Source organism: Semicossyphus pulcher, unplaced genomic scaffold, assembly GCF_022749685.1.
Source record: "Semicossyphus pulcher isolate SPU_LCO1_2020_fin unplaced genomic scaffold, fSemPul1.0.p SCAF_9, whole genome shotgun sequence".
In the NCBI taxonomy this organism is placed as follows: domain Eukaryota; kingdom Metazoa; phylum Chordata; class Actinopteri; order Labriformes; family Labridae; genus Semicossyphus; species Semicossyphus pulcher.
In genome coordinates, this window is record NW_027211770.1 from 16,899,425 (window position 1) to 17,043,603 (window position 144,179).

Here is a 144,179-nt window from a genome sequence, read left to right on the forward strand (position 1 = left end):
ATCAATAATCACTTAGTTGAGCGTCTATTTTGATAATTGATTATTTTTCATGCAAAAGCGTTAAACAGACATTGATTCCAGCTTTTTCTATGTGAAGTTTTAGTGTTTTTGTGTCGAATGTGATCACATCTTTAGGTTTTGAACAGTTAGTTTTAAAGAATTAGCAGTTCATATCATCGCCGTGGCTTTGGTAACTATGATGAATCTTGTCCATCATGTCCAGATATTTCAGAGACCTAATGATTGAATGATAATTTGGAAAATGCATACCCCTCATACAGATTAGTCAATAGATTGAGTCCTAAATATAGAGTTTACATCATCAAATTTACACCATCAAATATCAGAAAAAGTAGAAAGAAAAAAATTGAATCATAAAATCACAAATTGATGCCTTCAGATTTATTGTTTCGTCTGACCAACAGTCAAAAAGCCAAAGATATTCATTTAACATTAGTTATCAGATAACAAAATTGTTTTTGATTAATTAACAGTCCAAAGACAAATTTATTAATCAACTTAAAGTTCCAATACTACCTGTTCTAAAAGGCTCTTGTCAGCTGTGTTCATTCAGCTTGTTCTTTCAAACAAAGGTGTAAATATAGATCTACTCTTTCACAAAAAGCTACACAATTACACCTGCATTAACAGGTCCCTCTTATCTCTCTCTGTCTTATAATTATTTGACAGATATGTGTATAATAATTTATTTATAACAGTTCTGTATGCTTTGACTCAAGGAGCTGCATGTAGGCTACATTCACTTAGCCTATTGTATTCATTCTGACTGAAAACAGAACAGTTAGATATTGTTTTATTGCTTGTGCCAGAATGACCTTAAACCTGCACATACACACATAATACATCTCCACCCTGACAAGTGTTTGACCTTCCAGTGTAATGCACCCTGCCCAGTCCTGAATGTAGACCTTCTCCTGCTTTCGGGAGATTTTGAAACTTCCTTTTTTGGGTCTGTCTGGCTCACCAGATGTTTCCTGAACACACCGTGTTCCTAACTCTCTCCCCTCCCCAGCGATGAAAGGCGAGGGACGCACGGAGAGAGGGAATCTGTCATTCACTCTCAGTAAAGCCAAGCGCAGAGGGATACCTGGAGTCAAACTGAGGAAGACTTTTCTGCGTGTACCTCTCTGCTACAGAGCTGACCAAAGCGCACAGCGACTGGGACTTACTTTAGCTGCAGTGACAGAGGACACTATAACTCACCTGAACAGCACACACAGAGACACACACTCAATACTTAACACCCTTTTTTGTAGCTGCTCACCTTCTCTCACACTTTTTTTAAGAGTAGTGTGAGCTCACAGGCAGGAGCCCTGCTGTTGTTGGTGATCCGGAGATGTCGTGGGACTGTGGCCTGAGGTACATGTTCTCTGTGTCCCCTGCGCTGCAGCAGGGGAGCATGTGCATCCTGCATGACAAGGAGGACCTGTCCAGACTGGAGATGGTCCAGAGACTGGCCAAGGATGGCTGCCGCTTCCTGCAGAACCAGAGCAAGGGCCCGGAGAGGACGAGCGAGGTGAGATACACAACAACAACACAGCTGCAGTCAGAACATGAATTTTTATAATATTTCTACAGCTCTTCTTCAGACACTGATAATGAATGTTGTGTTAAATGCAGCACACTTTACTGAACAGCTATCTATGGCCTTGTCAGTCAAGCTGCTTATCAGATAGTCCTCTTCATGTCATTATGACCCCTACCCATTCAGCATAATGCATCCTTGTCCATTCAGTTAGAGTAGACACAGTTTGCTTTACTCTGGGCTGTACTGCGTGATTATATAACGCTAAGGTTTTTGCAACTCTCGTGTTTAAGAATCATGTCTCGCACTGCCTACAGTGCTCCATCCATCAAACCCATGTAAATTGTTCCTTATTTTTATTGGCCACCTCGCATTATGTATCGTCTCTGCTTTCTCTGAAGATGAATGTTGTCATTACGGTTCTGTCAACAATAAGCTTTCTTCAGTTAGATCTAACATAACAGGCTGCAGGCTGTAAGATTTAGATTGATGTATAGATGGTTCCTTAATAGTATACTGTAGTGTAGAGCGGGTTCATATGCATACAAATTATGTTATGAACGTACTGTATCCTTTAGATTCAACATCAGTTTATTTAGAGTGAGTCACAGTGAAGTTCAACATACAGGTAAAACACAGGCATAATATTGAATATTAAATAAGAAGTAATTCAATTAAAATAAAGAAAAATACAATACAAAATTATGGCGTGATTACTCAAAACTATTTTTAATAGTTATTTAACATATCTCACATGAAAGAAGGAGCAGTTATGAAAGAACGGCTTCGTAAACACTCGAAAACTCTTTTTCCTTGATTCCAGAAAGATCTGTAGGAGGTAGGTGCCGTCTTTACTTAGCCCATCAGGGATAAGCCCAAAATAGAGGGATGTGAATGTTATTAAACCCCCGGGGTTTTGATATAATTGTTGCAAAGTCTTTCCAGAAAAGTCTGAATAAAGACACAAGATCAGTAAACATGGGCCAGCCTTGATTCCCTCCTGCATTATTACCGAATCGTAATTGAAGCCCTAACTGCATGTACTATACGTTCAGTTCAACCTGCACACTTTTTTAAACACATGACATCATCAGCTTCTCGGCTGTGTAGGACACGTCTGATTGGCTGACCTCATGGTGGGCTCTGCTTCTCCCTTCCTGCCAGCTGTATCTGCGTGCTGAGCTGAACAACAATGGCAGGAAAAGTTGACGCAAGTTGTCAGACCGCCGTGCCAACACATTGTGTGGTTTTAGGGTGGATTCCAGTGCATCAGGTTTCTGACCTTTTCTGCAAACACAGGGCGAGATCTCCTTATCAGAGTTACTATTCAACAAAATGACCTTTTGTGTGCAACAAACAACCACCAATCTGTGTATGATCAAATGTTAGTGCTGCATAATACAACAATCATAATAACCTTTGTTGTGTTAAAAACATGCAGTGTTCCAAGTTGTATTGTGGATTTAAAAATATAAGAGTCCACTAAAGGCACGAGTATGATAAGGCGTGTATATGATATATGTAATCCCAGCGGTAATGGCCTGATATGCCGACCTTATACATAATACTTGACATTATCTAGAAATGTTAAGATTATGTGAGATTATGTAGGAGTGTGTCTAGATTATAGAATGGTTTTAAAGTAATCCAATGATGCTACAATGCACATACTGTATCACATGTGACTCCTGTAAATGTCTAAGCCCGGACATGAAAGAGCTTATCAGTCAAATCCCAGCTGGTAGAAACAGGGATACTTAATATACAGTCAGCCTGACGCTCATGTGAAAATATGTTAGAGATTCTGGTGCAGGGAGATCATGACTGTTATGCAATCTCCTGCGTTTGAATCCATGTTTCTAGGTCTTTTCCTTTGGTAGTTTAGAGGCATTCATAATTCATTCAGCTGTTAAAAACCATCAGGGTTAAAAGTAACAGCTTTCAGTTTTGTGTTTGGAAACCATTTGTCCTTTTACTTCTATGCTGTTTTAATTATTCAGGAGTGTTAGGGATTCGTGCATGATCATAGGTTTTGTGTGACACGTTCTTACACCTTATGTAACAATATTTCATCAACTTTATTTCCCTTTATTCTGCATGTCTGATCAGAATACAGAGCTGCTGTTCTCCGCCAACACATGAAGCATGAGAAGCAGGATATTTTCCATAACATGCACGTACTCTTGTTTACTGTATATTTTCAGAGCTTGATCGGAAACTGGAGCTAATTACAGTCAGAGATAATGAAGTGTGTCTGCATCAAAGGGTTCTTTGAAAACAACACTGATGCCTCTTCTTCTTTCCATTCTGAGTGATCCAAACTTTTCCTTGAGAGCATTTCAAACCAAATCAGCACCCTGTCAGGACTGACACCTTCCAGGTCTCTGTAAGTGTTTCATACCATGCGTGCCTGACCTGCTGTAGCAGAACAGAGACACAGGCAGGGGAATGCTTCTGAAAGAGACAGTAAAACATTTAGCGAGACATGACTTTATGCAGAAGCCTGAAATTTAGTGTGTACTCTTCACTGACTGACAGTGTCCAAATTGGGAGGGCTTAAGAGGTAGCTGTGAGTGGAGGTCACCTCCAAGCTAGTATAGAAAGTGTGCGGCCCTGGCTCTCTGTATCATTACAAGCATCCACGCTTTAGCCTGATTGTGTTTTTGCACTGGGACGCTGATAACCACAAAGCCCAGAGCACACTGAAGACAGGCCTGCAGCTGCAGCCGAGGCTGGATCAATAATTCATTGTGAGGAAAGGTTTGTTTGCTGTTTGACCCGGTAGCGGTACACTGAGACACTCGGTTAATTATAGTCAGAATTCACCCTGCTTTGCTGTCAGAATTCATGAGAAAAAAACATTATAAGTTTATAAATAAAAGAGCTCACAGTGTACGTCACGTCTTGACATAGATAGAACCACCAGTTTCTTTTTCCAGAGAATCAGGAAGCTTATCAGCGAAGCTTCTCTTCCTGGGAATTTTCCAGTTCTTTGCTTTCCCTCATTTGGGGAGAACAGCCTGCCAGAGGAAATTAAGCTCGCAAAGTCAGTTTCATCTTTTAAATCTTAAAAACACACTTTTAGAAACAGGCTTTTTAGTCTCTTAAAATTGTATCACTGATAGTTGATATGTGTTTTAAAGATATAATCTCAAAGATTTTCATTTAGATAAATGTCTGTTAAGTCACTATCCATCACACAATGGTGATTGAGCCTTTGGCCCACTGATGAAAGCCTTTGCATTTGCAGTATATAGTATTATTATGGACTGGGTGTCTGTGGTGACTTTCTGGGGAAAAAATCACAAGCAGCGCCCAGTTAGTGACACGTTTTCCATCAGCCAGCAGTGGTTGGTCTGCCAGAGAGGGTAGGCGGCGCTAAGCGGCTGCGTTTCCGGTCTCTGCAAGTGTTGCGAGTAAACAGTAATCTACTATGGCTGAACAAACAAAGAAAAGATCGATGACTACATATACAACTTCAAAAATAAGTGAAAATCCAAAGAAAAAGAAACAAATTTGACGCTCAGATGAAGGAAAAAGAACCTAAAAATGAAAGAGACCGTCAGTGAGAAAAATCAAGAGTTACAACCGTAACAAAGGGAGCAAACCTGGGAAGTGTCGTCCTGCAATTACCGTTTATCGCCATGCGGTGCCGCCAAATAGAACAGACTGAGAAGTTTGAGATTAAATCTTTAAGTTTTACCTGCCTACCTCACATATTACTCATCATTCTTTTATTGTTGTTTTATGATAAGCACTAAAGTCGTACAAAAGTCTGTTTAGTCGTACAAAAAAGGGCATACAAATAGTTTAATCATTTAAGTCATACTACTAATACTACCTTATATTAAACTGTAGGTACTGTGACAGGATGACACAGTCTGTAACTAGGACACACCCTGAAGCACAGGAAGCAGTTTTAATCTATGCATGCCTGTGTTTGTGTGTGTGTGTGTGTGTGTGTGTGTGTGTTTTTATGTGTTGTCACTTTAAACGATTTCAAAACTTTATTTAGAGTCATGAATCACAGCACTGAAGGATCTGCCAGAAAACATTACCATTAATGGAGCTCTCTGCTGTTTATAGCTGTGACTGTGAGACTGTGTAATCTTACAGTAATGCTGAATATGTGGCCCACCAAATGATGGACGTGGTGCATTCATGTGCTCGGTATTGTGTAACTTCAGCATGTCTGTTTGTGTGTGCGTGTCCACAGACTGCAGATGGGCGTTAATGTGCCAGGAAGTCATGCTTAGCTGAAGGTCCTGGATGCTTTTCTGCAAAAGGCAATTAGTGCTGGAAAAACTGCAACCACTTCCAGCCTGTCTGCCCGGCTAATTGCATGCACGGAGGCTTGTGTTGCATTGACTGATGGCTGAGGAGCAGGGGGAGTGGAGGAGGGGGGGAGAAGATGCAGGATGCGTGTGCGTGCACTATACAGTAAAGACCTCATTAAGACCAATATCTCTGATCCAGACCCTCCATTGTCAAGCAGCTCCCAGCTATCTTTTTATGTCAGGGATGCTGCAAAAAGACATTTTGCTTGAAATGAAGGGTTAAGAAAGTTACATTTAGATAAATAATTGAATCTCCAGACTGACCATAATGTGCAGAATTATATCCCTCAAACTACAGTAAACATTAAGCTACAAAACTGAATATAAAGCATATAAGTCCAGCCTCTTGTGGCAGCCAAAGGGGGCGAATGTGCTTCTCAGTCCTGATTATATTTGCTTGATATTGTAATTTAATCTGCTACAACCAACATAGATTCCTGTTCGTTTTAATGGCTTGCGTTCTTTTAATTGAAAATACAACACTTTTTCTAATCAATTAATCATTTAGATTAACATTTATTTTGGATTTGGTATATATTTTGGTGTATATATGGCTTTGAAGATGTGACAAACAGTGATTAAAAGATAACAGAATTGTCCGTTAAAGCCCTGTTTCCGACTGGTGTACCAGTTAAAGCCGAGGCATTAAGAGACTTTATGTTGGCTTAGTGAAGGTGTAAGGAGGCGATAGAGGACTTTCCAGTCTGTCAGTGAGGCTTTGATTGATAACGTGGATTTTGGGTGACATTGTGTGACTAAGAGAAAGTGAAAGAGTGGGGGATATTAAGCGGGGGATTTTTTCATGGAGGTGATAAGACGAGGACCTTCCATGAGAGTTAAATTAAACTTAACTGTGAACCACTGAACCATTGTTGTTGTACCTAGTTTAACCCTAAAATGACAGCATGAAAATAGACTCTCTAGACACCACCCATAATTTAACAGGCTCCACGCAGAAATCAGTAATTAAAATTCGCGTGAGCCTTTTATGTTAATCCCTGAATGGGCTCCACTGATAAGGGCTGAATAATGATATATGGAAATTCTCTTTCATTTACAGTGCCAGCTTGGACAGAGTATTATGATGGAAATCAGCGGTGATTTGTGTGAGTGAGTGGGAGAGAATTCAGGGGAATCTCCTTGGTGATAACACTCTCCCTCCCTCCCTCCCCCCCTCCGTCCCCTATCTCTTTTCTTTCTCTCTCCAGCCACAGAGTGACGAGGCAGTCCGCGTGTGTGTGAGGGAGAGGGGCCACGACGTGCTGGTTCTCCAGAGAGTGGCGTCACAGCAGCCAGCCCCCTCTGCATCGGCGAGGGGAGGGGGGAGAGCGGAGGCGAGGAACGGGAGGTAAGCCTGTCCGCTCCCCCTCCCTCATAGATTCTCTCTCTCTCTCTCTCTCTCTCTGTCAGCACACTCCCTCTCATCATTCTCGCTCTCCGTCTCTCCGGATCACACACTCACTCAGGCATGCTTGCATCACAACTCCCTGCACATAAATGACAACATTAAATACATAGAAGTGATCAGCATGGGACTGTGAGGCTGCAGGCTGCATCCCATTCAGAAGCTTTCTCAGCTGTGAAAGAACAGGGATTCCTCAGTGTGCTTGAGGCATTGACAGCAACAGACTCGGAGCTGTGGCAGCTGCAGGTGGACGGATGGATAGGTGAAGAGGGCATGCAGCTATAACAACGGCAACATTGCCGGCGCGTGAAGGCAAAGGGACTCCGCGAAAGGATGGGATCTCATCCGCAGCCTCCGGACCTGCGGCAGGAGGAGGGCAGGATGCTGCATGCCGCTCTGGTGGAGCAGGAGGAGGACGAGGATGACGAGGAGGGCTCCGAGGAGAGCAGCAGTGACAGCACCAGCCGGGCAGAGCCGCTGACCATGCCCACCTTTGACGTCCCGTACTTTCGTTACATAGATGATGAGGGGACGGAGGGAGAGGAGGAGTGGAGCAGCAGCCGCTCTCTGTCCTCTATAGAAGAGGACTCGTCCACTGACTCTGTTGTGTCCGACAGGTACGTGGTGGTATCGGGGACCCCCGAGAAGATCCTGGAGCACCTGCTGAATGACCTGACCCTGGAGGAGGAGCAGGGGACGACACAGGGCAGAGAGTCAGGTCAGTATGCACACTGAAACACCTTTCCTGTCTGCTTTGTCCTTACTGTGTTTTGTCAGTGTGTGAATGAGATCTCGTTCTTGGTTCCTAAAAAACTTTATAACTTAGCAATGTTAAGTTTTTGTGCTTAAGCAGGTCCTCTGATATTTATATGTGTTTGCAAAGGATATATAGAAAGAGACAGAGAGAAATAAGTCCCTTTACTTTCCATTTTACTCTCTCCCCTCCCTACACCTCTCCCTCTCGCATGGGAGCGGGGACAGCAGCTCCCTCTGGGCAATGTTACCGAGCTAATCATGTGATATCATTCCCAGAATGCCACTAAGTTTGAGCCTGTTCATTTAAAAAGCCTTTGACACAGATAAACGCTGCTCAGATCTTCTGAGCGACGCCGTAGCGGAAAGAATGACACGCCGTCCAGCCTCCCAGCGACGACAAATCAACACATTTCCTCTCATCCCAGCAGGTACATGATAATGTGACACTGTTGCCAAGGCAGAGGAGACTCAGCTGATTGAGCTGAAGGGATGGTTCGATGGGAGATGATAATTGAGAGCAGAAGCACAGTTAGACGCGCAGAGGAAGAATACAGGAGATAACACTGTTGAGGGGAGAAAAAGGAAACGAGGAAATGCTAATTTTTCCTTGGAGACAGAGGTGGTCATGGATGATCTCTCATCGGGATGGAGGCAGGCTTTCCCCAGACCAGGGATCATTACTCATTTTGATGAGGAAGTGAATGAAATTGATCTAAATGTCATCTCAGGAGACTGGCTGCAGATGCAAAGGGTGCATTTTACATGCAAAAGGGGGATATGTTTCATGTGGAAGGGCTTATTTTATTGCTAGAATTGAGTTTTATTATTGATGTAAAAAAAAATATGAAGACATCCCTCCAGCCATTCTATACATTCCCTATAAACTCATTTGGCTTTACCTTTACACTCATATTCTCTGGGCTTAATTAGTAGTTTGTGAATCACTCACCATTAGTTCCCCGTCACCATTAGTGTATTGAAATTAACCTCCACAGGGAGCTGAAGACCTGAGCACGATGCTGAGCGATATCCAGGGTCAAAGAGCCACAGACCCGAAGAGGAGAAGGGATGACCTGAGTCCTGAGCAGCCATTGATCTGCACTGAGTGATGTTTAATAGTCTGACTCCTGCTGGCCTTCCCTCTCTCTGTGTGAATACTGAAGCTCCACATGCTCTGGAGCTGCTGCTTAGTGTGCCCTTGGAGGCTCAGCTCAGCAGAATCATGATAGCATGAGATCCTTGATTTCATCAAAAAGAGATTTATCTGAACATCCAGGCTGCCGTGTTTGGTCTCTCACTCCAGGATGGCTCAGACGGAGATTGTGCAGCAACATGACGGATGATTGCAGCAGATTATTGATGTTGGGTTTATGACTTACATGCAGCACAGCACATTAGAAAAGCTGGTTTTATCTCATCATTTGCTTCCTGCTATACTTAACACACAATATTAAGAATGCAGGGGAGCTTTCTTTCTGCAAGAGATGGCACTTTTCTGGAAGCACCACGGGCGTGTTTGAGGGAAAGGAAGACATGAACCACTGCAGCAGTCTGAAGTGTGTGGAGATCTCCGATATGCCAGTGTTTCCTTCTGTGGGCATTGTGGGGAGGATTCACAAGTGTTTCAGTGTTGCCTTCTTTCATGTGCCCAATCTCTGAATGTAGCCACTGATTCGTGCTCTGCACAGATTCATACTGCACGCTGCCGGCTCTGAAAAATGTTTTCATTGGGAGGATGTTCCAGCTCTTTTACTGGAGTGCGTTTTGAGTTTTAGTGAAAAACCTCAATTTAATGAAGCACATATAAAATGTAAGTGTTTTAAAAAGAGGCTGTCGTGATAATTTAAGGTTTTTAAGAGGCTGGCTTTCGTCGGTTACTGAGCCAATAAGTGACACATTAACATTCTCTTTTCAAAGGTTGCATTGATCACATTTACGAGTACTTATTGGAATGCCAAAGGGATTGGCAGGTTGATTGACAGGATGATTGCTTCTCAATAGATTGACAAACTGGATCAATTTATCCATTCTGCATTTCCTCTGAAAAGAAAACCGAATATGATTTGGTTTGAGTGGATGTAAGCAGGAGTCATCCTGCATTCTCTTCATGTTCGGATATTGATTCCAATACCTAGACGTGAATATTGGTTGATACAAAGTACCCCTCCAATAGTATTGATTTAAAACATTCATATTATTGTTGTTATTATTGTTATTTTAACAGCTGTAACCTACATAACTGGCCCTGTATGCCTGTGTTATGATTGCTATCGTTGTATGACCTGCCTGAGTACACTGAAGAAATCCTAACCTGAACAAGCTCAGCTAGCTACAGCTAACGTTAGCTATAGCTAAGCTTGCGGATCTTCCTGACTTCCTGTGTCTGCGGGTTTCATGTTCTCTCTTAACTAACATGAAACTACTTTATTTTGTCTTTTCACAAGATTTAATGATCATAACTTTAAATATAAAGACGACAGAACCTTAAATGTTTGGTGGAAAAACACTGGTCTGACATTTTGCTAGCTCCGCCTAGCGTTGCACTTTAGGCTAGCACAGCACAGTTGTTATTGGCTATTGTAACATAAGAATGACCTGAAATCTTTTCTTCACTAGTCTTAGTTGCTTGTGGCAGCCATTATATATACTATTGCTGTGTAGGCGACTGGTTTGGAGGGGAAAAAGTCTGTTTTGGGGGGCTAATAAATGATGCTATCAGATTAATGACTCATCAGTATCAGATCAGATCAGATCAGCGCTGAGGCAGGTGATAACTGAAAACCTTAAATAAATGTGGTCAAAAAACTTTCTTTACAGCACATTGCATATTATTTTGGGTCAGTGAAAGACACATACAGTATCTTCTGCTAAATTGTTTGCAATAAGTTTGCTCTGCAGGACATTCCCTGCTTTTTTTGCAGTGAAAAACTTGAGAACATGACTTTAGGTCGTCGATTAAATATTTACTCTGTTTTCCTACTTCAAAAAACTTGCACAGTGTACAGCCCGGGGAGAAGCATGTACGCTGTTACTGATGAGAAAGTGTTTCAGTTTAGACAGCTCAGAGGAAAAGCACAAACACACAGCAGTGTGAGTGAGCGGTACATGGGGAATGTGTAGGGGAGGGGGTACAGTACGGCATGTGGGTGGATGGATGTGAGATGTTTTCTGGCTTTGTTTTAAGGTGTGCTTCTGTGTTTTTATTGCAGCTACATGTGTAACCTCTCATAAACAGTGAGTGATGCACCCACAGCTGCTCAGCTCAGGATTAACATAATGATGTCAGGGAATCCTTTGGACCAGAACGCACACAAAGGCCCGGGGAAGCCAGTGTGAAATTAAAGGGGAGAATTTACAATTGTGGGTGTGAGGCACACTTACAGACGAGCTGGGAGGAGGCTGGCCCTAATAGGATTTGTAAAGCTTTTCGCTTGCGGCCGGGCATCACGTCTCAGAGTTACTGTCCTCTTTTTCTGTCTGCCTAAGAAATGTATTTTAGCGGCTTATGTCAACATCTGAAACGCACCTTTACACCCTGTTTTATGTCATATAAACACTCGCTTACAGTTTAATAAGAGATTTTGTGAGAAAGAGGATTTAAAAAATGTCTAATCATCATGCCGACAATCCGTGTTGTGATGATGTAGACTCTTCGTGCACCTCATGTAACGGGGATGTGTCAGAGTGAGCCGGTGATCTATTTCACCAGCTACGATTTAATCCATTTACACAAACACTTCCTCGTGTGTAACCTTGAGAAGAAATCACATAAGGATGCACCGGCAGAAACGGCTGCAAACACATTAGGATGATAGCTAAGCAATATGAGAGGCTTTTCTGTTTTCTAGTGAATCATAACGAAAACAAAGACATCAGAGGTCACAGAGAGGCGACCGGCACGTTAACACTATTGGCTGATCTTTGGTGATACAGCCTGCAATGCGTGAGACTGAAGATATACAAGAAAAGGCTTGTTTGAACTTGTTGGAGAGAAATTGAACCGAAGACTGAATAATGTGCGACCTTCTGGTTATTACGATACAAAAGGAGAAAAATTAAGTCTCTTCAATTAAAAGTGCAGGCCCTCTGTATGAGCAGCAGACATTAATCATACTGTTGTCAAGGTCACTGCTGTACCTGCCCTGCAGCATCCTGTAACTTACTGCAAATCTAATGAGGTGCAGTATGTTTGAATTACATGACGTCTGCACAGTTTTTCAACTTGTTTTCAGTTGCTCTCTTCAGTAAGAAATCTTTTTTAATTATAGAGCCACAGAACTGGTAATAGCTGAACTACTTCTTTGTTTTTATTTGCTGAAAATGTTCATTTTCTGTCTGTTTTCTCTTTGCAGATACTCTCCTGGATGACTTTCTGCTGACCTACCCAGTGTTCATGTCAACCAGTGATTTATGCCAGGCTCTGCTGGGACAATATCCTTAAACGCAGGAACGTTATTACATAAACTCACACATAATAACCCTCCTGTGTGAATGCTGCAGACAGACAGACAGAGATGTTATATGCAAAAACACGACTGCTTTATTGACTCAAAGCTGCTCCACCTCCGTCTGTCTCGCCGCCCATCCTTAAATCAACATCCCACACACATTCAAGCTTCCTTGTATACTTGTGATATCAGCAAATAGATCTCTCTCTCCGTCTGTGCTGAAGCCTTAACCGACTCCCACCTATTGCTCCAAGCGATACAGAGGGAAAGAGGACAGGAAGGAGGCTCTGGAGAGGAAACGTAAAGTCCTGCACCTGGTGTCTCAGTGGATGTCGCTCTGCAGAGATTTCCTGAGGGAGGACGAGCATGTCAAACTGTTCATGAAGGTAGGAAATGTAATGTACCAGGAAAAGGGTGGAAACGGGTCGGGAGGTGGGTTTGATAAGTGAGAAATAAAAATTGACATTTCCTTCCAGACTTTGTATCGTTACGTGTTGGATGATCTTTACGAGCACCCGGCGCTGGAGAAGGACGTGAGGGAGCTGCAGCAGCTGTACCAGCTGCATCGCAGACAGTGAGTGACCACATATTAACTCACTTTAACTTAGTACACACAGATACTACAAACATGTCTAAATGATCAGTACAACTGATAAAAACTGATGTATTTATTGATATCAAGTTTGGTGCGAGTATGACTTTAAATGTTTGAGGTCTAAAAGAAGCAGAGACGCTCGCTGTGAAGACATAAAGAGCTCCTTCTCTGCTCGACGGCTTTATGCAGCCGCTCAATGAATCCATTCAGAGATTGAAGAGGAATCGCAGTGTTCTGGCTGTTATTCACGGAAACATGAAGGTCATGAAGCTCTTTATGTTAAAATGAGCTAAAAATTAGGAAATACAGGAACTTTGGGAATTAATGAGAAGTTTTCAGATATTTCTGTTGCTTGGCAAGAGAAAAAAACGATGCTCCAACACTTAACTGGAGGCCTGCTGGCTATTATCGCACATCCATAGATATAATACAGTGATGCACATCATTATGGCTTCTGACTTGTTGAGTAATAAAGTTATTATGTAACCTAAAGTTGCACTGATCACATGTGTCCAGAACTGTCTGTTACAGCTCCTTGCCATTTGTTTTTTTAGTCTGCAACCATCCCTAGACTCACGTTACCTTATATAAAAATGGTTCAAATAAGCTTCACACAGGTATGCAGATGTAGTACACAGAGCAAACAGACATAGTATACAGAAATTCGATCTGGGAATAAGAAGCTACTGGTATCGGATATACTGACTCAGCATCGGCTGGAATGAGGGGTATAATGACGGGTCGGAAAAAGTAGAATCAATGCATTCCTAACACTTACGGTTTGAATAATTATTTTCCAGACATAATATAAACACTACTATCTTAATAAGTATAAGCGATTACAGAATAACCTTCATAGATATTGTAAATATCTAATAATAAATCCATTTTGCATGTGAATCCTATTGATTATTCCAAACTAGAAACTCTTGCACTGATAGAGAGTACAGTGTGCCACACCTTTGTTTACTGTTTGGACTTCTGGAGTTTAATAATTCAACCTAGGAACAATAACAACGACAAAAAGAGATAATGGCAATGACAATACAGGTGTTGGCTGAAGCATTAAAACAGCATATTGCATCTGCCCTTAACTCAATACAAAACAGTTGAACATTAATGAACAGTTGTACTCAGGTCACACAAATAATGAATGTAAATCATGCATATAACACCTATATAGACATTCATATAATGTACAGACATGTGTGTGTGTGTTTTCTGTATACTCACGTGGACACGAGCTTTAGGGGTTTGCATACCGGTATCTTTTACCAAGACAAATATTAACAGACAAACCTACTTTAGGGTTAAACCAACTCTACACACATAATCTGTCTTTAAATCACTATTTGCTTTTAAATTATAATAAATAAGATTAAAATAGAGGAATGTTATCAGTTATGGATTAACTTTAATATTGGACAAGGACAAAAAGTCTCAGCTTTTTAAAACATGTATGTTAGGACAAGTGATTCAGGTAGATCAATTACTGTGTAGTAGTATGATTGATGTACGTTTAACATATATATAACATTCATTCACAGAGGTTCCTTGAATGCATCTTGAATATTGGTCTGTCTTGCTCTTGTTAAATTGAAACGGTTGCCTAGCTACCGTTTCTTGGTTTAATAAAGATAAGCATCACATTACTCTTTGACATCACAGTGTAAACAGACACATGGCCACACCCCGTGTCCCCCTTCCCCTCCGTCGAACCACAGCCTCCGATCGGCTCGTCTCCCCGGGGACTCTCCAACCTGCCGCCCATTAGAAACCAGAGCAGATCATTCAGCCTGACTCTGCTGCCTTTATCTGGGCTGCTTTATTCATGTTTATATCCACAACACCCACTCCTTTAAAGCAGCGGACTCTGTGTGGGTGTTACTAACTGACATACTCTACTATTTATGAGCTTTTCACAATCAGGCTCACCCGGCGGGAGGACAAGGTTGACTGCTTTGTGGCAATCTGCAGCCGAGTGAAGAGCTGAGAGGTGTCATTTCTTATAGAATCAAGAGTCGTTTAGTGCTTTTGCTCTCGTCCACTTCCATCTGGCCTTTGTGCAGAAGAAAGCATGCGTCATACGTTTCTGAAAGGAATCAAACCACTTGCCTTCTCATTGATATCCACGGTTACTTTGAATGTTTTTCTGAGGACTAGGAGAGTGAATCAGATCACACGCGCTCTGTTGTGACATGACAGAAGGAATCAAGTTTTTCATTAGAGCAGTGCTGCTGCTGCTGCTGCTGCTGCTGGCCTGTGAGAGGGGATCCCTCAGGGCAGGCTTTGTGCCAACACGCCTATTGTGATGCAGAGCCCAGTAAGAGCTGAGGGATGATAATGGACACGGTGGCTATCCGTCATGCTAGCCAGGCTAACTGATGAGAAAAGGGTGATTAAATGAGGGGATCACGTTGGAAGGTCTGAAAGACTACAAAGCACTCCAATCTGGCCTCGACACTTATCTTAAATAATGAACTGAGTGCAGCGCAGGAGGATAAATGTACGTTCACTTTACCTTGATTACAGACAAAATTACACCCTTCGGCAAATAAACAGCTCAACTCTAAACTTAACCTTATTTAAAAAGCACTTTTTATACAAACATCCGGCCCAAAGTGTTTCACGTAAAAACAACAGATGGAAAATTAGAACAAAAATGAACAATAGATACAATTTTAACAGTGAAAACAATCAAATGTGAGAAATCAATAAATAATTATCAGTTAAAAGTTAAATAAGACAAAACAGCAGGGATAAGCCAAATTAAAAAGAGGCCTTTATTTCCTTTTAAACCCTGGTGCTCCTCAGAGTTGTGTGAGTTAAGTCACTCAGGCGACCCCGGGCTGCACCAACATTGTGTGCAGTGCTCGAGTGGAGCGACAGCAATGCTCTTGAGATAGATACAAAAAAAAAAACAGAGGAAATTGTATAATGTTCACCATCTGACTCTCATAACGAAAAAATCAGGCAGGTTTCTTCTTATAGAGACTTGTAATGTGTAATGATTGACCGTCTGTCATCCTGGAAAGACCACATTGAACTTGTCGACAAAAAGACAAGACAAAGAATTTATTTCCTTCGCTGACTGAGATCTTTTGGGGCAAGTAAACAGATTCTTCCTACAGTACTGTAACACCACAAGGTACAAGTGTCCGTCCAGAACTGCTCCACCAAATGAAAATCAGCTCAAAGATTGTTGACCACTTGAGAAACATTTTCTTCTGTGTTTTTTAATTGTTTTGTCAAATGTTTGGTTATTTTGTATCCTGTCCTTCACTTTTATGTTGCAAATGGAGCTGCTGTGACGCAAGAAAAATTTCAGACTTGGTCTGACAATAAAGTCTTTATCTATCTATCTGTGAAAAATACAGAGAGGGCGAGAGCGTGCCATTTTGATATTCAGAGGCAGTGAGATCTTATATTGAGAGAAGATCTCTGATGTAAGGAGAAGCGAGGTCATTTAAAACTTAATTAAAAAAAAGAAAAATAACTTTAAAATTACCCCTAAAAGAAACTGGTAGCCACTGGAGTTATTCTTTTTTTATGGTACGCTTTACTGATTTATTTCTTCCTTTATTTTCAGCACGTCAGATGAATATTCCCCTCAAAGAAAGGTGAGTGCACCCATAACGTTTTGTCTCATAATGACCCTCAACCTGAGCTCACCTCCCTCTTTGACGCATTTGTTTAAGTGTCAGAGCGATTGTCCTCACATTTCCTGCTAATTGTTCTGCAGTTCACCCGAAATGCCGAATGCGCTCTCAAGAAACATGACTGTGGGATTTCCCTCCTTTTTTTTAGAGCAAAGCGCTTTTCCACCAATTGAGCCTGAAGGAGAACGGGCTGCAGTCCAGAGGCACACAGAGGGAGAGCAAGGAAGGTAAGTCGTAAAACACGGCGTTCTTCACACATTCCTCCCATCGGACGTTGTTTCCAAGAGCTGCTGAGACGTTTAGTCTGAACAGGAGAACAATGGGAAACTTTCCAGGGAATGACGGAGAGGCTTTGGAAATGCACATTCCTTAGGTGTGACCGAAGAATTCCTTTTGGAGCAGTTTTTGCTTCTTTTAAAGGACAGGTTCAACCAGATTATACAGGCGACCTCTGGTGACCGTCGTCACTTTGAAAACTTTCCTTTGGAACTCTTTCAATAAAGAAATGTCCCTGCTGACCTTTTACCTTCACCAAGACGGATCTATCCAGTCGGCTCGGTCTATCCCAGTAATCCCACACTACACGGCTGTCTACAGTTGATCACTTACTGGTTACACTGGAGCCCTTTAAGGTCACACGCTTTGCTCAAGGTCACCAGGAGGCAGCCCCGTTATAGCATTTCCTTCCTGTTGTTCCAGAGACGGCAGCAGCTGATTTAATTGATTGGTTTCTCTCTCCTAAAAGGTGCGCTGAACGGTTGGATAAACTGGTCTGTGTCTGGAAACTAATGTTGCACAAACTCTGCCCTCCGCTGAACAGATTGGTCGGTTGTCCTTCCTCTAGTTTACCCCCAGGCATAAACACTTAACACCAGTTCTCACAGCAAAGCGGACAACGGATCCCTCTTGGGCCCTAAAAGCCCCGGGGGAAATTACAGCGAATCTTATTATTAGAAAATGTTCGCAAATAATGTTTATCTTTAAGGTGATTCCCACATTATAAGCTAGCCTTATGGTGGTGCAATCTAGTATCAAGACAGTCATTATGTCTCACATCTTGTTTGTCTCTTGTTATATATTGCAGTCATATATGGACTGCTGTTGCACTGTGACTCTTGGAGGCAACAGTTAGATACGGGCAGAACAGGACCTGCAGTGTTGAACATCACTGGATCAGTGTGTCCTCTGTGTTTCAGTGCTGTGTCATGTGTACATCACCATGGACTCGTACCTCAGCGTGAAGGCTCATGCGGGCGTTCTGGCCCAGGAGCTGCTGCAGGCAGCGGCAGAGCGGCTGGACGTCCCTCAGGGTGAACTGGTGCTGGTGGCTGTCACTTACACTGGAGGTAAATATCATTATAACTTACCTGCTACAGAACGTACAAACCACCAAGAGAGTCACTGCAGCACTGACTGACAACAAGCAGTCACAGTTGTGGCAGGCTGAAAAGACAGTGACAAGTTGCATCTTTAGTCCTCTGCACCTTTAATGATGTAAAAGAAAGAACTAGCACAAATGATCTGTATTTTTATACCAATTAATATTCTGTTAAACACTAATGACCCACCATTGTAGATGAATAATAATGGAACACAATATGTGAGGTAGTTCTCCACAGGTCTGACCCACATATCTCCCCGGTGACAGTTAAAAGAGAGAAGCATTTTCAAACCACTGATATAAAGTCAGTATCTGTTATCAGTGCCTGTAGTGACTGGATACCTCGCAGTGGAGGGCTTATCTCTTGCTACCAATGCTGCTTGCACGCAGCCTGACAGATTTTTAACGACATGCTGCTGTTTGTGATGTTTTCTCTCTGCAGGTCGGCTCCTCCTGCAGCCTCACGACAGAGTCTTCTCTGATTCTTTACGGCCGGTCGGGAGGCTGCACGTGTGCAGGAAGGACCTGGGAGAAGTCCTGGTGAGGAAATGTGACCATCAACTTATATTTGTAGAAGCAACAAATAAGACAATCTTTAATTCAGTGTATGCGTGTATATATATGCAAAGTAGAGCTTCAAAGATCTGTCATCGGTACAAATGATCAAAACCTGCAATAGTTAGATAACAGCATTAAAAAGTCTCTCATGTTCGTATCTGTCTTTCATGTGGTGATATCATCAGAAAAATTAGAGCAAGGAGCTGCCCTGCTCCGTCTTTGTTTGATGTCTCTTCTTTGGTTTTCCATCTTCAGAACCCGTTCACAGACAACTCGGAGCTGCAGCAGAGGACGGCTCGCATGCTCAGTTTGAACACATGGGACGTGGCTGTCGCTCTCACCAACTTCGACTGGACCATCTTCGACTCGGTGCACGAGGTTCGTCCCACATCTTTAATACTCGCACATCATTTGCTGCTTTTAAACTTCCCCGTGTCCCTGGAGAGTTTAAACACTTTTTAAAGACACCAATCAGAAGCTGCTGTTAACCCTGCACGTGCCCGGCTCTGCTCCCCTCATGAGTACACGTTGTTCTTTCACAGCAAGAGCTCGTCTATTTCACCTTCAGCCGCCACAGCAGCAGCAGCGGTCACACCGTGGCGTTGGAGCTGCTGCTGCAGCGCTTCAATGAAGTCCAGCTGTGGGTGATGACTGAGGTGCTGCTGTGCCCGATGCTCTGCAAGAGGGTCCAACTCATCAAGAAGTTCATCAAGATCGCCGCCCAGTGAGTAGATTTACTGTCATCCTCCTGCGTTTGAGAGATGTATTGTTTGTGATGATGCACATCATTAGAGCATTTCAGGCGAGATGTTCAGGCTTTGATGGGGATGCTGCCCCCTCTGGTGGATAATCAGTAAACTGCATTTGCTTTTTGTGCCGTTAAGCTGCACCCTTGTAAGTCACTGAATTGTGTGCTCTGATTCTTTTATAGCTGTAAAGCTCAGAGGAACCTCAACTGTTTCTTTGCCATAATAATGGGCCTTAACGCTGCAGCTGTGAGCCGCCTCAGTCAGACGTGGGAGGTAAGGAGGTTTCTGTTTTTTCTTAGAGACAGGAAATCTTCTGTGCCACCTTTAAACCGTACGAACTTTGTATCTGAAATGTGAAAAAAACTCCTTTTATTGCCTCTGCAGAAAATACCAGGGAAGTTCAAAAAGCTGTTTTCCGAGCTGGAGACGATGACGGTAAGTGTTATTCACGCCGCTCGATGTAAGCTCTCTATATCTGTTTTAAAATGAGAAAAACAGTGATATTAATCCGCAGTAGTAGTGAACAAAAGCCTGTGCTTCAGGGTGTCTGAGGCGAAACAAACGGATGTTTTCATTTCTGAACATCAGGTGTTTTAGAAGCCATTAGTCTCTAATGCTGCCATAATTCAGCTCTAACAAAGCATGCATGCACAGGCACACACAGCCCCCCTCCCCAGAGGATTGGACTCATTGGTTTTGACAATGTGTTCACAGGATCCGTCGCTGAACCACAAGGCCTACAGGGACTCTTTCAAGAAGATGAAGGCGCCAAAGATCCCCTTTCTTCCTCTGCTGCTGAAAGGTGCGCTCGTTATTCTGTCTCTTCAGTTCCTCATGAGGAGTGTGACTGTAGGAGGAGAGCGCTGCGGAAGATATTTCTATCAGGCAGAAACAAACAAGATATTTTACCTCCAACACCTGTTGGTGAATACTAAAAATGTTCTGTTTTTTCATCTGCTTTAGATATTACATTCATTCATGAAGGCAACAAGACGTTTCATGACAACCTGGTTAATTTTGAAAAGCTGGTGAGTTCATATTCTGCTCCTGCAAAGACAACACGCCGTACTTTGAATGTGAAACGTCACGTTTGATGTAACTTGTGTCCAATTGTATTTCCAGCACATGATAGCAGACACAGTGAGACTCATCCGACAGTGTCAGAGAGATCACATGGGTCAGTATTCACATCACACAGTCCTTGTTTGTGGTGGAAGATGAGCAATGTTTTAAGTTTCTTTGTAATTCTGTGATTTAAAGGCATTTTTAACAAAAGGGTTAAAGATCAGACTTTGCAAAAAAAATTAGCAACCTGTGGACAAATCAGTTCTCTTAGATTCATCAATTCAAAATGCCTGATGTGGTACACAAGCTTGTTTTATAATCCAAAGAAAAGATGGTTATAAAGGCCTTTTCATAGTATTTAATATAGTTTCCATGAACAAGGCCTTATCAAAAACAGGATGTCTTTCATGTACAAACAGGAGTTGTCCCGGCAGCTGCTCTTATCTTAAAAGTTTAACAAGTCCTTTACCTGCAGGAAATGGCATCACGCAGAAGAGCAGCTCTGAAGTGCGCGCCTACATCGATTACCTTCATATCATCGACAATCAGCAGACTCTGTTTGAACTCTCACACAGGCTGGAGCCTCGTGCTTAGAGAGCAGCTCTCGCTGCACTCCCCGCTGCGTCAGCCAGACTGTCGGATCGCCAAGGAACAACCAATCGCTGTCTCGTCTTTAACTCAGGACACAAGTCGCCAATCATAGGACGCTGCGTGATCCAGGCCGACCACAGGAGGGAGCCGCTCGATCAGGAAAAACCAACAGAGACAGGAAAAGCGCAAAAGACACAGTTTAGGAGGCAGACAGCAGCTTATTAGGTGTTTCGAGCTGTTCTAATAAACAGCTCCCCCTTGTGGAGAATCAGCAGCCAGAGCAAAAGAGTTTAAGTAGATTTTTATTAGATAGGAAGCTCTTCTCCTGCAAACAAACAAGCCAGGTGCTGAGCACGGAGGCTCAGGATTGACACTGGGATTATAACATGTTCGTTTTGTAATTTCAGAGCGTGTCTGTAGATTTGGCAGCAGAAGGTTCCATCAGATTTAACCAAAGAGTAATTCAGTCCAATACTGTACACACACTTCTGTTTCCTCAGAGTTTGCAACAATCCAGATGTTCCCTACATCCCAGATGTAAGACACACACTCACTTATAAATCAGTGCAGCGTCTGCACCACAAGCGGATGTCTTGCTGACTGAATATAGACGACACAAAATGATCTTTACCATTTTCATATATTATTTTAATTGTCTGTTTTTACATTGCAGAAGTCTCCTTTGCTTTTTTTATTGTTTAACCATAAAGTGCAGTGTACTCTGTGAGAGCAGGGAATAAGAAAAGTCTACACAGTATCCAGTACTTCTATGGTGTGTGTGTGAAACGCTGTGTGAGGTGTTATCTCATGTATGTAAGTGCCAAAACCCACAGGAAAGCCAAGTCAAATTAATGCTAATCGCTCGTATCTTTAAAAGCATTGGTGTAAGTCGAGCTGTGGACAATCAGTTAAACGAAGCAGCAGACCCTCACTGACACGTCTCTGTTTTGGTATCAGCCATATATTTAAAGTCTGACTTGCTTGGAGATATCGGCTTTAGCAGAAATGTTGCATTTCAATAACATCCGCGAATCAAAGCAAACACTTCCCCATCGCTGAGCTACAGCTGATCTCTGTGATCCTCAGTCAATGTAGGAATAGATGTTGCATAGGGGGAGAAGTGTTTGTGTGTTTGAACTGTTCCTATTAGTGAAGAGCAATAGCAAAATAAAGTACTGCAGCACCTTCTGAACAAACAAAGGTAGAATTATTGTGTAGTGTGTAGTCAAAGAAGATGTCGTATTTATTATTTTAATTGGTCCGCTTGACAACTTTCACCCTAAGGTTAGGACATTGCTAGTAGGCAAAGTGTTTGTAGATGGAGTTTTGCTTCATATTACATTTTAATTTGTATATTATGGATTTTAACACCGCGTTGAGCATTATGAGAACATGCTTTAGCTGTGTTTACCTTATTTTGTATCATCAACAATGTACAGTTGATCCTGTGTATAGTGTATATAAATGTTGAATTCTGGATGAGGATATTTATTTATTTCAGAATTATTTATTTGCTCTATTTTGTTTGATTCCATGTTTTGTTTTTTTGTACGCACTGATTTGGCTGGTCTGCATGATATGGCGAACCATGGATGGACCACCTGTGTCAACTGTGCATGCAATAAAGTATTTTTCATCATCATGAGTTGTTATTGTAAAAGATGCACAGAAACACACGGATACATTCAAACTGCTTTCTAACTCTTATACCAGCAATGACCTGGTTATAGCGAAGATGGAAGTTATAGCAGAAAGGACAAAAGTGAACAGACATTATTTTTATATCTGAAACATATTAAACAGACAGGATTCATAGAGGGTTTATCGTTTTAAAAAAGTGTTTTTTAGAAGCCATGAGCAACTCTTTTTAATTAATAACATGACACGCAGAAGGTGAACCGTTCAACACAGAAACAAGAGACAATCTAATATGCTCAATATGTGCAAACATTCAGGCACTTAATAGAAAGAAAAAAGCATGGACTGGCAGCTGGTCTGTGCCAATGTGTTGTAAGCTTAGCTTTATGCATATTTAGCACTATGCATATCTAAATTTCTCACTTTTTTTATTTTTTCACATCTAGTTGTTACTTTTCTGTGAAAGAAAGTATATTCATGCTAACTTATCTACATTAAATGGGTCTGTCTGCCCTCCTGTTAAAGCTCCTGTGAGGAACCTTTGGTTTGTGTTGATTTTGGCGCCCCCTGTGGACAAAGCCGTACCTCTCATCTCTTTGCTGATTTTGTGCTCTACATGCTTAAGTGGTGGTTTTTAACAAAAAATCTCATCCTTCTTCCTTTAACAGTCAAATGTATCACTCACTTTAAATTTTTGCCCTGGAAAATGTAATCAAAGCGTGCAGTTAATCGCTTCGTCTGACACCTACCCCTCGACGGCGGTTACAGGCGTTAAAAATAACAATATAGAAATAATCAATCTTGTCGCTGATGGTCTGGTTTGCTTTTGTAGGTCATGTAGAGTCATCACAATTAATTTCAGTCTGTTTCATAACCAGCGAAGAACTCCTCACAGGAGCTTTAAATTTCAGTCTCTGTCTCCAGTGAAGCATCGCTGCCCCTGTGTGGCTACAAAAGGTACTGATTCCATTCCGGTCCATTTTTTCAGAGAGATCAAAAGTATGTAGTTAATTGAAATATATTTGTTAATCACAAATAATAATTTTAATGCCATTATTTTTTGGTATATAAATTTTCTTACATACATAATTGTGTGCTAAATCAAGTTACCACAAGCAAGTTATAATACATGCACAATGCTTAGAAAGTAGGGCTGGGTCAATCGGGGCTAAGGGCTTTTTTCTTTTTGCCACAGGGACGCAAGTGAGGATTCATCAGGCCCTGACATCTAAATCAGTCTTTTAAAATAATACACAGGTTTTAGTAATATTCTCGTTCATATCGCAGTGCATGTAACTCAGCTATGTGTTCCATGTTCCTGTGAATTCAATGCTCTCAGTGTTTTACTTGATACTTCTTCACATAATCAGTGATTAAAGAATGTTCAAAATCTGCCATCCTTGTTACACTTTCTTAGATAACAAAGCCGTCAGTACACAATGTCTTTCTGGGGCACAGCGAGGCGGAGGTGTGACCCAGATGCCCTTGCTGCCTTTAACCAGGTGTCCTGCCTGGCCTTTAACATGACTATCTGTGGCACGACCCCCGCTGCGCCGAGGCCTCGCACCCTGCCATTTCCTCCCAAACACTGCCGACACTGTATCATTTCCCTGTCACCAAATGAGTGGCTAGCTGCCGCGGCGTGCTAATGAGAGGAAGAGAGGGCAGATGAAGAGAAAGTGCAGGAAACCGGTTCTTCATTTCCCCCCCAGTGCAATACAATACAATACACGGTTTGTCTGCAGCCGGAGAAATTAAGAGCAACACAGCTGTTATTAGTGTTGGAGAAAATCTCATTTGAGGAGATGAGTGTGCTGATTTCTATCAAAAAAATGTGGCTGTAATTTGTACATCATAAAGTCACTTGTTTATCTGAGCAGATGATATTGCACCTGCTTCTTAACATCGTAAAAGTTCCCACTCAGACAGACAAACAAGCTTGTTTTCTATGATACATTCAGCCTTGTTGTTACATCCCTCTGTTTGGCTGCTCAAAGTTGCATCTTTGCATCTTTTCTTCTTGTTGATTAAAAATGTGTCTGCTGTATGATTTTAACCTTGACTCCAGAGCTCCTGCAATGTGTTCCTGCATCTCTGACAAACAGGACACAAAGCACATGAATCAGTATATCTGCATAATCACAGTCAAACCTTAATCTGAACAACTTTACAATTAACCTCAATGAAACCAGTTAAAAAAGATAACATGTTAGATAAGCTGACTGTGTTTCTTTATAAAGGCTTTATTTGGTTGGTATTAAGTTAATCAGATGCTAACAGAGAGCGCAGACAGATAAAGGATGGGTAATCTAATGTGTTGCTTTCTCATAGAAAGCTATCAGTGTCTTTGAATAGGGTCCTCCAGCAGGCCGCGCCGGATGAATTACACTAGTCTGTTAGTATTCTGCCTCTGCCCTACAAAAGGTCAATGTCAAATGCACCTCATTTAAAAGTCAATAGCAACCATGCACATCATCTCCTGGGAATTCTGTCCGGGAACCCTCCAGACGGCATTGTGTATCATTCAGTTAGTAGAGGGCAGCCGGAGAGCTTTTTTAATCTTGACCTTCCAATAAAATATGCTCCCGATCCAGAATTACATGGTCGGAAATGGAGACATAAGCTCCCAACAAATCACGGCCTAGACTGAGCCCTCTCAAGGGAGAGGTTCAACAGTGTCGGGCACAGACACAACAGGTTCAGCGCTGGCTGAACATGCGTCTCCACGTCTTTGTTTGCAGTATCTTTTTATCTAAAACAAGAACACACTCAGATAATACAATGTCAGTATTGTCACATATGAACCGAACTGGATACAATGAGAGGAATACAAGATTAAAAGTGTATTATTGTGTCTGATGTGTTAGTAATTATAAGAAAACATGATTCAAAACTAAAGAATCGTGTTAAATGATTCAATACTTTTAAAAGTGGAGAAGAATACACCTCCTCCTTCCGACAAAGATCTGTTTTGAACACTGTTTGCTGAATAATATTAGTAAATATTATAAAACACTTTAAAGCAACTCTCCTAATGTCTCACACAGACAGCAGCAGCGCCACTCCGGCTACGATCCACTTGGCCGCGGGCTGTTTGGTCCGCAGGTGGAGGGTCCACACATATGTGGGCCCACGCTGCTTAGTGCGGTACACCGGACACTCGTAAGTATTCTTCAGCTCCTGCTCCTCTGCAGGCACAGCTCTGACGTACAGCACCGGCATGGCTGGGCTAAGATCCCTCAAGACCGCCTCAGAGAGGAGTCCAGACTGAGTGTCCCAGCGAGCTCCTGAGAGGGCAGAGGACATGCTGGTTTGATCGGTGATATTTACAAAAAAATACAGTCAAAAATCTGTGAAGCAGGAAAGAAGGAAGGTATAAGAGGTTTCATAATTCTGACCTTCCATGAAGAGTCCGTGAATGTAGGCCCCCTCCCGCGGTGGATGTCCAAAGTCGTCTTTCGTCTTCTTTGTTACGTCTGCAGTTAGAGTCATCTTGTCGAGAGGCCACTGATTCTTGCGAGCAATGCTCTGCAGCACAGCTGGGAAGAAAGGTTTGCATGTTAATATTTGTGGCGCAATTGTTTCACCTTTCCTCTAAATCATCTTTCTGGTTGGTTTTGGGATTGTGACCTCACCAGTGAGGAAAGACTGCGGGTTGAAGAGTCCTGAGAGCCAAACGACTGCAGGAAGAACCAAGTCCTGAGTCCAGCTGTCCAGCTCTCGACAGCTACTCATCAAGTCACTAAACCTATGAAATAAAAATAATAGCATGGTATATATTACTGTTGAAACCTTTACAACATGTCTGCATGACACTTTTCTTCACGCTTGGGGACATTTTTCAAATGTATTGACAGACTATTAAAAGTAAGACGTTACCATTGTGCCAGTGTTTTAGTGGAGGGATAGGCCAGTCTGGCCCAGGTATCTGGAACAGAGTCATTAAACAAGGCTGACTGCAGAGTCTCCATACTGGAGGAGATGGTGAGTTCTCCCTGTGGACACACATCCTCATTAATGCTACACAATCGTAGTGTTGAAATATTTAGAGTATATGACAGAGGACTGTACCTTCAGGCCGAGATCCAGCTCATTAAGGGACTTCCTTATTTCTGCTAGCAGCAGATTCATGCGCTCACACTCCTGCAAACAGACCTGAACATAGGGGCTTCTCTTTGTTGTCTTTGTGATGATCTCTGCCATGTTGTACTCCTCAGGAAGCCTTTCAAGGATATCTTCAATGACAGACTTGACCTGACGAACATAACATACAAGGTAAGGTTATGAATGTAGGTAAATTATCTTATTCCCAGCGTCCCTCTGCCTCCTCACCTTCTCCTCTGTGCTCTGAGCTGTCCCCTCTCCTCTGGACGAGTCCTGTGGCTGCAGCTCCAGCAGAGACCTGAGGAGGTTGTCTGATGTTACTGTGAGGCACTCCAGCTCAGCATTTGGATGGAGACCGTACAGAGTGGGGCTCTCAGATGGGAGATGTTCGTCTATATAACTGTGGTAACCACTGTAGTCCATGAACGGAGGGGCCAGGAAGCCAGGGCACAGAAAGAGCTCCCCTTCAAACTATGAATGAAACAGTGGAGAATCCCAGGATGAAAACACACAGCTCAAATAGTGATAATGAACATTCAAACCAAACCAGCCTCATAAACATCAGCAAAACTTAATGAAAGCAAATCTTAGCCTGTGATTTTTTAATCTAATATTGACAGCAGCAAATGTGCAAAACCCGTAGCTGCACTGATTGATGTCTGATTGTCTAAATCACTTCTCCTTTGAGGGAAAAGTGTCTGTTAGCTTGACAGGAAAGATAAAGAAAATATCCACTGAAACATCTATGAACTGAACAAATGCTAATGAGCAAAGTACTTAATAATCACCTCATTATGCTTATAGGTGATGGAGGTAAAGCAGAATACAAAGCAACGCAACGAGAGGTAATGTTACTTAGGTGAGGATGGAAAAATCAGCCATGGCAAAGACTCCAAGAGCGCTGTTGCAGTTTGGGTTTACATCCCAAGAGGGCACCCTTTACCTTAACAATCTCAAAAGAGCTTTTTAGATTTTCTCCTCTAGTTAGTTGAGTCAATTTAAATGTAAGCTGACTTTAGCCAGATTTAATTTGCAAATTAATAAGTAGGGATTTTAAAACCCACAAAACTACTATATACTACTACTACATACTACTATAATTCTACTATAAAAAAAACTCTAACTTCTCGTGTGGTGTGAAAACAAAAAGAAAAAAGAAAAAAATTGAATCGATTTTTCTCACAATTGTTAACATAAACACTGGCTCACCATTTTTGGATGCATGAACTCCTGCAGATAGGTCTTACACAGTCTCCTATCCCAGTCGTCAGTGATGTGTCCTCCGTACATGATCTCCCCAAAGAGATAACACAAGTCCTGCCAGGGCACCTGCATAGACTGGAATAAACATAGTATGTGAAAAATGTACTATTTAAAATATTAAAACCACAAACAACTGAGACTAACGTTAAGAAAATGATTTCCGGGATGTTAATAATATTTTAAGATATTCTCACAAAGTTTTCAGCACATTTAAAGTATCATTTATTTGTTCATCATTATACCAGGAACTGGGAGCAGTCACTCTATGATCTCTCCCCAGTGAGCTCTTTAACAATGATGAAAGTAGGAATATAACAGAATTATGTTTCTTTGCACACACTGATCTAATGCATGACAGAAGAGTCTTCTCCTCAGCGGGAGATTATGATCCGTGAGGGTGAAGGAGGAAAAAAAGAACCTGTGATTCATAACAAATTACAAAAGCTGGAGGTTCACAATCATTTGTACCTGTATTGTTTTGCAAATTGCTTCCTTCATCAGCTCTAATTGCAGTGATCACTTATGTAGCGTTGTGAACTGTCACATTGGCTGCATGTAATTACATTTAGGATTACGCTTCATTGCCCTCCTAATGAATTCTCTGTATACGCACATACAGGTTACTGTTTGGTTAACATAATGAAGGACATTCGTTTTTGGAGGGCAGAATACCTACCAGACATAATTGGTTGTGACCAGAGTAATAGGAGTTCTCGGAGGAATGCATTAAGAGTTGTGAGGGGTGCAGCACCCCAAGAATGGATTTTTTGTCTTCATGAAATAAAGCTAAATTATAGGTTGTGTATATGAGAAGAATGTGAAAAAGAAGAGAATGAATATTTCCCACAAATAACAGTGGAACAAAAGACTTCAATAAGTAATTGGGTACACTGTAATTCAACATCCTCAGTGTGACAATAACGCCACTGCAAACACCATTATCTTTATATAGTTACACAGCTTCAGAAAGTAGCAGTAAAAAACGAATACAAACTTTTATCAATATCAACACATGAATAAAAATGATGTTAATAGTTTTAAATATACTTTGCTGTTGGCCTCCAAGTAATTGTACAAGACGCTGGCTGAGATGGTGAGGTCTCCGGTGCTGAAGGGGTAGTTATGGTTCCACCCCTGGGGACCAAATTTACGGCGCTCCGTGACACAGGCGTGAAAGAAGCAGAGGGAGAAGAGCATCGAGTTGAACTCCTGCTCTCTGGAACACATTTCCAACGTGTCCTGAAAAGGAAGGGAGAGAGTAACAGATACAGATAACTGTGAATTCTGTGTTTAAAAAAATCATATCTTTAAGTATTTAAATTTAAACACACTTGGCTGAAGTTGTTCAGAGCTGCATGCAGACTGGCGCTCATGCCAGTGGGAGGCTCATTGGTGATTTTGATGGCGTTCTCCAGGATCCCTCTGGGGATGACATGCTGCTCAGCGCTTGGTGCTGGTTCTCCAGTGATGAACACTCTGTAGTTTGGGTGACTGTCAACCGCTGCCGTCTCCAGAAGAGCATCTAGAGCGGGCAGCCAGCGAGCCACCAGGTGCACATTCTGAACAAAGACGATTTTTAAAGATTACAAAAAGATTAGACAGATTATTATACAGGTTAATTAAAAGTTACATTTATGTTTATTTGTAAAAGATTCCTTTTAAAAAATACCTCTCTCTATGTTCTGAATCAATAAGAAAACCTCCAATGACTGTCTTGGCTGCAGGCTTCTCCTTTTAAAGGAGGCATTTACAGAGCTGATCTAGCCAATTATGGTTTTTATTGAACCAAATTGAGTTTATTTCTCTAGCTCGCGGGGTGAGATAATATCATTAGGCACATTACAGACTTACTAGAAGAGCAGCCTGATTCACTACAGTAGCCAATTTACTGAATAGAAATGCTTGCTACCTGCAGAATGACCCAGTGTCCAAGTTTAGAGGAATTCATCAGAACCCTCTCAGCCACCTCCTCCTGCCCCTGTCCTAGGGACACGTTGTGCAAAGTGCCCTGGTCAATGGAAAATCCCAGCTTCAATCCTGCACAGAAGGAACATTAACAATATTTATCCCTATCAAGTGATACAGGCGTGTGTGTAGACAACAAAATACACATGTAGTACCTAGTTTCTCGACATCTTTGAGTGGATCCACTCCAGGGGAGAGGATGAAGAACACGGGGGTTGATGGGTCACTGTCTTCATACAACTTGTCAAACTCCAGCCTGACAGCCTCCACATATTTTGCTCCCATGCTGTCCTCCACAAAGTTCCTGCAAGAAAAAAATGTTTAGTGATACAGAGTACCTACAATTACGAATGTAGACTGGTCATCTACATACCTTAACGTGTAGTTTATCCTATGAGGGCGGAGGGCTCGAAGGATGATGAGCTTCTGGAGGGAACTTTTGTTCTTCCAGTCCTGGGGAAGTCTTTCCTTCTCAGGACAGCTGGATTCAATGATCTTCCTCCAGCGCTTTGGTGAGCTCTCGACGTCTCTGTCCAGTCCACTGAAGTCCTCGATTATAGAGAGTGTCTATAAATAAAGCAATGGAAGTGCGTACAAAGGGTTGACATACTGAATAAAAATGTGACCACATATTGAATGTTGACAGACCGGACTGTACCTTGATGGCTCCCCAGGCATGAGGAGAGAGGAAGGACACAGGACTAACTTTTGCGGCCTCCACAGGGAAACGCAGCAGGAAGTCAAACTCCTCTGGATCAATCAGGCCCTGCTTGAGCAGAATCTGAGGGGAAGGACCAAGAGCACTTTGTAATGATCCATTTCGTATTGATCTCCTTCAATCATTTCCACAATAATTGAAAACTGCAACAGAACTCTGGCAAAGAGATTAGGTGAACTCGTACAGGCTGAATAATTGCCTCTGAATGTAAAATAGCTGTATGAAGGACAGCCTTCAGAGCAGCACAATTTTCTAAGATGAAAACAGTTGGCCCAATGACAGATAATTGCATTATGCCATCAGAACCAGCCCCCCTGTCAGAACCAACTGTCTGAACAGCAGCCAGGGGAGACGGTGTGAGAGGTAATCAATAGCAGCGTATGGTCCTGCTGACTGCTTTTAATTGAAGTTAATGTGGGGGCAGAAAAGTACTTTGATTGATGAGGATGACAGGAGGCCCCACCTTTGAGGCGGCCCTGAGTCCCTCACCTGGAAGGCAGTGTGTGACAAGAAGGTTAACTTGTCTCTCTCAAACAGGCCCTGGCTGGTGTACAGGAATACAGAATAGGTGATGGCCTCAGTGAGGGTGTGCACTCGGCTCCTCACGTCCTCGTCCCACTCTGCGCGCTCCATTGCTTTTTTAAACACAGAGTTAAAGCTCTGCAAGACAACCAAAAGCAGGACAGGGCTCTGATAAGAGACAGATACACACAGCCGAGACCGAACACAAAATCATGTGTGTCCCCTGCATCGTTTCAGGGGTAAAGGTGTCACCTTGAGAGAAAACTGGTACATGAGGTTAATCTTGCTGAGGTCGTTGATGATGAAGAAGAGGAGTGACGCTCTCTCAGCTGCTGGGCGGTATAGTTCTCGAGCCTCGTTGATCTTTGTCTCGTTCTCTCTGGCCTCCACCACCTGTGTGTTCCAAATGCACAACATGAGCTATTAGGCTCTCAGTCATGCTCCAAAACCCTCTCATTACACATACTCCTAACTACACATCATTTGCAGCTAATGCAATAAAATGAGGCTGCTGTGTGACATTCAAAGACACACACACTCGACTACAGCGGGACGACTGAGAGGAGCCCTGTGCATGTAGAAACCTCACCTTGTTCTGAATGTGAGCGGCTGTGGTTTTGGTGTTTTCCAGTTGCTCTACCAGAGAAATATCACCCAGAAAATTACCCTGCGCTGCAGAGAGGCGATTCAACAGGTCGTCCTCCAGCCTCTTGAGCTCAATCTTGAAGTGGTTCTGCTGTGTGGTCAGCTCCATCTGTGAGAAGTGCACAAAGCATTGTAGACTTCAAGATTTCTAATTATTACTAATCTCTTTAGAAAAAAATCACCAATCAAAATGCTTTAGTGTAGGTTTAACAGTTTACTTCTGTCAATAAGTACTTTACCTTTAGGGCCTCCAGGTCGGGCCTCTCCCGGGACACTACCTGTCCCAGCAGCTGTTCCTCCAGGCCCACAGGAGTCACTGTGAAGTTGATGAGGGTGGTCTGGGCCTGGAGCTCAGGAGGAAAATGTGGATTGGCCAACTTGGTGTGCAAGATGAGCTGAAAGTTACTGTTGTATTCACACTCCTTGCCCCCAATTCGAATGTACCTGGAAAACAGGATCAACAGGATCAGCATCAAACCTGCTCTCATTGTTTTTTTCTGTGCATTGAAAGTGTTCTTACATTAAAGATATCATCTCACAGAGTTTCATGTAAATAAATGTATTTTAAGTCACCATCTATCGCCGAATGAGGTAACATAATGGTGATTGAGTCGATGACCCACTGATGAAAGCCTTTATATCTGCAGTATATAGTATTATTACAGACTGGGTGTCTGTGGCGACATTCACAGAAAAAATCACAAGCAGCGCCCAGTTAGTGACGCGTTTTCCATCAGCCAGCAGTGGTTGGTCTGCCAGAGAGGGTAGGCGGAGCTAAGCGGCTGCTTTTCCGGTCTCTGCAAGTGTTGCGAGTAAACAGTAATCTACTATGGCTGAACAAACAAAGAAAAGATGGATGATTAAAGATACAACTTCAACAATAAGTGAAAATCCAAAGAAAATAAACAAACTCGACGCTCAGATAAAGACAAACTCTCTGGAAAGGAAAGTGACCGTCAGCGAGGAAAATCAAGAGTTACAACCGGAGCCAACGTCTGGTTATCTGGGAAGTATGCCCCCGAAATTGCCTTTCTCCATCAGATGCCGCCAAAGAGAACGAAAATGAGAACTTTGAGATTAATACTTTAACTTTTAAATTCAGGAAGTTGAACACTAATGAGCGTTTCCCTTAAAAGTTCAGTGCAGTTGATTTCAAAATAATTTTGACAATAAAAAAATCCTTTTCATAATAATGATGGTGTCAACAACAATAAATATGATCCAATAAAACATTTGAAGGCTGGCTGTTCAAAGCTTTCCAATGTCCATTTCAGCCCATCAACTTTTCTACAACTTCAAAGTGTTCAGGACTTCACTCTGGCTCCAGATGTCACTTGTACTGAAGAGAAATAAATCAGAAAAAATCAGAGAGATTATCACCACAGCAGCCAATATTTATCTCTTCCTGCATTTCAATTAAATTAGCGCTGGCTTGACGAACCTGGTGGCTTTTCATTTTTCTCTAATTACCCCTTGGATGTCAGGCAAGGCCCCAATTTTACGGCACAGGTTCCTCATGGCCTGGGTCTGGTTCAACTCTATATCTTCACAAGCCAGAATTAATGTACTATTGATAGAACCATTACTCCACCAAATTAAAGTCCTTGCTGATGGATTGGCTTGTAGTCTTCCGTCAGCCATGAAAGGAATAATTAGTATTCATTACTTCACACTCTACAACATTCCAATTATTAATGAACTTCAGCTGTGGATCCCCACCAGATCCATCATGGCTGCCCCAGCAGGTTGTATTAATCATCGACAGGAACAAGTGTGTGGGTCATCTACAAGAGATAAACTTATAATCAGATTTAGATGATGAATTGTTACGTCTGGATGGACAGGACTTCAGAAGAAGTTCAATGTACATGCACCAAATATTCAATATTCATGGTGGTACATGGATCAGAGGGAGAAAGACGTAACCATTTTTGAGGTGTACGTCAAAGCAGAATGTCAATATGTGGTATTTTATATTTATCCTGGAGGTGGTTGTTCCTTTTAGGACATTTTCTTCATTTGAGGGGATATTGGTAACTGAATAAAGGTGATTACAGAGCAGCTATTTTGGCACTGTTATATTTGCGAAGTGGATTACAGCGGGCAGCAGAGGTCATGTTTGAAAAAAAAAAAAGATTCATTAAATACATTTACTTCAAAATAAGTGCCGGTTTTATTGGCATGTATGAAAAACAGATTGTAAGAAGCATCAGTGATAAAGCCTAGACTATAATAGAATACTATAATAACATAAAACATTAAGATAATCCAGAAGCAAGGAATCATCATGGTAAGTATAAATCTGATTCAGTAATGATATTCTGTTTCCAAACAAATGCATGCAGACAAATCCCCGATCACCATTATGAAATCACCCAATCTGAATTGAGTTTGCCATAATGATGGAGGACCACTGAATCTAGTGAGTTACATGCCATCTCTTTGTGGCTGACAGGCGTCCTTATACATAACCATGACTGCCCTCAATTCAGCTTTTACACTGAGGCTCAGCTGTTCAATATTCATCACACCTAAAGAATATGAACACACAAATATACATCTATCACCCGTCTTGAGGGGCCAATCAATATGTTGGCCTCGGGGATTCAGAACACGCGCCGCAAATTCATTTATAATCTGAAGAGTGGGCAATAATAATGCATTCAGTCATGTCTTACTGGTGTTTCAGCGCTCAGTGAGATTCAACCATCTGGCAAATCTGCTCCTATTGTCCAACGACGCAGACAGTTGGACAAGTTGTGGGCATATCGACGTGTGCATCATCATGGATACTCAAACCGAACATTGATTTTTAAAAAGTGCATGCTAAATAGCCTCTACAAAATAAAGAAGCCGCAGCTGTAGAGCTGGTTTGATGCTCTTTGTTTGAATCTTTTATCTTTTAACAATTATGTTGCAGTTTCAGGACAAACCTTCCTCTTTTGATCGTGTTTCTTCCCAGCAGAGGCTCCAGGACTGGGTCGATCTTTTCTGGCAGATTTTCTATAAGAACCGTTTCACCACAGGCAAGGGCTTGTTCAATTACATCCAGATACCTGAGAAGAAAAAGCAGACAAATTCAAACTCTTATTTTACATGCACATTTTTTTTCCAGAAGCCCTTCCTGACTTGAAAAATAACAGTACATTATTATTGCAAACAGCCGATAGAAAGCCCCTCATACCCTCTCTGCCCCAGCTGCACCACCCTCAGCTCAGATCCAAGACGGTTTCGGATCCACTTGATGCCCTGCTGCTGAGGGTCAATGATGAGTAGCCAACGCTCACTGGTGGTCAGGATGGCAGCGTTTTCAGTGGACATCCTATCATTTGGCAGGCCCTGGTTATGCCAGGCAGCCACAGTGGCATCATCTGTAAGCATGAGGACTGGATCCAGGCCGTCTGTCAGGGGTACAGAGACCTGGAACAGAAAACAAGGAATGATGTCACTCTAGTTTGTGCGCTGGGAGCAGCCTGATGGGCTCCAGTTCATAGGCTCCGCTGTGGCTGTTTGTAGAAAACAATTTTACTTTCCTAACAACTGCAATCTAATCAACACAAAGTCTGTTGCAAAACTGGCTTTACCTTCTGAGACCGAAGGAAAGGGATCCATGCGTTGTTAAGGAGCTCCACACGGTACTGCCTGGTAAAGTAACCCATGTAGGAGACGAATGCTGAAGTGATGAGAACGTCACCACACAGTGTTTTCTGTTGCTTTTCATACTGAACAATAGCCTGGGACCAGCGCTCCTTCTCCAACTGAAACACACACAGAGCGGGCATTAATAATATTTCAAAAGAGGCACAAACCCTCCTTTACAGGGGGAGCGCTTGTGGCTAATCTCGAGACAGTTTAAACCAAAGAGGTAAAGAAATATCTGGAACTTCCCGCTCCTTTTATTGTTTCAGCTAAGAAGATGTAGCAGTAAAGCATACAACTGCATTTCCCTGAGAGAGCTCTGGAAGTTTGGCTGTAGATTCACTCAGCATCAATTTTGCATTAATTTCAACCTTCAATACTATGACTGTGACAGCACTACAACGATAAATCATGCACGGCATTTTCTTACAAGGGGCCGTGGATCCAGAATATGTCACATAATAAATTCTCAGACAGTTAAAAATCACTATAATTTTACTCTAATGCATTATGGATTGCCTGTAATATCACTCAGTCTAGGGAGACATTGTTAATTTCCAACAGCTGTTGAGGCTTTGAGGTAAGTTAATGATTAAATATAGACGGCCTGATTTATTAGTCTGAACACTATTGCTTCCAGGTCAATGCCATAAAGACAAAACATTTATCTTGATATGCTTAAAAGCCAAGCTGTTTCATGCAAACCACATTTATTTTCTGGAATAAGAAAGTCGAACTTATAAAATGGCCTCTGAAATGCCCATCTTTTATTTCAGATTAGCATCCATAAGGATAACAGATGCTGTTTCTGGAAAAAGGCATATACAGGAATGTTAACGTTACATACAATATGCAACAAAAACACGTATTTAAATAAAAAAACTATTTTCCACCTCAGACAAGCTAAAGATTGTGCAAGTAAACAAGCAAAGAAATGTGCAAACACACACAGAAAACACACACACACAACCTGTCTTCAGCACAGACAGAGAGCAGTGTTAGTGTAGTGTTCCTGCCATCTCCCTTCCTTTCTCCATTTGGAAACCGTTCAGCCCGCCACTTGCCCAGTTCAGCCATGCGTTTTCTGTGGTCCAGCCCTGTCTACCTGTCTCACAAGTCGCCAGTATGCTGCTGGGCCAGGCTGTAAAATCTCCCTCTGCCTGATCCACTCACACAACCATCAGGAAATCCTGCCAGGACATAACAACTCCTAGTCCAGATTACTGATGCAGTTTGATCACCAGCCCCTGTCCACGCATGCCTCCAGCAGGCAGTTTACCTTATGTCAGGTCAGCCACAATGACACCAACAAACTCCTCTGTCTCTCCTTGTTTACCTCTAAGCCCTTGACTAGTCGGTTGGCCAGCTCTATGGTCTGGTTGGTGCGCGTCACCTCCTCCTGACAGCTGATTTTCTCAGCCGTAGCCCTTTCAAACTGAGCTGTGAGGCTCTGGAGGCTGGTATCAAGGTCCTAAAGATGCAAACCAAAGGAAGCCATGGAAACAAGTCAGCATTAAGAATCTAGCTTTTAGACTTAGGGACTTAATAAAGTATAATAATAACAACTTTGCACTCACCAGCAATTTCTTTTGAACTGCTAACATTTTGGCTGTAGCTGTTTCTAGTTCTGCATTAGCCTGTGATAATGCATGCCTCTTTGGAATGACCTCACAGTAAATCTGCAAAGAGAGAAGTATACTTGAACCTTTTTGCACAAAGTATAAGAAAATGTAAAGATGTTTATTATAACAACAACATACAGTATGTGAAGGCATTGCCTGACCTCATAGTATCTGACAATGTTAATAGTCCAGGCGCAGAGACCAGCTGCAGCTGTAGATTTGGTCCGAACTAGATCTGGGTGGAACTCCGGCTTTCTCAGATACTCTTGTTTCACCACAGACAAACAGGACTCAGGGATGTGCTCCTTGTCATAGGACATCAGGGCTTGCAGGAAAACATCCACCTGACAGGCATAAACACAAAACACACACACAAAAAAGGGGCAACATTAATACCTCACACACTCATTTCAGGCTGATACTAAAATAAGGTGATGTTAGAAATATTGTCCTTATTAATAAAACATTATAATGAAAAAAAGACAAATTCCAATATATAATAAGTTTTAAACAGCTGTCATTTCTGTTCTTATTTGCAAATTTTTAATGTAATTGTTGAAACAATTCTTAATGATTACTTAGTTTGATACTAAAAAAACTTCTTACTGTCTCATACTGACAAACAGCAGTGGTCTAGTGGTATTTAAGAGGCATGTATAAGACATATATTCATTTTAACTCATTAAATAAAAACACATTTACAAACATACAAAATCAAAATGCTAAACGATACTTTTGCAACAGAGAGCTGTGAGCCTTTTATAAAACAAATACATCCTTTAACAGCCGCTCTTGCATTAATAACAGCTAAAGGTTGAGACACACTCGCTCCCCTCCCGAGTGAGCATATTCATAGAGCCATCCAGCTGTAATGTGAGCTTTGGAGAGATGCTGGGCAGGGCCAGGGTCAAGGCCTACACACAAATTAGATTGGCATTAATCAGGCAGATGTGATTGACATGATGACAGCTTAACCTTGCCCATGAAGGCCCGCGCCGCCTTCCAGCTCCGATCCTTAGGCACTCGGCCGCGGGGAGCCAGCAGGACCATCACAGCTGCTGCTACATTGATCACTGCAGGCGGAGGGTTCGGAAAGGCCTTCAGCTCTGTGAGATTCACCTAAAAAAAAACATAAAAATGACACACAAACTTTAGGATGAGCGAGGAATTGATGAATTTTGTCCAGATTGATAAAATGATGCACCTTGTTGAGGGTGTGCAGTGCTGCTGTGGCAGCTGTCAGTGACGGCTCTGCCTTTGCCAGGTCATTTTCACAATCTTTCTGTTTGACTGAGACTTCCGCCTGGATGACGGCCACCTGTACAACGCAACCATAATTTATTAAATCACAAGACAAATGCATGTCGTGAATGGTGCGATATGAAGAACGTACTCCCAAAAGGTGCATGAAAAACCTCTCACCTTTTGTGCCTCGACATCTGCAGCCTCCCTCTTGCTGCTAACCTTCTCAGTCTGCAGTCCAATCTTTGTAATTAGAGCCTCAATTTTCTGCTTTTTAAAGGTCAGCTCGGATTCCTGGGATGCCAATTTAGCTTTTAGATCCTCAACCTAAAATGGAGAAAAAAATATAACACGTATTTCAATGTGTAATATACTTAATGTCAGGGAAAGGCCCAAACTGTTAACATTTAACACTAATACTATTCCTAATTTTTTCTACCTTAACCTTGTAGCTCAAACCAAACCCTAACATTAGCCCCCAACTGTATTTAATAAAGACGCCTACCTGAGCGGCAGTGGTTTGGAGTTTCTGAAGGCCGCTGTCAAGCCGGTTCATCTTGTGCTGAAGCTGAGCCCGGCTCTTCTCCAGAAGGTTCCTGTACAGGGTGATTTGCTGGAGAAAGCTCTTGGGGGTGGTGTAATTGTACCTCTTCTCATTGCGGCGGTATTTTTCACTTGCCTGGTTGACACTGGTGTGAACGTAGGCCATGAAAAGACTGATGGATTCCTGGACGGCAGGCTGTAAAAATAAGCAGACAAGGGGGGAGAGGGGAGAGCACGGCGAGCTGGATTGAGTAGAGTTTAACATCCCCAACCTGATGGGGACTGAAATATTATCTTCATAAATTTTGAATTCATCTACAAGTTTTGCCGTCGTACTCGGCTGGCCCTGACTTACTCAATCTGAAATTTAGGTGCAGCTAGCAGGAATGATTAGGCTTTGAAACCTCTGTGAAAATAATGTGTTTAGACCACTGACATGCAGCTTGTAAAACATGCACCCTGTTTACATTATCTCTGATGCCCTCCAACTTTGCAAACACTATCTACAGCGGCTGTTGTACTACATTCAAAGTAGGTATTCATCATATGGAGCTCAATGACACAGAGCCTCTATTAATCACACTGTTAGCGATCAATTAAAGCAAAAACAAATGAGCAGAGAATACAAGGATCAAACCTAACCATAACTCACAAAAAGCCATTGTTAATGATCATGAAAAAAATCATTATTAATTAAGATCTGACATAATGCTTTTTGACAAAGCGCGCTATGTGCAGTTGAGACGCGAGAGAAGTTCTCATTGATTGGCCGTCTGTGACAGCGATGAGTGGGATGTGCATTTCTAACTTTAAACAAATGATCATTTCATTTCTTGTTTCCCTGCCTCTTTAAAAAGACAAACAGTCATTAGTGGCTTTAATGATGCAGTAATGTCTCTCGCATTGTTTCAACTTTTAGCTTTTTATATTGTCATTAGTTAAAAATCCTTTCCATCCCATCTGAACACAAAAAATGAATTATTTATTCCACATGTCCTCCTCCAAGTACCTTTATATTAATATAAACTTATTGCTGCTAAAGATGAAACTACAAACTTACAATCATTTTCTCTATTAATTAATTATTTGACCAGCAGTCTGAAACCCAAAGAAGCTCTCGTCTAAGTTATCTTTGAAGCTGAAACCAGCAAATTTTCAACAATAAAAATAGTGACTTATTAGTAGGTTAGTTTTCTTTCAATTGACTGATTATTTAATTTATGTGAAATGTCAAGAAATGACACTGACTGCTTGAACTGTTTGCATATCACCAATGAATCAGATTCTATCCACTCATGTTGTTTAACGTTGTCTGTGTTGTATGCTTTTATCACAAACTAGTATGTTGTTAACTATTGTGCCTATTGAATTGTTTTAGGATGCCAACAACATCTGGCAAAAGGGACTACCGATGAAAACTTTCAGCTAACTCGGCTGCATTTACATTTTGTTTGAATGTTGATTAATGTACACTGTCCATCCATCCATTATCTATGCCACTTATCCTGTTCAGGGTCATGGGGGTCTGGGTCCAGCTGTCATTGGGCGAAAGGCGGGGTACACCCTGGACTGGTCGCCAGTCAATCACAGGGCTGACACAGAGACAGACAAACTTTCGCACTCACACCCACACCTGAGGGCAATTTAGAGTCACCAATGAACCTAACGAGCATGTCTTTGGACTGTGGGAGGAAGCCGGAGACCCCGGAGAGAACCCACACATGCACAGGGAGAATATGCAAACTCCACACAGAAAGGCCCACTTTGTCCAAACTGGGGTTTGAACCAGTGAACTGGTGAGGCAACAGCGCTAACCACCGCACCACCGTGCAGCCCCATGTACATTGTCCCTTTTGTTAAAATAAACTATTTATTGATTAATTAAATAATCATTGCAGCTCTAACTACTCAACCCATGTTGGATACTGGCCTACTAAAGCTGCTACAACCGTCCGCCTCCTACCTCGTATAATATTAATGCTGAAGCAGCCTCAACTACTTTATCATATTAATGCTTTAATAACATTACAGCTACTATAACGAGACATGTTTTTGCTACACCTGAACTTCAACACACAGACAGATGTACGCAGTGGAAAGTAATAGTCTGGCACATGTTCACATATGTGATGACACTCTCCTGGTTGTGACAGCTGTGCCTCCTCAGAGGGTCGTTATGTGCTTAATCACTCTTCTCTCATTAACATAAATGATTCTGGGTTGTGATCGTTCCACTGCTATGATGGAAAACAATGATATGCCTGCACTCACTGTGAGTCTCCAGGCATGTGTTCAGCAATTTGTCACCACCTCAGCTGAGAACTAATGATGAGGGATCTATGGAGAAGTTAATCCAGCTGCACAGTAGTAATTAGAAGGTGTTCATTAAAGTCTAACTCAGTCTGGAATAAGGGGGTACATGACAAACCAAGGGGAGATACTCCACTGTATGTCACACCTATAGATGATTCTCTGACAGCTAATACTGCTATTTGTAAAAACATTACATGAGTTACACGTGTGTGGCGGAAAGCAGGGAGCCACAAACGTTGCTACTAGGATGAGAGAGGTAGGGAGATGAAGTACTTTGGTCCTGACCTCAATGCCTTCAATCTCTTGCATGAACCTGTGGCTGACCGACTGCAGAGCTTCTGGGGTCCAAGGATGAAACCAGTCAATGGTGGTGCATTGGACGAGAGCAGGGAAACGACGGGCTCTAACACGAAGGGTGCTGCCCACCGGAGACAAACACAGCACCACCTACAAGGAAAGAAGCAGGGAAACAAACAGTCACCTTATCACACATACATAAACAGGTTTATACAAAGGTGCATGCCCGTACTTGACTATGACAAGATATACAGCCAAGAGCACGAAGGAAAATCAACACAGGTCATAGATAGCGCAGATGCATCCAAAAGGGAAACCATAACTGGCAGCCGTCTGTGCCCCCACTTCCCTCGCCTTGGCATGAGGACAGGCAGCCACATTCCCTGTTGGCCGGAGCAGACGGTGACGCTACCAGAGGCCCTGGCACAAAGCTTAGCTGGATGGCATGCATGTATACTGAGACAAGAATTTCCTTCCTTTTAACCCCCCAGTTCATCTGGCTCTGTTAATTCAGCATGTCAAACATATTTAATAACACTAAACAGCAGCTGTGCATGTTGTCATAAATCAACTTGAACCACAATGATCTGATTTGTGCAGGTCGTATTTTGTGTCTCCACTTCAAGAGTTAATCGAATTATTTTTGGAGGTAGGCAAGTGAAAAACCAAGCAGCCAACAGACAAGCTGCGGCTGAGGCAAGATAAAATAAGTAATGATTCCAGCTAAATGTTGATCCAAAAATAATGAATATAATCATTGTGTTCAAGTTGGTTCACGAAGAATCTCTTTAAGTGTCAACATTATTTTTCTTAAGGCTACTGTTAATTATGCTGCTTTCATGTTTCACTAAGACTCAAAACATTATGATAATCAAATAAACACAACTCTTGCTTTTAGTATCTAAACAAGGCATTTTGTAGTTAAAAGGTTTTATCTTAAAAGACACAAAAGCTTGAGAAGAAACAATAAGATGTAAACAGAAAGTACACAACTTAAACATTATCACATTTCTTTAGAGAAAATAAATATTAGACCTTGAGCTGTAGTCGAACTCGGTCTGTAAAAAATCTCCAGCAGTTTTCCCTGCTGTCCAGCAGTCCGATGGCTTTGACCTCTGCCTTCACACCTGACACGATACCTTCAATCTCCTCCTCACTGAAGAGCTCAGGAATTTCTCCTGGAGGGAAAGGCAAAGCGATAATCACAGATTGATGAGGTGTTGAGCTCTTCATATATTCAGAATAACTTTGGAGACTGAATAGCTTTGATACTTGATGGTGTACATCAATGAAAAAAATCTACAACTATGATGACAGCAGGTATATATATCTCAGGTAGACACAGCATGATAATTGGACTTAGGCTCCGACCTGATGCCAGCAAGTCGTTGATAATGACCAGAAACCGCTCATCAGGTATCTGTGCATCAGTCAGCAGCAGAGCCACTCGCTGGTTCTTCACTCCAGTCTTTAGGAACAAACCTGCCAGATCCATCTGAAAATAAACACACATGCAATGAACAGACAATAATTGTACAATGTTCACAGTGGAGAACCAACAACAATCAATAATGTAGCTCAAGTCCCATGATAAGGCCTCGATTATTTAATAGGCTATTTAATGATTCAATTGACAAACTTGCTTCATCAATAAGATATTGAAACATTTTGTAAATAGTATCTGACAAGTATTCCCTGCGTCAGTGGAGAAGCTGAACACAACTGAATTACATCGACATCCTTTCTGAAGCCAGAAGAGAGATTGTTCCTACAAGCATGTCACTCAAATGTCTCAATTTTCTGTTAGGATGTAATCTATTAACTACATTCATATTTACCTTGAGGTCCTGGATACTGTACCCCTTACTCAGAGTGATTTGGAAGACTTCCACAGAGGATATGTAGGCAGCCAGACGAGTCAGGCTCTGCTTCCCGCTGCCCCCGACCCCAACCAGTAAGCCATGACCCCTTGGTGACTCCAGGATACGACTGATGTGACAGCTGGTAACAACACAGTCTTTGTTATGTTATGAAACATCTCCATCCAACCAAAACCTTACACATCAGGAACGATTTGAAAGGCAACTATTTAATTAGGTTTTCTATGCTCATTTTATTTATCATACAAATGCGGGGTCCAGCTAACTTACACATGTTGCATGGCATCTTCAAACAGCACCAGATTCATGGCTGCATTGAGCTCATTGTAGCTCTCTAGGGCATCTGTGAGGACGGACTTGAGCGCAGACCAGTCACTAACAGGAGTATAGGAGGCTTCATCACCTCTTTGGGCAAAGTGGCAGTAGAGGAGGGGCTGCTTTGTCACCTCTTTGTCCTCCAGTCCCTGGAAGAGGACAAGCATAATAAATCATTAAAATCCTTCAGTCAGTGTTGTCATCGGAAGGTGAAGAACCGCAATTTATACTGTTTACACTATTTATCAGACTCTGTGTTGCACCTCAAAGCATTCATGCACAGTCTCCATCTGGAGCCTCCGGAAGAGCCGCAGGTCCGTGACATCTACCAGTCTGTCTGCGTACACTCTGCAGGACTCGTGGAGCCACAACAGTGCCAGGTCAGTGCTCTCTTTCACACTCTCAGGCCCAGCAAAGAGGATGCCCTGAGTTACACAGATAATCACATGAATAATTCATTTCTCATTCAAAAGTCCAACTGCAAAAAAATCTCTGACAATCAGCATTACCTGAAAGACGTTAGACAGGTCCCGTAAATTAAACATGTAGTGGAATTTGACGGCTGTGGGCAGAAAGCTGTGCAGCATCTTGTGATGAAGACTTATGGCAGCTTTGATCACGGCCGCAGCGCTCCTCTGAACTGGCGGGCTAAAGCGCTTCTGCGTCAGGTGGCCACACAGGATCGGACTGAAGATAGACACCAGGGCCTCAGATGAAGGAAAGTTCACAGCAAACATTGAGAAATGTCTCTGTGGAGAGCAAAGGTACAACCGAAGATCAGAAGATATGAAAGTAGTTGGAATTCAAAATATTTTTTCTGGGTATATGTATTTAAACTTCACATCACAGGGTACACTTTGGTTGTAGCAGTGGCTGCGAGTATATAATGTAATAATTCCTCATGATGCTACTACATCTGTTATAAGGTCTATTAATGCTCCAAATCAGACAGGAGACTTAAGATCGATTTCCTTGTGGCGTGTTATTGCTGAAGATTCAAATTTCCATGCTGTTTTTGTGCAACTTAGTAATTGAAGTTTCTAAAGATAAAGATTCACTGTAAGATGCTGTAAGATTTACAGCATTTTGGATTGATAACGTTCCTCTATCAAAAGGAGCTTTAAAGTAGCCTGATCTTTGCACTAAATCACACACTTTTCAATCTGTACTTACTTAAAACTATACCGAAATTTAATCCTTTTCTAACCGTGTAAAAAGGTCAAGTAAATTGCAAAACATGTAACAAAATGCTTCTTTAACCAAACATCAGAAAATAAGATTTAAGGGCAATGTAACCTGTAGTCTTGGGTTGATATTGAAGCTCCCGGCAGTTGGATTCATACAGGCAACAAACTGTGTGTTGTGTATTTCTTTCAGGGTCAGTTTCTGTCTGTCATACCTGCAGAGAGGTTTAATCAGCTGAGCACACTGTAGGTTGGCAGAATGAACTGTTTCATGCTGTGACATAAGACTCAAACTCATAATTAAAAAAGTAGTACTAGGTCTGCAGTGTCTTCTCACCAGTGACCATAATCCAGATGCTGCCGTATGAGCGTGTGCGGCTGCACGGTTCCAAAACTGTCGACAGCCGGCATGTTCAAATCATCTATAAAGTAGATCATCTTCCTGTTGCCTACAGGGGAGTAGCTTCTGCCTGCTCTTTTCTCTAATGATCGCTCCAATATCCCTATGAGAATGTCACAAAACAACAACAACAAAAGAATCAACCAAAGCAGGTGCCTAACACAAACAGGACAAGGTATGAGTGTTTCAAAAGGGCTAGAATAATCGTCCCTGACTTAAATCAACTTTGAAAAGTGAGTTTTCTCTCCTTCCACCCTCTCTGAATCTGGACATTACCAGCAGATGGTGCTACAGTTTACATGATGTGCTTAGCGTGCTTCAGAACAATCAAAAATCCACACTAACCCTGCAGCGCAAGGGAGGTAGTGTAGTAGTTGAAGGGTATTTTTGTAGTCATGTAACTCTCTGGCAGACAGTCTAACTTGCTCCTGACGAGTGCAGTCTTTCCCACTCCAGCATTCCCCACAAGCATCACAGGCTGTCTCCTCTCCAGCAACAAGTCCATGAAGTAGCGAAGACACACAGTCTCTGCTGTGTGTACCAGAACAGCCTGCAATCATAGAACCAGCAGGAAGACAGGGAACAGAAACATACATAGTTATTATGGCTTTCTTTGAGAGTGATTTATTGACAGACATGTGTTCAGTGAATTGTATGTGATTTATAATTTCTTGTATTTCCCCAGAACACTACAACAATTCTGTCATAATAGCATCATTTGCTCGGAACAAAACCCTACTAATTACAGCTCAGCAAGAGCCTTTGGAGCATTCACAGCTGTATGCAGGAGCATAAAGAAAGACAATAGCGCGTGGGTGATAGCTCAAGCCTTGTTGCTCATGCCTTCACCCCCACACAGTCTGGTATGGGGTGTAGTAGATGGTAATCATACACAGTGGAAAGCCTATCATCCAGTCTTGCACCCCTGCCATAACCTTATGATTTGACTCTGCCCTCTCTCATTATGTTCAATGAGTCTTACATATATCTTTATATGACTGTATTGTTCATTTTTGGTTATTTTTCTTCAATAATGTTGCTTTTTCTGATTGTGATTATTTGTCAAACTACTTTGAAAAGTGTGTGTTTCTGAAGTTACATGAAGGCTCCCTCGCTGCTGTGTTCATAGCAGCTCATATGTTCTTACCTGTAACGGTGTATTAGTTTCCATTTCAAATGTGGGCACAGTTTCACTCCAGGGCACAAACCGTTTGGTTTGAGGGTCAAGGTAGTAGTCAAACACTGTCCCCTGTGCTGGTAGCTTCACTGTCTTCATTTCTTTGGTCCACCACTGACTGAACTCTACCCGGTAATCATAGAGCTGAGGAAATCATGGACGATATAATATCGAGCATTAATTCATATCATTTCAATAGACAACCCCATCATTATTCCAAATGACTGACAGTTAAACTTATATTATTCTCGATCACTTGACACTCTTGATATGTCTCTCAACAAAAGGCACCATGCGGTCCGTCACCCTGTATTTAAACCTTTATGACTGAAGAACAAAGACGACGCCCGGGGTGAGTGTAGAGATAACTTAGTGTAATATGACCAGGAGTATTCACAAAGAATATAATAACATCATTTAACAGTCTTTGATGTTGGCCACCAAATTAAAGACACATTAATTCTTTCAAATTTCTTTCAAGGAAGAATTTAATAATGATCCTTAATAGCACGAGTTGAAACACAAACACTTCTGCATATTACTATATTTTTATGTCAAAACTCAGGCGCTCAAACTGCCCTGATTGTTCATTTTATCAGTTGATATGAAAAAAAAAATTCTATACTCAACAGTCAGTTGGATTAAACCAAAGTAATACCTGATCTTGATACAGGGCCCCACCAAAAGCCCAGATGCAGGCAAAGGTGAAGTAGGTCTCGTAGAGCTCACGTGGAGAGTCCGATGGTATATTTTCTGGGGTTAGGAGGCAGTCTAGCAAAGTGCAGAGAGTCTGAAGGAGAAGAGAATAATTATGTTCGGATTTGTGTCTGTATACAAAACAGAAATAAATTCAGTGTACATGCTTGTTTATTGTGTACCTGCACCATAGAGTTTTCTGAGACCGGAGTGATGGTCTTGAATGTGTTTCGCATCTGCTCGACACAACGAGGGACATATTTTTCAAACAGTATGGTGAGGTGAGCTCTTTCTGTTTGCCGCTCTCGTCGGTCAATCCAGCTGGCAACGTACCTGAGCAATAATCAAAGAAAACATTTGTGGCTTGTCTTCTGAGTACAATGTGAAGAGATTGCGCTGAAAGCTTTAAAAATGCTTTGATATTATGTGAACACAGTCCGAGTGACTCACGGGTTCCAGCCCAGGTCCTGGTGGTTAACATAGAGAATTCCTGCTCTGGACACGGTGGCAGGAGTGGCCGTCTTTAGGTGACTGATTTCAAACACCAGTCTCATGGAAGGAGTCAGAGGCACACGCTCATTACTGGCCAGAGTCAGGACCTGAGATATTTTGTGAAGTAAATAAATATCAGGAAAATCGTGTGGTAAATATGAAGGACAAACTAGTAACACCTTCATATCGCAAAAAGTTTGACAGACTTGCTTCAGAACATTTCAAAGGAGCAAGATCACTGTGACATGATTCATCGTGCTGTAAAAAGAGCTCACACTCCAGGAAGTGATTGCTGAAGGAGGGGGGAAGCAAACATCTTTTTCTATCTCTACCACCTGGGTTGCTATGTGTTGTACAACAGTGTATGGCTGAACAGGAGGGAGGTACCTTGTTGTCATCCATCACTGTGTTGAGTGATTCAATCCACATCGGATCAATGTCTCCATCCAACACAATCCACTTAGGTCCTTTGTGGGAGATGTTTGCTTGCTCTCGCATCAGTGATGAAAGCAAACCTTACGCAGAGATTGAAGAAGCAAAAGATCACAAGGTATCAACACCTAAAATGGGTTAGAACTGGTTTATGTGTGAAACAGTTGTTATTCTCATTTAAAAGCTCTCTGTTTACCATCTTTCCACTCTCGAGTTGCAGGATGGACAAAACCGAACAATTCATCTCTGTCCACTGCCTTTGGATTGAGGTCATTCCATACTGGTTTCCTCTTCAGGTTTACATAGGTGTTATGGAGAACTCGCAGAATCTATTGAAAGATAAACACCTGAAATCTGAAACATGTTACAAAATTTAATTTGGCATTTACTTTAAGAGGTTTTAAGGTAACACAATCGAACCTGGCTTTTTCCAGTCCCCGCCTTTCCAAGAACGAAGACAGAATGACGCACTGCCATGAGTTCCTCCAGCTGCACCACCTGACAAAAACAAATGTTTAGAAAAAGATTCTTTTTTTTAAGCATTGACAAATTATTCACCATATTGTGTCAACACCTTAAGGATGAAGGACTCCTCAGGCTGGAGTCTGAGCTCTTGTGTGGTCTTTCGGACGGCCTTTTCAAATTCAAAGTCTCTCTCTCTCTCCACCTCCAGGCCTGGAAACAGATCTCCCAGCAGTCCCAAGAAGATAGTCACATCCTTGGTCACAATTTTAGGCATGTTGAAGTCCCTCAGCGCACGCATCAGCACCTGGGATATAAAATGCACTTTTAGATTATATATGAAAATTAGTTTTAGTCTTGTGGCTGTGAGATGACCAACATATACAAGTCACCTGGTCCTCTGGTCTACTCTTGTCTCTTCTTCTCAGCGCCCCGGCCACAACCAGAACAGACTTGACAGCACGCAATCCCCAATCATAGTGGTCCTAATAGACGAATGAGAACCGGCAGTAAAGATGTGTATTCCTGTGTTTTATGTGGTAAAATACAAACTAAAAGGATTTATTGTGCCCCTAAAGGAGCAGTAAAAAAACCCACATCATGAATGCATTATGAAACAGTGCTTTTCTCCTACCTGCTTGGAGAGCAGCTCTTTGCAGAGAGTGTACAGAGCAATAAACTTCCTGGCTAGAAGCTTAGCCCCGCGGAAACCCTCTGCCACCAACATGATCTCACAGATAAGCTCAGTGTCAGGCACCACCATGGCGCAGGGTCTACAGCGGGACACAGGCAATGCAGAATAAGTACTTAATGCTGAGAAAAGAGACACTTTAAATCAAGTTATTGTATCCTTCCTACCTGAAAAGAGCCTTGAGGTTCTCAGGCAGCTCTGTCCTGCCTGCATAGCCAGGGTTCATGGTGATGAAAATCCCCACAGAGGGCTTTAAGACGATGTCTTTATCCAGGAACAGAAACCTGTGGGGTTGCACAGAGTTAACACAGTTTCCACTCTTACAACATAAAGGCTTCATGTATTTGGCTTTACTTGATCACCTTTTCTTCTTAGAGCGAATGGCGTCCTGTATAGTTTTGACCTGCACTGCTACCACTGAGAGAACATCCACAGCAATACGATTGAACTCATCAAAGCAGCCCCAGGCTCCAGTCTGGGCCAGACCTTTGTAGATATTTCCAATTGACTGAATATAAAGAAAGAACCCAGATGTGTTTATTTGAATATCTAATCAACTGATCAAAGGGAATTATTGTGAATAGTCAGCTTAATTTCACACCTTGTAGTCCATCTGTTCTGAGCAGTTGAAGATGTATACCATAACGCCCAAAGCTCTGCCAAGATCCTTAGTGGTCTCAGTCTTTCCTGTTCCAGCGGGGCCTGCTGGGGCTCCGCTCATGGTCAGGTGGAGTGACTGAGTTAAGGTGATGTAACACCTAAAAAAACCCATAGCAACACACAGAGAACACTTATTTACGCATGCTGAATGTAGTGAATGTATGGATACATTACATACATAGACTGAAAGCAGATAAGCAGCAGACTTACCGGTCTGTGAGGGGAGTGATGACTAGACGCGGCGTATTTCCGAGATACTCGTAAGAGTAAAGGAACTGAGCATCACAGATGTTGACGAAGCAGTGATGCTGCTGCTCGGACCAGCAATGTCGGAGCTGGGAAAGCCACTGGAAGGCCTGCGAGGTGCTGACCTGTGAACAAAGATAACTGCTTTAATAGTTTGTAATAGTAACCAAAGTTCGTTCTGTCAGACAAAAAGAAAATGCGGATTATGGCATGGTTCACTTGTTGTCACCTTTTGGGCCATGAGGCTGGAAACAATGTCTCGTGCGTGAACATCAATAGTGCATATAGTCATGATTTTCTGTCTGTTGCCTGAGCTCAGCTCGCCCAGCAGCAAGCCGATCAACAAGTTGAGCTGTGAAATCTGGTGGAGAAAAGAAAAACAGGTTATAAGCTGAGGAAAATAGACAAAAGTTCAAACAAGCAGACACATTTAAACTCAGACATAAGACTGATATTATATCTGCTAGTCAGTATTAAAAATCACTTGAATTCACGCAGAACAACATGCATATGGATTTAACAGAAACACATTTTAATACTTATTGACAACATGGACTTTATGGACAAAATCAAAAGTAGTCTTGTGTCTCTTCTTTGACCAAAACATCATTGGATGTCTTGCATTTGTCACTGGCCCTCTTTGACAGCAGATCCAATCAGTGCAGCGCAGTGCGTCGAAGGGAGTGAGAGATTATTCAAACAGCAACCAAGGACAGGCTAACCTTAAATAGTGCTGATGAAACTGACAAGACTGATAACATAACTGTGAGCGGAGCAGACAACGAGGCTCTGCAAAACCTGGCTCAGGTCACCGAGTATGGTGTACTATAATAGAGACATTATGGAGAAACACGTTCATCGTCTTTAGCAGTCTTTAGCACACACAAATCAGTCAAATGAAATACTAGCTAAATGTGCATTCAAATATACAGAATGCATCTTTACATAAAATAATAGTATAAACAAAAACAGTAAAGGCTCCTTTTACTGTGGTCAATTAATACATAAACTTATGTCATTATTAAACATGCTCATTATCCAATACGGTGGTTATTTGTGTGTTTCTGTGTTTTGTGGATGTTCTGTGCTGGGTCCCATATCACAACACTATGGTAATACATTTAATTTATTACACTACAAATTATAAGAGTACTGAATAAATACCCTGATTGGCCCAGCAACTTTAAGTAAAGCATACTAAAGGTCCCCAATAAGGAAATATTGACAAATATGTTGTTGTTTCTCATTTTGGATCTTAGTCTGCTTTTCTTGCCAACTAAGCTGCATTTTATTGAAATCTCTTATTATGAGTGTTCACTCGTCACTGTACCTGTTTCTTGTTGTAGTCTTTTAGTGCAGACTCGAATCCTTCCTCCAGTCTTTTGAACACAAGCTCCATATCATTGCTCCACCAGATCTGAGATCCGGTGAGAGCCACTTGAGCAGGGAAGTCAAGAATCCACTGCTCTCTGGGACGATCCTCGTACACAGACACGGCCTCAGACAGGTGACCCCTGACACATTCCCTCATAGTTTCCTCCAGACAAGTGAGCCATGCTTCCACCTAATGTCAAGCATATTTACTATTAGCTGACTTATTTCATGAAATGTAAAAAGTAATTCAGATCCTTTACCACTGAATTTAATCTTACCGGCCCGGTACAGCAACATTCATTCTGGAATGGGACGTATTCCCTCTCTTTGCTGTACATGCTCACTGCTACTTTAGGATTATCCAACTGTTCATTTTCAGCAAACTCAAGATCTGACATGTTGTCAAATAATTTTGAGAGATGAACAGTAACCTGCAAAAGACAGTGAGTCCTTCAGTTCGTCATGAGAAATACAGGGGTGTAAGACTGTCACTACGAAATTCCACATAATTGTACCTCTCTGGGACGACTCCCTTTAGAGAGGATGTCCAACAAGTCTGCAGATGAAATAAAGTAGAATCGTGGAAATGCAAGTCTCTTTGACTCCAGGTATTCAGCGAGAGCTTTTTCACACAATGCCAGCCTGTTCAGAGAGAGAGTACGAAAAAGTGAGCAAAAAACATCAAACTGCAGTTTATATTGATAGTGTGATGAAATGAACGTGAACCTTTTTTGCAGATCCTCTAACTTGTCAAACAGATCAGGTTTGTTCGTGGCCTCAATTACATTTTTAGTCTTTGCACTTTCCAACATTAACCCCTGGAAAAAAAAAATCCATGTTAACAATGGTAACAATGATGGAATTTGCATAATTACATGACAGGCATATTAATGCAGACCTGAAATTCTGCATCTATGGCTTGGAATCTGTGTGCATCTGCAGGCAGCTGCTGGCAGATGTCATCACAGCCTTTGAAGATGCTTTGCAGGTAGATCCATGTCCTCTGGACCTCCATCCACACCAGCAGCACAGAGTCAGCCACAGTCAGCTGTTTCTGTAGCTCCACTACCTGGAGCAGGAAGTGATCCACGTGCTTGCTCTGAAAAATGCCCTGGAGCTGAACCTTGAGGATGAGGACATAGAGGTATGAAAAAGCATTTGGTTAAATGTAAAACTGAAATGCACCAAGCTAACAACTGACCTGCAGCAAAAGAAAACCATGTCTTGTTACTATTAACCTTATAACATATTTAAGTTTAATTTCAGTGCATATTCAACCTTATCTGCATACCATGCCATAAAAAAGTGGGGGAGGGAAGCAGTCTAGTTACACAAAGATGGAGACACTAGAGTGGCAAGACTTCTAATTGCTGGCTATAACCCCCCAATGCATCTGGTGTACATGTACAAAGAGCGCCACAGAGCAACAATGCCCTGTGTCCTACAGCAGCTATAAATCTAAAGACTCAATAGGGACCTCTCTAGTCTCAGTTGTGCTGTTTGGCAGTCAGACGGGGCGGCCCCTGTCTGCACTCTCATCTCTATTCAGCACTTTACTATCACAGCTTCTTACAGACAACTGGTCTCGAGAACCTGTTCTTGAGCAAAATAGCCATTATGCACAATAAAGGCCACACATAAAGTTTTAGTGTCTATATTAGTGTTTCAGATATTTACCTGATGATCCTCAAGAGTTTCAATTAGCTCCTCGTCACATTTAAGCAGTGGCACAGATGTTTGGTAATGGTTTTCATATGAAAGCTCCATTGAGTCCCACGTTTGACTTATTTGTGTCACAACCTGAAATACAAAACAATGACCATCAATATGTGAACATTTTGATTAAAAACCTGCTGCATGTACTACAAAAAGCGCTCTAGGAGGAACCCCTGAATAAAATGAAGTTACTTCATTAGCTTATTTTGATTTTGGTTGCATTAGATGAAATGTAACTTAATGAATTTGGAAAATATTCATCCTTACTTTATGCAGGATGGCAACGTAATGGATGTTTGATGGCATTGTGCTTTACATATGCATCCAAATATTGAAGCTATCAAAGCTCTAGATCTAGTGTTTACTTTACAGAACCCTATTTATAATGCGTAGTACTCTCAGAGGTCTTGCTTTTATATTTTGCACATCATTCTTGAATGATATAATAATAAAAGGGCTTTGAGGTTTGCTGGGAAGTTTCATAGTGAGAATAACTCTAAGACCGTTGATATGTTTGACCACAATAATTGAAGACGAACCTTCTCTATGGCCATTTCTTTAACCGCCTTATCCACTATGTTGCGGACTTTGTCTTCCAGCAAATGGAGCTGCAGGGCCAAGAGGTCTTCCAACCTGGTGCTGTCAGTCACAGTGAAGTTCATCTGTTTAACAAGATTTTTTGTCATGATACAAAGTCAAAGATATTTTTCATTCAAGAAAAAACATTGCTCTACAGCAGGAACTCTGCTGTGTGTATTTAAGCACCTGTGTCGTTCTAATTAGCTGCACCCAGTGGCGCTCCCTTATTGCCAGGTTCTGTAGCTGACTCACGGCCCGCAATGACGTCAACAGGTTCTTTACATAAAGGTCTAACCCAGAATACACATCCCACACGCGAGCCTCTTTGTCAAGCTTCCGCATGTCCTACACAAACAGAAGGTAGGTAAACATAATTAGTTATTAGGGGCATCTGTTACAAACAGCATTGGTGCATGACAGCAAGACAGCAGGAGAGATGAGCTGGTGTGATGTAGCACTGTTGGTGACCTCACCTTGGCAAACCTCCTCAATTCTGCATCCATCTGGTCCACGTTTATCTGCCTCCATTTGGTCTTTGTCCAGTTTTCCACACTGCTCTGTATAGATAAAGACAAATGCAGAGGGGTCAATGGGCTGAGGGTGCTTAATGGGGACATTCAGAGGCCACAGGGTATTCAAAGAATCAGTGACAGTCTCTAAGAGGACAGGTTGTCAACTTACTGGGGTATTGGAGGAGTTATTAGGGTATTGTACAAGGGAGACGAGGCCCTCAGCTGTATTTCCATTTCTTCCAGACATTTCAGAATACTTAATTTGTAACGCTATTTACCTGCACAAACACAGCAATGTCCCACAGTTCTTTGAGGACCACGATCTCTCGTCTGCAGAGCTTGATGTCTTTGAAGTCAGAAATAGTGACGTCAAACAGCTTCGTGGACTCCTGTAGCTCTGCTACCTCTCTCTCCATGTCTTGGATGGCTTTTTCAGACTACAAAACAACACGTGGCAATCATCATCAGTGTACAGTACATTAACATCTCATTTTAATCCTTAAGTTAAGCAATAGTTAACTCCTACTTTGTCCAGACTACTGTAGGGATGCACTGCACTGTAAGTGAAGGGCGCCGTTGCTCTGAACATGTCCCGGAATTTGTTTTGTTTCACCTGGAAAATAAGAAATCACTATTTTATAGTCTTCACACTGGGCTTTTCAATAAAATGGCTTCAACTGTGTATATATTATTTCTATGAATATAAAAGTAAAAAATGACGGGTTACCTCAAATGCCATGCACCTTCTTCGTAAAACCATCACTTCTGCATTCTGCATGGGTGCCACATCATGCCTCACTTTTACTGCCAGTTTTTTGGCCCCACTCCATTTCTCAGGAAGTTCCTAAAGACAGAATAATTATTCAGATTTCCCAAAAGTTAAATTGCCAAGAAATTCATGTCATATTGTTATCACATTGTTTTAGGAGCATAAACCCATTACTTTTCTTTACCTCCAGCTGAGAATAGACCTTGTCTGGTATGGTCACTCCGTACTGCTCCAGGAGGACTATCATGTCTCTAAGAGGCTCAAACATCTTGTCTGTGGATGTTTGTCTGTCTCTCACAGCCAGCAGGTGACTCATCACTTCCACCAAGCCGCAGTGGTTTCCTTTAGCCACAGATTGGCCGAGTCCCTCAACGGTGGCTCGGACAAACTGCTGCAGCTCATCAAGACTGAGAGGAAGAGCACGCACAGTGAGAACAACTGCTGTTACACTTGATCTGCATTTTAAGACATGCAGCAATTAACTTACCTGTTAGTGACATATGTCAAGAGGTGCTCTTTAAAAAGCCAGCTCCACTTCTTTAAAGTGTTCAGGAGGCTCACTTTAAAGAACTTGATATCCACCCGAAACCATCCGTTGAATACCATGAAGTCTTCCATCTTGGACATTTCAGCATACATATCCTCATAGTAATCTATCTGTAGCACAATAAGAGCACAATAGAGATTACAATTCAGACACCTGCCATGTGTGTGATATCGTTATTCATAATACAAATAAACCATTTAACCTGTTCTTTGAAGTTATCGATTGTAGGCGGGCTCTCAGGGAGTGCGTCTGCTTCATAAGCCTCCATCTCTTCGTCTGTAAGTACACGTCCATACAGGAGGAACTGACTGAGAAACTCAGCCCTGTCATCTTGCCAGAGGTGGGTGTAGCAGTCAAACTTTCTCTGGTAATTGATTGCTTTCTTGAGGACGTTCTCCACTCGCTCCATTATTTCTTGTCTCAGGTCCAACAAATCTAGCATTTTATCCATCACATCCTGTAAGAGTTATATTACATGATATATGATGTGAGGAGTATCCACTATTTGTAGAAGAATACACTGTAAAGAGTTACTACAAGAGGAGAGTAGACTTCTTAGATTGTAGGAGGGGTAAACATAGAATGATCCTTTTTAACTTTTTCAAATTAAACTATGAATGATAATAAAATCTGAACAGAAAATTTACTTAATTACACCCCTTGTTTTTTATATATAATATTAAAGTTGTATTTTACCCAATCTACCCAGCCAACCCAGTCTACTCCTATTGTCCTTTGTCGCCTTGGATAACCTCTCATATGGCTTTCCAACCCCATACATAAATCTGTTTTCCTTCCATACAAGACTAAAAGGGAGCCAAAGTCTTTCTAATGGTAGGGACACATCTATGATCTATAAACACCTGTAAAAAAAAATAACAATAAAAGGCTTAAATATAAGATCTAGACGTCAGCAACATTGGAGCCTGTTAAACAGTTCTGCAAAAGCCTCCCTATTTAAGGATAACTTTATCTATAAAGTCTTAAATATGTGTTATAGTCTTTATATATGTTGAACCAAGCAGGTTAAAAAATAGGGGTTTACTGTGACTTTGTGAGATTGTAAAAGGCAACAGATGTTCAGAGAAGCAAACCTTTGTAATTAGTAAAAAGAGTTAGATTTAGCATCCCAATCTACAGTGGTGTACCTGGTAGTTCTCCATGTTATGATGAGCAGCCACTCTGTTAATATTCACTGAAGTCTTGAATATGTCTCCGACCAGTCCTTCTATCAGCTCATAGAAACCATCCCCTGCATCTCGCTCCAACGAGGGGAGGAAGACCATTCCTGCGCTACCCAGCGTCAACTGAGCCTCAAACAGAGGGGTCTGTTTTGGCCACGATTCCATGTTGTCCGCAAAGAACTGAAGAGAGTTGCTGATGTAGCTGAAGAGCCCCTCCACCACCATCTCGTCCACATACTCCAGGTAGAACTGCCACGCTTCTGACCCAGAATCAGCATGGAAAAGGACCGTGTTCTCCTGGAAGGATTGGGAAAACAAATCCGCTCAATGTGCTCACATTCAATGCTATTGGCTACTGTAAAAGCCAATCACTATCCTCCCTCGCTTCCTCTTTTCACAGTAAAAAAACACTTAAACAAGAAGAATAAAATAAAACTTTGCTGTTTTAAAGGGAACTGTTAGTTATAATAAAGCAACATAAATCTATAATGTATTAGAATGAATATCATCATAAATCTGTTCGTACTCACCTGTACAAGCTTGTGGATAGAGTCTCCATCCTTCTTCATGGAGCTGTACTTCTTGTTGACTCGCTCCTCCCTGTCTTCCAGCTGTATGAGCGAGCCTTTCTTGTTATCCTTTCTGCAGAACATAACCTGTTTGCTCCATCCCTTCATCATTGACTGGATGGCTTCACAGTTTTCCTTCGCTTTACTGACTCGACGTACAAGGTCGCAGACCGCGTCCTTGATGGTGCTAATGAAGCTCCAGCAGTCGGGATTCTGCCACGTCAGGTCAGACTCTGCTCTTGTCAACTGTAGGTCAATGGACTGCAGATCAGCTCTGATGAGAGGGAGTTCCACCTCTAGCACTGTCTGCTTTAGCTTGTTGTACCACTGAACTAACAGCTGCAGACTGCTGACATACTAGAAGATATACAAGTGGGGAAGATGTATATTTATAGCATATAAAGGATCATACAAAAAACAGATCGTTTATTGTTAAACTCAAACAGGATGGGTTAGTGTAGAAGTGAAGCCATAGAGTGGTATGTTTGTTTCTTACTTTTGTGAACATGAAACGCTTCTCAAAAACAGTCATTGCAGCTTCAGGGATCTTGATCTTACTGAGAGTCTGAATATATTTCACATCTTTCAAGACTTCGGACAGCTGAGGAACAAACGGAGAAAGTGATCAACAGTCAAAGTAGGGTGGTGGTAAAATGTTTTGTATCTAACAGAAACCCAAGAAGAAAATAAAAACACAAAACAAACTGTCACAAATAACTTGCTTACCATGCTGTTTTTGTAACAACTTATACAACAAGGAGAGAGACAGCTAGAGTCAAGTATAAACTGACACTTATTAAGTTATTGCCCTGTTTCGGGTTTTTATGTCATGTCTATGTAATCAGTCTAACAGTTAGCATGAAAATAATTTACCATACATGGATGTTTGCATAAGTGATTTCATGTTTGCAAGGTATCAAATCAATTACCTTCGTATCGAAGTTGACTGAGATCAGACTCGATGAAGCATCTCGTGAGAGAAGGGGCTGGTTCAGGTTGATCAGGCAGGTCTGTTCCAAACCCTTACACCAGTCAGAGTACAGGTCCTCCTCGTACTGGTCCAGGTGCCTCAACAACTCCATGTACATGCTGTCCTCCTTCACCAACTCTGCATCTCCTGCAGACCTGGAAATAGCAAATCCTTCTAACTACCTATGTTTTTGAATTCATTCATCCATTCATTAGAAGTAGTCATGTGTTTTTACTGACCCGAACAGCGATTTTATTTTTTCCCATGGTGTTTGAATGCGCTCTCTGAGCATTTTCGCCCACTTCAAAGCTCCCGATGTGTGAGCCATGTTTTTATTCAGACCACTCTCCATCTGTAAAGTAAGAATGGAAAGGGTTATTGCATACAACATACCCACTGTGTCTTGCCTACTTAATGCAAATGTCCCTTCTGCTTACAGTACCTGATTGAGCTGAGATTTAAACAGACATTTACATTTCACCAGCTCTTCTCTGAAATGCTGCTGCAGTAGAAGGAAGTTGGGACTGAATATCTGTCGGATATGTCCTCTCTCCAGGAAGGGCCCAACAACAGTGAGCAGCTAAAGGACAAAAAACAAATATTGGTGTAGCACTTGAAAGTTCTTTCTTCCATCCATACTGTCACCACCTCATCCTTTTACCCAGTCTGGCTTACTTTAAATGCTGATTCCAGTCCTGAGCAATCCTTAAAGGCCAGACAGAGAAGGCTGGCAAGGTGGCATTCAAAGTCCACAATCCTCCCTTTGAAATCCTTGTACTCGTTTTCAAAATCCTTGAAAATTCAACAGTATTTAGTGCTAGACACCAGTGTCACACAATACATTATTAATAAATGAAGTAGCTATTCACAGAAATCTTAATCATATAAATGCTGATAAAAATATTCACCTGAGAGAAATCAAGAGGGCTGTTTTCACTCTGCTTTAAAGCTTGGCAGTGCTTATTGAACTCTCTGTACATCTGAGCAGCGTGCTCACTGTGGACTTTGCCTTTCAGTCCACCAAATTCCAGTTTCTCCATCCTTTGAAAGTCCAGCATAGTTGCAAACAAGTCCTGCAAAGATAACAGATGGTAATAGGAAACAAAGCATTAAATAAAAGCTCACTGCAGAACATGAACACAAAAAAATGTGATCCCACCTCCAGCTGTAGCATACGATTCAGGAACTGGTTGAAACGTGCAAAAATCATGGCAGATGGGAAATCCCAGGGTGCGTGTTTCACATGGTTGGCCAACCTCTCCCTCTGGGTCTGGTAACTGTGTCTAAAACATCTGAAGACTTTTATCACCCTTCTCACCATTTGTAGACTTTCCTCTAGATCCTCTCTGAGTAGCAGATCAGCAGAGAGGTATGTAGAAGCCTAAAGGGTGAAAGATTTAACAGATTTCACACAGACAAAATAATTCTGATTGACCAACATCGGCAAGGCATAAAAGACAAACTTCCGTGCAATGTGGCTAAATATGTTTGCAACACTTTTCAATGTATGTCACTTGGCGAAATCCATCCTTGAAGGTGTCTAAATGTGGATTCTCACCTGTTCAATGAGCAGATTGGAAAGTTCCTGCAGTAGCACCACAATGCGTGCTGGCCTTTGATAAGATTGGCAGTTGGTCCAAATAAGGTAGAGAGTGTGAAACAGTGCAGGGATCAACGTTTCCAAGTGAGGAAATTCGTCCTTTTCCAGTTGAGACAGTTGTGCATGTAGTGGCTGTAGATGGAGGTCAATGTCCTGAGCTTCCTGAAGTGCTTTTGATTGAAAAAAAATACTTTTAAATAAAACAACATTATCAGAGATAACTCGTTTTGATAATCACATTATGTTTTGTATCATGCATTTGACAATGTGCAAATCTTACCATGAAATACATTCCCTATCAGAGTCTTGATTGTGGGATGATAGCTGCTATCCATCATCTCCAGCATCTTTGCCATCTTCTGAACAACAGGACTCAGAAGCTGTGAGGGAAAGTAGAAAATACGTCAACAGAGAGAAGAGTGCCAGGATATAAAAGAAAGAAAATAGTTATTTTTGTGTTGGTTAGGAAAAAACAAGGGAACATGCCTGATGATAAATGTCCATCAGGTTGCTCTTCCTGGAAGCCCAAAACTTGAGCTCAGCATCGGGCCCTGGATTACAGCCTGTCATAAGTAGATCTAATGAATCCTCCTTCAAAATCTTCTGGATTAGATTGGTCCAGTTGATGACCTGGGTCTCTATGGCATGGGCCAGCGCCCTGTCATAGTTATTGTACCTGAGTGTGAAAATACATGTTGAGAGCATTTGTCAGTAGTTACTTTTGAGTATAAACAATGATCCCAGTCTCTGGAAAAAAAAGGATGTTTTCTTACATTTTTAAGGTGCTGTATGAATTTGCTATCCAGTTGGTTTCAGTTGGGATAGGGAGTATAGTTTTCCCTAAAATCTGCCCCTGCACAACTGATGTCTTATTGCACATGCTCTCAGCATGTCGAATGATGTCTTCAGACATCAGATTTGGCCACATGTGATGGTTTTTATTGTTTGACAGCAGTGGAACACACACCTAGTGAAAAGGCACAGACAGAATCTACCCAGGTCTCATAAAGGCACGTTTTATGTCTGCATAACAAAACATTTTCCAGCAAATACAACAAATACACTGGTGTATAATGGATCTATAATACCTGCTCAACCGTGCTTGACAGCTGCCGAAGTAGTGATGGAGACAAGAGGCCAAAAAGCAGATGTTCCTTGTAGTTTTCTGCAGTGACGGCAACATTTGTCTTCTTGAGGATGTAGATTTGCTTGTTTTGAGCAACAGTGGGGACCTGTATTTGAAATTGGGACACGATATTTTAACTGTTTGTACATGCAGATATTAGACATCAAATAAATAACATTAAATATGTTATGCTAAATCCATCAATTTAAATAACTTTCTGTAAGAGCTCTTAGCTTACCTAGCCTACAAGTCAATGGTACACATGTAAAGCTAGCTAGTTATGTAGCGTTATTAGCTGTATGTTATACGATATTTTCTATAAGAACCGTAACTTTACCTCATTAGAAGCGACCAGACATCCTTTTTTGGATGAAGAGAAAAATATAACTGGCTCCTTTTCAAAGAAGTCTTTCAGAAGTGTTTGAAACTCTTCGTTTACAACACTCTTCTCCCAAGTTGCACTGTTTAGTCGCAGCAGCAAGCAAACTTTCTCCTCCATAAACTTTACTCTGACGTCCTCCAGGAAAGAAGGCACACTTTCGTCGTCGGACATGATGGCTCTACGACCATACCGTGCTTTAGCCTCGTTACTTTCCTCAGTAAAGAGAAAAAAAGGAAAACGGGATTTTCTCCAGAAAGTTTCCTACTAAGTTAACTATTCAATTCTTGTTAGAATAGTTTAAAGTTACAAAGCTTCGTGTCTGAAAAAAGGACTGTAAGGAGCTCTACTGTGCTGGATGGGGGCGGGTCAGCATTCCGTTGCTTAGCAACAGCCACTCTCCTCAATCACTGCCTGATCACTGTCAGGTGTGTTTCGTTTTCTTGGACCAAAATGTGAAGGAACATAACTTTCTTCAAGGTTTCCTGCCAATGGAAGTCATGAAGATTTTAACTTAATCTTAACAATAGCTCTTTTATTAAAGCATACTATTATAGCCTACAGCTGAAGGTACCGTTTTACTTATTTTAAATGTGTGGTGTAAGTTAAAGGCATTAACTTGGAGTCAGATTGACAAAAAAATGTGGATGTTTAGCTAAGAAATATACTAAAAAATTAAAAAATGTATCACTGCACTGCCTTTCTGTGTTTAAATTTTCTGCATGCTTTACATCATTTTGCTTTGTGTTAAAAATTGAGTTAGGCTATGTCTATCTAGGAACATTTGTAAAGTCATCTAAGACATGTTTGATATGTAATTGAAGCCTTTTTTTGCTGGACTTTTAAGATGATCTGCTCTGACTTAAGGATAAAGGATTTGTTTTGAATTCAATTCCAAATAACCACCTCCAAAAATATTCACACTTTAGTTGAGAGACTTCAAACAGCATGTTTATTCGAAGGTTCATGTGCATACCTTGACCTATATTAATTTCATTGGGTGGTTGACCAATGACGTATAATCTATATGCAGTAATTCAGCATTCCTGGTTTAAACACCTGTGCGAATCTGTGGCCTCTTTTATGACAGGACTGGACGTGAAAGAGTCTAGCATTGGAGCCACAGACTGCAGTAAAGTGTATGTGATATACGTGTGTGTGACTAGTTTGACTGTTGTCGTAGCAGCAGAGCACTGTACCCAGCAACTGCCATTTACAAGGCACTTTACTGCACCTTGTTTCAGAGCATCCCAGGGGTCTGACTGCTTTAAATGAATTACAAAATACTTCTTTAGAGAAGCATGAAGATCTAAATAGCCAAGTTCAGTATTTTTCTACAGTAAATAATTAAAGATTACTGTACAGGATTTGGCTCATGCATTTCAATTTTTGTTGTTGTTGTTTTGGAAAAATAACACTCCTTCCTGACATTTTCTACTTTTTCTTCACATGAAGAAACAGATCTTTATGAAAAAGTCAGAGGAGCATGAGACTAGCAGGTGGCACCACCGTTTTGGACCTCATCACTAACAATGACAAGACCACCTACGGGGAAGAGATAGCCTGCCTGTGGTGCTAATAACAACTTGGAGGCAATGCATCCAAGCAGTTAAGATAAAGATGGCTCCTGATGTAATCTACACGCTCATTTTACTCTGGAAATCTGCACAGATGTTAACATGGTTGAGAACATGAGAAAAGAGCAGAAAAAGACCCTTGCAGCCTTACATGGAGATGAGATCAGTAATCATCGCATAAAGGAAGGAGAGAGAAATTCAATGCATGTGCAGTTATAGCCATGCGTGTTTCTATTTCTTCATCTCTCAATTAAAGAAATATCAATCTCAATATAGCTTGTCTGCTGCCTCTGATCCAGGAGCTGTAACATCAGAAAAGTATGCAAGACTTCTTCTAATGCAAGAAAAATCCATTCCCTGGGAAACAATGCTGTTTAAACCTGGCACTGTACCTGCCACCTCGACCATTTTCCTGCCAAGGCTTGTTACACTGCTGAGCTAGACCTCCTTCTTACCTTCGTATACTGTTTTTTGTGCAGTCTGCCACATTAGGAAACAGGCTGCAATCTGACTGGAAATATTTCAATGTGTGTATCACTTGCGGTCATTGAAATGGCATCTGTGGTCTAATTGTACTCGTGGCACTTTGTCTTCTGGCCTTCAGAACAGCACTGGGGACATTTGTAATATGAAGCAGCTCATCAATGACAGACAGTGTGGACAGAGTTTTGTTGATGATGCTGTATTGATCCCCAAACTGAATCACAAAACAGCACTCCATCATGACGGCACAGTCAATCCATCGGGCAGCGGCGGTAAGCAAGCAAATGTTTTATCTGAGACTAAAATCAGATATGTTTATGATGAACACTTTCTCAACCAAGCTGCGTCTGTATGCTGCAACCACAATGTCCACTGTTATGTATCAGTGCATTAATGTTTGAGTGCTCTCTCGTCCATTCGATCAAGCCTGTTTATATTAGAAGAGAGGTGAGAAAAGGGCTTTGCTGCACAATGACATGATTGTTGCATTTAAGAACACAATATGTCAAAAAATCTTCATTGACTTGGTTTACTTGTTTTAGGCGTCATTGTGGATGTCAGAAGTACTTAATTCACCCCAACAGGAAATTAAAGTGGTGACAGAGCAGTGACATCACAACCAAAGTACATCATCTATGGAGACAGAAATAGACCTAAAGAGAGTTTGAACTTCTTCTCTTCTTTCACTGCTGCTTGTCTTTTGTTTTACATTTCAAAGTAGCCATCATATGTCAATAAGTATTTTTAACATTAAAATGTATAGCTATACAGATGGGTTAATTTACATGAGGTAGATAGCTTCCAGTATTTACAGTAAAAACTGTGCATAGAGTCATGCCAGATGACATCTACGTGTATAAAATGTGTGTCCATAAGATGAGATGAACAAAGAACTCTTATTTAGAGGTGACAGGGTTTTTCCACACTGATTGTTCTGACGCCCTGTGACTGCGTTCATCAGAGGGACAGTCTGTGGGAAGAAATCTATGTGTTTGATACCAACAGCCACCTGCTGTGTTCATATGACATCTGATCCCAGGATGATCAGAGGGTCCACACAACAGGGTCACTCTGCAGGAAAGGGTGGAGTTGGGGCTGTACTTTCAATTATAATTAATATAATCTCTGAGAATATCTGTAGTTATCGGTAGTCACGTGCGCATCATTTATTAAATGCAACTTCACAGATTTACCTACGACATCCAAAGGCTTTCTAATATGATTTAGAAGGGAAATTTTTTAAAAGACGTTTATAAAGAAGTTATGATAAAAGGCTGAATTAATAAGATTTGTACTTGGCAGTCACGGCTTATGAGAGCTTCTGAAGAAGTTGGTCACATGCGTGTCTCTGTGTGCGCCCCGTCACCATCACGGCCGTCCTGTAGAGGGCACACTGGCTTTTCTCTTTTCACACCACTTCAACTCGGACCAAGAGAAGTGAAGAACCAGCGGGGAAATAAGATAGTTTGAGACAGATTGACAAGTTAAATGCTTACATTAATTCTAATATAACATGACAGATAGACAGACAGATTTTATTTTGATTATTATATTATCATTGTCATTAGCAGCTGTTTGCCAAAAGTCCAGAAATCTTTTTATAAGTCAGATATTAAAAACGCAGACACGCTCGCGCCGCGTGCGTCATGTTGTTTGGTGACCTCCCGTTAATATAATAATTGATCACATTGACTAAATAATAATATCTCGTCAGTCATTCCATCATAAGTCAATTAAAGCAGTAGTAAAGTGCTAGTTATGACGTGTTGGTGGCAAATAATAACCTACATTGCTCAGCAGAGACTCCACGCCCCTCTGATGAAATGTTAAAAAACAGGGCCACTGAGCGCTCAACCTGACGGTGTGACTGTGACAGTCTGATCTCTGCTGGCAGATCACTCAAAATCCCACCGAATAGTGCGAAAGCTCTCGGGGTGTTATGTAAGCCCCCGGAATGGACAAATTTGTTAGCCCACACCCGGGGGCATCTGGTGATGGATATGCTGTCCTGGGGGAGCGGGGAGGCTAAACTACAACAGCAGGCCGCTTATCTTGAAAGGCTTGTTTTAAGTGCTGCTCTGCTGGGAAACAAAGGCTTTAAGGGCGCCCATTACCTCACAATTGTTGTACAATCCCCATTGTTTAGTTAGTTCACACACATACGTATTAGAGCATATGCCGTGCATTAGGCTTAGGTTTAGGCCAACTGCTTTAAGTGGCTTATATGGATGAAAAAAAGGTGAATAAAGTTTTATATTTAAATTGTTGTTGTTCGTTTTTATTCATAGTATTTTTTTTTAAATCCACATTTGAAATCCCTGTTAATCTGTTTTACCTTGTTTTAAAAAGTGCTGTATAAATATAGTTATCATTAATATTACAAATACTACATAATAAAATGTGAGTGTGAGAGTGTGATCTGTGCTTAGTTCCTCTGTGCTAAAGTGTTATCCAATTAAATGACATAGCATGAAATGACACATCAAGTCATTTTCCTTTTTTGTTCCTGCTCTCCTGTGTGTGTAAGCATGTGTGTGTGTCTGCAAAACACCGCGAGGTTGGGTGTTGTGGGCCCAGGCGGTTATAGGTAGGACTCCCCTGAGGACGACCAGGCCACTTGTGTCTGAGGGGGCTGGTTTATCCCACTTAATCAGCATCCTGAGAGACTGGCACTGCCCCCACGGCCATAATGCCTGGGGTCAGCGCGGGCTGCTCAAAATGAAGTGAAGCCTCAGCAGACAATGCTGCTGTCAATCAGCCTTAACCTGAGCTGGGCCCTTTATTCCTCATATAGTGTACTTGTGTAATCATTCACTCCATAAATGCAAATGATCTCATCAATGTTTTGACTAACACAGGGCAAGGATACATGGAGAGCGATTTTGCATATCAAATACTTTGGTTTCTCACAGTACAGTTTCCCTTCCTGGAGGCTGCATAATGAAGTATACAGAAGGGCAAATCATGGACGTCCTCTGAGATCAGAATATCTCTGAAATATATTCAGATTCTCTTTAAAGTTTGTGCACATGTCAGGTAAATACTGCCCGTCCCTGCAGGGTTAAAAAGGTCCATCTTGCTGCTGAGATACATTCATCTAAAAAACTAACAAGATAATGAAGACACATGCAGCTAAACGCTTCCTGTAATTTGCAGCAGCTCTTCCGCTTCATTTAGACCATAATTTGTTCTTGTTTGGACGCCACATACAGTCAGTGGTTTGGGGGTTGTAGCGGTAATGTCCCAGGGGCTTCTGTCAGTCCGCCACCATTATAAATGACAGAGCTGACTGAGCCTCCTTGGCTGTTTCTCAACACGCCGGCTTCCTCTGGGCCTCGTGTAGCATTCGCAGAGCGTGTGTGTGCCCTTTTGATTTCCTAATCCCAGCACGAGCAGAGGAATGCTGGCTCTCCGTGAGATATTCCACTCACAGGCCGTGATTTATGTTCTCCCGGTGCAGGGCTCAGTGGTGAGGGGATCACAGGTGTTGTGGAGCCTCAGTAAAAACTTTTAATATGCACACCTCGTGGTCTGTGGCAGGGCCCGGCGCAAGGATTACTGCCATTCAGCGGGGGGATGGGTCAATAAATGTTTAAAATTCATCCGAGGCCTTACAGTCTGAGGGCGATTATGCAAACATACATGTATTCCCAGCAGAGGTACAGTATCACCCTGGATCATTAAAGTGTTATTGGGTTTATTTCAATAAAACATGAATCTTGATTTTAAAATGTTCGTCTGGTTTTATAAAATGAATTTGCTAAAATAAAAATACACTTTAGCAAACACATACTGCACATAAAAAAGGCCGGCAGAGGCGTTGGCACCAGTTACACAGGCTGTTAATTACTGCACTGTTGAATGTGCAGTTAATTCCCACTTTAAAGTGAAGAGGTCGACCTTTGCTCCTTTCACAATAAAAGTCTCGGCATAAAATCAAGAGTGCAAACATTCGAAGCTCCAGTATTTGTCCTCCCTGAAGCCGCCACTTTATTGGACACCTCCTTGAGATCATCCTTTTATCATGCAAAGTCAATTTAAATCAAGTGTTTATTTTAATTTGAAACTCTTTAACGTCAGAGGAATAAATAGAAACACAATGGTTTACTTCCTGCTGGCTTTGCTGTCACACAAATGTGTAAAAAACGTTAAGCAATTTCCCCTGCAGTCGTCCAGATATGCTGCATTTCACTCATACGTGTCTTTAACAATTTTGGCATGTGTTATGAAAATAAACTCACAATCAATGCCAACCGCCATAGGCTCAGGCAACTATCATTAGACTATTATTATAATCCAGCGTTTTCCTGAATAGGTTTATAACGCTGATAAGAGAAACAGATGTAGTTCATCATTAAACGTGATGACACAAATTATGCCGTATCTTCCCATCAAGAAGAAAATTTCCATTCAGAGATTTATTTGGGTTCTTCCTGCCAGCGAGCCAGATTTTTGTCATGACATGTCACAGACAACTTCGTGTGCACTAACAAGCTTCCAGCTTGATTTAATAACAGTGATCTGTGTTAATCGCCCGCCCTCCCTCTTCCGCTTGTCATACTTTGCCAGAGGCATTTCTGTAAACTGCACCAACTCACCTGACTGCAACCATCTTGTCTTCTAATGGCTGCATTAGACCCCCCACCCGAACCCCCCAGTGCATCTCTCTTTGACTTGTTATCTCGGTGCAGAGGTCAGGAAGGCCTTTCAGTCGAGTGTGTGCTGGAAGTGGAGCGACCTTTTCAACTCTCCTACTGTCAGTCCCTGGAGCTGTTGTGGTTTGGGCATGTTGTTCACTCATCTTCATGCAGTGCTTTGGGTATTTCAGTCTGAAATTAAGGAACAGAGTATTAAAATGCATCATCTATATTCTAATTACATTACAGACTAGAATTATATAGAGAGTTATTGGTTTTAAATGATCTTTATTAGAATAAAACACACAACACACTTGATTCAAACAGCATCCATCTCTGCAATCTAAGTGCAAATTTTACCTTTGAAGAGAAAAGGTGATTAATTGCATAAAAATTCTAATTATATCCAAATCAGAGTTGCTCCAAATACCATAAATATTATAATATTAATCCAATGTTTGGCATGTGTAGCTACAATATGAGACCAGAGTAGAACATGTGTAATAGATCAAATTAAAAACGTCGACTTTGCATGTCATAATGTCTTTTCAAGCCTTTTAAATGCATAAAGCATAGCTGAAAATAATAGACTGATATTAGCTCGTCGTTATTTCAGCTTGTTAAACTGCTGCAACGCCCCAGCCTCTGACTCTCTGCAGCACCGTCACAATTTCACCTCTGAATTTACGCTGAAAAATGTTCCTCCCCAAGGTTACATAGCAGATTCATTTAGCCCTCACTGTGCCTCCCCCCTCCTCCCTCTGCCTCCTTCCCGTCCTCCTCCTCCTGCTCCTCTTTCTTTCCCATGTCCATTAGACCTTGCAGACTAATCGAGCAGCACCAATTGCTCCCGTGGTGAGATCATTAAGTAAATTATTTTAAGATCAAACGGTCAGCAGCCACAATGAAGTCCTGTGTAATGGTAAAAGCCTCAGAAGCTGCCACCCACCCCTCTCTCAAATTAAAGCCCAGTGGGGAGAGCGCTGCACCTCTCAGGTGGATGCCCCCACCATTAGGCCTTTTAGCTGCAGGCTAAGGTAGGACCCACTAATTGGTCCTTTGAACAAAACTAACCCACTGACAGGATCTGACTTGTATTCAGCTTTAGAGCGCAAAATTGTTCCTGGCCAAAGACCGCAGCTTTAAACCACTGTAATAGTCTGTAGCTTAAGTGTATGGAGAGTCAATACGGACGTGTCCGGGAAAGGTGTCAAAATACAGGGGTCATATTTAAAGGGATTTGTAAAGGGGTATTTGGTTCTTTTATTTGACAATTCCAACAATAGCGATGTTTTTAAATTGCACTAGATTCAGTTTTCTGTCAGACTTAAGCTAAAAATTTGAACGGTATTATTTAAGCCACTGTGGAAGTATTATGACAATGCTGGACGAATGATATTGTGTGACTGATATAACCTCAGGTAGAGCTAACTGGTTTAAACATCTACATTTGTAAATTCTAAGAAGTCATTTTACGTAAAGTCAAATAAAATGTGTACATTAAAAATGAGCTAGATAAGTTATATTAAGTGAAATATTAGAAATTACTAGATTAATGTAACAACAAAAATAGTATTGTATGTTGGGACTGACTGCCCCTATAGATGCTACATTTAACAAGCCATGGATCAGTCTGAAAAGCCAAGATACGTGCTGGATAATTGGCATGGCTACATTTTTAGCATCAGTATACTTCCACATTTACCCCAAGTTTCCCCTCTGTTTTAAAAATGCAACACATTTGATGTAGAATCAATGTATTTTAATCCCAACATACCTCTCTTTGTATCGTACAAGTGTTAAAGACACTTACAGATGATCATCTTCAGTGTTTCTGCTCTCTGTTTCTTCAGTCAATCTTCTGCCAAGCCTTTTTTTATTCTATGAAGGACAAAAAACAAACACAACACTCTGATCAGGTAATCAGACTTGGGGCACCAGTTTAGCTCAGTGGTTAAATTGCACGTCCCGTATACAGAGGCTACAGCAGCCCCGGGTTCGACTCCAACCCTCGGCCCCTTGCAGTGTGTCATCCCCACTCTCTCTCCCCCTGTTTCCCACATTATCCACTGTCCTCTCTTTGGCATAAGAGGCCAAAATAAATAAAGACATAAGACTACAAGTTGATCCGATTAGAAGCCTCAGATGTGTGTGCATAAGTATCAGCATGTAGGCTTGTGTGCAGATACACAGACGGATTATTAAAGCCATTAGACAGTGATTACTCACAAAGTGCTGTCGCTGGATGGACGGGTGACAGCTTCCCTTTTAATGGGTCAAAGTTTCACTCAGCTTCACATAATGAAGACGATGTGCTGTGTGCTCATAGAAGGACAAATTCATATACATTAGACATAGACTCATACACTGATGTTGGCCTTTAAAGGTGACCTCAGATTATTTCACTTACAGCGACAGTCTTGAGGACATAACACACAACAAAACATTCAAAACAATCCAGCAGCAACAGTGGCGTGTTCGTCCAGTTGTTTCCCCTGAGCAGAGGAAGTGTCGCACTTACAGTAGCTGATGGTGTGGAGACAGGAAGCAATGCAGCAAAGTGACTGTGAGAGTGATTTATCCTCCGCTGGCATGAAGCGTCAGTGTCATCAATCACATGGTTTTAATTAGTGATGGCTCCCCTTTGTGGCTGAGAAATGTGCATGTAATTCAATTTGGGACTCGCTGCTGCCTCAAGAACCCCACACACAGAGCGTCGTCAATCCAGGGGAAGTCCGTGCACACGTGTGGATGCAGCTGAGGACACTGATCTGCAAAGAAGACACAAAGATATGACACAATTAAAGACACACTCATTGTACTGCGCCTTTAAGAAGGATTACAATGGTATGTGTTACTTACAAATATACAACGTATAATGATTTGAACACTTTCCTACTGGGAAACAAGGAAATAAAATCAGACTGACAGCCACAAACATCTTATTTTGAAACACTTTTGATGAAGCGAAGTGGAATTCCTTCAGAAAGCAAGACAGACATTTATTTTGAAAGGTAATCACCCAAAGGAAGATAAGGAACCCCCTAATATGAGTGCAACTGTCAGCCTTTGTCTTGTGTTTTCCTATCTGAAAAGAAAACAACATGCACATCATCAAGTGTCAGTTATGCAGAATAAAAATTAAAGGTGAGTAATTCCTTAGCGTCATGATCTGACTGCTGTCACTACTTTGTTTCCCTTGAAGTAATGCATTGAAATGACAACAGAGCGATGCAACACAAAACCAGCTCTCGACATATGAAAGCCTCTTACCCCTCATTTCAATGTTGGTTTCTTCTGATTTCCTCTTCAATGGGAAGCTCATCTGATAGCGGCAGCAAAGGCCCGAGCCTTAAATAAAAACAATGACAGCTCTGAGAGTTAAGGTGGCCATTGAGATGCTAAAACATCAATGGCTCTTATTTAGTTCACTAAGGACACTTGAAAGTCTCTTATCTGACACATGCTAATGCGAGCCACTGTAGTGGTGTTTATTTCACAGCAGTCATTCGCTTTATTGTGAAATGAAAGACTGTTTTTGCATGTGAAGTCTCATCTCTTATTGTGAGTGTGACCTTTGACCCCATCACAGTCAGAAAGACAATATTTTTGTTCTCATTGTGCCGTTAGGAGTTGTTCTGATATAAAGTAAAACCAAGAGATTTATCTATTTCTCCCTGTCTTTGTGTCACAGTACATGTGGAATCTAAAAATAGTCGATGTGTAGATGGAGACTTCGTGCCAAGATGACACACCAACGTCCTCCTCATTACTGCTGCTACAGAGTCAGAAAATGACTGGTTTTCAGGCTTCATATGACAGAATAATTCATCCTGTTGTTGAAGGACATTTTTGGCACAATCTGAAGCTGCTTTCCCACTGATCTAAAAACCCACTAACACCCGGCTTTTTTTCTTAATGGGAAAGGCTACAATCGGCATTCAGACCCGGGTCAAATGACTCTGCAGTCAACACGCTAATCTCTGCCCCTTTCCGGCGCAATGCTATGCTCTGCCAGTAACTTCTGCGATTTCTTGTCATCTCAGCTACAAATTACAGTCGTCTCCGCCTGAGCAGCGCTCGAACATCGTTCCAAATTTGTTGGTGCCAACTATAAAGACTTAACCACTGTAACATCTTCACTGTTTACTAACCCTGTCTCCGGCGACGCAGCAGAAAAGAGACCGACAGGAGTACACTCAACTAGCAATGAGAACAGAGACAATCGGCATTTGGTCTTCTCGGGTCTAAAAAACGGTGTCAACACGTTAAATTTAGATGGGAAAGGGGTGTGAGGCTGTGCTGCAGATCATTTCCAGTGTCTGTGTGTATTTAAGAAGAGATACTTTATTAACCCCAGAGGGGAAATCACTTTTTTTCATTTTGTTTAAGTACAAACATGCTACACACACAAAGGCCCAAAATACACACAAACAGGAACCAGTGGACATGCATTAATGGAGAGGAGGGCTTCACATGAACATGCACCCCATGCAGTTGGGGGAATTCGGTGCCTTGCTCAAGGACACCTCGACAGTACCCAGGAAAGGAAGTGGCACCTCTCCAGCTACCAGCCCCAATGCCACGCTTGGTCCGTAGCGAGACTTGAACCAGCCACCCTTCGGTTTCCATCCAAGTCCCTACAGACTGAGCTACTATCTATCTATTGATCTATCATAAGCCAGTGCCACAGGTGTAGCTTACATTTAATATTATGTATTTAGTTTGCTTTCGTCTTAATATGCTTAAAATACGTGGCGTTCCCTTGACAGAAATGCATTTTTATGGAGTTTTTAATTTTCAGGAACATGTGAAACTCAACATAATGATACTAAAATATCATTTTAACTGGTCAAATTAATTTCCTTTTCTCTTTAGCTGCAATGTTTCATCGGTTCTGCCAGTCTTACTGATCCAGTAAATGAGCCGACTTCCCTGCATGCTCTTGCCCCCCCTCAAATCTGAATATCAACTTCCACCACTGCTTCATTTTCCCATGATGATCTCACAAAAAAACGTTGTTGATTCAACACTCTGATTGTGCGGCGGGACAAAATGTCAGCTTTATGGCTTCTTGTTTTTGTTCTTGGGAAACATCAGCTCCCTTACAATCAATCTCTTTGATTCTGCTGTGCTGTTTAACTTTTAGAGGTGCTGATTATATTCTCCCTCTCTGGACCCCCTCTAACTGCACCAAATCAGCGCCCCCCATTTCCACATGCTCACAATCAAGCCGTCATTTGGTCTATGAAAATTTTGGCTGTGGCGTTAGCTGATGTGTCGAGAGGAGAAATCCCAGACCTGTGCTTGTCTGTTTTGAAGGAAATGTTGGTTTCACTCCCAGATGATTGACTCTAATCAGCCGCTCCGCGCCAGCATCGCTCTGTCCTGAATCCCAGAGACACTGGCGGCTGATTAGGTGGGAAGACTGGGGAATTGAAAAAACATAAATATTTAGCATGTTCTGATGCTCTGTAAACACAAGACGGCAGTTTTGATGCATACATGTGCAACCTTATGTCGTCTGCAGGGCCTATAGGGACTTACATTCAATATTTTGGAATGATGAACTGGTGTTTCTATGCTCAAACTGGCTTTGTCACGTGGATACCGAAGCTGAAACAGCATGCTAACTCTTACACAAAGACAGTTTTGGAGCCAGCAGCAGCAACTGTTCCTGTTGTTGTCAAAAAGAGCTACAGCCAAACACATACAGTACAAGTACTGGCTTGCGTTCCCACGTGCTGAACAGGTCTGACAGTGAAAACATCGCTGACGCCAGGCCCACGCTGTGCTGTCTGGGTGCACTACAGGTTAAAACACCACAGTGCCACAGCTGCAGGCTATTCTCATGCTACATGGAAATTTTAACCCATCATGTGTGCGAAATCACTGCATTGTGAGTTTTAAAGTTAGCCACCGCATGTGTAAGTCATCATGAATAAGGATGAGAGTCTTAACGTGCTGACACCAGGAAAGAGTGAGGCTAGTGATGTCCAGGGGCTATGACAGACAGGTACTTCCTATATCCTGTGCTTGATGGCGAGGGGGCCTCACCTGGGCTGTAATCTGGGAGGACTGATCACAAAGAAGCAGAGCAGTGAATTCCGCCTGTCCCACTTCAAACGCAGCAGGACAGTAAATCAGGCAGGTAGACGACACCAGGCGGCTCAGTCATCCCTTGTGTTCACTGCTTAGGTCCCCGAGGCTAAGGAAGCAAGTATGCCAACAATGTCGCCCGACAACAGCGAGGAGCCATTTCACCACTAAACTGTTTTACAGGAGGAGGGCTGTGGAGGTGTGAGCCGACGCAGAAGGAAAGTCCCCAAACACAACAAAGGTTAAATCCACACATAAAGTCACGCATCAGGAAATGCAAAACGTTTGTGCAAGATAGAAAATGCAGATTATGTGTAAACTCCTTTATTGAGAGAGGACAGTGGATAGTGTTGGAAACAGAGAGAGTGGGAATGATACACAGCAAAGGGCCGAGGTAGGGAGTCGAATCCTGGGCTGCTGCATTGACGACTGTAGCTTCTAGATGTAACCACTGAGCTGAACCGGCGCCCTATTTACTGTAAATTTAACCTGAAAATTCTGCAGACATGTTGCGCTTTTTAGGTTTATTTGCATCTCCTTCCAAAATCTTTGTATTACCAAACAACTGCACAAAAAGATAATTCATTCAGGTGGAACTTTGCCATCTTTAAACACAGTTTATACCAAAATCTAGATCTGCAGTTACATTAAAATCTGCAAATGTCAGCACAATGACATGTTAAGTTAGGTTGAATTGTAAACCACATTTTGTAATTACTATGAATTATTTTTGCAAAGCATTCAGCGCAATAAATATACTGAAACGCAAAGAAAAAGGGGACTATATTCTGTGTGCAAAGGCTTTGAGTTGTATCACAAGACATGCAGAAAATTCCTGGTAAGCATAACTGTATAAACTCTTTTCAAATGTTCAATATTTTTTGCCTTTATTTAAAGGGACAGCTAAAGAGAGACAGGAAATATAGGGAGGAGAGGGTGGAGAATGACATGCAGCAAAGGGTCAAGGGTGGGAGTCGAACCTTCGGCCGCTACATGGCGGACTACAGCTTCTGTAAATGTACACTGAGCTAAACCAGCGGGCAAAATGTTCAATATTTTGCTCTACAAACACGTGTATGAATAGAATAAATGCATTTTCAACCATATATTTACGATGCACACAATACATTTTAACATATTTAACACTAAAAGACAATACAAGGTTGTCATGCTGCACAACAACTTTACAGTGTATTAAATAAATAAAAAAGAGTTACAGTGTAAGTCTATCACTCACGTGTGTATCCACAGAGAAACCCCGTCCTCAGCTGGGGTGTCAGGGAAAAATGAATCAGAGAGGAACACCAAGGTCAGTGTGATATTTCAAGGCTTCTACTTTACATGGCCGCATAGCAAATGTGGGCCTTCAATCAAGTCAGATTGGGTGGATGGACTATTGGTGCACCAACACACAGCACTGAGAGTAATGACAAAGGGATAAATCCATCAAATAAAAGGGGAAAAAAGGGAACTAGAAAAACTTTCAGGGTCAACGAGACACTGTTTCATTACACCTTGTTTGGACTCATTTTAATGAAACACATGGGCACGCTTTTGTTTCCTAAATTAATCCCATTTTAAAAGAGTTCATGTATAATTTGTGGTACATTCATGCACCCTTGTGTTGCGTGCTCTTCCTTTATTTCCCCGCACTGCCTCGCCCTAAATACTTTCCCCTTGTATTGAGAAATGCGATCTTTCGTGCTTGCGCCTGAGGACAAGGATGCATATTTGACTAATAATGCTATACATTTCTACCGTGTCATTAACTGCTACACAAACTCCGTCTGTTTTCTCCTCTCTTTATGTAACCTTATGAATTTACACTGCAGGGATTTTACAAATTGCATGTAATAAGACCTCTGATGCTCCATATCTCTGCTGCCAAAGTGGAATAAATCCAAGATATTAATAATATCTGGGTTGATCCATCTCCTGAGAACCATTAATCTAAAGTTTGTGCTATCTTAATATGAGCCAGTGCTTTAACAATCAATACATTATCTTATGTGCAAAGTCTAAACGTTCAGCTTTTTTTTCCCCGAGTGTGTGGAACAAATTAAAAGCAGGGCCAGTCAGTAAAAGACCAATTCATAAAGGTGAAAAAGTGGGGCTGCGGCGGTGACGGGGAGGACCAGTGAAAAATCTCTGCTGACCCTCTCATCCCTCCGCTCATCTATCTCTCACTACTGTCCACTGATAGATTTCCCCTCGCTGATTTATGGGAGAAAAAAAATGTCACAGTGGAATGGGCTTTTGATAAAATTGTTCAAGAGATTCTGGGCAATAAATCCTGATCTTTACATCCAGGTTTGCCGGCTACTTTCACATTCTTGTGCCATCAATAAAAGCCGCCAAACAGTGACAAGTAATCAATAACTTTACAATATTCCGGCAGTTTGGGAAAACAGTAACATTTATATTTAACGGGAAAGAGCAAGTCACTCTTTTATACCCAACAAAGTGTGGGGAAGAGGAGCTTGACTGTAAGTTAGGATGAAGATACGTCACAGTGTGTTTTTCACTGTTGACTGGAGAGAAATTGTTGTCCTTCAAAATAAGAGTTGTTTTTAAAGAAAGAAACGAACCAAATTTATCAATCAAAACTGGCTTATTTATTCACACATACCAGACCTGGAAATTAATGCGGCTTTTTTTTTAAAAACCTTATAAAACAATTAGGTCGATATTTTAATGAACTAAATGTTGCATTTAAGGCCTTTTTTATTCAGTTTGTCTCTCCTAAATCCTCCTACTTAAGTCACTTGAGCTAAAGAGCCTATAAATAAAATGATGATCTTCTAATAATCAATCGATGTACATTGTAGAGTCTGACTAGAAGAAATAATTGCTTTTAAAATATTTTTACATTCAAGATTATGGGTTTTTTTAAAGGGCCAGATTGAGGTTGTTAAATGGTTTTGGCCCACGTGCCACCAATAGACCAGGTCTGCTTTAAATTGTGAGCATAAATCCACCCCCTCATGTCAATCTCATTCACCAAAATATTCAACTGAGAGATAAATCATTTGCTGCTATTGAGTAATGATAAAAACTGGTAATTTAGCAATCATGCATCAAAATGACTGCATGTTGTAACGCTTCCCAAAGATGAGCTTATGTTCCCTGCGAAGCCAAACAGCCAGATTTAATGGTACTAACAAGTTGGAGGATCTGTAGTGGAACATCAGTCATGCTGGAGTGTTTCTGACAGGAACTCCTCAGTCAGCCGAGTGGCGCCAGGAAGGATGAGTGATTCAGCAAACCTGCCTGCTGTTGTCTCCCTCGTCTCTCAATCTTTACGACGTAGCTGAGAGGAAAACAATGAGCCTGTTGCTCAGTACAGGTGTTTCTCAGAGGAGATGACTTGTAAAAACAGGTAGATTTCCACTGAGAGCAGAATTGACTCACATAAAAGGCTTCTGCTGCTGCAATAACTCACAGCCGAGCGCTGGCCGCCTGCCCAGAGACACTGAAATCATAGCAGTGTTTAATTTGCACAAATATGCTCACAGGAGGGGGGGTGAAAAAAGTCCCCTCCAGACTGAAGGCATCTGACAATGTTTGTGGTAATGTAATCCATTGTTGACCTGGAGATAAACATCAGCGCTGTAACCTCAGATTGACAAAGAGACACTTAAAAGAACGTTTTTTACAGGACCTTAACACCCTCGATAAAGGGCGAGAAATACTGCGACATGAACTTAAGTAGCTCTAAAGACGAGGTTGTCACAAGAGATGAGAGAGGAGGAGGAAGCAAAAGACAAATAGAAAGCAGGAGGGGGGGGAGGAGGGGAGGGGGCAGAAGCTATCTGGCCGACTTTGTCTTTCAGATTAAAAGCCCGAGCAACAAGCAGCAACAAAGACGTTTCTGACAGGGTGAGGAAATGAAATGTTTACAGTACGGGGGCTGATAAGAGAGGCCACATGAGACGTTCGAGAGCACTTGCTAGGACTGTCACTTTGTGCTACAGCCGCTCTAAAAACAAGTGTCATTGCAGGGCAGTGAAAAATGGCAACTTGTGCGCTTCCCCATTTAATTTACACCATCTGTATGTCGAGCGCAGCCCTACAATTTCACCTCCATGCAGGCCTCGGATCAGCTATTGGTTTTGTCTTTAAACAAAATTGGAATACTTTCCCGCAGCGTGCCGATGATTCTTTCCCACCAAAGTGATATTTTCATGTACATACAGATGAAACAGGAGCTACGTAAGATGCTATATTGCTTCTATCATGCAGAGACTCCAAACCTGAGAGCATGTTTGAATTATTTACATCAGTTGTCACAGTTGATTTCTGAGAGCGAGCTCCCAGAGGCCCATTATCCCGGGCGGAGATGAGACGCTTTCTCAGTGATCGGCTGCTCCTCTGATTCTTGCGGGGGGAGAAAAACACCATGTTAATTTAATGTGTCCTGTCCCAGCACGGGAGGAAAAAAAATCAGCTTGTTCTCATCTTTGTAATCACAGCGGCAGGAGCAGAGGCCACATGTCCCCCGTGTCTCATTTCAGGGGCTAATCTTTCATTTCATAGCCCATCTCTCCATATCAAACAACACAAATGGCTCAATTTGCATGACAGGATTTGTAACACGGCGAATCAGGTGTCAGACTCGATTAAACATTACACCGGCACACTATCATAATCAGCCGGCTAATGAGTGTGGCCGCTGGTGTGAGAGGCTTGGATGGATCAGGGGGAAGAGGCTTCTCCACGCTGCCCAGCGGGGGGGATTAAATCCGAGGTGCGGTCCCTCTGTCAGGGCCAGAGGGGCTCCTCTGGGTGGCAAGGCTCGAGCCGTGTGATGCTGACGAGACAGGGCGACGCAGGCCACACACATATATATACACACACACACACACACACACACACACGAGGAGGACTGGAGGGGAGAGCGAAGAGGCAGCGCTGCTTACTCCTGTGGATCTGCAGCTCTGAATACTAATGTGTGGGGCCATTACAGAGGATACAGACCGGGCAGAGTGACCCCGGCCCCAGATCACATCAGCTATCACCGAAATGAGGCAACAGCATCATTAAGATGCAACGAGACCCCGGACCAGGCGTGGTTCGTGTGAGAGGGAGCTCTGACAATGCCGTCTGTACGTGTTTTTTTCCCCTTTCAGTGGATATTTACATACAAACTGTGAGGCTCATTTCAGATTATTGCTTCAAAATAAAACTACACATACTTTTATTTTGAAGTAATAAACAAGAGTGAAAATATTTTGAATCAGTAGTCGTGATAGTTTTTTTTAATATATATAAATGAATGTTATTTTTTGGCGTGCACTGAAAGTCGTGAGCAGTAATTAATCAGCAACACCGGTTGTGCTTTGTAAACATCGAATCACATGATTCGGTGTCGCTCAGCCTCTCGTAGACCTCCCATCCCCTCCCCAGTGTCATCTTTACCCCCCTCCTTGTGTACAGTTTGCCCCTCCCTTTGTCCGGCCCTTATTGTTACCTGCTGAATATACACTGATGCTAATTCTGCTCTCGGCTGTGTTGATGTGCAGCTTTTTGGTTCCTGCTCCACAGAGACTTCCCTATTGCCACCCTCAGCATCAAGGTCCCCCTCCCCCTTACTCCTTCCCCCCACCCTCTGCCCCGGCTCCCCATTTGGGGTGACCCGGGTGCTGTTCTGAGGGTTCCTCACACCCCAGAAGCTGTCAGCGGCCCCCTTCCTTCCCATGAGCGGAACACACAATAGAGAAAGGGCTCCGGCTGAGAGGTTCAGTAGCCATTAACCCCTACCAGCTGTTCCTGCCGAGGGTATTCTGTGCCACAATACGTGCCCCCGAGGGGGCCCTCACGTCCACTAATCTAGCCATTGTTGGCCAGGAATGCTGACAGAAGAAAAGAAATTTTTCTTGTGTCCATGCAAGCGTGTGTATCCATGTGTGAGAGCCGAGAAACGTAGGGCTAATTTCTATAGTTGCCTGTGAAGAAGGGAGACCATGAAGAATACCCTATTTAGCTGCTTGACAAAATTCTTTAGCTAAAAAATGGAAAAACAATGGCAATTGTTTTCAAGTGGACTCCTTCACACTGTCCAAGTCTCTGAATTTAACAAGAAATAAACACTATTAATGTCTGCACAGCTAAAAGTTACAACAACTTCATGAAACTTGAATTATTTGGTTATCTTGATTCATTTTTGATGCACGGCCGGACAAACATTGTGAAACCACGATCGCTTCCAAAGCCATTTCTAAATGGATTAAATTTCTGGGAAATTATTCCATTTTGGTACTTTGCTCTCGGAATATATTAACAATTAGTCCATTTCAATTAACATGGAAATTAAAACAGCATTTTCCAGTCAATTTAACCATGATGCAGCCATTAGGGGCTTCTGGTGTGCTGAGCATGTTTGTTGCTCCAGACTCCGGTCTGTAAATGTAACAAAAAGAGAGACAGGCTCCTGCTGCAGATCAGGGAGAAGACTTTATATTCCACTGGTTGCACATGTTGGTTATTTTGTACTTTTAAAAAATTCGGCAAAGTAGAAATCCTCAGAAAAACATGATGAAAAAATCGAACCATTCACACAATGTAGGACAAAAACATGGCAGTGATTTCACCTGTTTAAGAGCACTTTAACCTGGTTTAAATAAATGACATATTTAATATTATTAGGATTATTTAATGTAAGGGACTTAAGGTGGAGGCCTCTTCACACCCAAACACAGGCGGCGATATCTGTTATTCTCTTCCCGCTGAGTAAAGTCAATAGATGTGATATCAACAGTGTCGACAGCGACAGGAAGCTCTGCCTCGCAGCCGTCAGCGGGCAGTGGGATGCAACATTAGCATGAAGGAAGTAAACACAGCAGCACCTAAAGCCGGGGGGAGGGCGGCTGTAATGTAAACTGTTAGGTGAGTTTTTAGAGGAAAGGTGTTTTTCTGTATGCTCTCTCTCCCACAGCCTGCGCCGTGTTGTGACAGGCGGGGGATCTGCATCAGTCAATTATACGTCCCAACAGACTTTTGTGCTAATGAGCCGGTCCAGCCATCGGCAGACTTCCCCTGTCGTCCAGAAAAGATCACTTTCATTGCTTGCAGAACTAATTCAGGGCACAAAAGTGGGAGCTTCACCATTGCAGCCTCTTTTACTGCTCCTTTTGTGGCAGCTTTAGAAGTGCGCTGAAGAGAGGGCCCAGCGCTCAGGCCTCTTCATCTCCAGTCCATTGCCTGTCATTAACATACATATCCATATGAAAAGTGGGGTAAGGCCGGAACAGCTGTCCAGTTAAGAGGCAGTGATTCCCTCTCCCCGAACGCTGACAGAAGCCTTTAGCCTTCCTCGGCCAATAATAAACCAAACCATTTAAACAGTCTTTCAGGGAGGGAGAAAGAGATTGGGCCGTAATGCTGCATTCAGAGGCGATCGAGGGCGCTCATTGGTTTGCAACAGTCTCTGGTGGATTCACAAAGGTTACGGGACAAACCAGGAGAAGAATCACAAAAATACGATCATGGGAATATTAGAAGAAGAGCAGGTTTTTAAAGATTAAACCAGCACAGGGGATATAATTGCATCATTTTTTTAGTTGTTAAATCAGATCAGAAAGAGCACAAACGCAGCACAGCCTGCAGAGGTTTTTATGTTTGCTTTAGATGTGACTTCAGAGGTCGCACATTGTAATAAAAAAAGGTATATTTGTTTACTCTGAGGCCTCTGTGTGGAGGGCTTTTCACCCTGAGCAAAATGATTTGGTCTGCGGGGCCTTGAGGAGTGTGTGGGGATGGAACTGAGCAATCCTCTTGTTTAAACTTGGGTGGTGGGCATGAAGACAGAGGTTAAGTGACTTGCCCCGGGTCACATGGGAAGTCGTTTACTTAGGGTGGATTTTCTCATCTGAACCCTCATCCACTTAGGCCGAAAGGGAGTTTATTACAAAGATCACGTATTGAACTCTTACTGTGAAAATACTGTTTTGACAGTGTTTATTGTTTAGTTTTGTCTGACGTCTCAAAGTAACAGTTTGAGAGATGTAAAAAAAAAAAAGGGGAGATAACACTTTTATTATCTCTATTAATAACACTATAATATTTTCTAAAGTCATATTTTTTTAATGATGGAGACATTTGTTATTTAGTTTGCATCAGTTTGGAGAAACTTTAGGGATTGGATTTCCATAGAACATAAAAAAAACACACTCGTATGACTAAACTTTAAAACTTTAAAAACTAAAAATCATGAGGAGGAGACAGTGACCAAATACTTTCTGCATGTGTGGCGTTTAAAGAAGATTACATAAGTGATCAATGTATATTTTAATTGTGTCGATCATAAAGAAAACTTAAAATTTCTACGTTGGTTCTGGTTGTGCAGAAAAAGTTTTCTCACTGATTTTGTTCTTTCACTCGTCTCTGCAGCTGCTAAGACAGATCGTTGACGTCTGAGTATTCCTCATGTCAATCAAATCTATACAATAGGGAAATGATTGACAGCAAAACAATAATAAACAGCATATAATGACTATTTTTATCAACAATAGATTCTAAATAAAAACTGTCAATCATTAGATATCTACAGTGACAACATTTCATGGCATTAATGTGACCAAAGATCACTCTTAAACTCTCGGTCGTTCATACAGCGTGCCCGCCTGACATTATCCTGAACCTTACTTCAGGCATCTTTTTGAATTTGTCTCCTTCCACTGAGCGCTTTTCTACGCCTGAGATGGCTCGCTCTCTAGAAAAGGAGGTGCAGGGAGAAGCCAGAATCCGGATCTAATGAATAAGAAAGGCCTTTGGTTAAAAGGGGACTGGTTTGTCTCTTCATGGGTCGCTTTTTATTCAGCTTTAGAAAGACGAGGAGTCCTGATTGATAAATCCCCTCCCTTGCCCCCCCTGGCGCCTGTGACCCCGGAGTCATCGCGTACAATGCTCAGCACCGTAAGTTTCTAAATCTGCGATTGAAAAATAGAAGGGGCGAATTTGTGTCCATTGAGGACGCTTTGACGTGCTTTTACAGAGATGATTATTCTGAGGCTGCGTGCCCAGCAGGCTACCAGGAGGGTTTATTTCCCATCTGATCCTCCTGTGCACCAGCAGCATCCAAAATCTGCTGTAATGGCACTTGTTGCAGGCGCTTAAATCCAGCGGAAGTGTTTTTTTTTTTCATAAGCAGCCAACACCTCAGGGTCTTACCTATCACCCTCCCCCTCTGCGCTGTCCTTTATTTATCACGGCTCTGCTGTTTGTTGTCTCTGTAAAGTTCCACAACTCATTAAAAAAGGAAAAAGGAGGTGGGGAGCAGGGAGGGGGGGGGAGAGAGTGCGGAGGAGCGGAGCAGGGCCGGGGCTGCTGTGAGGGAGCAGGGGGTAAAGGGGAGGGATTAGGATGACTTCTTGAACACATTTTCTCCCTTTTGCAGCAATTAAACAAAGTAGGCCTGTGATTAGTGCAGCGCAGGGAGCAGAGAAAAAGACACCCTTGAATCCCAATGGAGGGACCTGACTGAGCATTATTGCCTGACAATGCCTGAGTTTATTGCTCAAACCTGCTTACCCTCCTGCATGGCAAACCATGGGAACTCCAGTCAGGTGGAAACTTCTTCTCCTTTTCTTTTCCCGCTCCTTGTTTTTCTCCCCCCTCTGACCACGGAAGCCCCCTCCAGGAGCTCACAGTGTGGCTGAAGCCGCTACAACTCCCCCCCGGTAACTGAGATGTTTGGGATAAGCTCTGCCCGGGTTTTTGTGCATGAGCTCACACTTGTCTGCTGTTGTTCGAACACAGTTAATGATGAGCTTCCTCTGTTTTTTCCACACCCCTTCCCTCTCTCCTGTCCTCCTCCTCCTCCACCTCCTCTCTCTGCTCCTTTTCTCCTTTCTTATTTGAAGCTAAGCGGCTGTTTAAGTGGAGTGCCTCCTCCCTCTGGCTCTTGGGAACGCTCTCAAGGGGCCCTTGCCTGGCACTGTGTGCATGACACATAATGAAAACAATTTTACGCTGCAGAGGGAAGTATGAGGCAATTACGGATGTGACAGCCACCTGCAGACTCACCCCCCTACAGTCTCTCCGACTGCGCTCTCCCAACCGCTGCAGCATCGCCACAACCACCGCCACCCATCCCTCACAAACACACACTCCACCACCAGCCCGCAGCTTCATGAATATGTGATGGCTTGATGATGTTGTGAATGGGCCGGGGCAGGTGAGGAGGGGGCGAGAAAGAGCGGGGCTGTAATAAGTCGCCCAGCTGGAGGTGGTGTTGTGGCCCTGTCGCCCTGTGGCAGTCCATAGAGGCATCTCTCCACAAGCGCTGACCCCGGGATCGGCCTCCTGAGGGGAGCCAAGAGATGACGTGACAGGGGCGTGCAAAGCGCTCCCCCAAATCTCTTGTTGGCCAATTTTACACATGAAGCCGGGCCCAAAAGCCCAAGTGGCAGGCCTAACAGAGCCCTGATTTAATTTGATAACCTGCTTAGTGAATGTGAATTAAATGAGTATTTCACATACAAATTATCTCCTTTCACCTCTTTGGTTTAGAGAATTACTCCTTTGGTTTGCAAAACACAGATGTCTCCGAACCTCTTGGGCATTCCTGATTAGCTTTGTTTTAAGCATCCAGATAAATCTGGCCTAGTTAGTCCTGCTGCTCTCAAGTGGAGTCAAGATATATAACTCAGAGCAAACGCTACACATCGTGTGTCCACAAAGTCACGCCTCTAAAAATCCCCAAGGTCTGTAAACTGAAGAAGTTGACCCTCACATATGATGTGTGACTGTTTAAGTCTTCAATCTGTCAGGTTTGTGTCCCACAGCGCTTGTTCCAAAGCCCCCCAGCTATACGCCAAGACCCTCTGACCTGAAGATTATTCAGAGTGAGGCCAAAGGGTGTATTTTATGCCTGCCAGTCCTGAAGAGCTGCCTCCTGATAGCTTGATGTGTCCTTAATGGCCCCGCTGAACAGCAGAGACAGCGGCGTGATGAGTGGATCCTTTGCGACGACTGACACATTAGAGACCGGCTGATAAAAGCCACACACACACACACACACACACACACTGCTCATGCATGCACCGCCTCAGACAATAATGTCCTACATGACACAAAGCACAAGGGTATAAACAAAGACACAAGCCGGAGATGTGAGCATGAAGCGAATCACGAGCGCTGATCAAATGAAACATAGGTGAAAAATGGCCCGCTGAAAGTTGATATTATGCAATGGTTTCTGTAACCATCAATCTAATAAGGCCGTGAGGACTATATTCTCTCAGTGCTCCCAAGAAGTGTAATGTAATAGATGAGAAGATCAAGGTGAAACAGGAATGAATAAGTGAAAAGAGCATATCTAAGCGTGAAAAATATCACAGGAGACGTCGCAGACAGTAAACGGAGGAGCTAAGAGATGAGAAGTAGTAAATTAATCTTCCCGCAATATCTCGCGCAAGAGAAAAGTGCACCAGTCTTTATTTCTTATAACAACTCAAGACAAATGACCGCGGCCGGTGCATTACTTCTGATAAGGGACATGCAGGAAAGACAATGGCTTTCAATTCCTGATTTAATCAACCCGCGGTGTGATTTACCTCTGAAAATAACAAAATAGATTAATCAGGAATCAAGACACGGAGGGGGTGCAAGGGCAAGTGTCTGATTTGTCTGCATGAAATATACATAGTGTAATAAAGGCCCTGCTGCCGCCACAGAGAGGCACCTGTGAGATTGAAGCTGTGGACACAACATTACCAAAACACCCGAGTGCACTGAATTAATGAGAGCAGAGCTTCAGCGTGTTGCACATCCAGCCCGGTCTGGGGAGTCTTCATTTATTTTCTCTTTCCAGCTCATCCTTTACAAAAATGACAGTGTCTTCTGATCGATTTTACACTCAGAGATCAATCAGCTTTGCCCTGACTCAGAGAAAATTCACAGCCCCCTCCCCAACATCCACATTCAGGGAGCCGGGGTCTGCTAAAATGGCAGGAGGGGGGTTATATGACCCCTCCTTTCCTCTCACTCACACCCACATATACACAGACTAAACCCATCCTCTGTCTGTGTAAAAGCCTGACCGCAGTTAAAATAAGCTAATCTACAGGAGAGGAGGAGATCCCTTCCTTGTTCAGACTGATTCGAGTCCTCTTCCCCCCCCCCCCGCGTTACACTCCCTCACCTCAGGCATAGACATGAGCACAAAAGAACTGAGGATGAGTGCTGTTTGTATACAAGAGCGAATACACGCTGAGAGCTGCCAGAGCACAATATGACTGGACTAAAATAAAGCCTGTCACAGCCTCCAAAGTGCCAGTTTTCAGTTTTAAATGACTGCCTATAATATCTTAAAGACCTGTAAGTGTTGAATTCAAATGACAAACTACAGTACATTATCATTTTGAAGAGTGGAAAGATAATGCCTGGGTAAAAATAAGAGAGAGAAAAAAAAGAGTATGACCATTTTCCTCTGACGTCAAACTCGAATGCTCAAATGCTGTTATAATGTCGTATAGTGTTTCAGGCTGCTAGCTACAGTAAATTCAATTCATGTTCATACAAGTTGTTATTATCACCACTCTCTTATGAAACACCAACTGAAAAGACAACAGATACTGAAAATCTGGAGCGACATCAGGCCATAATTCAAACTAAAACAACGTATTTAATAACTCATTTGTCACTATTAGACAACAGCTTACATTAGCATTCAACCACTTCTTAGCTAACACTAACTTTAATGTTACACAAGACAAGACGAAAGGCCTAAGTCCCTTGTGAATGGTACTGTTAGCTAGGAATTTAATGGGTTTTTTTCCGCAAGTTAAATTGTAAGCATAGCAAGCATAGCAGTTAGAAGGGTAACACACTAACACTGCAGTAACTAACCGTAATGTTAGCAACTGCAGTGAAAAGACCTGTATTTCAAGTGAACACAACATATTTGATAACTCAATATCCCCACTAGCCGACTGCTTACATTAGCATTCAACCACTTCTTAGCTAACACTATCTTTGATGTTACACAAGACAAGACGAAATGCCTAAGTCCCTTGCGAATGGTACTGTTAGCTAGGAATTTCATGGGGTTTTTTCCGCAAGATTTTTTCTGTTGTCTTTTCAGTAGCTAACGGTAATGTTAGGGGGACATTGAGCTGTATTTCAAGTGAACACAACATATTTGATAACTCAATATCACCACTAGCCGACTGCTAACATTAGCATTCAAACACTTCTTAGCTAACAGTACAGTGAAATAATGTTACACAAAATCAAAGGAAAGGCCCAAGTTCCTTCCTAACGGTACGGTTAGCTAGGAAGTTAGACTTTTACTATTATCTTGTTTTGGCAAGCTAATAGTAAGCATAGCCTACCTAGTTGGCTAGCTAACACACTAACGCTGCAGAAACTAATGATAATTAATAATAATAGCTTGGAATATATGCCTTCCTATTATAATGTGTAACACCATCGAACAGTCCTTAAGGTAGGAAGTGGTTAATGCTAACATTAGTGTAGCAGATGAGTTAGCAAATTTGTTCATTTAACTTAAAATATGGCCCAATATCCCTTCAGACATCCACTGTCTACTCAGTTGCTGATCAAGCAGTGAAATGAAGTGGTTTTTCAGATACACTGTGTTTACAGCTTGTGGCCTGGAACCCATACAAGAGATTATAAAAGCATTTGAGCTTCCCACCCTGAGCATGGCGTCAGAGGAAAATGGCCGCCATGTGAACATTATGAATTACTTGAATGTTCTCTTAAAGAATCTGTTCCCATGTTTTTCAAATTGGACACAGGGCCAGAGAGCAGAGCTCCTTATGATCCTGGTGGGATGACATGGCTGAGTATTATCCCGGCCTGGCAGTCGCTCTCGGACGCCAGCTGTACATAAATGGCCGTGCTGTCACACTGCCCCTCAGATGGAGCAAACGGTGCCAGCGAGAGTCAATAGTACCTGGCACTGGGCACACACAGCCATTAGCCAGGGCCATTACCTTGCACTCGGGCCTGGAGGGTTAATCCAGGGTTAATTCTATTGGCCTGTTTGGCAGAGAAGATGTGAGCAGACTGACAGCATTTCAGTACAGTCAGTACAGGAATACTAAGTTTGTCCGGGGAGGGTAGGGTAGAGGGTGTTTTGTAGCTAACAACAGTACAGATTAATGATGTGTTGATTGAAGCAAAATAAAATAATAATTTCGCAGTTTCTCAGGATATTATCGATGTTCTGACTTTTTCGTGACAGTGTTTTGTAAACCACTAGACATTGTGCAACCGACGGACGCCTGCGGTGTGTTGGTTAGAGAGGAAATACGTTGTGCCACCGGGATCTCTTTATGGTCGACCACCGTTTATTCTGATAAACAAAAAGTGAAACAGAAGCGACATGTTGATTCTTCTACCCGCTCCAGCTCCCACACGATACATATACAAAGCATACATTAGCTTAGACCTTAGCTTAGTTTCCCGTTACTTTTAGCTAGCAACCAATGAGTATATATATCTACTCTTATTGTACGAAATAGAAGTCAAAATCCCCTCGGTGACACCATTTGGAGCCAGAGTTGCGCAGTAGAGATCGCCGGGTGGAGCCGCTGTAGCCACTTCCGCTAACCAAAATGCACACACTTAACTTTCCGAAAAAAACAGCAAGGATCCCGCACGTCAGCGTATTTAACAGCAGAACAGCTTGTTGTGTTGGTCTGAAGCAGACGTTCACAGATATGGAAACTTCAGTGACTGTAGTGATTGTTTTAGTTACGTCTCCTCTCTCCAATCCTCCTCTACTCTGCTAATCAGGAACAGATCGGTTGCATTGGCTGTCCTAAATGATCCTTTTTACAGCATCAAAAAACTAATTAAAACTAAACTTTTCAGAAAAATGAACACTTGGATGTAAATCAGCATGATAAGAACTACCTATAATGACAAAAAACCATGTTTAAGAAAAAATTATTTGACCTGTATTTTGATTTTATAGTTTGATTCATGTCCCATCTGCTAACATGGAGGAGGCGGGCTTTTTGACCTGTGCTCAAAATGTTTTGGCTTCACTTTTAGGGAGCTGTGACGGGTTGGAACAGAAACTGTAACATAACGGGAAATTAATACAATCTAAAAAGAATACGAAACGTAGGCTACGTTAGCTTAGTTTGCTGTAACTTTTAGCTAGCAGCAATCACTCTTAAAACAGCTATTTCTCAATGCCAGTTGAATTGAAATCAATATACTGACACGTTGGGACGGACATTAAAACACTATGGAAGATAAATATATAAGCAAATGATTATGAGAAATAAGGACATAGATAAGTATAATAAATTAGCCAATATAAATGACACCCCCCACGTCGTACAAAAGGATAAAAGGGAAGGGAGGGGGCAAAAGAAATGTATGGAAAATACCACAGAAGAAGAAATATAGAGATAAAGATGCATATAACCCTGTTACAATTCCAGCTACAAATAATTATATTACAAATAAGTATAAATAAATAAATAATACAAGTATTGTTATTAACTCCACAGCCAACTGCTATAAAACTGACACAAATGTTCACCTCTAAATGGCCACATCCAAAGCTTTATAAAGCCTGAGCAGTAGGTAAAAGCTCATGATTGATAGTGTGACAAAATATTTCTATGTTTAACAAGTCTCTCACATGGACGAGGTTATTAAAGGCTTATTTCTGGCACACATGGACAGAGAATAACTAAAACAGTCTATTTACCAGTGCTTTCGACATTAAAAAAAAACCTACACTAAACAACATCATATCAAACAAATGACACTTTATTCTCTGAAAGCAGAAAGTTCATTTACAAAGGACTAGCTGTTGCAATCACAGCTCTAATGTAGTAGTGAGGAGGGGAAAAAAAGGGTAATTGGTTTGGTAAAGATTGTTTTCCATCGCACCATAAAGCACTACACAATAGAAAAGGTCGTCAATTAAGCAATCATGAATACCAAGTACCATAGCTGATGAAAATAGGCCAGTGGTTTAAATAGATTTGCAAGCAATTTACCTTTTCACAATGTTGGCAATCTGATGCAATTTGCTTGCAATTTTGTCTGCTTTCAGTAGCACTCTGAGCTGACACTACACGGAGCAAATGGCAAAGAGGAGCACATAGAAAATGTAAAACTATCTTGGCCACATCAAGGTATCAGAATGGCGCTTCATCAGGAAAATTACAACAATTAGCATAAGTGCTCCAAAATCAACACTTTAAATGTCAGCGCCAAAGGTTGGGCCACAGATGAGCAAGGGTGCGCGATGTCCTCCAGGATGGACTTGCCATGGAACGCAAAGCAATCAGCCATCATCTCTTGCCAGTGATGGCCCCACAATTGCTGTGACATTCTCTCAGGCCTGTCATTCTTGGTCACAGACTGTTTTTCCTCTCGGCCTTGATTTGCTCGCAGCAGAAGCGCGACAGCACCACGTCTACTTCAAAGGCTAATTTTTTTTTTCCCTGCAACTTTTTTCTTCATCTTTCCTTTACTCAGTGGGTGACCATTATGTATCTCAGGGTCAGGTCCTGTATATAATGTATATATACGGTATATGTCAATCTCAATTTATGTGGCGTCACTGATTTCTCACATAAAATGATAAGAAGCTGAAAATATAAAACAATATGAGCAAAAATAGTGGATCCACAATTACCAACATTATTGATGCTGTCATATGAATTCATTTATAAAAATAAATCATTTAAAGAACCTTTACCATATTTAAACTTGCAGTGTCTCTGTAAAGGTGTATGACCCACTATATTCAAACAAATCTGTGTCACTTGTTTCTAACGCCTCCCGACACGTTCCTAAAAAACAAAACATGACCCAGATTGGATTAGTCAATCCTCAAACTGACGGGAAGCTGATCTTTATTTAAGAGCACATCTGACACCTGAAAGCACATGAGTTACTAATGCTTCGTACATGACAAGTCGTACCTGTCAGCGTTTAAAGTAAACACCTGATTTTTAAGGTGGCACAGCCCGGACATCTATCAGTTGTGGTTAAGTGTCTATTATAACCACTCAGCGTTATCTTTGTGTCTCATCTGCTGCCTTAAGGCGCCGCTCGAGCAGAACTTCTGGCTCTGGCCGGCTGCTCCTCCCCTCATCTCGCTGTCTCTCCAGTTGAACTTGTCAGAGTTTGCCGGAGGGGACAGATGTGTATGTTGTCTGACTAAATCATGACAGAGCGAGAGCCAGACGGAGAGGCTGAGGAATGGGAAGAGGAAGTTTTGAGTGTGTTTGATGACTGAAAGATGAAAGAGTGGACCGACTGAGTTGCATTCTGGTGATTTCTCTTGTTCATGCGTTTGACTGCAGAAGTGTAAAACTTGTAAAGTGTAAAGCTTTCACTCAGACCAACTGAAATCTTAATGTGTAAGATAGAGATTAGCTGCTCCTGATATAATTGAATACCATTCTCACTTAATATAAGGCAAAATGTTTATATAGATCAAGATGGTTTCAGGCCCAATATGTTTGCTTCTTTTAAAATGGTTTTTTAGGCTATTTTGGCATTTAAAAACTAGCTAAGGAAACTGAACATTATTAGCCTGTTTCATATTTATCATATATGGTTCTTGGTCAGGTCTCCATAGCAACTATGTTAATTAAAAAAAAGATTTTTTTAACACAAAAAAGGAACAAAAAGACTCAAATAATGTGATGTATAAAACACAGATAGGAAAAAAAGACAAATATAGGCTCTTCCTGTGTTTTTTCATTTATTTATTCTCAAACGAGAATTATTGATCAGCTGCAGAAATGAATGACCTGACAGACACTGTGATGACTAGCACTGCTGTTGACCTATAGCTGTGGCATATTGTGTACACACCTGGTAATGAATGGAATTAAACTGATACAGTTTAAAAGGTCAACAAAAGTAAATCTTAATTTTTATTCTCTTAATAATAAACAGTTTAATGGGCGATTTAAGGACGCTGACTTGCTAAAATCTTGCAGGTTTAAAACAGTGTGTGAATGAAAGCACCATCAGTTGTGAGTGTCTCTTTGAGGCTTCTGTGTTTGTTAATTTGTCCGTATAGATTTCAGCTCTTTCCATCCCTCTCATGCTGCATTTTGTCAATAGCTGCTCTCAGTGTTGTCTGTTCCTCGCTGCCGTGTATTTAATATTTACCAGCGTCCGAGCCTTATTAAAGCAAGATGAATTAGCCGGCTGCCCATGGATTTTCCTTCAGCGCAGAGTGAAAGAGAGCAAAGTGGAAAAGAAAGATAAAGGCAGGAAGGAGTCGTGAGGCAGAAGGGAAAAGTTTGCGTGTTGGGCTGATCAGCATGCGGGGGCCCCCGGCTCGGGAGCGGCCCCCAGCGTTGGAGGAGCTGTGAGCCTCGCTGATGATGGGGTTGCACAGATGGGCTCGAGCCTGGCTCCCAGCTCGCTCCTTTGTATGGACCCTGCTCTCTAATTACAGCTGATGAGTGTGTGTGTGAGGGAGAGAAAGGGGGGGGAAAGGGGAACTAGAGTAGGGGAGGAGGAGGAGGGGGGTGGACACAAGCAGGTGACAGTACGAGGAGAGGAACCTGTGGCAGATCCTCGGCACCATCAGGCACAACGTAGCCGCAGCCTGACAGCTAATTAGAAACGACACGGATTTCTCCCAATGTAACAGATGTTGCCTAATCAGTCCAGCTCGGGAGAACCCTGCGCCAGCAACATTTCATGCACAATTTAACCATCTAAAAGGGATGAAATACTTAATGCATTGTAAGGCCAGCACAGCTGTTTCTCTCGTCAGAAAATTTCCCAGTCAAAAATATTCATGTTTTATGTAACTCTAGCCGAGTGTTTATAATGCTATAATAGCCGAGGAAAAATTGCTGCCACACATCTGCCAAAGATTTCTGCTCTATTGGCTGCTCGAACATCAGCGGAGCAAAAGACTAAATGCAGATTTGACTTTTTAAAGACTTGAATAGGTCGTCTCTCCTTGACAAAAAAATCAATAAAGTTTAATACGAGAGAAAAGATCGTGTTTGGAAGAAAAAAGCAACTGCTGTTTTAAATATATTTGAACAAATGCAGTTTTATAAATCTTTTATAAGATCATACTTGGATATAACAGCCATCAAATTCCAGATTGAATAAATGTTTTAAAGCTTTTATTAAGTGAGGCTTTTAGAGCAACAATAAAGGCAAATTCATGCAGCAACATGTTTCCCTGCAAGCTGCTAAATGATATGCATATGTAGCATGTACACCATTTAAACCACATAATATAAACCCAAATCTGTGTGCCAAGAGGAAGCCGCCTGTGATTGTGATGGTAATAATACGTTCTATTTGCCTCACTATCAGATAAATGTTCATTTGTGTCCTCACTGTTCCCCTCACATCCAGCAGTCTCCATCCAGATCCCTCTCTTCCTATCTGCTCCAGTATCGGCCGTATCTCCTCAACTCTGCATTTTTATCTGATGCACTGGATGACAGGTAATCTAGCTGAAAGTTCACACAATTGCACACAAAGGGAAAAAAAGGCCCGGGCTGATGAAATCTGAGCAGTTATCACACTAACCATTACCTGTCAAGCCCTCCGCTTCAATCTGAGGGTGCATCAATTTTCTGAAGAGGAAATCAAGGGCGAGGAAGAAAAGCAGTGCAGATAAACAGTGACAAAGGCCTCTTTTCTGCTGCTTTTATTTATGATGGGATGTTGCTGTGCGGGGAGCGGGGCAGCGGCTTTATCAGACCAACTGATACATCTTTGATAGCCAGGGAGTCTTCACCCTTGATGAAGTGTTGCACTTGCCAAAGAAGATTTCGAAGTCGAATGACTTTCCCTCGAAAAAACCTGTGGAGATAGGGGGAGTCCCTGAACGGCCACACGCGGCTCGCTGAAGTGACAGACTGAACAAACAAAGACACTGGCTGCATGTGTGTGTGTGTGTGTGTGTGTCGTCTGAGGGTGACGTGTAGAGCTTGTTTTTTTTTTGAGCATGTGAGAAAGCGTAAAGTGCACAGAAAATAAATAGTCCTCGAAAACAGGGCGCTGATGTTTACACAACATGTAAGGGCTTACCAAGTATTTGAGCGCACTATGTCTCCATGTAAAAGACCTTAATGATTATATTCTCCTTTGGGTTCAAATAGTCTTTATGAGACCCACATGTTAGTTAGACAAAAAGATGTGGACAGGTGTTTTGAGAAATTTAAAATCAAGGAAATTCTTTTGTTCTGGTGCAAAAAGTAAAAAAACTAAAACAAAAAGACCCAAAATCCAGGAAGGAAAATGACCAATAAAGGGAGCTGGACCCTGTGTTTATCCCGCACTAACTGCTTACTGTCCGTCTTGACTAAACAATTCATTTTAAATCCACTTTTCATCTTATTGTTTTAGAAAATAATCCACAGTCTGCTTTGATTCTGCAAAATAAAAAGCACCTTCTCTTCCTTCATTTGCATATTTTCCATAGGGGGGGATCCAGACTCCACCTCTAGGCCTGTGTTTTGTCAAAGTGTTAAATCTATAGGCTCCGAACATCCTGTGTTGCGTTTATCCTGACGCAACCTGCGCTGCAGTCTCACAATAAATTAATGTTTAGAGCGCTGTGCGTCGCACCGTGCAGGAGCAGGTCATGATGTCTGTTGTTACAGGGAAAATAAAAATCATGGAACGGTTTAGACGCTCCATAAAAAACAATATATTTCCTCAGATTTATATGAAGCTCAGTGAAAGGAGACTTGAGTAACTCCTGCAGCAGATGTCGAAGATGAGCCATCAGTGCTGCTTTTCCTTCAGCACCAGTGTTCAGGCTTTATGGTGGGACGTTAAGGAAGGAGGTGGGACTCGAAGCCAACTGTCCTAATGTTGTGATAGCTCCATGCATGTGTGTGTGTGCGAGCACATACTGGACGTACAGGCTAAGGGCTCCCATGCTGACAGTTAACTGAGTAGACAGAGAGGAACCATAATTAGATTCATCTACTGGTATTGACAGACGCCACAAGACTCCGGTTTGATCGATACACACACTCACAGTATTGTTCCAAATACCAATAACTGTGAATATCCATCTTAACTGCATTAGTTACAGGCTAATAATTAAATGTGCCCTTTTTAGCATGGACGATCCTACAAGTCAAACATATACTAATGTATGTTTGTCTGATTTGGGTCCAAATAAAGAAGAAATCGTCCATTTGTATTGTATTTTTGTCGTCATAGACAGAACTAATCAAAAACAGATCATTGAAAATGTTCACCTTTACACATTTTCACCAGTTAAAAGTTTAACGGACAAATAAGGAATTCTAAAGTGATTCAGCTGCAACAAGAAGCTACTTGTACGCCTCAAATGAAAAGGTTTAAAAGCTCAGTTAACACACAAAATATGAGGAAGTAACTGCTGACAGACTGTTGTTCATTTAAAATGTTTTTGCCTGTGAAAAAGCTTGATTATTTCAAGTTGGATCAATATACTTTAAACACGCCTTTTAAAAGCTTTAAAAACAGACCAAAAGAGACTCAAACAGCAGCTCATATTTTCCTTCTACACAGCCTGATATCACAGAGCCAAGAAGGTACAAGATCCTCCATCTTAATCACGTGTTAGCTCTGGTTTATCTGCATCTACATGATATAGTGTCCCTGCATGAGCGACTTAGGCCCACCACATCCCGCCCACCTAAACTCTCTCCCTGTGAAAACCCACCCTGGAACAGAGAATCCATTATTGACAGCACCAAACACTCTCCTACTCGCTGCCATTGACGTTTGACCCCCTCACTATTTTCCCCCCTATTCACAATCACTGATCGCTTCTTGTTGGCTTCATAACTGCCCCACTTATATTTCTGCACAGCCCTACATTGATCTGAGCCGTGCAGATGAACCTAGCATTGAAACGCACATAATAGCGTTTATCTTATTGCTTTGAACAATACTTTCAAAATCAGCTCAGTGATGACATCAGTGCTTTATTGTTCAACTCCAGAAAGAACTTAAGCTAATTGTTAGACCTCAAAATGAGAGACACCAGATAATTGGTGCCAATTAACTCACGCTAACGCTGTCCTCACGTGTTGCTACTTATTCTCAGCAGGTACCTGCACCTTAATAAAATAACAAACCCCATTCCTTGAAGAGGATCTCGCACTTTCCTGCACATTATAATCGAGTCACTCTTACTTCCACCTGTCAAACAAGAAGCCGCTTGAACGCTGCTCATACTTCATTAAAGAAACTCTCAGTACAGCGTGTCACTCTGCAGAGGTTGTCATAAACAATTATGAGCTTACTTGCAGTGAAATAAAGGTTAAAGGATCGGAGAGAAGAAGAGAAATCTGATTAAAAGTAAACAAGTTTGAAGAGAAAACAAGAGTTAATGTGGTCATCAGTATCAAACTTTGATGCTCGCTGAGACGTGACAGGTAATTACTCACGCTGAGCGCGGCACAGACGCTCATATTTGATGAATGATTCACATGTATTTTAATTTTGTCTGTCCTTTGACCCCACAGGGCACGCTAATGTCTTTTGGGTCACCCCCTGCACACTCAGACAGACACTGTCTCCCTCTCTGAAACAGACACACACACACACACTGGGAGAGAGAGGGCTACAGGAGTCACAGTTAATGGGATTACCCCAGCAGTCCTGAGCTCACCTCCAGGTCCCTCTGTGGCAATCAGAGGCCTCAGCATCCTTAACGCATCATGGAGAGTGCTTGTGATAGCACACTGCGGGGACCTCTGCTCTCTAACCTCTTAACACAGCAGCACTCTAACTGCGCTGACCTCTGCTGCTTTATAGACCGACCCCCCAGAGGAGACCTAAACGCAGCATCCAGCGGGTCGCAGTATAAGACACCATTAACCTGAAAGCTCCAGGCCGGACTGTTTAAAAATCTCTCCTCCGGCAATCACAGCAGCATCAACACCTTGCAGTTTGACCCCGCCACACAGCGGGTCCACACACTTGATCTTTAATGCGAGGGTCACATCTCTAATGGATCTGTACTCGTGCGTCTGTGTGCGATATGTGTAGCTGACAATAAAAAAAGACATGCTAATTTTTATGCCGCTTTGATACTGAAAACACAGAAAGCTGGGGAAACACATTCCTTCCCATCCACACTCCCAACGCGATTACTTCGAAATGAAGCGGAAAATGGAAGCGATTTATTAACGAGACATTAGAGGCACTTTTTAATAACCTTCCCATCCTGCTCAGCGGGGAGCGAGCGGATTACACCACACAGGTTTCGGTGACACCAGAAAGGAAGTCCCCCGCCGGGTGTGTGAAGAGCGCAGAGGGACACAATGCCCGGCCTGGGGTTCTCACATCCCGCTCTGGGCCCTCACCCCAGGGGGAAGGACAATGGGTTAAAAAGGCATGAATGTCCTGCCTATCCAGGATATAATGTAGGTGGCTGCCACTGGGTCTGAATGGGCTGACAGAGCAGCGGAGGGAGAGGCACAAAGAGGCCGTAATAAAAGAGATTCCTCGGGTCAGTAAAGCATTGCATTCACTCTGGCCTCCACAGCTCACAGCCTCTCCGCTCAGTCACCTTTTAGTCTCAGCTATGGGAGATATTTCAAACAGCAAGTGTATCTGTGGAGAGTTAGCGTGTGTAGAAAGAAATCTAATCAACATTTAAACACTTTTAAAAACACTTTTAACTGTTTTTTTAAATGAGAAAGTAGAAATATAGCCAAGAGTAAGGTTGTGTCTTTTTAACGTTGATAGGCAGCTGCAGTAGAAGGTGTTTAGTACAACAAATATGAATGTTACTGCTGTTATTAGGGGGTCATATCTAAAAGCAGTTGAAGTTGAAGTTGTTCTGTACAAAATAAACAACATTTAGATACTTTTGAAGCTGTTATTTTAGTGGGAGGAGAAATATAGCCAAGCTTAATGTTACTTTGGGTTATTTCTATACGCAGTAGTATTAGAAGTCGTCCTGCTGTGTAATAATCATCTAACTTAAACTTAACTTAACATGAATTTAACTCTTACTTTAAAAGATTGAGGCAGAAATATAGCAAAGATTGATGCTATTTCTAAGATTTTTAGTCGTCCTGGTACGAAAGAACCAACATTTACAGAGTTTTTAAGACACTATTCAACTGTTTTTTCTAAAGAAGAAAGGAGAAATATAGAGAATATTAATATAACTTGGGGTAAGTTGGGGTTATTTTTTAAAGCAGTAGTATTAGAAGTTGCCCTGGTACAAATTAATCATGATTATACACTTTTAAAGTACATAAATCTAACTTAAACTTAACTTAACATAAATGTAACTCTTATTTTAAAAGATAAAGAAATATAGCAAAAATTAAAGTATTTCTAAGGGTTTTTTTGGGGTTATTTTATAAACAGTAGCAGTAGAAGTTGTCCTGGTTAGAAATAATCAACATTTTAAAGCTCTATAAGGTATTTTTCAAACTTTTTTAATGGAGGAAAGAGAAATATTGCCCAGAATGGATGTTTTTTTTGGTTACTTTTAGAAGCAGTCGTGGTAGAAATCCTGGTCCTGTCCTGGTACAAAATAATCAACATTTAAATACTTTTAAAGCAACTTTTTCACAGTTTCTTTTTACAGGAAGAAGAAGAAATACAGGCGATATTAAAAGCCATTATTTTAACAGTTTTTTTAAGAGGAAGGAGAAATATAGCCAAGATTGTTATTGCATTTTTATATACTATAAAAATAGTAGAAGTTATCCTGATTATAAATAATCATCATTTGAAAGCCATTATGTAACAAGAGAAACACAGCTAATATGAATGTTATTGTAGTTTTTAAAGGGGTTATTTATCTAAGCATGACTAGTAGAAGTTGTCCTGGTACAAGTGGTTCATGAAGGACACGTGAGGCGTTCACTGGAGCTTGTTTGAGAGCACTTAAGAAAAAAGGGATCTGGTCTAAAAGGAAAAGTGTCACTCCCACTAAAAGTACAGGAAGGATTAGAGGAATTCCTCGGCATCAGGTGACATATGTTCGTGCAGAAGTGTGAGAAATCAACAGCTTGATGGTGTCCTTTTTAAAGCGTCTGTGTGCTCAGGTTCACGCTAATAGTCAACAAGTGCGTGATTGATCTTTTACGCAGAACAAAAAAAAATCACTTATCTAATATATGCAAGTGTCTCCATTGACTGAGTGGAGCGGACAATCATTAAAATGCATAAGCATTGTCCAATTCACTGGCTGGGACAATCAGATAATGCAAGGAGACAAGGGGATGATGCCCACGCAGACACATGCCTTTACTGCTCCCTTAATCTAATTAAAGTAAATAAACTTATAACTGATCTCCCGCCGTGACAAAACGCTGCTGAGGAAGCTAATTTGCTTCCTTGTTGTCGGCTCCAGAAACAGATAATACTGTTTTATTACACAAAAGGTCACCAGGGAAATTAACTTGTGGGCCAGCAAATAAAAGAACAGGCCCGGGCACTCAGAATAACAAGTACACACTGATTACATTCAATCATGAGAGTCCCGCTTGGATAGGACGCTGACCTTTCTGCCGTCTTGTCAGGGAATAAGATATGTAAACGCAGCGTGGGCCACTTACGCCGAGCCATCTCTATGTTGTATTGTGGAAACAATCCAGCCCGGCAGCCTCCACGGGGTTGGATTGCGCGAGTTATCCGTTTGAAAGAAGTTTAATTTTAACAGTTGAATAGAGATTCATTGCTTTTTTCAGACTCGGGGAGCACCAAATTGGATTAAGAGCGCGGCGCTGAATTCACAATGAGCGAACAAAAAGTTTCAGCGTCTTTGTCTCAGGGTGTTATTAGTCACCCTCCATTAATTAAGACAATTTTTCTACTTATATGAGATAATTCACCATAAATCGACAAACTAGCAATCATTTCCTGATTATGGTTCTTCTTCTCTGCTGTTATTTATTTCACTTTCTCCACCAAACACCCGGCTGGATGTTTCTTTTATTGTACACTTTCATTTCATTTCGTCCCTTTCCTGCCGCTGCAGTTAGTCACTGTCTCCCTCTCCCTCCATGATTGATGTTTACAGGTCATAGCAATACTCTTAACTCATTAGTTAGAAAGGGAAAGATGGGAGCACTTGCTGGAGTGAGATATTGCCGGGGAACAGAGGGAGCTATTTCAACGGGGGAGACAGAGAAACTTAGCGTCAGTGTGATAATAGCTCCTGAACTATTGCATGTTTCAATCAATGGAGACAGAAGTAAATAAAAAGCAGAGGGGAAGATTCAGCGGCATCGATCCCAGCACAACACAGACCTTGCTGACAATCTATGGTCTGGGCCAGTAATGCTCCCAGTCATCCACAAAATCAATGAAACTCATCCTTTCAATAGCATCCAATTATTAGCACAAAGTAAAGGCAGCCTTCCACCATAAATCAGAAAACTTTATTGAAACGCGACACAGACAAGATGAATGCTAATTGGAATGTGAATTATGTGAAATACTAAAAACAATACTATCATTATCGTCCTTATTTCACCATAAAATACTTTGTTTTATTATTCTGTGTGTTGCATGAGGGGACTGTAGCATGCATTTCATTGTTCAATCCTGCATGTCAGAATGAAAAAATAAATTAAAGATTAATGCTAAACAGCTTAAAAATTTCCAAGTTTAGTTAATTTAATTGAAAGAAAACAATATGTAGACATGAGTTTGTTGCACATAAAGGATCACATGGATTTGAATCTAAGTTATGCTGGAGTATGGAGTACTTTCAGGCTCAGTTTGTAAGCATCAGTGGAGCTCACATTATAACAGAAGATGCAATTCAATAAAATCCAAGTGGTGTTCATATGGCACTCCACAAAATACTCTAATTTCAAAATAAAAGTCCTGCTTTTAAAATTGCTCTGAGGTGTGAAAGTGTTTGGAGAAAAATATACATATAACAACACAAGTGAAATCATCAGTGTTATGTTATCATATTATTGGATCATTAGTGTGTGGCTTGTAGTTCTTCAAGATGGAGCCATTTGTAACTGACTCATACTGTTGGGTTTATTATAGCGCATACTGTTTTGTAAACTGATGTTATGTTTTGTAGATAAACCCTGAACTGAAATGTAACTAAAGCTGGAGTATAAAGTATGTTTTGTTTTTGTACAGTGGGCTACTTGAGTAATTGTGTGTATAGTTACTTTCCAGCTCTGCACTTATCACTTACCCCTGGTGGTATCTAACTTCTAACAAATCAAACATAACTGGAAAAGATGTCTGATTAGGGGGCTGTATTTTGGCCAGGTTTTTGATTCATCTGTCCCTGAGATTTCTGTCTCAAACTCAGTAAAGCAGAGGTGAGCTGAATTTGTGCTCAAAGCAAAGAGCATTTAAAAAAATACAACAAAAAACCCTGTCTTTCGCGAATCGTTGTCCCTTTGGACACCCTGTGGACAACTTTAACTGGACCCACAAAACACTCCCCTCCCTATTCACACTGTTGACAGTGCGTTCTGTTACTTATCTGAGGGGAAAAGGGGCCTTGATTTGGAAAAGAGAGATTGCTGTTGAAATTGTAACAACATATTTCTATTCACTTCCTTTATAGTGGGTTGGCTGCACCGATCTCAAAGATGCGTCTCCCAAAAAGTGGAAAAACAAAACTATCAACATAGAAAGACTCTCATAAGTTACTCATTATTATTATTATTATTGTCCTTTTTGCCTTTATTATAGAGGACAGTAAAGAGTGACAGGAAATACAGGGAGAGAAGAGCGGGGATGACAGGCATCAAAGCCCACAAGTCGGAGTTGAACCCTTGGTCGATGCATCGAGGACTTTGCCTCTGTATATGGGACACCTTACCAACTGAGCTAAACCGGCACCAAGTTACATTTTCTGTATTTAGATGAACTCAGCCTTTAAAAATACATCCCTGCATCTTTAGAAACTGCAAGTGTACCATGAACTTTGTTGAATCTTAACAATTAAAACATATATATCAAAAAATCTACACAACTAGCTAAACTAACTAAATTATCTAAACTAGCCGTTTGAGCTGGACGTATCTTACATGAACCTCTCAGGACAGTGTGTGTGTGTTTGGTTCTGTGTTACACTCGCTCAGTGTGCTTTACATCCGGTGAAGGGATATCCAATGATCCCCTCTGCTGGCCCCCGAGTAATAACCATTAATTTCCCATCATAGTTTGTGTTAATTAAAAAAGCTACATGTTTAATTGCCGTTAAATGTAATGATGTTGGATCTCATGTTCACGTGTCGGGCTCCACCCATCAGCGGCTCGTTACTCAGACTTGTTGGATTTAATCAGACGGAGAAGAAGAAGACTCGTCTCTAATTATCATTTCATCTTAACAAAACGGCTCCTCTCGTGCTGCAGCCTCAATTATAGTGTTCCTTTATAAAACACTGACGTAAAGTCTTCTTACTTTGTCATTATTTGCTTACATATACTTCATTTTGTTTCTTTCTTGTGTATATTTGACAATTAATTTGCTTATTGATATTAATAACTCAAAGAACGGAGGGTAAAGCCGCCATAAATACGATTAAAGCATAAAAACATGATTTGTGTGCTGCTTCATTTCATTACATCAGACAACAAACAACCACATTTGTAGCACAGACATGACAGAATCATGTAAAATAAGTGAGAAGAAGACGATTCAGAGCATTTATGTCAGAGTAACTCCAATTATCACTTGTTTCACAGTAAACAACACCGCAATCAGCGGTTATAGAGCGAACCTTCAGCTATTTTAAGTCGTCTCACTGTAACAGTTCAGGTAAATGAGGTACGATCTTTCAAGACTCATAAAGTATAACAGGTATTACAAACACAGTTACGTGCCACACATTCAAAGTGGCCTCCTAATGCAGTTTTCTGCTTTTTAATTTGGTCTTAATAGAGTTTAAAGCCAGCTTTTGTGAAGTCATACACCACGGCCTTTTCATCTTATGTAAAGGGTGTGTAAAGTGCTCTAAATAAAATGCATTAAAAGTTTTTTTCCATCTAATAAGTAGTCTGCGTCCTACATACCGGTGCGACCAATATACCAGTATAAAATGCAGAGAGAGGTATGTTATTGTGTTATGGTATTTTACCCAAACGATGGCGCTATCTGTTTGTTAAGTGGTGACGTCACATCTCCGCATTAAACAGTTTCCGGGTCCAAGCCGCTACAACGTCTCCTATTTACAATAAGAAGCAGTGCTGTTTCCTCGCTGTTATAAGCGAGGTAAACTGACCTGATTGTTGCCAACGCTTCGTCACAGACATGCGCCGCCATGATCGCCATTGCAGCCGCCAACCCTCACAACAATCAACGTTACCGTAAGCTGCCAGCTACCGCTAGCAACTGCACCAGGATTGCAACCTCAACACAGTGAAAACAACTGATAATTTGTGTGTGTGTTTTAATTAATTGTAACCGTGTTGAAATAACTTGTACACACGTTTTATTAATAAATAGCTATAGAAAACCTTTTTCCCCAATCTTATATTCCAGACTTATTAATGTAGAACCACACAGGATGGTTGTTGTAGCAATGTTGGAGGATTATGGGTACTACTGCACTAATTTATGAGCCTTCTTCAAATGTCATAAATCCGCTCCATTCAACAGCTTGTTAAAACCACAAGTGTTAAAGAACACTACCTGATAACTGTGCCCGAAGATCACACAACACCTCCTCTTTAAGAGCTCCTTTTTAGAGATGTAAATATTTATCAGAGAGCTGTCAATCAAAAGCTCGTATCAATACTTCAATGCTTCAAAAGTAAACTCGTTACATTAAGTGATGAAAGATATATAAAAGAGTCAAACTTCACATCCCAAGCTGGGGTAAAATGCATCTCCATGTGCATTTCCTGTAGTCACATGACTAGACATGACAGCTCTGGGAGTTAAGAACACATCATAACCAGACGTCTTGATCTCCCTCCCGGGCCCCTCAACATCAAGAGGCTTCTCTCCCTGCATTGTTGGACGAGGAGCTGCTCGCTGGAGCACACTTGCTTTGCAGTACGGAGGGGAAGAAAATCTGATTAAACAATTAGTGTCAATTAGCCCCGACCAAATCATTCCACAAACAATTGGTCTCTAGTGCCCGGCTTAATTACAGGCGACTTTCAGCTCCTTATCACCAGCCCTGTCGCCCGTGATTCATGTCTGACTCACGCCTGTCCCTCAAGCACCATCAATTATCCACCAGTAAACAAATCCACCAGGCAAAAAAAAAAAAAACTACACACAGCTCCAGGTCCCAGGCCTGATTAGCATACGTCTATGTGCTGCTCAGCTGCTGTGATACTACAAGTGATCACATTTGTGTGATGTCATTTTTTATGTTTGTGTTTATGTTAGCTTCCTATGGCCTACAGATGTAAATTAGCATTCTCGCTAACTCTGGCATGTAAACATCTTGTATCTTTATACCTATGTTCATCAACGTGCATCCTCCCAATTAAATAAGCAAATAAGCAAATAAATAAATGATAAAATAATAAAATTGGTGCAGTTTTAAAGTCCAATTTGATTTAAAATCTCTTTAATCTCTCTTAGATCCACTCCAGGCTTTTGCTTGATTAAAATCTGTCAATGAATTTAAGTATATCACATTATGTTTATATTATTCCCCCATACAACAGTACAACAGTTTCCCCCAGTCTTTAGGGAGATATGTTGTACAGCTAAAACAGCAGGGGGTTTGAAGTTTGAAGGTGCAAACACATCGACACACGGGCCCGATCACATCTCAAACACTGTGAGGTCATAGTTCCTGATTGTAACGCACAAACACCGACACATATACAGCCGATGTACACAATGCACAAAAGGTGTGAAGGGGAGCGACAGCAGGCGCGATGACATGTTAAATTACCCCGGTGATGTATAGCTTAATGAACCCCTTGTGTTGATCACGCTCCACATTAATCAACAGCCATGAACAGATTCCCTTATTTTCTCAATGCTGCCTTGATAAACTGCAATTTCATTTAACCTTGGACAGCAACTTTAATAGCTTCCACAGGACAACTGTCAATACTTCCCTGGGTATACAGTGATTAAATTGCAAGGCGAGAAGTGTGTCCCGGCTTCCTCCCCGCGCTCATCCTGCATCTCCCTCTCCTCGACCCCCCCCTCCCCTCCCCACCACTACACCACCACCACCGCCCCCCCCCTCCCCTCTTTGCTTCAAATCACAATTTGTACTTTCACACTTGCACAGTCCACACTTAAAGACCAAAGTCAAAACAGACACATGTGGTTTCCTTTTGACATGGGAATTAATTTGTCCTAGTCGCAGCTAACCTCTAATGCATCTTCTTTAAGAAGAATAACCTGTTGATCCTTTGGGTATGTCTGATTTTATAAATAAATATATCTAAAAGCTTTTATCACTTCCTGTGTGTGTGTTGTTTATTCTGTAGGTAACTACACTTTCTATGTGCCAAAACTTTCACATAAGGAACAAAATGTAAGTTTAAAGTAGTGATTTTCCAGACTTGGAGGCCATGTTTCCATCACATTTACTTGTCTCGTCTGAATTTGCTTGTTGTCCCTGAGCTCAGGCGACAGGATAAAACAAGCCGGTGACAGGCAGTGACCTGAGGCCTGTCATAATGATTTTCTGTGATATCCTCCACCCTTGTCAATTTAGCATAAATTACCAGCCATGAAAGACCTGCTGGCTGATTAAAACCAATTGTCTGGGTAGGGAAGGACAAGGCAACCTCTTTATTATATGATAAACTAAGTTAATGGAAGAAGACAATCTCCCCTCTGGGAAATCGGACTGACTCTTAATTAAAGCATTGTGTTTTCTCTGCTGGATCGACGGGCCGACATGCTCTTGAATGCAACTTAAAGGATAATGTCGTAGATAAAGTAAGGATGGGTGGAAAATACATAGTTCTTCTTGTGTGTGAGGAAAAGAGAAAGAACAAGGATCACGTATCTGTACATCCTGCAAATGTAATCAACGCCACTCAGGCGATCCTCACTCTCAACAAATGATGCAACTGTGTGTTTTAACAGATTTGTTTATCAAAAACACATGCCTGACACTTGGTAATTACACTTGATCTGAGAACACATTATCACCTTTGGAGAACATGTTTCATTATCACATCCACAGCTGAAAAGATTCCAATTTGTTTGTCACATATTAAGCAGAAGAGATCGAGTGCTTTGAGAGGCAGAAAACGATGCGAGTTTGCCTTACTGTTCTTGCTCCTGCGATGACATAACAGAAAAAGAAAACATTTCTCCGTCCTGCGCCTCTCGTCGGCTTCCTCCACCCACACTTGAGAGGTGACAGGCGTGCACCCGGACTTCCATTATTATCCAACACAGCAAGAATGCCTCCAGGAGGATAATTACTGAAACTTGAAGAGCCGGGGCTAATCCTAAGTACTTCACTTTGTATGACTGGCTCGCCCGCCTGTCTCTTAGGCTGCCGCTCACGCTGACAAAGTGCAATGTTGGGCTCAGGGAAAGTCAATAAGAAGACCTCATGGCCCACAGATGTAGCAGCTGAGCCAAATGGTGGCAAAATACACTGTTATGTCTGTTTATCATAAACAGTCAGTGTTTGAAAGGCTGTGATCTATCACCTCCGGCAGGTAAACAAGTGGGAGAAACAAATCATAGCAGAAAACAAGGCTTCATCAAAATTAGTTCCCAGACTAGTTTTATTTTGAAAATAAGCAGTCAGACTTCTGGGGAGAAACAGCAGCCGTTATATAACTTCAAGTCCTGGTCACAGGCATGCTTTGACTGACAGGTGCTGAGGCGGATCATTAGCACCCTGTCTTGACACATTTGTGTGAAGAGACCCATCACATGACACCCACTGCAATTCTGGAGATGTTCGTTATTTAACATACAATTATCTTAATATAGGGAGACAAATTATGCCTGTCCACATTACCATTTACATGGTTTCCATGTAAACCAACAACATGGCAGCTCGGAACAAAGAAGCTGTGGTTAAAAATAATAAGCAACTTTAAATTAAAGCTTTTTAACAGCCTGACAAGCTCGTTTTATGATGTATTTTCTATGTGAATTAATTAAAAAATACGCACAGGAGGTGATGGAAAGCTTCTTGTTGTGATTTTTGCTCCCGTCAGACACAACTTACAAAGCAGAAGAGACTTTTTTTTTCTGGCGTCTCTCTCCATTCAGGAGGACGCAGAGGCTCCCGTCCTGCCACACAAAGCCAGGAACAGCTGGCTGATCGATACCCGACAAAGGCTCAGAGGTTAGAGCAGTCAAAAGATTGTTAACTAGCCATTTTATTTGCCAGACATTTATATCATTGTTTATGGTTCAGTGCACCCCTTTCGGTGCAGGCCATGCTGCACACCTGTGCTTGGAACTCTTTCAGGGCCTCTTTGACCACTTTTCAAGACCTTGTTGGCAAAAGGAAAATGATAAATGATCCTAAAGAAAATAGTAGATATGCAGAGAGATATATGTGGTTGTTTATGTTTGTTTATCTGCAATATTTACATCATTAATATTCATGTTGCATCATGTGTGAGATAAAAGCAATACTGAAAATGTCTCTATATAAAGAAAAGGGCATTAATATGTGTATGTTTTTGGCCGAGTGCCATGTGCAGGTGTGAGAGGATGCGATCAGCCTGTATTTGAACATTCCTGCATATGCATGTGTGTTTATGTTTGTGTGAATACGAGTGTGGCTGTACCATGCATCCCAGCCGCTAACACATGGCTCTGCTGCCACCGCTCTGGCTCGAGCTGCGAGTGTCCCTGCAGGCTGGCAGAGAAGAGAGGGGAGAGACCCTCTCTGCGGCTCACCCAGGCGGAGAGGGGCTTCCTGCACATCTTTTGTCACACCATTTGGGCCCTTGTGTCTGTGGCTGCCCTCGCTCCGCTCCGGACCCACTTGGCAGCTCAGGGTGCAGACGGACATCTGCTGTTTGCAACCTCCTGGTGAAGAGAGAAAACAACAAGCAACAGAGCTGCTCTCTTACTCTCTGCCCTGCACACTTTACTGCACAGACTCTATCTATCTATCTATCTATCTATCTTAATAAAACCACAGTGTAATAAAATCAAGCAAAAGCTGTTTCTCGAATGTCTTAAGTTAATACCACAGAATTAATAATGTGCACTATAGCCAACACTTTTATTTTGAAATAGCTGCAGAAATAAAGGAAGTAATTACGACTTAGGATGCCTATTCTTGAGCTTCAGCAGTCTTTTGATTTCTGGTTAAAGCCACATGTGATTACCTTTAGTTTCCTTCCAGAATATTCTCTGACAGGAAGGCCCTCAGATTATCGCGTTGCTTTGTAAACCTCCACATTAAAGTGCATTTCTGCATCTCTACTTTGACTCCTTTCTCCCGGCTCTCTAAGCGCAGTGATTCCGCAGCACGCAATATTGAACACACTTTGTTCGTGCTCAGCGGCCCAGAATAACTCGGTCATTATGGTGTGGAAAGGGACAGGTTTTGAGTTTGATTTCATGATGGTAATATAGCCCATGTGCGTAGGAGAAAGAAAGCCTTCAATGGGGACATCTGTTCAATGCGGGCTTACAGTTACAGCCGCGCGTTAAAGAACAACCTGTGCGCACCATATGAACTAACACCGACCCTCTAACAAGCTGAAAGCAACAGGCAACAAAAGACCTTTTTTTTTTTTTTTTGGAGAGGTAGTACGCTAAGAATAAATTACACAATCAGATTTTAAAGTGCACGTGGATTATATTTATCTTGTACCTCTGTAGCTTCCCCTGCAAGACGTTTCCTGTCGAGGAGTTATCACACTGACCTCTGACATCAGTCTTGTTGGTTTGATCACTTGGTAATTTGTCACCAGAGGCCAACATGTCCCCTGTAGCTGCAGCCCTACCTTGCTCTCCAAATGCGTAAAATCACTATTGCGCACAATATGATAGCCATCTCCTTTAGGAGGAAGAAGTAAGGGGAAAAGCAGTTTGGCGCACAGGTGTTTAATTCTCTTATTTTGAAATTTAGCTGAAATTATATGTAGGAATATTATCTGCATCTTTATGCACCTGTTAGGAGTTTTTGTGCATGCAGAAGAAATTGGTTTCTTGAAGTTATTCCTAATTGAATCAGCAGTGTAACATCTCTCCTGCACGGTGCACAGTCACACCGGCAGCAGGAGATGTTGTGTTTTCCTCTGCTGAGAGCAAACGTCGAGGGTCAATCAATGAAAGCAGTGCGGAGCGGAGCAGCACGGTACGTAGGTTTTATTCTCGTCATTATATTTTGTCACGTTTTGTATTCGCCTTTAAACGCGTCTTTTTCAGCTTGCTGTGATTTTTCAAGTTTCTTTGATCGCTCAGTTTGAAGGGAATAAAATAATGAATGAGCAGGAAACAGATCGATACGAGTTTCTTTCTTATCTGCAACGTCAATAAGCCAAGTGAGTGTGTGTTTGTTTTCCACCGATTACGTTAAACGTGTCCTTGCTTTTATATAAATTCATGCCTTATCGTTATTCATCCTGTTCTCTAACGTAATTAAATCGCCAGTTTACGCGTATGTCTGAGAACAACAAGACTGATTTTAAATAAAGATTGATATTGAATTTGTTCAATTAAATAAATGTCATGGAATTGTTTAAATTGTCTTTAAATATATGTGGTTAATATTTGCTACTAAATAACACATCTGCTGTAAGAATGATAATTAAGAGAAGTGCATGTATGTTGCTGCATCTGTACCTGTTGTTGTTGTTGTTTTTTAACTGCAACATTTTAAATATTTTTGGCTTCTTTTAGTTTTTCCTGCCCCTTCATTTTTTACGCCTGAAGGTAAAGCAGTGTAAATTAATCCAAAAAGCTGTTGTCCAATCCTAGAAACACAAGAATTAATCAGAGGGACCATCTATCACGCTGTGTAATAAAGGAAGCGACATGGGTTAGGCAGATGATGTGATGAATAATCCCTGGTCGTTTTAATTAACTTTTCCCTGTCCTGTAATGACCAAGCTGGTCAACAGAGCCGGTCAATAAGCATGTTAATATCAAACAAATAAAAGTGCGGATGATTAAAAACCTCCTGCGTTATTAAATTTGAAATTCAAATGAAATTTATGCCTCCGGTGCACACTGCATGCTAATAGCGCCCACAGAGAGTCCCAGGGTTCAACGCGCGTTTAGCCTACAAGTCCTTATTATGTAACAGCAGCTTCCTCTATAGATTTAAAGTGATGAACATATTCAATATAAGCAGCTTATCTTTTTATTTTCTGCGTGACACAGAGTCAAATCACTTACTTTCATAAATTATTAACCTGCCGCACCAACAGTGCCAGTAACCCATCTTGAAAATGTCAAATTTAGAAGCTAACCTCTCCCAAAATCATCGACCCTCGTCTTCTTCTTCGTCTGTTGTTTTAAGAGCATAATAAAAATGAATACTCCTCCAGCGGAATGCACCATCTACCTGTTTTAATCAAAACTGTTGAAGATAATTGAGCACAATTACAGTAATGTGAAAGTTTGAGACGGTGTAATATAGGTCCACCAGCAGAACAAGGCAGCCTTTGTAGCTCGAGTAATAGTTTGTGTATATTAACTCTTAAGAAGTTAAAACATGCTAACTCCGGCGGAGTGATTTATGCTAGAGCCAGGGGAAGTTTCTAGAAAGAGGAAGACGCAAGAAATAAGAACATAAAAGACAAAGGGAGGCTTTTGTTGGAGAAAACACCAGGGTAACGCAAAAAGTGCTGGACTAAAATTAGATTTTTTTAAAGTGCAGGATAGAGTGGAGTTGACCCACTTTAACTTTTAAACTCGTTTATATTTTGGTGAAAGAGTTAATTTTAAACTTTTCGGCTGGGATAATCTAAGTCAGAGGCAATTTAATTGTATTAAAAGGAGAAAAAGAGGCGTAAATGGGACTTAAATTGTATTAGGAGTAGCCTAGTTGCCTTGGCTGTGTTGCTCCTTGACGGTGCTGTCCACAGTTTACCAACCTTTTTTATTTACCACCGTCTACCTACCTACATATTAAAGCGCCTGCTCATCATCCCGCTTTCTCAAATTTATGGAACGTGATGTTCTGTAAAATTTCAATAAGTGGCCCCCTAATTCCTCCTTCCTAATTCACTCTCATTTAACTTTACCTTCCTTCCGCTGTCTTTTATTATGGAGGGGGCGGCGGGGGGTGGAGGAGGGTGGAGAGCTGTCTGAGGGCGCTCTATTGATGACCTCACGGTGGTTTGTGTGGCGGTGCGGCGGGACGAGGCCGCTGATTGGTCGCCCGTGTCACAGCGGCACTTCAAAGCCCGGAGAGGAGCCTACAATTGTGGAAGAATGGGCGGAACACATCATTGTATTGCACACCTCTAAAAAAACAGTGCTCTGATTCATAAATATAAAAAGATCCTCTGAGGAGGGCAGTGTTTTTGTGTGATGGCAACTTCACTTCTAGGGGTGAGTCGAAAGGACTTTCTTGCTGGTTTAATTAGTTCTTGTCATTGTCCGGCGGAGGGGGATTAAACTTACAGCAGGCAGCAGAGGCAGTGCGTCGGTTATATTTTCAGCACGCGGGTTGTTGTGAGAAAAGCTCAGGCTCTGTAGACGGGATAGAAGTTTGTTCTGGAAACTAATGCAGGTTTTTCGCGCTGTCCTGTCTGGCATGCATTTGTAAGCGCTGCTGTGTCGCGTTTCAGTAATCTACTTTCTGTTCGTTCAGGTAGGAGGTGATAACAATCTACTGTAATGATTTCTAAACTTCTAAAACCTGTAAACTTATCAGTCTCAAACTGTGAAATATCTTGCTTACTTTTCCTTCTGTTTTGAGCTGAAACCCTGCAGAGAAATGTCTGTAACGAACCTGTTTAACTTGTTAGCCTGACCACTCACTCACTCACTCACTGCTTTTCTTGTCCCCTCAGGAGGAGCCGAGGTTAGGATCGACTCCTTTAGCCATGCTAGCTGCAACATGCAACAAAATAGGGAGTCCGAGCCCTTCACCGTCCACTATTTCGGATAACTCATCGTCTTTTGGAAAAGGCTTCCACCCATGGAAACGAGCCGCAGCGAGCAGCTGCAGCCTCGGCTCCGGCCTGTCCGGCTTCGGGGTGTCCCGTAACGGATCCGGCATCACGGACTCTTTCGGCACCAACAGCTCCAGCGGATCCAGCGCTTTTTCCCTCACGTCCGGTGCTTCGTCTGGTTCTCACTTTGGAAACGATTACTCTGTTTTCCAAGCGTCGGTTTCGAGCAGTTCTCAAGAGTCCAGTCACCAGCCGGTGTTCATCTCCAAGGTGCATACCTCAGTGGACAGTCTGCAGGGCATCTATCCGAGAATGAGCGTGGCGCATCCCTACGAGTCCTGGTTCAAATCGTCTCATCCCGGGATCCCCACAGGAGAGGTCGGAACCACCGGAGCGTCCGCGTGGTGGGACGTGGGAGCGGGATGGATTGATGTTCAAAACCCAAACGGAGCAGCACTACAGACCTCCTTACACTCCGGTGGTCTGCAGACCTCCTTGCACTCTCCTCTTGGCGGATATAATTCTGATTACACCAGTTTAAGTCACTCTGCTTTCAGCACGAGCCCCTCTCCACACCTGTTGACAACCGGCCAGCACCTGATGGACGGTTTCAAGCCGGTGTTATCCTCTTATCCGGACACGAGCCCGTCTCCGTTAGCCGGGGCGGGGGGGACTATGCTCTCCGGAGGTCCACCTGCGTCTTTAGCGGGGTCTCCGAGGTCCTCTGCCCGGCGGTACTCCGGCAGAGCCACATGCGACTGTCCTAACTGCCAAGAGGCAGAGAGACTGGGACCGGCGGGCGCGAGCCTCCGGAGAAAAGGTCTCCACAGCTGTCATATCCCCGGCTGTGGGAAGGTTTACGGGAAAACGTCGCACCTAAAGGCGCATTTGAGGTGGCACACCGGCGAGAGGCCGTTTGTGTGCAACTGGCTCTTTTGCGGGAAGAGGTTCACGCGCTCCGACGAGCTCCAGCGACATTTACGCACACACACCGGGGAGAAAAGGTTCGCCTGTCCGGTGTGCAACAAGAGGTTTATGCGGAGCGATCACCTGAGTAAACACGTAAAGACTCACAGCGCCGGAGGGTCCGCCGGCTCTGGCTCCGGGGGCAGCGGAGGGAAGAGGGGGAGTGATACCGACAGCGAGCACAGCGCGCCGGGAAGCCCTCCGTGCCATTCCCCTGACCTGTTGCACCCACCTGAGTCCACCCAGGGAGTGGGCATGAATGGCCTCTAAAACTCCCCTCAGCGAAGTTAAAAAAACTGTACAACAACAAAGTGTTGTGATGTCCGAGCCGACCTGAAAGTGGACATACTTTGATGTATGCGAAGTGCTGTCATTTAAAGAGAAAATAGGCCTCCACGTTTCTGAATTTTTCCAAGTGTTTAAGACTACTAACTGCAGAATTTCAAAGCTGAACCATCACAAACTTCTCATTCATACATTTGAAAGTGTAATCAAATTATTGTTGGCACACTGGAGCAACAGGGCACAACTTTCGTTTTCTTTGCAGTCTGATCTTGAATTCTTCCTTGATGTTTTTATTTCGAAAGACAGAAACACAGCTGTGGAAAAAGTAGGCCTGTAATGTAAAGTTGTGCTCCTGCTGTCAGTCATATTGTTCAAAACCAAACTGTGGCACTTTATTACCGAGCAGGAGATATTGTTCATTTTAGACGGGCTGCTCGGTGGGAACAGATACCTGTAGAGTAAGATGAGATATGGGCTGGGATAGTCTCGTTTTATCCGTCTGATCCACCATCAGCTGTAGGTTTATATCACATATTAATACTCACTCCACAGCCTACAGTTTGTGCGCAGTCTGTAGGAATCCCAGCTGAGTTACTTTGCTGCAAAATGTGTTGTATATACTGAGAAATGTAGGTTAGAATAATTACAGCCCGATGTAAAGGTGAGTAATGTATTTGTCCAGGAGACGCTGATTTTGTATAGGTATTTCTAGTTGTATATGGACTCTAGTAAATATTTGAAATATACGGAAATGTACTTTGATTTTTCTGATATGAAATGTATTGTGGGGAGTTCTATTTAACCACGAGTTTTTCTTGTATTTAGGGGTCTATCATTAGGCGCACTTTGAATTTATTTGTAAAAGGTTTGGAAATCATTTACTGTTTACCCACTCGTTTTAATTTAAGCAAGCATGTTGTAAAGTGATTTTAATTTTACAATGATATTTTTGTTTTTCTCCTCCGAGAATGGCTTTTTATGTGAGCCACTCAATAAAGTCAGTATGGATTCAGAAGCAGCTCATCGACTCACTTTGTCTCATTGTAGAGTCGATTTAATTTCTCAAATTATTAGACGATCTATTTTTTTATTTAATATTAAAACATTGGTATCATAAATGTGGAAAAATACAGGTGTTGCGTTTCATGACCTCCGTTTCAGCTGATGTTTCTTTTTAAACGCTTTTGAGGCCAGGGAGGTGAAAAGGCCTGCAGCAAGATCAAGGCCTCCCCCGGAAATTAATTCAATTTTCAATAATAAAATTAAACAATTAAATGGAGCATCTGCCGCATTACAAATTAACAGTTAGTGCAGGAATTTCACTGCAGGCTTAATTAAATAAATTCCGGCGTATGTCAGTTTTTCTGTTGAGCGTAAATATGAAACTTCAGACGTCCCAGAGGCCGGAGTCACCACAGGTCAGACACGCCTGATTGTGTCAACACCCCTTATACACGTTATACGTGTTCAACTATTGTACGACATAACGCGATTTACGGCATTTACAAAGAAACCTACTGTCATTTCTCTTTTCTTATTTTTTTCCGAATTCTAAAAATATTAATTCAGATGTTTTTTTTCTCTTCTTTGTGATCAAACTTTCATGGTAAGCGGATCTTCTCCCAAATTACGCACAACTGTTACTGAACACAAATTGTGTTACAAATGCGCAGTATGTGAAGTATTTACAGTATATTATAATAAGACTGAACGTGGTGTGTGGATATTTAAATAGAGGTTAAATACATTTAAGAGAGAGAGAAATAAGAAAACGTTAAGTGTCGAGGAGTCTGGTTCCCCGTTTAGTTTGGGCTTTATTTGATCTCAAGTCGGACTTAATCACTTCCTTTTTACTTAAAGCTAAAAATTATCAGTATAAGCTTCCAGGAAAAACCACAACTGCTTTTAATTTATCTGTTAACAGATATTTATTTTACATTTCTCCTGTCCTTTGTATAATGTACCTGCGTCTGGTTAAAAAAACCTCTGGTTCCTTCATTTACGCAAGCAGCTTGTGTTTTGTATTTTCTGTCATTTATAGTAGCTACATAGTAGAGATAACGTTTTCCCATTTAAATTAATTTTAATGTCTCCGGGGGTCTTTTTGCATCAAATGTACACATCTAAAATCACATGACTGTGTGCGCACGGACGTTAAATATCATCCACAAAACGGTGTAACAAAAGTTACGATCATGGAAAACAACAGATCTTAAAATCATTATATAGTTTTTCAAGTTGTGTTGTCGGTTTCTTGAGCTCACCGTGATGGTGAACTGCAGCCACAGTCTTTAAAACTTCAGTTCTCGCTCCTGTCCTTGCGCAGCTTTGTAGCACCATCTAGCGTCTCCGCGTGAAACAACAGCGATTCAAACTCCAACCTGGATTCATTTGATCCCAAAAAAAACCTGCAGTTTGGGGTTGTGCTGTTTTTCAGTTAGCTCAGCGCTCTTCAGTCTTGCTGCATTCAACATTTTTACACTTTTAACCGTTTGTGCAGAACTCTGAGACTAAATCTTGAGGCTTTTATTTCAACACGTTCAACCACAGAGATGAACACCCAAGACCCAGTCTGCCCACCTGACCTAATTGAATCAGTGTTGCTGCAGGTGTTTGCAAGCTTTGCGTCACAGACAAGCTGGAGAGAAAAGCTCAAGAGAATATTCACACTGATAATACTTTTGAAAGTTTCAAATAATAAGCAAGTTAAAGTCAAAGTACTTACAGGTGTGTCAGTCATCCTCTTGCTCAATATATCTAATACAGAAGATATACATGAGGGCATCTCATGCATTTAAGCCTATTGTTACCCTGTTTGGATTGCTAAAAATGCCACAAAATTATTTAGTGAAGCTTTCTTTCCTTCTCAAGTAAATCTTTATACACACGAAAAATTACTAGTGCAGAGTCATGCATGCATACATACTCAGAAGGATGGGCTAGTTCCACCTTTGCATCTACTCCTTCTGCCTCCTCTCCACCCTCAGTACTGACTCTATGATGGTGCAGTCGTGCAGGAAACGCTGCACCGACGATAGTCAAAGTTAAAAGTGAAACCTTGAAGAGCTAAGAGAGAAAAAAAACTGAAATAGCAGAGCAGATGGGCTCTGAAGAAATCTGCCTTTGCTGGGACACTGGACCAGACTGATTTGGTTATAGAGACATTGAAGGCCTGAACCACAGTCACACTATGATGTCATCCATAGAGAGAGGTTTACGTAGAACCATTAAAAACTGAATCACTTATGTGTAGTAGAGTAGAGTATGTTGGATATGTAGTTTTCTCTTTAGCAGAAGGTTGGACATATGATGGTGTGTGTTTATTTGTGCTTGAAATAAAGTGATGCTTCTCTCATTTCAATGTTTAACTCAGACGGGCCTTTTGAGGTTTTCAGCTGCCTCAGAAGGATGACTCAAATATATCAAAAAATCAAAAGAAACAGTTATCGTTAAACATTCAGACTCTTGTCTCTGAGCATTTGGCTCTCCTGTAATGTTATTTACACCTTCCTAGACAGTTTCAGTATCACCTGGTCCTCATAGGAAGATCCTGCTGCTGCCTCAGAGAGGAAGTGAACACGTGCCAGGACGAGGAGGCTGAGCGCCAAACTGTGGATGAAGGCCGGGATAACGTCTAAGGTCGGAGCTCACAGTGTGCAGGCAGCCGAACCAGCTTTGATCCAGTCACCTCTGAAACATGAGAGATAAATAAGGAAAATTGAGCTTGATATATATATATATATATATATATATAGATACATAATGAGACATATTGGGCTTTCCAGCTCTACCAGTCAATCACAGTTTTGTGGCAACACCTCTCACCCATCATGCATCTGTGGCCAATTTAGTAGTTAAAACCAGCCACCGCACCGTCATTGTCATCAAACCAACCAATCTCCTGGGAAAGACAATTTGACGAGGTGAGGAGGTGAGTCAGAACGGTTAACGGTAATTGCTGCAGCACTGACAGAGCCGCCCTGATACAAAGCTCGCAGTGATTTAGATTAATTCATGTCACAGGTTGTGTTTCACCTGTCGGAGTGGAATACCTGCAGACTGAACATGACTTAGAGACGCTCTGTGAAAAATGAGTTCACAACAGGATCAAAATGTCATACTTAAGTTTCTGAGAGAACACCTTCAATAAAAAAATTTGTATTTCCTCAAATGATATCAGGGTGAGTCCATGAGGCTGCCAAGAAAAGCAGGACTGCAGATCATGACACATAACCACATTAAACACAGCTATGGTTCCCTATGAAGCCCATTACAAATATTTGTTATCTCTTTTAAAGAGTCACACAGCAGGTAAGGCCAGAGCCAGCACATTCTTGCAGGTGATACAAGATTAATACTTGTTTTTTTACTGTGTTTACCAGGCTCAAAAAAAGAACCTTTATTTTGAAAACCAAATGTCCTAGTCCTTACTAAAAGTGTAATCTCAGCCCTCATACTGCTTTAACACTGATGGATAGTGGCCACTATACTTTATTCTATACTAGTGAGGTTAACGGACTAAATTTGTCGTGAACTCTGTTGATTATCGATTAATTCAGTCAATTTTAAGGTGAAAATTCAAATAAATGGCATCAACACGGACAAACTCACTAACTCGCTTACTTAGATGGGCATGACTGCTTGATTGACAGCAGAGTTACTGCTGTACAGTCACAAAGAAGCAGACTATTTGTTTTTGTTTCATATTTCATCGGCTCATATTTTTACTCAGCTTCCAAACTTTCTGGGTCTCTCTCTCACTTGTTGGATTGTGTCTGAGTAAATGAATGGTGGAGAAATGGCTCCACCAAGTGGCACAATCATGGCAGTGAGCCTTTCAGAACAGTAACGAGCTTCAAGACTTGTAAAGTATACGCCACCAAAGTGTAGATGTTCCTTTAAAAAACTGTTAAAGTGTTAATACTATATTCGAGGTAGTGAAGTGGCATTAAGTTTATACTGTTATGCACCTGTATAATTATCTGTTGCTTAGTTTTTTAACTATTTTAAGTTTAATATATTTTCAGTATCCTTATGACAATGGATTGTTGTTGTGAGAAGATTAAAGTATCAACAAACAGCACTTAAATTAAAATATTCCACAGAATTGATTTGTGAAGCTACTGCTCCTTCATATTTACAGGCAACGTACTGCACATGGTGTTGTTAAAAAAGCACTTCAAGTTTAAAAAGTTTCTCTTCCTTTCAAGTATCAGACTACCAACCAACCCTGATGTAGGTTGAACAATACAAACAGCTAATGGAACATTATTATTGATAATTGCACCTCATAACGCACATCTTACAGCAGCATGTTCACTGTAGAGTTTACTGGCTCAACCCACCTACAGTTTACACACATGAAAACAAGACAGTTATACAGACTTTAAACATTGATTTCTACACAAGGGCTGCATGTTTTTGTTTTTTCTATTTAACCAAATTTGGAATATTTTACTTCCTTTGTTTGTTTTTCCCAGATAGCTGTTTCCATCTCTTACAATCCAAGTCAAAGGACTCTGGGAACCCCCATCTTACCACTGATGAAAGGCCCTTCACACTGCAGACGTGATGGTAAGACATGAACATGTGACATTTATCATGGGCAATACCAGGACCCTTAAATCAAACAGCTAAGTAGAATCCAGACATTATTAATTGTATGCATTTTTTTTAGCAAACATTACATTTAAGTAGTTTTTGGAGAACAACAAGCCCATGATATGATATGATATATCAGGCTTTGAAAAAGATTTTTTTATTTATCTGTCTTTCAATAATTCTTTAGTTCTACTTTTAAATAGGCTGCATCATTATCTTAAACAGCATCATGTACATGTTTTTTGAGAACAGTTGTTAGGAGCTCATCTGCCCAAAAACACCACAATTAAATTAAAAAGAAAAAAATAAATCATTTTAATCCGTTTCCCAATGAAATTCCCCAAAAAGCCACAAGGGAGCAGAATTAGCTCACATGTGTGTCCCCTGTTTCAGATACAATAAGATACTAGAACCATCTGACTCTGCTGATTATTCAATTACTGCAACTGTGCTGTGGTGAAATCTGGGAGGAGTGCAGATTTTGTCTGCATTGTTTCATATCCAACATTTACACAGCATGACAGCTCGGGGGAAATAATTAATGATAGAGTAGAGATGGACATTTAGCAAAGATATATCAGTCCATCAGATATTGTACATAACTTTCACTTCTGTAGTGGAGTATATTGATAAGTTATGTTGAAGTCCAGGCCCGCAGCACCCACTGACCATATTCGCTACATGTAAATTCATTATTTATTGAGTGTTTAGTTGCATCGCTTCAGATCAGAGCTTGCATCAAGAGTGCACAGCAGTTCCAACAGAGCATTTCAGCTTTAGCTTGAATATTCATCAGCAAAGATAACAGTTACATTACAAAGAGTAATATAAAAGGGGTATCTGACAATTTCATACTCTTTGATGTGCAATTGTTAAACATAATTGTAAAGCCGTTAGCGTTTGAAATAGTGGTTTATATCATGTCTAGAAAGATCAAAGGTGATGTAACAGTCTCAATTATTGATCTTTTCAGGCATTCATCACAGTAAACAAGATAACATGACCTGTGTCCTTGATGAGATCAAGTTGTGTTAGCCTCTCAGTTCACTTTGGCTTTGATCTACTGTCATTAGAAACAGCAAAGATGACGACACACGTTATAAAACAGAAATAATGGATGACTGAGAAGGAAAGGGACGAAACACTAGTACTGCACTGCTTCTGTTGTTATATATGGCGTATTAATATACAACAACAAGCATATAAGCACTTGAAGCTGTAGACAGTAGAAACTGTTTCAGTGTAAATATATCTAACTGATAATTTAGCAGAAGGCTAAATGCTGCCAGGTAGCATTAAAATAGTTTCTTGTTTGTTTCTTTGTCAAATGAGTAACCTCCAACCCATGTCACAGCATGCTTATCACTTCTGTCAGATTCATGTCGAAACTACAAGTATCGCTCAGTTTCAGGTATTATGTCTCGTTCATAAACAGATAGGTGCATTGTGGGTATTGTAGTTCCTAAGCACGAGAGGCCACACCTCCGCTGAGCTCCCTGTATTTTTTTAAACTTCCAGTCCCAAAATGCTCCGTGCTCGAGCGCAAACAGAGGCGTAAAGAGCTGTAACGTGAGCTGCCGAGCTTTTCAGGTACGCCCTAAAGAGAAGTGTAAATGATAGTGGATAACCTTCTTTTCCTGCTACCGTGCTCGAGCTAAACTACAACCATCTCATGCTGACGGTGAGGTCAAACTTTGATTACTTTAAATGTGTTTATGGGGTTTAAGGGAAGTGGCCGGAATACAATACGCTTTATCATTGTGTAACATCTGATTATGTACACACACCTGTTCAGGCGCTGACAATGTTGCAGTTGTGCTAGGTGAAGCTCGAGCTCAGGGATTTTACATCGGAGTCTTTACTGCTGAGAGTACTGCCATTTAATTTTTCATGAATGTAAGATTTCTTAGACTATTTTCAACTGATTCAGTCTAAAAAAAAAACATGCACTAGATTACTATTATAATGCTTTACTATTGAGATGGGATTACTGTAGTACAGAAACCACAGTACAGTGCATAATAAATGAGTCTGTGATGCAGTATTTAATCAGAATAGACGTTTTTTACTGTCAGCAGTAAAGTGGCACTGCACTTTGATCATAGCAAGAAGCACTGCGACAACCGACTACTGTGTCATAGGCTTGACAAGACCAACCTGTTTTTGTGCACTGGTGTAAGAGACCACATTATTTATGACTGACTCACTTTGACAAGTCATGAATGGGTAGTGTCCTTTTACGCAAACAAGTGACAGGCTGAAGAGTTCAGGCTTTATTCCGTGTTTTGGAACAGTTTCCTCTGACAGGCAGAAAGCCTGAGGCTCACTGTGCTAAAGGACACATACTCGTTGAGACAGACAATAACTTTACTCACGTCTTTTATTGGCTGCATTGGCTGTGGTCATGTGTCATAGCATAGCAAAATATATGTCCGTTTATTTAGAAGCTTTACTAATATGTTTTGTTTAAAAGATCTATCTGCTTTGTATCTTTTGTTAAGGAAAGTAATGTAAATGTTATTAATGTAAGTAATGTAAAATTCCCAGACGAATCTTCAGTTAATGTTATTGCAGATTTTCTGTTGATCTACCATTTGCTTAATTGACTTATTGTTTCCGTACTAGTCTAATAAGAAATAGTGTCTATTGGGACATCATTTAGTTATTTTGTTTTTACAGATGAAATATGGCAGCTGGAAGAGCAAAGGCTTTCAATCGTGTTGGGAGTCTCATGCGGAGTAAATCTGAGGGGACCCTTATTGATCTGGACGACAACGCCTCAACAAGTCAAAACCTGAATGGTAAATTCTCATTTTGAAGCAAAGCAACCTGTGCTCCAAATTTGAAAACCTGTTGATAGTGTTCACAGACTTCCACACCAAATAATATTATTCTATCCGACATTTTCACAGGTGGGTATGTTACACAAGGAACAAAGAACTCAGAGTGGCCACTTTTACAGCCAGAAGTCCCACTTTCATCTCAGACAAAAAATCCCTTTTGGAACAAACTGTCTGGATCAAATCCTTTCTTGGATGACATTGTACACAACGGCAAGGACAAACACATTTCCAACGCACAACAACACACAGAAAAACATGTGGACACAAATAACGAAGACGTCATCAGCACGTCTTCAGATGAAGGCAATGTAGGGAACTTTTTGGAGAACAAACACAAAGTGAGCCACAGATCTGGGAGATGGAGGAGTGCTTCAGACATTCTGGACGATCTGGAGAGAAAAGTGCCAAAACAGGAGAACAGCTTCACACCGCCTGGGCCGGTGCTGAATCCAGATTTTGAGTGGCTAAAGAATGACAGAGAGGCGTATAAGATGGCCTGGCTGAGTCACAGGCAGCTCACCCGCTCATGTCTGGACTTAAATCTGATGAGCCAGAGTCCAGGGTGGGCTCAGACCCAGGCCTCAAACTTTCAGGTCATCTCCAAGATCGGCCACTCCGGAGGAACAGTACAGTTACCAGAGTCTGAAATCAGCATCCACATCCCAGAGGGTCATGTTCCTCCTGGAGACGTCCAGGAGGTTACGCTTAAAGCAATGCTGGACCCTCCTCCTGGACTCAATAACAACTATGTGACCACCATGTGTCCACTTCTAGAGGTGGTCCTCAGCAACATCAACACAAAAGAGCGAATCTCTCTGGATATTAAACTGTCTGGAGAGGTGAAGAGTGATCCATTGAGTCAGGTGATGACTTCTGTGGCTGGGTTGGTGTCCAACAAACGAGAGGGACCTTATCTTAAAGTGAACAACTGTTCCGTTAACAAAAACAGGATGCACATTAAGCTGCAGGACCTGAAAACCCACTTTTATGTGATTGCAGTTGCAGAGGCCTCTGCAATCCAGTCCCCTGCCACATCAGTTTGGGATTACCTTGACCGCCAAGTCACAGTAGCAGTTTATGGTCCCAGGTACATCCATCCATCATTCAAGGTTGTAATAGTGGTTTGCTGTCATGAGGACGTTCCACCCAAGCTGCCATTTTCAGCTGTCTGCAAAGGGAACAAAAATCTGCCTCCACTTGTGCTGCAGCTTTGGGGAAAACAGGGGTTTAAACCAGAAAAACTGAACAACCTGCATGTTGGAATAAGCCTCTCGGACTCCATGTTTAAAATCCAACCTGAGGACAAACTGAAAGAAGTGAGACAAAGTCAGCTCAAAATAGGGACAGTTTTGCATCTGCCGGTTGCATTGTCTTGTGCTAGTAATACAGAAATGACTCCTTTTAAACTGGATCTAGAAGTAAAGGATTCAAATGCTGCAACTGTTGCACAGTTCCAGGTGCCTTCCCCTCCCGCAGCGCCAATCAGAACAGAAAAGCGAGTTTCAAGGCAGCCAGCAAAGGGGACCGAATTGGCAAGGACTGCACCTATTCCTGAGGAAAGTGTTTCAAATTTCCCCAAATTTACAGACAGACCTGTGAACCTACAATGGTACGGTGTAGCTCTAAAGTCAGTTCTCCGTCAGCCACGTGTAGATTACCTTCTGGAGTATTTCAAGGGGGACACTTTGGCTCTTCTATCTAGGGAGACCGTGAGATCAGTGGGTAACTCGAAAGTCAAGGAGTGGTACATTGGATTCCTCCGAGGCAGGACTGGCTTGGTGCACTGCAAAAATGTCAAGCTCATAACCAGAGACCAAGTCATCGACTTCACGGGAATTCAAATCACCACAGAGGTCCTCTTGGACAATATGACGCTGCCCTTCAAGAAGCTTACTTACATGTACTCCGCCATCCAAACTCTGGTGACTGAACACATCACCAGCTGGAGAGGCTTTGCCGATGCTTTAGGATACAGAAACCTGTCTTTGGACACCATCACACGAAGGCACGCTGAAACTGAGGCCGATAAAGTGGCCAGCGTACTTGAAAAGCTAAAGGAAGACTGCCATGCTGAGAGGACCAGGAAGAAGTTTCTGCATGAGCTTGTGGTGGTAAGTAAAGAAAACATTAACTTATGATGAATACAAATTGTTTATGAAAGAGATCGTTTTTATATATTTTACAAAATGATGGCAATGCAGGCACCCACCACTCATTATATCTGACTATCACAGCCTGTATGATCTCTACAAACATTGGTGGAGGACAAGATTTTGGTTGTCGTTCTGGTTTATTCCAAGAAGAATTGTTCACTTTTATTTCAGCAGTCTTTGACTTTACACGGGAAAAAAAGTCTATGTAATATAATCCCAGAACCAGTCAACTATCTAGAACAATTTAGCTTTTTATTATTCTTAATTGAACAAACATCTGCATTTAAGTGCAGCAGACAATCTGGTCATAAACGTCCCTCAACTCAAACAAAATTTGTGCGTCTGAAGTTGCAAGTTGGACTGTAGATATGAGCAAGCACATGTAAAAGAAAGTCTTGGCCTGGAAATCCATGATCCAATCCTTGATCAATTATCTGAACCCAAAACACTGGCCATTACTCCCAGACAAGGATAGCAGATGGGGGTCCAGGTTAGCAATCTCTATGCTTCATGACTTCATATGTTTTTGTGACAGTTTGACTCTGTGTTTATCACTCTAGGGTTTGCTGAAGATGGACTCGGTAAATCTTGCAGCCCAGTTGATCCAGAACACGGTCATTCTTTCCACTGCCGTGGAGCTGGGAATTCGATGGCGGGAGCTCGGTGAGAAGATGGGAAAACTCTCCAGTGCTCAGTTAGCCGGCTATGAGGCACCGCACCGAGGGAAGAGCGGAGACGTTGGTTCCCAGGTCAGTTAATGGTATTAGCACTGCAAGTTATGGAGTATCGTAGATAATTGGCACCCCAAGGGATTTCTGTTGTGCCTTGAATATGATTTACAGCAAATTCTTAATTTTCTGTTCTGTTTCAGTCAATGTGGAAACCCGCCTTTGACTTCCTGTACTCCTGGAGTCTGCGTTATGGAGATAGCTACAAAGACATGATCCAGGATCTGCACCTGGTCCTGGACAAAATGAAAAACCCTGCCACAAGACAGTGGAGACAGCTGACTGGTGCCCTTATCACAGTGAACTGTCTCGATATCTTTAGAACATCTGCATACCCAAATTCCTAAACCTCAATGCGCACTATGGTAAAGACAGCAACGTCCATGCACTCGGGAAATACAGAGAGACGGAAAGACTGCAAATAAGTAATAGACGTAGCCTCCTGGGTTCAAATGTGACGCAAATGCATTAATGCTTTAAACCTGCATTCTTATAAGTACCACCAGAGGGGGACTGCAGTAGTTGCAAAATGAAGTCAGAATCTGAGTGAAAATAACCCAACTTCTCAGATGATTGTGAACCTCAGCAAACAGATCAATACGGAGTTTACTGTCTCAACACAGAACAATGTAAATTTTGGAAATTATGGTGTCATTCAAGGTAAAATCTTGGATAAAGCAGGGTATGCTGATACTTAGCAATGTGTATCCACCCTCTCGAACAAATATTATCACTTTTGGTTTGGAAAAACCAAGATGGCTGCAGCAGAAATGCTGAACTCGATGCTTCAAACTGGAATTCACAAACCAATGGGGAAAATCAAGGTAGCCACGTCCACTTCTTTTATACAGTATATGGTTTTGTTACACAGAAAAGAAGTTGCTTTTGATGTTACGCAGCTCTTTTTGTTGTCCCATAGTTTGGCTCGCTATGATTTATACTTATTTTAACACAAAGCATGAGGAGCAACTTTATTGAAATTCACCAGGTACTTGCACTTTGTGTTCAGATCTCACAGTTTTTGAGCTGTTTAGAAATGTTACTTTATCTTGGAAAGAAAGGAAAGTGTGTTTAGTCATTTTTCTCCATAGGTCTGTGCAAATGTGAAAAGGTCTCAAAGTAAATGTAATTTCTTGAGATGATTTTCAGTCAGATGATGAAAGGCCAGTAGGTCAGCCGTCCTGGGTATCAATAATAACGACTTTAGTCTTTTATCTACCCAATACATTTACTGTTTGCACCTAAAAATCACCTCATTGTATCCTGTGAAAGTTTGTGTAAGTGGGACTTTTTAATTTTCTGATATTTAAATGGACAGGGTCATGAAACCGATAAATGTGAAAGCTGTTGCGAACTGACAATGTCAATGGTCACGATGTCAACGATCACGATACTGAAAGTGATCGTTTGTCAAATTTGTGTGCTATAAACGAAAATGTTCTACCAAAGGGAAAGAATCCCGATGCCTGTAAAAAACAACCCATAAAGATGTGTCACATACTAGTGCGGTCTTAAATATAAGTGTATTTGCTATTTTTATACTGTACTGTAATGTTTTAGATATAAGTAGATTATTTCATATGCTGTAACCGTTACATATTGATTGTGTTGATGTTTGATGTTTTTATTGCAAAATGGAAACCTCATTGTTTAGAGTGGTGCCATATACACAGTGTGAAGTGCCATCAGTTACTGAAAAGATAGATACAATATCTTTGATACTGAATGGGGATGTAATTAATAATGGAGATATAAATAAATATAAACAACGATAAAAGGATGAAATACCTGATTTGATTGGGAGTAGTGTCTTGGGTTAAATTGTTTCCATTAAAAAGGACAAATACTACAAACATTGTTTTTTAAATCATATTGAAATAATTCACAATTTATGTGACATCTATAATCTTTCCAGCTGAGTAGCATTAAAAAAGGACTTCTACCTGAAGTCTTTTCCACTGATTTTCTCTGTTTGCTTTTCTCTACACTGTTTGTTTAAGCTAGTTTCAGCTGAGAGTGTTGGTTCTCGGTCAAACAGAGAGTGCAGAGCGGCAAACTGACTGAAGACTAAATCAAATAATGTAAATGGTATCAGGCAGCAGAGTTAACTGATTCAATCTCCAAACTTAGTGTGATTGTTGAAGGATGTACTAACAGTCAAAGGTTAGGAGTTAAGATGGAGCACAAAAAGAGTGATATGAAACATTTGAAGTTTGGTAAGATGTGAGACACCACGCAAGTAATTATTTGCACATTGTACTTCTGAGTGTTTTCTTCCTAAAATAACAACAGTTGTATAAATATCCATTACATAGTGTGCTTCCAGAAATGTTGGATCATGGCATAAACACATCATGGTTTATGTCCTTATACAAGAGAATTCTGCAGTACCTGTAGCTCAGAGCTGCAGTGATACTGAGTAAATTTAACTTTTTACAAGGTGTAAAAGGCATCCAAACATTCAGACAAAATCAAAAACACAAATTCACTAACTTTGAAAAACAAATGAATTTATCCGAGTTCGAAGCTTTTGTTGGCGTTCAGAGGACTCTCTCAAAGAGATACACAACACTGGTCTGTGAGCCCTGCTCTCACTGCATCCTTTATTAGAGAGGACAAAGGTTCACTGTTTTGTGAGAGGTGACCTTGAGTCAGGGTCAGTTCAGAGATTCTCTGTCAGTTTATCTACCTGAAGCTTTGGCTCAAACATGTGACTCATCACTGATAAACAGTTAACAAAGACTTTTAGAATGTAACATAATGATTGAACATTTTTCTGTAGCTGCAAAATCTACGTTCATGACCACAAAAGCATGTGCACAGTTAAAACATCAGAATGTACCACAATGTAAGATAGCAATGTTTGATTCTTATTAAAATATATGTACGATTATGCAGGTAACTTAAGTATGTAAATACTTGAACCAAATGAGTTCCTGTTAGTGTGATGTATTGTAAGTCTTTGCTGTCACAACATGATACGGGGTGAATCACTGATTCTATTGCAGTTAAATGAGGGAAACAAATTAAAAATGTTGGAGGCATCCAATTTTTAAACTGACAGCGCCTTTTTAGATCCCCATTTTTCAGATGCGCTGAGGCGATAAACTTTGTGACTAATGAAATGTGACCACTTTTGTTTTGGGAGCTTTTTATAGCTGCAGAGTGAGAGAGCAGTCTTCGTCCGTTTGGGAATATTTCAGCTTTCAACCAAGTAAAAAGAGAGAGCAAGCCAATTCAGACAACCTGTGCCATAAAGGGCCCTGTAAAAGGGGAAAATATATTGAATCTGATAGGTCACCTAGTATCCTTCCATCATCCAGCTGTTGTAGCACAACTGCACACCCAAAGCACAAAGTCGCAGAGCAGCCTCAACAGGGAAAGCCAAGGCCAATGACTGCCAAGAGTGGCAAACTACAGCTGGGAAAGTTACGAAATATAGGCCACCTATACACCTATAGCTGATAGCACGCAGTTGCCCCACCCTGAATAACATGAGGGCAATTTCCTTTGCGGCTACAGGCTTATTCATATGAACATAATGGTGCTGCTTGATTGTCTTGGTACCAGAGACAGTTTGCCATAAACAAGCTGTCAACACACCACTACAAAACTGTGGGAAAAGAAAGTGAGAAAAGAAAAACAAGTTAATATGATGCTGCTTATTTACTCTTTCTGTAAAGCCCTAAGTGAAATCTACTGAAAATCAAACACTCCTTACGCTTTACTTCATGTGAAAAGGGATAATGAGCACCATCTAGTGGACAGGTTGCCTGCAGCCAGCTGACAACCACTCCAGCCATCCTCCCTTTCCAAGTGGCTGTAAAAAAAGAAGAAAAGGCCGTCTCTAAAGCCAGTGTTCTGTTTTGTCTGTACTACTGTTGAAACACGGTGGTGCAACATCTGAGCTCCATGGAAGAGGACTTGGACTGTAGACAAAAAGAGCCGACTCTAAGGTAATCAAAAGACAATGATTCTCATTAAACATTATACACAAATGAAAACACACTTCTTATCGGTATATTCCATTTTTGCTCATAGATCCTCCCATTAATCTTACATACTGTTCCTTTAATTTTAATATTTCTAACAGTGTGCGACTTAAGAGCACCACTGTGATCAACAGCAACAGACTTTCACTTGTTTGTGCAGGTGAAGTTAGTTTTACTTTGGATATTTGACAGACATTCACTTGGGAACCAGCGACGCTTTCTCACTCGGCTTCCCCCAGAGTTGGTAGAGGGAGGACAGTGAGCTGAACTCCAAGCCCTCGCACTTAACAGGCAGAGCCTGACTTAGGGGCCGTCAATGAATTACTTTTAAATGGACAGAAAACTGTTGTTTTTAAAATATGTCCATGACTACCCCATATAAAAATTAGGAAAAAGAAATACAACTTAAATGGGTACATGTTGACCGCTGATTTTAAATGCTTAAGTATTATTCAGTCATTTTCTATAAATGTTTGTATAACAAATAAGGGATTTTTTTGCCAGCAGCTTCAAGGTCATGTGAACTAATGGTTTAAAATGAATACTAAGAGATCAAGAGAAAAGAAGAGAAATTAATTCTAAATTGGACAAATAGGACACACCTTTTTATGTTGGACTTTTTCCATTTTTAATTAATATACTTGTGTAAAAAAAATACAATTAATTAAATATTAATATAAAATAGTAAAGCAATAAAATCCAATATAATGAGGTGTGTCATATTTGTCGAAGCGAGTATTAACGACTTACATTGATTTGATGACACTGGGTCACATGACATGGAACCTATTGCAAAATATTGTCCATTAAAAAATGGCTAAAGTATGTGGTAACCGTGTTACCATCTGCAGTGGTGCACAGCTTAGCTTCCATGTAGGACCTCCAGCCGGTTTCTCCAAGGGGCCAGCTGACTGTTAACCCTAACCCGACCCTACTGTACGTAGTACACTAACTATTGATAAGTACCTAATACAACCCAACTTCAAAAAACCTGAACCATCCCTTTAAGCCAAAAAAAATACATGTTACAGCAAAAAGAAAGCTTCAGTGATTGCACAACTTTTAGTGTTCACATGCAGCACACACACAAAACAGAGTTTTGTTAATGTACTCACCTGTCTGATGGTCACTCTGCAAAGCCCTCCTGAAGCGTTCAACTTCTCTGCCCATTCATTCTCAAAACACAACTTAACATAGCACACTCAGCCTTTCTGTCCTATTGTACCCTACTCCTCAAAATCTTCAGACATTTTACAACAGGGGATTTTACAAAACAGTGGAAATGCCTCTCACAACTCATTGAAGATAGAAGTTCCTCAGTGCACGCAAATTGTGACTTACAGGATTCCCCTTAGGTAATTTAGCTTTAAGCATGCTAGCTAGACCCAGAATGCACCTGTTGGTCCCGATCAATCGCGGGTGTGTTTGATTTGGGTCACTGGGTGGTGCATTAAATTAGCGATTTGTTAAAACAGGTGAACCTTTCCCTAACTATACAGAGATACTACAGTGCTTACCACAAGCATACCCCATAATAACGTGATTCTTAACTTTGATGCATTGTTGTACAATTCAGAAACTGACGCCCAGCTAGCTAATGTAAACACCAAAACAGGCAGGTGTTGAACAGAGACGTATGCAGCGTCAGCTGAACATGAAGCTCTTTGGAACTCTGCCCTCTTGTGGCCGCAGACGCAACAGCAGCTTCTTTTTGACCACGCTCCCACAGTTTATCTTTATTCTGACTTTAGTTATTATTCTGAAACTGACATGCCCTGAAAAAATAAAGAACCTTTAAATACATGAGTCAAATTAATTGAGAAAAAAACAAAACAGTGTAGTGAAAACAAAAAAACATCTGGGATATTTGTCACTGCCACTGCTATAAGTTTCTGTTTCCAGTAACGTTATTGTCATCCATTTTTTAAGAAAACCATGAACTCTTTGTTCATTATAATTATGGGCAGTATTATTCTGAGTGACTCATTTCCCCTAAGACAAAAAACTGTTTTTGTCTTTCTTGAGTTTGCTGACTTTTTCACAGTCAGTCCACAAAAATAAACTGAATACCACAACAGAGAAACCACATCACTTCAACTTAAGCAACTGGCTTTTTCTAACACACCACATTTACTCATCCTCTTTTTGAGAATAGTCTGCAGTCTGCCTCTCCTTGGGTTTATTTTCATCCACTCTCAGACCAGTCTGTCCTATTGCTGCAACTTTTCCTCACTGAAGAGCAATTTTATTTTGAAGAAGTTCTGACTATAGCATCTCTTCTCCGACAAACTAATCCAAACTTTATGACTAAAAAAAGACAAAGTAGATGGCTCAGTCATCTCAGAGTGTGTGTTTGTGTCCACAGCTTCTCCAGACTGCTGTTGTTTTTCTGAGCTGCGTGCCAACATGAGCCGCCGCTGCTGCTGCTCATCACACATCAACACATTAGCACATTCTGGGATGTCACACTTCTGCTGCCTTTAAGCATGAATATTCAACTGTATTAAGGAAAATACATGTTGAAGTGTTTTCTGTCTGCTGTGGAGTCTTTGCAGATTAAAATAAGACACTCAAATTGTCACTCAACACTCTGAAGTGCATGCTGCATGTTGACTTCAGGATTCAAATTCCAGTAATGCATAGGCACACATCCAAGATATGTGCGCTATGTTCTGCTGTGCATGCTGTTTGTTTAGCATACTTAATGTTTTATTCTTCACTCAGGGTCAATACTCACCGCAGGTTGCATTTCTACATCAGGACAACGGACAAGGTGAGGCATCGCAAACACAGCCCATCTCAGCTGCTTGAATCTGCTCGAGTGTTCAAGGAGGGATTAGGGTGATTGGCCTGCTTTTATTTTCTTTTAACAGGAGAAAAAAGGTTAAAATTGTATCTGGCTCTCTTCCCAAATTACCAAAGCTCTAGGTACATTTAGTCCATTACTGTTTTTTTATATTAAAAATATGGATGATGAACTGAGGGGATGCTGACAATCCCCACTTACATAACGGGGGGAACTTTTGCCATGAACGGCTGCTTTAAAACGTTTATCATTGAGCTCTTATTTTGGTCATACCTACAGTAATGTAATATTTAATTAGTTGTGATTGAGGTAAACATTGGAAATAATTCTTGCTATGAAGAAGTTGCAAAGGACTGTATAAGTGTAATTCAATACTTTTTTGTTGTATCAAAACTCTCCTCCTTTAAGAACCTCTTTGAATCCAGTGGGTGGCGCCATTGTATTGATGCTGAGTGAGTTTTCATGCTCCTCATAGATGCTCTTTTTCTGTTAAATCTTGTGCCATTGTTACCAAACACTTTTTAAAATGAAAACATAAATGGAATATAATAAATACAACAATGGTATCATCATGCGTTATAAGGAAATAATGTCATATGACAGAAAAAACAACACGTTTCCTGAACTTCTCATCATGCCATCTCATAAATAATGATGATACAAATAAAGGGATGGTGCGCTTTATCATATTTAAAAATGTTGCTTTAAAAGACACAGTGAATACATCGTTTTGTTGATATCTGAAATATATACACATCTAGATATAGAAAGCAATGCTGCTATAAGTGAGCACGGTCCGAGTCCAAACAGTTTGTCAGTGATGTCTACAGCCAGCAGCCAGGGGAGCAATCCACAAATCACTGTTATGAACAGAAGCATTCCTCTGTCCTCTGGGGTATATAAGGCTTCATTTGGTTTGCCTCTGTGATATATGTTGAGGGCAAGAAGTCCTTTAGCTTTCAATTTATTAGCCTGGTGATTTATGCACGCTGCAAAGGTGCTGCTGGTGTCTCCTACAGACCACCACCCCTCCACCCTTTTCTCATTGCACCTTAATAATGTGGTAATGGATGATGTGAAAGCGGAGAAAGTTCAGCAATTAGAAAAGTCAGAAAAAAATAAGGGTTTAAAGTTTCTATTGCTGCACTTCATTTATCACTGCTGTTTTAGCCACTCACTACAATAATTCCAATAATTCAGCTTTTTAAAGAGGGACATTAAATGGCTTTTTTTGCACATACTAATGGATAAGATTCCTTTAGAAAACACTAAAACCTGGGATATGGTTTGTTTATATAACAAAGAAACAGACTCTGTTGTAGTTTTATAGATTTGTAGTATTTTCTAGGATTCCATTTTTAGCTGTAATGTTTGTGGTGTGTGTAACAAGGTGTCGATTGTTGCCCAGAGTTCGATGCCTTTGTGCTGACTAACAGCCTGCTCGGAGCCTCTTCCCGTGACCACCGCTGGGAAGGAGGAAGCTGTGTTACCAAATGACTCACAGAAATACAAAAAAAAAACAACCTGGAGAGTTTGGCAGCTAAACAGCGACTTTGTGAGTAATCACCATCCACATCCTTGGACACCTCACTTCGCTCTCACTCTCACTTTTTCCATCAAGAAGCCTCACAGAGAGAGTGTCGTCATTGCAGAACATTGCGATAAAGATTAAGGAAAACGAGAAGACACAAACAAGCTACAACATTCCTGATAAACATCCGAGAAAGCATCTGCACCTCAGACCACACCAAAGTCCAGAGAGGTTTCTTTGCAGTCAGAGGAGTGATGGAAAAGTTGTCCTCTGCTTCCCCCTGTTAGCAGACGGTTTATTTGTGTTGATGTGATCGCTTCCTATGTCGCAGTAAGAGGTTTTGTCAGGTGTACTATGATGGTGGGGGAGGTGCACAGGGGGTGTCCGCTGACAGGTCTGATGTACCAGCCGTGACATTCCCAGCCCGTCAATAATCTAAAAAACAGATGGAGGAGGGCCAGGAATCAGAGACGGGAATGTTAAGGATTTCAGCACAACTTTGTGATAATGAGCGCTTCACTAGTCGGCTTAAAGTTATCACTTTCTTCTTAAAAAGGAAATCTATTTAGAGACTGCAATCCATCATCAAATCTTACCATAAGAGCTATCATTAACACTTAAGGCGTCTGTTTAAAATATTACTTTGAATGCATTCCTTGCCTAAGTAACTGTACTAAATAACTGTATAAACTCTCAGAATATAAGTTAAAGTCATGCACATACTCAAAATCCTATAAGAGCAAAAGTATCGCACTAACATTACACAACAGCAAAATGTATGTAAGTAAGTAATTGTAAGTAATTTAAAGTAAAAGTTATTAGATTGTTAGTACTGATGCATGATGTGTAAGCAGCATTACACTGTTGTAGCTGATGAACGTGGAGCAAGTTTTACATTCATATACACTAAGCTAGTTCAGTCCAGTGCGTCCAAACATAGGGATCAGGCCACAAGTTAAATCTCAGTGGTCATGCAACGTGTCCTCTGACTTGAATGACGGAAAAGGTCGACTGCATGTGACTCCCAAAACCACACGACCACATATGACTGTAACAGGGGGTTAACATTTTGAGTCATTGCAGTCTGATTAAGGGTTTAGGCACAAAATTACTTGTAAAAGTTAGTTACTTAATTAAAGGATTGTTACTACCAAGTAAGTAACATAAAAGAACCCAAAACAACCTACATCTTAAAGATTTGAAGTTCCCCAAACCAGACACGCGCTTTCTGGTAAGGGGTCAAAAGCCAACAGCATCAATTTTGAACAATGAAATGTATTTTGTTATTTACATTTTTACATGAACTCAAAATCTGAGAGGAAATTTTAGCTATTGAATCGTTATAGTGGCGCATATGTGACATATTTACCTTTGAATTTGTATGCAGAAGTATAAAAGTAGCACAAAATGTATGTTCAAGAACCTCTACATTGTACTCAAGTAAATGATCTTTCCTTCACTGTAGAGTACCAAACATAAAGGCTCTTACAGTTTTCACCAGAACCTGCTGCTCATTCTTGTAATTCAGACACATTCCTGTTACCTGCTTTTACTTCAAGAATAACGAGCAGATGGTGAGAACAGCCGTAAGCTGCAGGTGTCTACACTTCACAACGGAGAGTAACGTCTTTAACAGATATGAGTCCTCAGCATCTGAATAAAGGCCAGGCAACCCACGTCCACTCTGTCATGACAGCACTGTAAGTCACCATGATTTTGGTTATACTGAGGAGGAAGTTTAGGAAGAATTTCATTAAAACCATGACTATAAGTAATTCTAGCCTTCTAAATGCTTTCTAAGTGGAATTATTGACATCTTGAAGAGATCCCCAACTGGGTGGCCATGAACACACTTCCACATTGATGAGTCAAAGTAAACAACACCCTGAGTCAAAAAGGAAAAAAAAAACTACACTCAGCTGAGAGAGATGAGATAAATCCCTCACAGAAGAGTGTCTTCTTGGCTAATTTCTGTCAACCAAAAGAGGGGAGAACAAGCGGGGCTGAGGGGTTCCTGTTCCAAAAACAACAGCGCTGGAGAGGTAGCCTATTGTGTCCTGACAGATCGGTCTGACTGAAGGCGGAGGAGGAGGTCGCCTCTATCCGACACACAGGGAGGAGCAGAGGTGAGGAGAAATCTGGGGGAGATGGGAACACAGCTGCGGTTCAGAGGAGAGTTAGTGCCGTTACTACCTCACATAATTCAGAATTGACTGCTTGCAAAGGTTGTGTGAGTGTCTTTGAATTTATTATGCTATGAGCGACTGGGGCTGAAAGTTACTTAAGGCTCCTGTGAGCAGTTTTTAGTTGGTTATGAAACAGTATGAAATTAATGCTGATGCCTTTTTATGACTTACAAAAGCAAACAAGGCCATCAGCAAGAAGATTAACTTCATCAACATCGTTATATTTAATGCCGGTTACTGCCACTGGGTTGGTGGCGGATGAGGTGTTTAACAGCACACTGCTATAACAGCCTTTTTCTTTTTTTATTTCCACGGCAAAGATTCACAGAGTGATTCGTTTGACTGTATAAAGAAAGCAGGATTGGTTTTTTTTAGGTCAGAGGACACTGCTTACACATGTACACAACAAGATCAGCAAAGAGATAAGAGGTACCACTATCCATCTATCCATCCATCCATCTAGCAGACTATTTAGCTAGCTACCTATCTAGCTATCTAACTATCAATCTGGCTACCTAGATAAAATGTTACAATTTCATTTAGCAGACGCTTTGTCCAAAGCGACGTACATGAGAGAGTTAAGGTACCTATCTTTCTACCTAGATACCTACCTAGCAAACTATCTAGCTACCTAGATAGCTTCCTGGCTATCCATCTATCTATCTATCTATCCATCTATGAATGTAGCTACTACCTATCTATCATTCTAGCTACCTACCTATCTAGCTAAGTATTTAGCTAACTACATATCATGCTAACTATTTGTCTAGCTAACAATTTAGTTAGCTACGTATAGAAAACTATCTATCAAGCTAACTACATATCTAGCTAACTATTTAGCTAGCTACCTATCAAGCTAACTATTTAGTTAGCTACCTATCAAGCTAACTATCTATCTAACTATTTAGTCAACTACCGATCTAAATAGATCTAGCTTTATCTATCTAATTTCAAGCAGCCAGCATGATCACCCATACTCCCGTTTATTTATTTATTTTTGCAAATGATGGGGGACCCTTCCTCTGTCCTCTGATAACTCCCCAGGTCCTCATCCCCCCCACCCCCACACCTCTGCCCATCATCCCCCTGTACTCTATTCATCCTGCTGTGCAGCTGGAGCACTCTGTTTGACCTCCCCTCTCCTCACAGAGCCCTTATTAACAGGGACTGTGGTAGGAGTCCAAGCAGCACTTGTGGTTTAGAGTGAAGAACCACACCGGACTACTGACATTATGCAGCTCATCACTGACATAAGTCAATGTGACATGGCATGTTACACTGCTTTCCAACTGGGCTTTAAGCCACAGTTAATGATAAAGACACTGCTGTTACATTCCTTACGACTAAATCTTGTTTTATTATTTCATATTTGGAGCGTGAGTGATGACATTCCGACCAGGTGGTCTTTGCCAAGTCCTTTCATACGTTACGCTCAATTTATGAAACTATAAAAGAGGAACAAGCTCATGGAAAAATGGCAAAGAAACATGTTTAAGTTACCCAGAATGCACCTGCAAAGCCCTTTTGGATATGGGCGTGCTCTTGACAAATTTCCCTACAGGGGACAATAAAGTGTATCGCATTGAATTGTAGTGTTTTATAAAAAGACTGTCCCTACCAAAGATGCTATAATTTACTTTTAAAGTTATGCAAGATGATACCTTTTCACAAATCAGAATTGTCTGAGCAGCTGTATTTTGGATTGTTTATTTTATGTGCATGTGATTTAATATTGTGATTTTTATTGTGTTTAAAACATATTCAATTTCAGGTTCAGCTTCTGCGCTGGCTCGACTCTCCAGCATGTTTGATCTGGAATCGAAAAGTAATAACAATGAGGTTAAAGTGCTGAAATTCATTCAATACATCCACATCAGAAAAACTTTGTGACCTGTTCTGTAGTACCATAAACATTTCATTGGGACTATTTCATCAGAAAAAAATATCCTTTAAAACCTGTTGACATTGTGGTCTGTGGATTATCAAGAGTAACTGGGGCATTGTTTCTGAAAAGGCCTGTTGTTGTTGGGTTTTAATGAATATCTTTTTATTTTTTACAATATTATAAGCGCCAAAAATCAGAAATCACAGATAATGAATTTGGAGAAAGGCCCTGCTAAATAGGTATTTGGTTCACCGACTGACAGTGTCTACTTAGATGCAGCACTGGTGACCATAACTTGTGTATGTACATGTCTCCTCTTCACAAATACATCTGTGAAACACACTTTTTGATATTTCTCTCACATGAACAACTCTTCAGCTTTTTTCGTATTGATATAAATAGGGTGGACAAAATAATCACAACATCTCTCAGTGTTAGGCAGTTTACCATATTCACCGGTGGCCATTTTTCTCTGACGATAACTGAACAGCAACTAAAAATCGTTGGGTTATCCGTCCATATTTTGAGTAAAACCAACATATATTATAACCTGTTAGCTACCAAAGCACACCTAGCTAACATAATATATCACCACACCTAGCTTATATTACAGTTTGATAGTGTCACTGGATACAAAAAGAAACACATACATTGCTAGCTTACAGTATTGTCAGCTGGTAATGCAAGCTAGCTAAAGGAAATGTTAGCAAAAAATGTTAGCTACCTAATGTAATGTTAGCCAGCTGATGGAAATGTAAGCTATCTATAAGTAATGTTAGCAAGGAACTTGTTTAAATATGATGTTGACTATACTTTGCTGTATTTATATGTTGTTTTAACAAGTTTGTTACGTCACTTTAGCTACTCAACTTGAGTGTAACGTCAGACAAAGATGGTGGTCATGTGAACATGGCTAATAACATTCAACAGCACTAAAAAAGCATGAAGCTAAATAAACAAAAAAAAGTGGCAACAAATAATGAGCATTATAGCCTTCATGGAGGTAGGATTTATTGCTGTACCTTAAACTCTATTGGTTTTAGCTTGGTGTATTTATCCGCTATATGACACTAACAATAATCTAATTTCCGACACATATAAACAGTATCTTTGTACTCACAGCCACACCTTCCTGTAGTCTGGCCAAAGTATGGTAAAGCTACTGTGGACAGATATTTTCACTGGACCGGTCAGTGCACTAGAGCAGCCTGGGTAAAAGTTGTGTGTGGTCTGCTGGGTGGAAGCGGCTTTATAGACAGCAGAAGGCACGACACAGAAGCTTTGAGGTTTAGCAGTTGCGAGGACACAAAATATATTAGCTGATGTTCATCTTAAAGTCTCCATGGACAGACAGGGAGGTTGTGGGGTAAATGCGGAAAGAAGTGATTCATTGAGTTTTTATTTATTCCGTCAAAGTACTGTGTTGTTGTTTTGTAAAGTTAGACTAGCTTTCTCAAACCCTTGGAGGAAGCCCTATGTTTGTTTTGTGTGTGTGTGTGTGTGTCTGTGTGTGTGTGTGTGTGTGTGTGTGTGTGTGTAAAACAGAGATTATACTGCTGGGATGCCAGGTCTTCCACAGACCCCACATCACCCTGTGCTTCCAAGCTGTGAAAACATACTGGAGGTTTGTTGGTTCTTTGTGGCTAATAAGGTGTCATTGTGCGGTAGAGCTGTCTGATATCCCACAGAGTCATTAGGACGACATGAATACATTTAACAGAACATCTATCACCCTCACAGACGTTCATATATATCCACGTGAACCTCTTGATGCACAAAATCAGCCTTTTGTTCTACAAAAATCATACTTGTTCTGAGATAAGATTCCAGGACTGGGCTGGATTTGCTCCCTGACAAAGTCAAATTGTGCTTTGTTGCAGAAATACCGACTTGAACCACGATTAGAACCTGCGACTTCAAAGCACTTGGCTTTCAAAGGCTTTCTTTTACAGCTAGCTTCAGGAGTCCTGGCTCCTATGTGTCCAGACAGCTTATAAAGGGGCTGTTTTCATCCTCACCTCCCAATTCAACACCCCAGATCCGCTCTCACCACCGCTCGACTGCTATTATCAGAAATCCCCTGATATGAAGTCTGGATTTCTCTACAGAACGGGCCACTCTGAGACGAGGAAAAATGCTGTCATCCACCTCTGCCGTTTGACCTCGTTAGTCCCGAGGGTTGATTAGAGGCTATCTGCGACTGCTCTTTGAAGAACACACTCCCTGTCTTTTCTCATCCCGAGCAGTTGATCCATCTTGGGGAGCTGGCATGCACTCATTGCGGTTAAACTTTTAATGGAGTGAACATGAATATCACTGTCAATTGTGGGAGCCTCGTACATGTGGAGGACTGCGGTTTGTTATTTCAATAGATATGAGTAGGCTGATAGAGAAACACGGCCTTGCAGAGCTCGAGCAGAGAAAATAGACAGGTCTCTGTGGATCTGGATCTGGCTCAGGACTTAGTGAGTGAGAGCCTGAGTTGTGTCTGCCTTGATGTGACCTCAGGGAGGGTCCGGTTAATGACGCTCTGGGGTCACTCATGACTGGTGTGTCAAGTTGCATGAGTCAGTAATATACACTTGACTTTATCATAACACCCACTCAGTGCTCATTGATAAGGACAAAGGCTTTCTTCATCAGTTGTTAGGCGAGTCGACAGCAGTGTATAGTAAATAAATCACAGTGGAAAACAATCAGCGCTGTTTATCTCCTCTGCTAGACCTCGTGATTGTCAGGCCCTGACAGTCTGTAACTGCCTGGTGAAGGTTTCGTCTTTATTAAAGATCAACACTGGAGGAGTCGTCCTGTGATGACATCATATTCCCGAGAAGCAGCTGTGTTTTCTCAGAGTCACTTCAGCAGCAAAGAGCTGAACTCTGCAGAGAAATCTGCCAAGAAATGTAAATGTAGAGTGGGTGTCAATAAAAGCGCTGCAATATTTTTGTAAAATAGGGGATGAAGGCTTGTTTTTATTGCATATAGGGATCTAAGATGCTGTGCACAATCACAACATTCCTGGTTCAAGTCTGTTGTTTTTGTTTGCTCTATTAAACTGTAATGATACGATCATAAAGCTCATGTGCAGGGGAGGAAGGAGGCCTGAAGACGTCTACAAAGCCCTCCCCTATAAACAAAGAACAGTTTCAATGTGTGATCATAAACATCGTTCGGCAAGAAAAAAACGAATATACAAGAGCTGATAAAAGCGGCGGAGGAAGAACTACTTTGTGAATACACTCAAGGAACTGTAGCAAAACAGCACAATCAAAATACTCTGCATTAAAAATGTGTCTAAAAGGACAAAAAACAAAGGTGAATATTGGAAGTAGTCGCAATGCACAATGTCTAAAGTTGGTCTATAACGAAGTTGACGAAGTATTCAGCTCTTTAACTCAAGTAAAACAAGTCCTGTTGGAACCATTAGTCTCTAAAATGCTAAGCTAATGGCTAAGGAAAACATTTCTTGACAGGAAGGGTGTGTATGTTAAAAAGGTAATCTTTGCTCACACTATCAAATTGATGAAATGATGACAAGAAGAGTCGGGCAAGGTGGTTGGAGATCTGCCTGCTTACCTGTCAGGTACAGCAGGTAAAGAGTGCTGAGATCAGCACCATGGACAGATCCACCAGGCAGGTACTCTCACCTTGAAGAGGCTTGAGCTGCTTTCTCATCTTGTTACAGTCAGCTTCATAATGTGCAGAAATATGCAGGTCCTAATCTTGAAAGCTTGGTTTCTCACTTACTTTAGAGCAGAGTGATCTAATTGAATATCAGCGTAGTTTTAAGTCAGAGAATGTTATAAAAGTTACTTCAGTTAAAAAGCTAAATGTTTGATTCAATAAGACACACTTAAACAAGCCTGTGTTTCCCCTGGAACAATACTTCAGTCTATGGCCTCTGCGAGGATGTAAATGGATGTTCACTGGTGTTGTGACCTCTGACCTTGTCTACCCCCCTGTTTCCTGAACCAGATGCTGCTCCTGTGGACCACAGCCTTCTCAACCTAAACAAAGTAATCCTCCACTAAACAAGATGGATATTGTATCACCAACCCAGTAAATACCAGAGGCTCCTAAACACAGAGCTGCTCTCTCCTCCTGTCTGAACCAATGGGGGAATCATCAAGCCTTGTATTGTTTTATGGAGGAACAAAGAAACTGTATTTTACAGTTTGACATACATTTTGTGGTATAGCACAGTATACAAAGACATGCCCTCTTGTGGGTTTATAATTAGAGCATGCAGGAGCTCAAAAAAGAAAAGTTTGAAATTCTGCAGAACTGGCTGCGTGTCAAACATGTACGATTGGGATCACATGTTGCCTATATGACAGTCCTTTGATCTCACTTGATTTTAGCAAGACTAGATGGAAACATAAATCCATAATCCATGTGGGTTAGGCCTGGAGGGATATGCCAAGGTTGCACAATATTTAGTTTAAAAAAAGAAGTGACAGCTCCCACAAGTATTGTAGAACATAGCAAACATATGAGGTGATATGAGGAGGTGTTTTGTTGTGGATGCCGATGGGTGGATGAAGGGTAGAAGTAAGCATTGTGTGCTCTCAGACCTGCAGGAAAAGTAAAACTCTTACAATAAATAAGTTGAAATTAAAATGGCCTGTTTTTTTAAATGGGATTTCGTTTTGCTTAATGGGGCATTTTTCAACTCGATTTTCGCCTGTTTATGTGAACTTTAAGAAGGGATGTTGAATGATTTCGTCATCCAATAAAAATCATGCCACTGTGAATTTTATAAATATAAATCGGGCTGCTCTTGTAGTCAAAGTGTAAAAAGTGATATTGCAGTCATCTTCTTCCGCTCTGAATTTGTATCAGGGGCCCTTCCGATAGCTCCCTCCCCTCTCCTCACGTAATTCATCGTCTTAGCCAATCATGTCCCTCTCCAAAAAAGTTTACGCCATGCAGCCTATAAGAAGAGCCTAAGTTTCTCAAGTATCGGAAAAGGCTTGTCCTCCCAGGAACCCATCTATGGATACTTCGGTGTCTTCACAGCCAGACAGAAGACCTACAGGTGGACTATAACGCCGTGACTTCATGAGAGGGAAATAATATTTTGGGGGGGACATTTTGTGGGTGCCATCTACCCAGAGTGGAGATGTCTGAGGAAAACCTGGGGGACGAGTCGGGTAGCTCGCCTGTCTCTCCTGCGGACAGCCTGAGCAACAGCGAGGGGGAGCTGGACAGACAGCCGAAGAGATGTGGGAGGAAGAGGAGACCGAGCAGGAAGAGCGGGGAGGACTCAGATAGCCCGACCCCTGGGAAAAGAGGGAAGAAGTCCAGCAGCAGCAGCCCCCAGTCTTTCGAGGAGCTCCAGTCGCAGCGGGTCATGGCCAACGTGCGCGAGCGTCAGAGGACCCAGTCTCTAAATGAGGCGTTCGCGTCGCTGCGGAAAATTATCCCCACTTTGCCCTCGGACAAACTCAGCAAAATACAGACGCTAAAACTCGCAGCCAGATACATCGACTTCCTGTACCAGGTGCTGCAGAGCGACGAGCTGGACTCCAAAATGGCAAGTTGTAGTTATGTGGCTCATGAGAGGTTGAGCTACGCCTTCTCTGTGTGGAGGATGGAGGGCGCTTGGTCCATGTCAACATCTCACTAATATCTGGAGAAATTATGCCCTAAATGGTACGCTTGAATTTCGACTAAAAATGCATGACCCAAGCCTTAAACTGCGGGGAAAAAACCCACTAGAACTAAATTTGATTCCGCCTCTACTGTGGTCTAATGCAACATAAGAGTTTTCTGCACAATTTAGTGAAAAAATAATGCATTGTTTTACCCACAGGTGACTGCTGATTCTACTTATCACATTCTGACGGGATAAATCTGGAGTCCAATGCTGGATACATGGGATCACTCTATTTAAACCAAAGACGACAGAAGCTTTTATTTTGAAGAGGCCCGTTTGGGACTTGCAGCCGTTTTACACCCTTCGCCCCTCATTCATGTGTTTTCATGTTGTTGACAACGAATGTTACAAAATATCAAGTGTTTCTTTTTAAATGTATGCCTTTGGACTTGTTTCTGTGGAGGTCAAAGCGCATTGTTTTAAGCAGATGTCTCAGTTTTCTGGTGTGAGACTGTCAACTGGTGGTGTAGCTCACATTACAGGCTGACTGTGTGGATCTAACCTGTGCAAAATAAAAACAATATTTTCAGAATACATTTATTTATTTATTATTGAAACGTGTTACAATGAGGAATAGATCCTGTGTCTGAAATATACAAATACATTCCTATTTTTTATTATCGTTTTTTTTTTTTGTAAATGTTTGTACATTTTTTTGCATTAAAGAAAATGACGATGGAAGTGCTTCTTTGAGTTTTTGTGTCGATCTAATTTCACTGTTTGACTTTTCTTATTTAAAAAAATACACTGAAACTTTTCATACATTTTGAACTACAAAAAAAATAGCGTTCGTGCATGTATCACGTGGACGTCACATCAGGTTTTATTACAAAGGCTTGAGTCGCTTGGGAAAAGACGTGGAGTTATTATTGGCTCACGTAAATGCGTTGGAGAAACTTAAAGCTATTTTATTATATAATGTTTCACGTCCAAAGAGGAGGGAAAAAAAGGGTTTTATACAAGTTTCACCTCATTTATAACTAAATCGGTTTAAGAAAAAGGCCATAGTTAACACTCAAAACGTGGGAAAAAGTTTTATTACTGGAAAAAAAAAGTCTGGAGCAGAAAAACAAAGTCAGTCTGTATAAACTTTGTTAAAATTCCTTTTTTAATTAAAATTCAGTCTACAGTTTCTTTCCCTCACTCTCTCTTTCCCTGGGTTTGTTTACAGTTGGATTAAGGACTGGACCTTAAAATCACCATTTTAAGTGAGTAAGTTACACTGGGGTCACGTCAACCT

General features: G+C 41.5%; 5 protein-coding genes across 7 annotated transcripts; 4 read left to right on the top strand and 1 right to left on the bottom strand.

Moving 5' to 3' along the window:
* Window positions 1-1,132: 1,132 nt before the first annotated feature.
* On the top strand, window positions 1,133-22,732 carry LOC138583583 (rap guanine nucleotide exchange factor 5-like). 2 transcript variants are annotated; one of them, XM_069655468.1, is made up of 18 exons: window positions 1,133-1,537; window positions 7,092-7,231; window positions 7,906-8,006; window positions 12,397-12,475; window positions 12,734-12,878; window positions 12,969-13,066; window positions 16,677-16,707; window positions 16,895-16,973; window positions 17,943-18,092; window positions 18,570-18,667; window positions 18,941-19,063; window positions 19,228-19,409; window positions 19,617-19,707; window positions 19,819-19,869; window positions 20,149-20,236; window positions 20,398-20,462; window positions 20,557-20,611; window positions 20,975-22,732. In XM_069655468.1, exons 1-18 carry the CDS (start codon window positions 1,358-1,360, stop codon window positions 21,091-21,093), a joined length of 1,875 nt encoding a protein of 624 aa, XP_069511569.1. In that variant the 5' UTR covers window positions 1,133-1,357; the 3' UTR covers window positions 21,094-22,732. The 2 variants fall into 2 exon arrangements, with proteins under 2 accessions (XP_069511569.1, XP_069511570.1); XM_069655469.1 differs by having other exon boundaries at window positions 7,092-7,217; window positions 7,874-8,006.
* Window positions 22,733-25,767: 3,035 nt separating this feature from the next.
* Window positions 25,768-61,735, bottom strand: LOC138583582 (dynein axonemal heavy chain 11). Its single transcript, XM_069655467.1, has 82 exons — window positions 61,520-61,735; window positions 61,145-61,288; window positions 60,830-61,023; window positions 60,543-60,732; window positions 60,337-60,436; window positions 60,015-60,226; window positions 59,616-59,837; window positions 59,365-59,529; window positions 59,132-59,248; window positions 58,899-59,036; window positions 58,696-58,808; window positions 58,416-58,611; window positions 57,983-58,087; window positions 57,448-57,843; window positions 56,882-57,214; window positions 55,936-56,190; window positions 55,674-55,843; window positions 55,371-55,593; window positions 55,145-55,261; window positions 54,944-55,030; window positions 54,696-54,854; window positions 54,379-54,462; window positions 54,092-54,250; window positions 53,866-53,988; window positions 53,288-53,410; window positions 52,509-52,733; window positions 52,337-52,428; window positions 52,126-52,252; window positions 51,889-52,041; window positions 51,567-51,800; window positions 50,466-50,597; window positions 50,201-50,361; window positions 49,932-50,088; window positions 49,693-49,838; window positions 49,498-49,614; window positions 49,274-49,412; window positions 49,032-49,124; window positions 48,752-48,946; window positions 48,598-48,675; window positions 48,374-48,506; window positions 48,133-48,260; window positions 47,704-47,852; window positions 47,436-47,586; window positions 47,216-47,347; window positions 46,528-46,701; window positions 45,726-45,930; window positions 45,318-45,483; window positions 45,093-45,195; window positions 44,306-44,545; window positions 44,060-44,221; window positions 43,752-43,945; window positions 43,440-43,602; window positions 42,945-43,096; window positions 42,637-42,847; window positions 41,590-41,751; window positions 38,954-39,187; window positions 38,629-38,775; window positions 38,411-38,524; window positions 38,182-38,325; window positions 37,368-37,550; window positions 37,162-37,263; window positions 36,921-37,055; window positions 35,530-35,703; window positions 35,130-35,365; window positions 34,879-35,001; window positions 32,185-32,389; window positions 31,890-32,054; window positions 31,553-31,693; window positions 31,268-31,438; window positions 30,719-30,841; window positions 30,434-30,627; window positions 30,216-30,364; window positions 30,005-30,132; window positions 29,427-29,654; window positions 29,143-29,334; window positions 28,042-28,161; window positions 27,061-27,303; window positions 26,800-26,982; window positions 26,608-26,723; window positions 26,364-26,476; window positions 26,127-26,267; window positions 25,768-26,015 (listed from the first exon to the last, which is right to left on the bottom strand). Exons 1-82 carry the CDS (start codon window positions 61,733-61,735, stop codon window positions 25,768-25,770), a joined length of 13,467 nt encoding a protein of 4,488 aa, XP_069511568.1.
* A 49,982-nt stretch (window positions 61,736-111,717) lies between these two features.
* On the top strand, window positions 111,718-114,552 carry sp8b (sp8 transcription factor b). The gene is made up of 2 exons (XM_069656633.1): window positions 111,718-111,738; window positions 112,203-114,552. Exons 1-2 carry the CDS (start codon window positions 111,718-111,720, stop codon window positions 113,538-113,540), a joined length of 1,359 nt encoding a protein of 452 aa, XP_069512734.1. The 3' UTR covers window positions 113,541-114,552.
* Window positions 114,553-120,775: 6,223 nt separating this feature from the next.
* On the top strand, window positions 120,776-126,673 carry macc1 (MET transcriptional regulator MACC1). The gene is made up of 5 exons (XM_069656569.1): window positions 120,776-120,837; window positions 121,836-121,957; window positions 122,069-124,110; window positions 124,713-124,901; window positions 125,024-126,673. The coding sequence occupies exons 2-5, from the start codon at window positions 121,843-121,845 to the stop codon at window positions 125,225-125,227; spliced, it is 2,550 nt and encodes an 849-aa protein (XP_069512670.1). The 5' UTR covers window positions 120,776-120,837; window positions 121,836-121,842; the 3' UTR covers window positions 125,228-126,673.
* Window positions 126,674-142,263: 15,590 nt separating this feature from the next.
* Window positions 142,264-143,541, top strand: twist1b (twist family bHLH transcription factor 1b). 2 transcript variants are annotated; one of them, XM_069656309.1, is made up of 2 exons: window positions 142,264-142,935; window positions 143,096-143,541. In XM_069656309.1, the coding sequence occupies exon 1, from the start codon at window positions 142,403-142,405 to the stop codon at window positions 142,907-142,909; it is 507 nt and encodes a 168-aa protein (XP_069512410.1). In that variant the 5' UTR covers window positions 142,264-142,402; the 3' UTR covers window positions 142,910-142,935; window positions 143,096-143,541. The 2 variants fall into 2 exon arrangements, with proteins under 2 accessions (XP_069512410.1, XP_069512411.1); XM_069656310.1 differs by having other exon boundaries at window positions 142,264-142,816.
* Window positions 143,542-144,179: the final 638 nt, after the last annotated feature.

Excerpts from the sequence above, each read along its gene's own strand:
- LOC138583583 (XM_069655469.1), top strand. The coding sequence starts at position 1,358 with ATGTCGTGGGACTGTGGCCTGAGGTACATGTTCTCTGTGTCCCCTGCG. Across the intron at positions 1,538-7,091 it reads GCCCGGAGAGGACGAGCGAG|CCACAGAGTGACGAGGCAGT; the intron begins GTGAGATACACA and ends TTCTCTCTCCAG. Across the intron at positions 12,879-12,968 it reads ATGTCAAACTGTTCATGAAG|ACTTTGTATCGTTACGTGTT; the intron begins GTAGGAAATGTA and ends ATTTCCTTCCAG.
- sp8b (XM_069656633.1), top strand. The coding sequence starts at position 111,718 with ATGGCAACTTCACTTCTAGGG. Across the intron at positions 111,739-112,202 it reads TGGCAACTTCACTTCTAGGG|GAGGAGCCGAGGTTAGGATC; the intron begins GTGAGTCGAAAG and ends TTGTCCCCTCAG.
- LOC138583582 (XM_069655467.1), bottom strand. The coding sequence starts at position 61,735 with ATGTCCGACGACGAAAGTGTGCCTTCTTTCCTGGAGGACGTCAGAGTA. Across the intron at positions 52,734-53,287 it reads AAACTCTTGAGGATCATCAG|GTTCAGCTCCAGGGCATTTT; the intron begins GTAAATATCTGA and ends CTCATCCTCAAG. Across the intron at positions 37,056-37,161 it reads CAGTTCAAAAGAAATTGCTG|GACCTTGATACCAGCCTCCA; the intron begins GTGAGTGCAAAG and ends TTGCATCTTTAG.
- twist1b (XM_069656309.1), top strand. The coding sequence starts at position 142,403 with ATGTCTGAGGAAAACCTGGGGGACGAGTCGGGTAGCTCGCCTGTCTCT.
- macc1 (XM_069656569.1), top strand. The coding sequence starts at position 121,843 with ATGGCAGCTGGAAGAGCAAAGGCTTTCAATCGTGTTGGGAGTCTCATG. Across the intron at positions 124,111-124,712 it reads TTCTGCATGAGCTTGTGGTG|GGTTTGCTGAAGATGGACTC; the intron begins GTAAGTAAAGAA and ends TTATCACTCTAG. Across the intron at positions 124,902-125,023 it reads GCGGAGACGTTGGTTCCCAG|TCAATGTGGAAACCCGCCTT; the intron begins GTCAGTTAATGG and ends GTTCTGTTTCAG.